Source organism: Gnatocerus cornutus, unplaced genomic scaffold (assembly GCF_029298725.1).
Source record: "Gnatocerus cornutus isolate USDA-ARS CGAHR unplaced genomic scaffold, icGnaCorn1.1 ctg00000023.1, whole genome shotgun sequence".
Lineage (NCBI taxonomy): Eukaryota > Metazoa > Arthropoda > Insecta > Coleoptera > Tenebrionidae > Gnatocerus > Gnatocerus cornutus.
In genome coordinates, this window is record NW_028275375.1 from 1,777,043 (window position 1) to 1,915,839 (window position 138,797).

General features: G+C 33.5%; 17 protein-coding genes and 2 non-coding genes across 26 annotated transcripts; 11 read left to right on the top strand and 8 right to left on the bottom strand.

Annotated features, from left to right (window-relative positions):
- Window positions 1-2,916: 2,916 nt before the first annotated feature.
- Window positions 2,917-3,790, bottom strand: LOC148166296 (protein lin-52 homolog). The gene is made up of 4 exons (XM_088049337.1): window positions 3,700-3,790; window positions 3,428-3,514; window positions 3,278-3,379; window positions 2,917-3,228 (listed from the first exon to the last, which is right to left on the bottom strand). Exons 1-4 carry the CDS (start codon window positions 3,731-3,733, stop codon window positions 3,086-3,088), a joined length of 366 nt encoding a protein of 121 aa, XP_087905463.1. The 5' UTR covers window positions 3,734-3,790; the 3' UTR covers window positions 2,917-3,085.
- LOC148166297 (putative protein phosphatase 2C T23F11.1) lies at window positions 3,712-12,473 on the top strand. 3 transcript variants are annotated; one of them, XM_088049333.1, is made up of 4 exons: window positions 3,715-3,801; window positions 3,991-4,125; window positions 4,177-4,805; window positions 11,701-12,473. In XM_088049333.1, the coding sequence occupies exons 3-4, from the start codon at window positions 4,187-4,189 to the stop codon at window positions 12,027-12,029; spliced, it is 948 nt and encodes a 315-aa protein (XP_087905459.1). In that variant the 5' UTR covers window positions 3,715-3,801; window positions 3,991-4,125; window positions 4,177-4,186; the 3' UTR covers window positions 12,030-12,473. The 3 variants fall into 3 exon arrangements, with proteins under 3 accessions (XP_087905460.1, XP_087905459.1, XP_087905458.1); XM_088049334.1 differs by lacking the exon at window positions 3,991-4,125 and having other exon boundaries at window positions 3,712-3,801; XM_088049332.1 differs by lacking the exon at window positions 3,715-3,801 and having other exon boundaries at window positions 3,849-4,125.
- Window positions 12,285-19,014, bottom strand: LOC148166298 (REST corepressor 1-like). Of its 2 annotated transcripts, XM_088049329.1 has the most exons (8): window positions 18,764-19,014; window positions 18,483-18,626; window positions 18,219-18,433; window positions 17,994-18,173; window positions 16,383-16,466; window positions 15,942-16,039; window positions 15,445-15,640; window positions 12,285-13,401 (listed from the first exon to the last, which is right to left on the bottom strand). In XM_088049329.1, exons 1-8 carry the CDS (start codon window positions 18,870-18,872, stop codon window positions 12,979-12,981), a joined length of 1,449 nt encoding a protein of 482 aa, XP_087905455.1. In that variant the 5' UTR covers window positions 18,873-19,014; the 3' UTR covers window positions 12,285-12,978. The 2 variants fall into 2 exon arrangements, with proteins under 2 accessions (XP_087905455.1, XP_087905456.1); XM_088049330.1 differs by lacking the exon at window positions 16,383-16,466.
- Window positions 19,015-19,093: 79 nt separating this feature from the next.
- On the top strand, window positions 19,094-19,949 carry LOC148166299 (large ribosomal subunit protein mL41-like). The gene is made up of 3 exons (XM_088049336.1): window positions 19,094-19,458; window positions 19,506-19,609; window positions 19,662-19,949. The coding sequence occupies exons 1-3, from the start codon at window positions 19,305-19,307 to the stop codon at window positions 19,890-19,892; spliced, it is 489 nt and encodes a 162-aa protein (XP_087905462.1). The 5' UTR covers window positions 19,094-19,304; the 3' UTR covers window positions 19,893-19,949.
- Window positions 19,950-20,065: 116 nt separating this feature from the next.
- LOC148166300 (lipoyl synthase, mitochondrial-like) lies at window positions 20,066-21,507 on the top strand. Its single transcript, XM_088049331.1, has 5 exons — window positions 20,066-20,151; window positions 20,195-20,539; window positions 20,584-20,740; window positions 20,787-21,003; window positions 21,118-21,507. Exons 1-5 carry the CDS (start codon window positions 20,104-20,106, stop codon window positions 21,467-21,469), a joined length of 1,119 nt encoding a protein of 372 aa, XP_087905457.1. The 5' UTR covers window positions 20,066-20,103; the 3' UTR covers window positions 21,470-21,507.
- Window positions 21,508-21,560: 53 nt separating this feature from the next.
- On the bottom strand, window positions 21,561-45,079 carry LOC148166301 (homeobox protein unc-42-like). Its single transcript, XM_088049335.1, has 6 exons — window positions 44,874-45,079; window positions 44,093-44,615; window positions 31,477-31,742; window positions 27,342-27,518; window positions 22,595-22,691; window positions 21,561-22,356 (listed from the first exon to the last, which is right to left on the bottom strand). Exons 2-6 carry the CDS (start codon window positions 44,355-44,357, stop codon window positions 22,250-22,252), a joined length of 912 nt encoding a protein of 303 aa, XP_087905461.1. The 5' UTR covers window positions 44,358-44,615; window positions 44,874-45,079; the 3' UTR covers window positions 21,561-22,249.
- Window positions 35,678-36,097, top strand: LOC148166302 (V-type proton ATPase subunit F-like). Its single transcript, XM_088049217.1, has one exon. The coding sequence runs from the start codon at window positions 35,678-35,680 to the stop codon at window positions 36,095-36,097; it is 420 nt and encodes a 139-aa protein (XP_087905343.1).
- Window positions 45,080-64,793: 19,714 nt separating the features above from the next.
- LOC148166303 (multiple coagulation factor deficiency protein 2 homolog) lies at window positions 64,794-65,944 on the top strand. 2 transcript variants are annotated; one of them, XM_088048950.1, is made up of 4 exons: window positions 64,794-64,900; window positions 65,247-65,448; window positions 65,497-65,701; window positions 65,751-65,944. In XM_088048950.1, exons 2-4 carry the CDS (start codon window positions 65,269-65,271, stop codon window positions 65,882-65,884), a joined length of 519 nt encoding a protein of 172 aa, XP_087905076.1. In that variant the 5' UTR covers window positions 64,794-64,900; window positions 65,247-65,268; the 3' UTR covers window positions 65,885-65,944. The 2 variants fall into 2 exon arrangements, with proteins under 2 accessions (XP_087905076.1, XP_087905077.1); XM_088048951.1 differs by lacking the exon at window positions 64,794-64,900 and adding an exon at window positions 64,922-65,188.
- Window positions 65,945-69,859: 3,915 nt separating this feature from the next.
- Window positions 69,860-70,596, top strand: LOC148166304 (uncharacterized). The gene is made up of 3 exons (XM_088049277.1): window positions 69,860-69,954; window positions 70,000-70,262; window positions 70,308-70,596. The coding sequence occupies exons 1-3, from the start codon at window positions 69,860-69,862 to the stop codon at window positions 70,535-70,537; spliced, it is 588 nt and encodes a 195-aa protein (XP_087905403.1). The 3' UTR covers window positions 70,538-70,596.
- A 3,929-nt stretch (window positions 70,597-74,525) lies between these two features.
- Window positions 74,526-88,802, bottom strand: LOC148166305 (uncharacterized). Its single transcript, XM_088048707.1, has 5 exons — window positions 88,512-88,802; window positions 82,737-83,080; window positions 78,350-79,506; window positions 75,511-75,757; window positions 74,526-75,008 (listed from the first exon to the last, which is right to left on the bottom strand). Exons 1-5 carry the CDS (start codon window positions 88,524-88,526, stop codon window positions 74,882-74,884), a joined length of 1,890 nt encoding a protein of 629 aa, XP_087904833.1. The 5' UTR covers window positions 88,527-88,802; the 3' UTR covers window positions 74,526-74,881.
- Window positions 88,803-94,527: 5,725 nt separating this feature from the next.
- On the bottom strand, window positions 94,528-94,600 carry TRNAK-UUU (transfer RNA lysine (anticodon UUU)). Its single transcript has one exon. It is a non-coding gene; the product is annotated as a tRNA-Lys (tRNA).
- A 2,783-nt stretch (window positions 94,601-97,383) lies between these two features.
- On the bottom strand, window positions 97,384-101,708 carry LOC148166307 (uncharacterized). The gene is made up of 3 exons (XM_088049244.1): window positions 101,005-101,708; window positions 97,535-97,705; window positions 97,384-97,489 (listed from the first exon to the last, which is right to left on the bottom strand). The coding sequence occupies exons 1-3, from the start codon at window positions 101,697-101,699 to the stop codon at window positions 97,384-97,386; spliced, it is 972 nt and encodes a 323-aa protein (XP_087905370.1). The 5' UTR covers window positions 101,700-101,708.
- A 470-nt stretch (window positions 101,709-102,178) lies between these two features.
- On the top strand, window positions 102,179-103,553 carry LOC148166308 (protein YIPF6-like). The gene is made up of 7 exons (XM_088049092.1): window positions 102,179-102,283; window positions 102,332-102,448; window positions 102,753-102,831; window positions 102,878-102,920; window positions 102,968-103,096; window positions 103,144-103,301; window positions 103,348-103,553. Exons 1-7 carry the CDS (start codon window positions 102,263-102,265, stop codon window positions 103,464-103,466), a joined length of 666 nt encoding a protein of 221 aa, XP_087905218.1. The 5' UTR covers window positions 102,179-102,262; the 3' UTR covers window positions 103,467-103,553.
- A 92-nt stretch (window positions 103,554-103,645) lies between these two features.
- Window positions 103,646-105,112, top strand: LOC148166309 (plancitoxin-1-like). The gene is made up of 4 exons (XM_088049091.1): window positions 103,646-103,988; window positions 104,033-104,740; window positions 104,784-104,910; window positions 104,955-105,112. Exons 1-4 carry the CDS (start codon window positions 103,888-103,890, stop codon window positions 105,066-105,068), a joined length of 1,050 nt encoding a protein of 349 aa, XP_087905217.1. The 5' UTR covers window positions 103,646-103,887; the 3' UTR covers window positions 105,069-105,112.
- Window positions 105,056-105,483, bottom strand: LOC148166310 (uncharacterized). Its single transcript, XM_088049093.1, has one exon. The coding sequence runs from the start codon at window positions 105,425-105,427 to the stop codon at window positions 105,104-105,106; it is 324 nt and encodes a 107-aa protein (XP_087905219.1). The 5' UTR covers window positions 105,428-105,483; the 3' UTR covers window positions 105,056-105,103.
- Window positions 105,484-106,771: 1,288 nt separating this feature from the next.
- On the top strand, window positions 106,772-112,919 carry LOC148166311 (protein maelstrom-like). 4 transcript variants are annotated; one of them, XM_088049158.1, is made up of 11 exons: window positions 106,772-106,917; window positions 106,965-107,103; window positions 107,671-107,872; window positions 107,919-108,068; window positions 108,122-108,249; window positions 108,303-108,557; window positions 112,192-112,395; window positions 112,443-112,526; window positions 112,572-112,641; window positions 112,687-112,799; window positions 112,856-112,919. In XM_088049158.1, the coding sequence occupies exons 2-10, from the start codon at window positions 106,969-106,971 to the stop codon at window positions 112,776-112,778; spliced, it is 1,320 nt and encodes a 439-aa protein (XP_087905284.1). In that variant the 5' UTR covers window positions 106,772-106,917; window positions 106,965-106,968; the 3' UTR covers window positions 112,779-112,799; window positions 112,856-112,919. The 4 variants fall into 4 exon arrangements, with proteins under 4 accessions (XP_087905284.1, XP_087905282.1, XP_087905286.1 ...); XM_088049156.1 differs by lacking the exon at window positions 112,856-112,919 and having other exon boundaries at window positions 112,687-112,847; XM_088049160.1 differs by lacking the exon at window positions 112,856-112,919 and having other exon boundaries at window positions 112,690-112,847.
- Window positions 112,792-113,855, bottom strand: LOC148166312 (GILT-like protein 1). Its single transcript, XM_088049161.1, has 5 exons — window positions 113,626-113,855; window positions 113,449-113,580; window positions 113,199-113,369; window positions 113,012-113,152; window positions 112,792-112,966 (listed from the first exon to the last, which is right to left on the bottom strand). Exons 1-5 carry the CDS (start codon window positions 113,689-113,691, stop codon window positions 112,850-112,852), a joined length of 627 nt encoding a protein of 208 aa, XP_087905287.1. The 5' UTR covers window positions 113,692-113,855; the 3' UTR covers window positions 112,792-112,849.
- A 1,041-nt stretch (window positions 113,856-114,896) lies between these two features.
- Window positions 114,897-117,664, top strand: LOC148166313 (ATP-dependent DNA helicase DDX11-like). The gene is made up of 7 exons (XM_088048715.1): window positions 114,897-115,064; window positions 115,109-115,507; window positions 115,545-115,983; window positions 116,030-116,373; window positions 116,418-116,921; window positions 116,968-117,549; window positions 117,597-117,664. Exons 1-7 carry the CDS (start codon window positions 114,939-114,941, stop codon window positions 117,624-117,626), a joined length of 2,424 nt encoding a protein of 807 aa, XP_087904841.1. The 5' UTR covers window positions 114,897-114,938; the 3' UTR covers window positions 117,627-117,664.
- A 141-nt stretch (window positions 117,665-117,805) lies between these two features.
- TRNAN-GUU (transfer RNA asparagine (anticodon GUU)) lies at window positions 117,806-117,879 on the top strand. The gene has a single exon. It is a non-coding gene; the product is annotated as a tRNA-Asn (tRNA).
- The last annotated feature ends 20,918 nt before the right edge of the window (window positions 117,880-138,797 follow it).

The following is a 138,797-nucleotide window of genomic DNA, read 5'->3' on the forward strand; positions in this document are numbered from 1 at the left end:
ATAATTAGGAAAGATGAGCGGTTTACCTGCGTCGTGCAATGGTGTGTCAAAGGTGATACATTCTAGGACTGAAAATAGGTCTTTGAGTAGAAATTCTGAGGAAAATACTGCATTCAAAGCGGAAGAGGAGGATGTCGATTTCCGTCCGTTTTCTTTCTGGAACGCAAAAAGGAGGATTTGCCTCATTTGGAAGGAATTAAATGTTGGGTAATAAACTGTACCGGAACGTAAAAAATGCATTGCTGCTGATGTAACGGAGCTATTGAATTCGAGGCTGCGGGTCTACCTGTTTCTTAGGCTTCCGTTTTGCGGAGATTAGTCGAGTTTAAATCTGCTAAAAAAAAATTAGGATTGTCTCCTGATTCTGACTCGAAGGTCGTTTAGCTCCATCGGGTCAAGATTCAGTGACGTTTTATTGTTTTTTGGTCAAAATCAGTCCAAATTTTGTAATACATCAGTGAAACGTAATTATTTATGCCAAAATATTTGAGAAAAAGTAACAAAAAATTCCTAAATTTGGTAGTTTTGTTCTAGAATTTTGCAATTTGGTGTAGTTAATAAGCAACTCCAAGGTACTAATCTCTACTAGTTTGACTGCTGTGGCGTTAAAATTGCAAGAGTTATAAGCTCAAATATTTTTTTTTTAATTTTTGCGCCATCTTTAAAATAAAAAAATCCTAAAATTTATATTGTTTGACATACAAGTTTGCAATTTGACACAGTTGATAACTCTAAGTAACTAAACTCCCCAAAGTTCATTACTGTGGCGTTAAAATTACCAGAGACCTTAACGCTTTTGTTCAGGAGTGTTTAATTCACACACAAAAAAAAACTCATATTTTCATTTGTGGTCTATGTACAGTTTTGCAATTTAGCACCCTTAATGAGCAAGTCTAAATTAGTAAACCCCTGAAATTTGGTTGCATTGGCGTTAAAATTACCAAAGTTACAACCCTAGATGAATAATTTTTGCAGTTTCTGGTTCATCCAAAAAATAAAAATTTCTAAAATCAGTCGCTTTCGCTCTATAATTTTGAAATTTGGCACAGTTACTGGCTAAACACAAATTAGTAACCTCTCCAAATTTCATTGTCGTGGCGTTAAAATTACTAAAGATAAAGATAAACTTATTTGTTGCAAGATTTTGGTTGATCGTCAAAATCAATTTTTTTTAATTATGTCTTTTCTGGTTTATGTAAAATTTTGCAATTTAGCACAGTTAATAAGCAAGTCTAAATTAGAAACCTCCCCAAATTTAGTTGCATTGGCGTTAAAATTACCAGACTTACTACCCATGATAAAAATTTTCGCAGTTACCGCTCCATCCAAAAAAGAAAAATTTCTAGAATCAGTCGCTTCTGCCCGATTTTTTTGAAATTTGGCACAGTTAGTAACCAAATCTAAATTAGTAACTTCCCTAAATACGGTTGTTCTGTCGTCGAAATTACTAAAGTTAGAGACCATAACGTATTTGTTGAGAAATTTTCGGTTTATCCCCAAAATGTCGAACTAAAAAATTTAAATTTTTGTCTCTTCTGGTCTATAAAATTTTTTGAAATTTATCACAATTAATAAGCAAGTCCAAGTGAGTAATTTTCTTAAATTTCGTTTGTTTGACGTTAAAATAACTAGAGTTACAACCCTTAATAAAAAAATCACAGTTTTCGGTTTTTCAAAAAAGTAAAAATTTCTAAAATCAGTCACACCTGTTCTATAATTTTGAAATTTGGCACAGTTAATGACCAAGTCTAAATTAGTATCCTCCCCAAATTTGGTTGCTGTGCCGTTAAAATTACCAGAGTTACAACCCTTGATGAAAAATTTTCGCAGTTTCCGCTCGATCCAAAAAATTAAAATTTCTAGAATCAGTCGCTTCTGCCCGATATTTTTGAAATTTGGCACAGTCAGTAACCAAGTCTAAATTAGTAACTTCCCTAAATTTGGTTGTTGTGTCGTTAAAATTACGAAAGTTAGAAACCATAACGTATTTGTTCAGACATTTTCGGTTCATCCTCAAAATCTCGAACTCAAAAATTAAAAATTTTCTCTTCTGGTCTATGTAAAATTTTGAAATTTAGCACAGTTAATAAGCAAGTCTAAATTATTACCCTCCCCAAATTTGGTTGCTGTGGCGTTAAAACTCCCCAAACTACAGCCCTTCCCTTAATGTAAACCGTCATTATAAAAGTTGAGATCTCTGCTTTCTAATAGCGCGATAATAAACACGTTTTTAACTCTTGGCCATTTAGTTGTTACACGAGTAGTAAAAAATGTCAGTAATCCTTTAGAAATTCCTTAGAAAAAGTTTCTAATTAGAGATTTTTTAGAGTACTTGAGGACACAATAACAACCGCAATTTAACCAAGGAAGAATCTAACAGTTTTTTTTACCATCTTAACTTCTTTGCATACAATTTGCACAGTCCGTGAGCACTAAAAATTACAATTATTACAAGAAATAAACGCTTCATTAACCTTTGGCGTTTCTTTGAGTGAACTTCAAAGTTCCTGTCTTCTTATATAACACAGACGATTCTTCATCCGTATCCGAGCCTTTCATTACTTGTTATCGACGCTCCAGTTTCATCGGTTTCAGTTTTAAAAGTTCTTCCACGAATTTAGAAGAAATGATTTTTATTACTTTAAGTTTTGAATTGTCTTTATTCTTAGTTTTTCTTGAATTTTTAAGTTTATAATCCTGGCGAATCTGAAATGCAACCCAAAATATTTATTTCATGGGTAATTTGATATTTGTTCCAATTCTTTGTCCAAAATCGATAAAGTTCTTCATTGAGGTAATTTGAAGGCTCAAACTACACAAAATCTGCAATTTTTTCACTTCTTCAAGTTGTGTATTACTGGTTGCATTTAAACTTCCTCAGAGTCGTAGTAACGCGAAGATCTTAAAAGGTGTAAATTCAAAGTACTGAACATTTCGTTTATTTTTTCACAATAGTAAATTTGTACTCATTAACATGAACAAGTCTCCTTAAATCGTAAACATTAAGTAAATGCAACCATACAGTTCATAAAAATAGAATATTTACAACTGTTACCACATCCTTCTTAACAGGACTCTAAAACCATCATTTCTGCCTCCTTGACTTAAACAAATTTAAATATTTCCCTCGCAGAACTTCCTTTGATTCTTCCACCCCTAACTGATAGGCAATATCATGCAGTTCCTTCACTTTTGAGATGAGACCAGCTGTGGGCAAAGCGGCCAATTCTATCAAAAAACTGTGAGAATTTCATTGTTATCGCACCAAAACACTCACGGTGTAAATAATTCTGATCATCCTGACTCAGTTCTTTGGAATACGGCGATTTTACCGCACTCGGGGGCGTGAAACTGTTAATAAATCTCGTCATTTCTGGATCTGGAAGAAACGACTTTTAGCCCGCAAGTTTCAAATTGTTTTACTTACATTTCTCGGGCCATATTTCTGGAGAGGCTCGATCCAGATTTTCCATGCTCAACAAAGTTTGCTCGAGCTCCGCCAGAGACTCTTCCTCTAAAAGAATGCAACAAATCAATTACGATTTTGACAGTTTGACAGTTGGAAATTGCCGTTTTACCCCACTCCCGGGGGTGGGATTTTTACCGATTACAACCACCCTTTGTGTTAACAACCCCCTGGTGACCATCTCGCCCGAAACAAATCGGGGATTTCTGGATAATTGTGGAAAAATTCCTTACCTTGTTCAACGCTCCCGGGTTTCTCGGACGCCATCTTACGCTAGTACCAACAGTCAGACGCGAAATTCCCCAGTTGTAGCGTGAAGTTTCTGGAACGGGGAGGTAAGTGATAACGTGTTGAGTAGTTTTGGGGTTTCGAACACGAAGAAGTTCGATTTGGGGTGTTTGGGGGTGGTCGTGTTGTAGTAGGAGAGGCTTGCGCGTGTTTGATGGTTTAGGGATTTTTCGTCCGTGTTGTTGTTGCCCGTCTGCCCAAATGACACTTCAATGACAACCGTCAATTTTTTTCAGTTGCAGTCGAATTAACCTAAATATTGCGTGCAAAATCTCGTGATCAAAAATCGTGTTAATTATCCACGAAGAACATGCCGATTTAGCACAAGTATGCTAATGAAAACACACGAAAAGTTCAGAGTCCAGTTTTGAGTAAGTAGGTTAAGTTTTTTTGCGGTAGAAAAACGTGCGAATTTCTTGCAGGTGTACTATTATGGGTCAAACTTTGTCCGAACCCGTGACTGCCAAAAACACCGCATGCTGCCAAAACGCCAATTTCCAAGTGGGCTCGAGTTCCATGCAAGGATGGCGCATCAACATGGAAGACTCCCATACGCACATCTTGTCGCTGCCGGATGACCGCGACGCGGCTTTCTTCGCAGTTTATGATGGTCATGGGGGCTCCAAGATTTCCGAGTACGCGGGGAAGCACCTTCACAAGTTCATCGCGAACCGGGACGAATACAAAAGGGGCGACATCGAAGAGGGGATGAAACAGGCCTTCCTTGAGATCGACAGAGTCATGCTCGACGAGGAGGCGTTGAAAAACGAACATTCAGGCACTACAGCTGTGGCTATAATCATTAAGAACAATCTTTTGTATTGTGCGAACGTGGGGGATTCTAGAGCCGTCGCAAGCGTTGGAGGGAAAGCAGAGCCCCTTTCTATCGACCACAAGCCCTACAAGAAGGAGGAACACGATAGAATAGTTGCCGCAGGCGGCAGCGTGTTTGATAACCGAGTCAATGGAAATTTGGCGCTGTCGAGGGCTTTGGGCGACTTTATTTTCAAGAGGAACGAAGAAAAATCCGCTGAAGAACAGATCGTTACAGGTAAACTTTAATAAAATCGCTCGAGTGTTTATCAGGCACTGTCAATATTTATGCAGCGTTTTATGAATAGTATATTTAGATCAGAAGTGATGTATGAGTAAGAGAGCAAATAATTGCGTTGCTGTAAAGAGTTTCCGCCCGGAATTAATTGTGCGGGTTTGGGGACATATTAACTTTATTTTTAAAAAGTCACGCGAATGTGCTCAACAGATGTTACGCGAATTCGAAATTATTTGGCAGTGATAGCGGTGTATTAACATTTATCATTCGGTTGTCACTCTTGTTTACATAACACCAGGCAACAAATTTTGGAAAAAGTCCGGTTTGATCCATCGAGTTCTGCCGATTTCTCCACTATTAAGAGCGGTCACATTCTAAAATGGTTTGGTCTAGAAAACTGAAATTTAGAAAATATACTGTCCCTGTAGTTATCTACAAATTGCCCGGTTTTTTCAAGATTCAAATTTGCCGCCAAAGTTCGTAATTTTGAGTTTTTCCTCACTTAAGGAACAACTCAACCTTATTAAATGTACTAATTTTCCGACATAAACAACCGGAAGTACCGAAGTTATCGCACTCCAAAAAAATTAAAAAACGTTTCCATTTTTAAAAATTCATATTTTCGGTAATTTTCGAAATTTTTAGTTCACAATTTTGAATTTTTGCTCACTTCAAAAGTCGTTCAAGCTCAATATTTTGCGCCAAGTTTCAAAGAAAAAGATTTGAAAATACCCGAATTACGGCACTGATAAGAATTAATGGTAAATTTTTCATTTTTTCTAGATTCAAATTTGCCACCAAAATTTGCAATTTTGGGTTCATAATTTTGAATTTTTCATCACTTAAGGAACAACTCAACCTTATTAAAGGTACTAAATTTCCGACATAAACAACCGGAAGTACCGAAGTTATCGCACTCCAAAAAAATAATAAAACATTTCCATTTTTAAAAATTCATATTTTCGGTAATTTGCGAAATTTTTAGTTCACAATTTTGAATTTTTCCTCACTTCAAAAATAGTTCGAGCTCATTATTTGCGCCAAGTTTCAAAGAAAAAGATTTGAAAATACCCGAATTACGGCACTGATAAGAATTAATGGTAAATTTTTCATTTTTTCTAGATTCAAATTTGCCACCAAAATTTGCAATTTTGGGTTCATAATTTTGAATTTTTCTTCACTTAAGGAACAACTCAACCTTATTAAATGTACTAATTTTCCGACATAAACAACCGGAATTACCGGAGTTATCGCACTCCAAAAAAATAATTAAACATTTCCATTTTTAAAAATTCAAATTTTCGGTAATTTGGGAAATTTTTAGTTCACAATTTTGAATTTTTCCTCACTTCAAAAATAGTTCGAGCTCATTATTTGCGCCAAGTTTCAAAGAAAAAGATTTGAAAATACCCGAATTACGGCACTGATAAGAATTAATGGTAAATTTTTCATTTTTTCTAGATTCAAATTTGCCACCAAAATTTGCAATTTTGAGTTCATAATTTTGAATTTTTCTTCACTTAAGGAACAACTCAACCTTATTAAAGGTACTAATTTTCCGACATAAACAACCGGAAGTACCGAAGTTATCGCACTCCAAAAATAATAATAAAACATTTCCATTTTTAAAAATTCAAATTTTCGGTAATTTGCGAAATTTTTAGTTCACAATTTTGAATTTTTGCTCACTTCAAAAGTAGTTCAAGCTCATAACACCAAGTTTCAAAGAAAAAGATTCGAAAATACCCGAATTACGGCACTGATAAGAATTAATGGTAAAATTTTAATTTTTTTTTTCGGATTAAAATTTTCCAAAATCTGCAATTTGTGGTTTATAAGTTTGAATTTTTCCTCACTTGAGGAACAACTCAACCAATTAATTAAATATGCTAATTTTCCGACATAAACAAACGGAACTAACGAAATTATCGCACTGCCAAAAAAATAATAAAACATTTCCATATTTAAAAATTCAAATTTTCGCTAATTTGCGAAATTTTTAGTTCACAATTTTGAATTTTTGCTCACTTTAAAAGTAGTTCGAGCTCATTATTTGCGCCAAGTTTCAGATAAAAAGATTCGAAAATACCCGAATTACTGATAAGATTTAATGGTAAATTTTTCATTTTTTTTTGGATTAAAATTTCCCAAAATCTGCAATTTTTGGTTCATAGTTTTGAATTTTTCCTCAATTAAAGAAGACCTCAAGCTTATTAAGTGTACCAAATTTCCGAGACAAACAACCGCCAGTTATTGCTCAAATAAAACTTTTCCAATTTTAAAAATTCAAATTTTCAAAAATTTGCGAAATTTTTAGTTCAAAATTTTGAATTTTTGTTCACTTCAAAAATAGCTGAAGTTCAATATTTTCGCCAAATTTTAAAGAAGAAGGTTTGAAAGTACAGGAATTACGGAATAATTCAAATTTGCCAAAATCTGCAATTTTGGGTCCACGATTTTGAGTTTTTCCTCACTTGAAAAAGCTCCAAGCTCATTAAAGGCGTCGAATATCAAAAAGGAAGGTTACGAAAGTACCGGAGTTATGGCACTTCGAAAAATACTGAAAAAAACTTGATATTTTTTTTGTCAAAATTTTCAAAAATCTGCAATTTTGGGTTGATAATTTTGAGTTTTTGCTCATTTAAGGAACTCCTAAAGTTGATTAAATGCCTCAAATTTCAAAAGGTCGGTTCGAATGTATTGAATTATGGCAATTTGAAGAATTAATGAAAAATTTTCCTTTTAAAAAAAAATTTACCAAAATCTACAATTTTGGGTTCACGATTTTGACGTTTGGACTGTTCGTTTATTAGTTTAAACAATTTCGCTTTTGTTTTTTCTCAAATTTAAAAACGGAGACTTTTTTATCAGTTATGTTGAAAAAAAGGATTAGCGAGTGTTTCCACTAAAACTCTAAATTTCACTTCTTGGGCGTCGCGACGTCAAGCTGACAGTGATAAAAACAGCGTTATATTCTGGAACTTAATCAACCATAAGCCGTAAGCATTTGAACAAAAGGCGCATATTTGTTTTCCAACTAATTTTGAATTTTTTTTTTAATATAAAAATATAAATAAGGCAATATAAAAAAATCTGGTATTTTTAATGGTAAAGAAACAAATAAGAAAAACTCACTATTTGTTGTATTTCGACCTCTACTTTGCCTGAAAATAGAGAAAATCGTCATTTAGCTTCAAATTTCGTCGATTTTCGACGACTTCCTCATGACTTGTTAACACCAAAAGAAGTGTTTGCAGGTGAGCCCACGTGTACTTCTTCTGTAAACAAGATAATCAATAGACTCTGTGATAAACGTGTCGATACGTGACGCAAAGAGAAGGAAAACTTCCTGATGGCGGAAAATCCTCTGGATGTAAAACACAATGCGAGAAATAACTCGCCTTAATTGCTCGCAATAAACCCTAAAATGTTTACGGTAATAACTTTGAACATCGGCCATGAAAAAATATTTCCTTGTCACAATATTTACCGAAAATATCATCCAAAGTCAACACGACAAAGTCGAGCGGTTTTATTTATTCAGTTCGAGTAAATTTTAATTGTGGTATTTAAAAATGTAACGGCTATATTTAGTCTAGTTGCTATAATATCGACTGTTTTGTAGTATTTTTAACACCAACGTATGCAGTATTTTTGTTCATGGAACGAGTGGCGCTGAAAATAGCGTGCCGACCGTTGACACTGTGAATTTCGATCAAGCTTTAAAAAGGCGGCATTAGTCGTGCTAATTATACAGTAATTATAAACGGATGTAGATCGCATGGAGTGGTAGAACAAGTCCAGATGGAAATTAAGATTGTTGCGGTTGCGGTTATTAAATTGTTATTTATGGAACAAGAGGCAGAAGTCGTACGTTTTAGCATCAGGCGAGTCGGATGCGATAATAGTACATTGCTCAATGAGTGAGGGAACTTGGATTTTTAGCACGAGAGGATTGTTTACGCATGAGTTGGATGCGAGTCCACGAGTGATTAAAATTCGGTTTAACTCAAAAGTGCAGTACACGATTTTTTCTAGTTTCAAAGCGAACGATTCGAAAGTACCGGAATTATGGTACTCCGAATTTTTGCTCACTTCAAAAGTAGTTCAAGCTCATTATTTGCGCCAAATTACGCCACTTAAAAGAATAAATGGTAAATTTTTCAATTTTTTTTGGACAAAAATTTGCCAAAATCTGCAATTTGGGGTTTATAATTTTGAATTTTTCCTCACTTTAAAAGTAGTTCAAGCTCATTATTTGCGCCAAATGTTAAAGAAAAAGGCTCGAAAATACCAGAATTACGGCACTTAAAAGAATAAATAGTAATTTTTTTTTTTTGGATAAAAAATTGCCAAAATCTGCAATTTTGCTTTTATAATTTTGAATTTTTCCTCACTTTAAAAGTAGTTCAAGCTCATTATTTGCGCCAAATTTCAAAGAAAAAGAATGGGAAACACCGGAATTACGGCACTTAAAAGAATAAATAGTAAATTTTTCTTTTTTTTGGATAAAAATTTGCCAAAATCTGCAATTTTGGGTTAATAATTTTGAATTTTTCCTCACTTTAAAAGTAGTTCAAGCTCATTATTTGCGCCAGGTTTTAAAGAAAAAGATTCGAAAATACCGGAATTACGGCACTTAAAAGAATTAATGGTAAATTTTTAAATTTTTTTTTGAATTAAAGTTTGCCAAAATCTGCAATTTGGGGTTTATAATTTTGAATTTTTCCTCACTTTAAAAGTAGTTCAAGCTCATTATTTGCGCCAAATTTCAAAGAAAAAGAATGGGAAACACCGGAATTACGGCACTTAAAAGAATAAATAGTAAATTTTTCTTTTTTTTTTTGGATAAAAATTTGCCAAAATCTGCAATTTTGGGTTAATAATTTTCTATTTTTCCTCACTTTAAAAGTAGTTCAAGCTCATTATTTGCGCCAGGTTTTAAAGAAAAAGATTCGAAAATACCGGAATTACGGCACTTAAAAGAATTAATGGTAAATTTTTAATTTTTTTTTTGAATTAAAGTTTGCCAAAATCTGCAATTTGGGGTTTATAATTTTGAATTTTTCTTCACTTTAAAAGTAGTTCAAGCTCATTATTTGCGCCAAATTTCAAAGAAAAAGAATGGGAAACACCGGAATTACGGCACTTAAAAGAATAAATAGTAAATTTTTCAATTTTTTTTTCTTTAAAATTTGCCAACATTTGCAATTTTCAATTTTTCCTCATTTAAGGAACAGGCCAAGCTTATTAGGTGTACCAATTTTCCAAGATAAACAAGCGGAAGTACCGGAGTTATTGCACTCCGAAAAATAATAAAATATTTCCATTTTTAAAAATTCAAATTTTCGGTAATTTGCAAAATTTTTAGTTCACAATTTTGAATTTTTCCTCGCTTCAAAAATTGTTCGAGCTCATTATTTGTGCCAAGTTTCAAAGAAAAAGACAACCGGAAGTACCACCAGTTATTGCTCTAATAAAATTTTTCCAATTTTTCGAAATTTTTAGTTCAAGATTTTAAATTTTTGTTCACGTCAAAAATAACTGAAGTTCAATATTTTCGCCCAATTTCAAAGAAAAAGGTTCAAAAGTACAAAAATTACGGCACTCAAAAGAATAATTAGAAAAATTTTAAAGATTCAAATTTGGCAAAATCTGCAATTTTGAGTTTTTACTCACTTAAAAAAAGCTCCAAGCTTATTAAATCCGTCAAATATCAAAAAGGAAGATACGAAAGTACCGGAGTTATGGCACTAAAAAATTTATATTTTATTAGTCAAAATTTTCAAAAATCTTCAAATTTGGGTTGATAATTTTCAGTTTTTGCTCACTTCAAAACTAGTTCAAGTTCATTATTTGCCCCAAATTTTAATGAAAAAGATTCGAAAATACCGGAAATACGACACTTAAAAGAATAAATGGTAGATTTTTCAATTTTTTTTTTGAATTAAGATTTGCCAAAATCTGCAATTTTGGGTTTATAATTTTGAATTTTTCCTCACTTTACTTTAAAAGTAGTTCAAGTTCATAATTTACGCCAATTTTCAAAGAAAAAGACTCGAAAATACCCGAATTACGGCACTTGAAAGAATAAATAGTAATTTTTTTCATTTTTTTTTTTGGTTTAAAATGTACCAAAATTAGCAATTTTGAATTTTTCCTCATTTAAGGAATTTATTAAGTGTACCAATTTTCCAAGATAAACAACCGGAAGTACCACAGTTATTGCTCTAATAAAACTTTTCCAGTTTTAAAAATTCAAATTTTCAAAATTTTTGCTCACTTCAAAAATAGCTGAACTTCAATATTTTCGCTCAATTTGAAAGGAAAAAGGTTTTAAAAGTACAAGAATTACGGCACTCAAAAGAATAGAAAAATTTTAAAGATTCAAATTTGCCTCACTTAAAAAAAGCTCCAAGCTTATTAAATGCGTCAAATATCAAAAAGGAAGATACGAAAGTACCGGAGTTATGGCACTAAAAAATTTATATTTTTTTAGTCAAAATTTTCAAAAATCTGCAAATTTGGGTTGATTATTTTGAATTTTTGTTTATTAAAGGAAGTTATGGCATTTTGAAGAGTTAATGAAAAAATTTCTACTTAAAAAAAGACAAATTTACCAAAATCTACAATGTTGGCTTCACAATTTTGAATTTTTGCTCATCTAAGGAACTTCTGAAGCTCATTAAATGCCTCAAATTTCAAAGAGAAAAATCCGAAAGTTCCGAAGTTGTGTTTAAAAAAAATCAAATTTTTAATTTTTGCGCACGCAAAAACCCGCTCGAGTTTATTAACAGCGAAATGAGTCGGAAGTACCGGAATCGCGTACAATTATAATAATTCTGCATAAATCTAATGTTAAAATTTGCACGAATTTAATTTCTCCGTTTTTTAGCGTACCCGGAAGTGCAAGTGCACGAAATAACCGGCGAGTGGGAGTTCATCGTGGTCGCCTGCGACGGAATTTGGGACGTCATGACCAACGAGGAAGTGGTAGCCTTCGTCAGAGAGCGCATCGCGTCCGGCATGGAACCCGAAGAAATCTGTGAAAGCCTAATGATGACCTGCCTAGCGCCTGATTGCGAAATGGCAGGTTTAGGTTGTGATAACATGACTGTCGTTATAATCGGACTATTGCAAGGTGACAGTTACACACAGCTATCGGCGAAATGTGGTAGAACTTATGTTTCGGAAGATAAAGAAGAGGAAAATTTCCTCCTGTGAAAGTAATGTGCAGATTGTTAAATGAATGTACTTTTAATGTGTAAATAAAACTGTACATAATGATATTGTCTAGGAGGTCTTTGCTTTGGTACCGTGGTAAGATCGAGGTAGGTTTGTGATAGTCAGTGACTTCTACCGTTGGTTTTTAGAAGACTGCTATTTTTTAGATATAGTGGTAGATAGTTCGCACCAAATTGTTTTTAAATGATAGGTTCATTTTTATAGATCTTTCTCAAGGTTGATGGAACTGCAAAGTATCGAATAAATCTTTATTATTATTAATACAATTAAGTCTATCCTAATGACATTACTTAATATGATTTACGTGCAAAACAATAAAGACAATGGGGAAATAAAATAAAATTATAATTACTTTACACTTTTCAATTATATTATATAAGATGTATGAAAAACATAAAAATTGAAATAAATAGTTATAAATTATTTTCTTAGTTTCTTTCTACTTTCCTATTTACATCAGAACGACGCCTCGAAACTTATAAAAAAAACGTAAAAAGTCTCTTCTCAACAGTACAAAATTTATATACAGAGACGAGTCTCAATTGTAACAACTCTTAGATTAAGCATGCGAGGAATAACTAAATATTTTTCAATTATAGTATCCAGATCCGGCCATTATAAATATTTACATCTAAACTAGCTTCAATTATAATTTGGTATAAAAATATGTACAGTCAAAAAATAAAAAAATTCGTTTTGCAGTGTTTCAAACAAAATAACTGTACTGTAAGATTATAAACTACGGTATCTAATGGCCAACGCAAAACTTGTAAATATCCAATACCAGGATTCGTTTAAAAATGCAAATTCATTCATAAGAACATTACACTAAAACTAGAGTATTTACAATGATTGTTTATGTTGGATGCAACATTTTATTAAAAATAAAATCAGAGAACGACAACTACTTATCCAACCGAAACACTTATCATTTGCTAACTTGCGCGACTTTGCCGTTTTTCATTTCTTTCTTATTACTCGGAGTCGGTGATATACAAATGACATCATTATCAGTATTGGAATCTTCCAATTCGATCTTAACGTCTCCGTTATCATCCGGTAACGGTCCGTTATCTTTCTCCCAGTCTTTTAGAACATTGTCCAAATTGTATCTTTTACGGTAATTAACGAAAAACGTGCGCACATGGTGTTCAGTTTTATTTCCCAAAACTTCGGCGATGCTTTTAAAGTCTTTCCCGTACTTGCGGACGCCTTGGACTGCTAATAACAGTTCTTCGTTTGTCCAACGGGCGTTAATACGTGACGAGTTATCGGTGTTTGGACGGAGATCTTCTATGGAGTCTGAATGCTTTCGTTTCAAGGAACTTATATTCTGTTTGTTCTGCTGGATCTGAAACAAATTGGACTTTTAATAACCAAAAACGAGCAGTTTGTTGGCAAATTTGTTAATCAAGGATAAAATTTTACACCAAAATTGTCAAAAATCCCAACGTTTTTAAATTTTTTTTTTCAATTTTCTTGAGCTCGAGTTGTTTTAAAGTGCAAAAAAATCAAAATTTTGGAGCCTAAATTGGAATTTCAGAAAATTAGTTTTAAAGAATGTTAAATCTGTAAAATAAATCAAAATGATGAACCCAAAAAGGCAGATTTTAGAAAATTTTACTTTAAAAAAATGAGTTCTGAGTGTAATAACTCCTGTATTTTCAAAAAAAGTGTGCTGTTGTTTAAGTTTCAAAATTACAGAAATTTTGACTTTTGAAAAAAAGGTTTTTTATTTTCATCATCGCAATGATGGTAGCAATACACCCGCGGTTCGGCAGCAATGGAATAATCAGAGCGATGATTAAAATCAAGTTTTTTTGTTTTAATCATCGCTCTGTGATGGTCGGATAGCTGTCGAAATGCAATTTTGACAAAGTTAAAAATTCAAATTTTCAGTTTCAGATTTTTAATGTTTGCTCACTTCAAAAATCGCCGAAGTTCAATATTTTCGCCAGATTTCAAAGAAAAAGGTTAGAAAGTACAGGAATTACAGCACTCAAAAGAATAAATGGAAAATTTTGAATTTTAAAACATTCAAATTTGCCAAAATCTGCAATTTTGGGTTCACGATTTTGAGTTTTTCCTCACTTAAAAAAAGCTTCAAGGCTATTAAATGCATCAAATATCAAAAAGGAAGATACGAAAGTACCGGAGTTATGGCATTTCGAAAAATAATAAAAAAAATTGTTTTTTTTTTAATCAAAATTTTCAAATTTGGGTTGATAATTTTGAATTTTTGCTCATTAAAAAAACCACTAGAGCTCATTAAATGCCTTAAATTTCAAAGAGAAAGGTCCGAAAGTACCGAAGTTATGACATTTTAAAGAATTAATAAAGAAAATTCTATTTAGAAATAGATAAATTTACCAAAATCTACTATTTTGGGTTCGAGATTTTTAATTTCTGCTCATCTATGGAACTCCTGAAGCTTAAGTGCTTCAAATCACAGAGAGAAAAATCCGAAAAATCCTAAGTTGTGGCACTCGAAGAATAATGAAAATTTTTCGTTTAAAAAATCAAGTTTTTGGTTTATAATCTTTAATTTTTGCGCACGTAAAAACCCGCTCAAGTTTATTAACTGCGAAATGATTCGAAAGTACCGAAATTGCGTACAAATATCAAATAATTAAGTGCAAAAAAGTCAAAATTTGAGACCCTAAATAACAGATTTTAGAAATTTTGACTTTTAAAAAATTACTTCTGGTTCCAATAACTCCTATATTTTCAAATGTTTTTCTTTGAAATTTGGCTTAGTTAATGAACATGCGCTGTTGTTTAAGTGAGCAAAATTTCAAAATTACGAACTCAAAATTGCAGAAATTTTGACTTTTGAAAAAAAAGTTTTTTATTTTAATCATCCCTCTGATGGTAGCAAAGGACCCGCGTTTCGGCAGCAATGCACTAATCATCAGAGCGATGATTAAAATCAAGTTTTATCGCTCTGCTGATGGTGGGATTGCTGCCGAAACGCATTTTTGCCAAAACTTGGTGTGATCCATCAAATTTCGCGTTTGTTTGTGGATCCACGGCTGTAAGAGAATACATACAGGGTGGAACATGCATCAAAAAGTGACGTCACATAATTTTATATAAAGGAAACGCATGTAAAGTATGACTACAGTTGGTAGCACAGATGGTCAATACATCCTTTGCGGATAACACATCGAATTAAATAAAAAAAATATCTCCGTCTTGTCTTTCATAGTGAACCCTCGTAACATTTCAGCATGCTGGCAGTGCCCTCTCTCCCATGCAAAGATCCACACCGCGGCTTCTACCCAATCATCAACCACAGACGAATTCTGGCATTGCAATGCAAGCAGGCAAGAATACAATACAAAGCAAAATGGGACGTGTTCATGTTTCTTATGTGTGGTGGATTGGTACTCACTTGTCTCTGGAGGGAATCTAATTCTCGATCCATCGCCTTAAGCATGAGCACACCCGCGTTGCCTGACGCCATCGCAGCCAGATCGTCGTGGTTGATGTACATGCCGCGAGGGGGCTTGCGCTTGTGGCGTCCACCCAGGGGGGACCCGCGCTTGCCACCCGTCGGCCCCGATGTGGGCCGCAACAATCCGGTTCGTCTGTACATGCCAATATTACACGTTATGGTCAAACATGATCACTCATTTTCAGCTAAAGCCAACTATTAAGCGAAAAAGAGGACCGTTGTTAAACACATTGTGTCTAGGGTTTGGCGATGACGGCAAAAAAAAGTGGAAAACGCACATTTGTTTGGGGCATCACCAAACGGGGGAAGCCGGGGTTTGCTCGTGAATGTTCGCGAGAAAAAATATCGGGGACTACGTGGGGGCTGCAGTTAACACCCCCGAGAAACCCACGGCTCGTGCAGAATAGCTGGATTGTGTGGGGGTTGATACGTACCTCCAGTGTTGGTAGCAGGAATTACAGAGGGACCCCTTGGACGTCACTTGCGTGACGGTACAGGCGACTCCGCAGTTAGAGCACGCGCCACCCTCACCCTGCACACATACAACAATCATACCGACCATATCCCAATATGAAAAAATAAAAAAAGAAGAGAGAAAAACACCCAGTGATGATCGCGACGGATCCTCTATATCTAAATACATGTTTTTTAAACTAGATGCGTGTATGTATGCATGTAATGGATGGAATAAAACGTTAGGCAACGCACACTGCAGCAAAGACATGCTCATACAGGTTAGTCAATGTCGCTTCTCAGAATGAGATGAAACGGAAATGGAGGCATGATACAGAAAGCCGTCACATGAGATGACCTGTCGTTATTTTACGATTTTGCTAGGCTGATTTGGCGTGCAATATCTATTGAGGGTTCACTACCTGAGTAGCGTTCTCGTCGGGAGGTTGACCCGTACGACTTGGTGAACCGCTTTTACGACGAATGCCACGATGTATTGTCCATTTCTGTAAGATAATCCATTACTGCAAAACCAAGCCCCGATTTCTTTCGGTCTACAATTAGTTACGAGTTTTCATCTCTGGACATTTTATTACTACAGCGCCAGCGCCCGGGTCCACCACACTGTAGTAGGCACTTTCCCACACTCCAAACGGCCAAGATCCTCCAAAAACACGAAAGCTTCAACCCTTTAACTGTTGTAAACGTATATATGCAAGGGGTTTACAAATGTTTGTAGCATCAGTTGAAAAATCTAAAACCCACATTTGTAATAAGCGGCAAATTTCTTTGACATTTCATAGCCACCCTTGATGCTAGAAACATTTATAAACACCTTGTACGTTTTGACATTTTTCTCATAAACTACAAAGTATGAGAATTTGAAATTTTGGGAACAAAAACAAGCGAATAAGACAAATCGAATGACAAGATTCCCATATTTGTGACACTTCCGGTTATGCCGGAAGTAGTAGTCTTGCTTATTTAATCGTGCATGGCAGGAATTCCAGAACCGCTCTTGATGCCAGAAACATTAACCTTGTACATAAAGTCACCCTTAATTTGGATGCAAAATCTGAAAATATAATAATATATGGGGTGTTCCATTTTAAAATGAGCAAGTTGGCATTACCGGAAGTGTCACCTAAATGTGAACCTATTTAATCGATTCGTCTTATCAGCCTACTTTTGTCCCCAAAATTTCAAATTCTTATCATTAGCAATTTCTGAGAAAAATGACAAAACGTATACAGGGTGATAAAAAAAAGGTGCCTATAAGTGGAAGTATATGTCCTTTTCAGTTAAACCATCTCAGAAATCAAAGCAAAATTAATTTAAATTCATTCCTTTTCACAATATGAATTTTTTTCTAATAAAATTTTACATTCGGCAGTCTAAGTAACTAAGTAACTAATACTGAGAGCTTTGCAATGTTGCAACATGAAAAATTTTCTATAAATCCAAGAAATTGTACTTTTAAAAGTGAAAGAAACTATGAAATTATTATAAAAAAAATATCCAAACAGTTTGATCGTTTATAAAAAAAAGCTTAGTTTAAAAAGCACAAATTTCGTCCAGGTTTTCAATTTTGGGCTCAGGAAAGAATTAGCTACAACATGATACATAGCATGGGCGCCTTTTTTTCATCGCCCTGTATATACGTTTACAACAGTTGAAGGGATAAATAAAATGCGCCTACACCTTCAGGATTTAGGAGGACCTCGCTTAAAAATTAACAACACGAGGACATGGCGGCGCTGTTACAAAGTGTCTTCAAGCTCTTGAGCATGAGAAAGTGTTACTAGACCACAAAATCTGAGCCCAAGAAGCTTTAGTACAGCCAGAACTTCTAACAAGCATTGCAGATTGCTATTACACTGCTTGTATCGCCTTTAACAATATTTAAAAAGTGAGAGACCCTTTGGTTTTAATTCATCTTTGCTGTAACCATCAAGGCATACTTTACAGATCAGCTGAAGACATACCACTCAACGACCATGCAACCACGCTAAAACCATTAACGCTAACCCTACCTTTTCATCATGATCTGATTCTTCGTTTGAGCCTCCTTCTGAACCGGCCTCTGATGCAGCCCCTTCTTCTTTAGGAGTGTTCAACTTACGTGCCTGTTTGTCCATCAGGCTGGTTCTTGATCTGGTTTTCTTCCAACTGTAGTAATACTTGACTAAACTGGCAATACTTTTATCTGGCAACTGAATTTTTCATTAGTTTGAGACGTGAATAAAGGGGATGATTACCATTTGTCTAATTCTATGAAAGCTCTTCCCGTGGAACTGGAAGGCTTGCTCAAACAGAACTTTGTCTTCAACAGACCATTCATCTGGGAAAGGTGTGAAGTTGGCGAGATCCAGCACAGCCCGGTCCAGGTCGTGTTTGTGCCAGAACAGCATCCCAAGAGCTTGTTCGCCGTTGTAACCATACTTGTCTTTGGCCAAGATGATGTAGTCCTCCACTATAATCACAAATGATAGAGTCTGGAAATGGGGGGCTATCAAACATACGTTTAGATTCGGGGATACTTTCAGTAGGTGACCACACAAGTAGGGCTCTGTCGGCCAGCAATTCCGGTTTTCGTTGGGCTTCCGGCTGGAGCTCCGGACAAATAGCTTGGTAATCTCGTCCGACTCGTATCTTATCTACTGGAACTACAAAAGCAACTATGAAGCAACGCTATGATTCATTTTAAATTCCAAACAAAGCATTTCGTTCTTGGAAAAACCATCAAACTCGCACAGAAACCAAAAGGAACCCTGAAATTCCCTCAAAGGGCGAGAACGCTAACCTGAACTCTCATCTTCGCTTGTGGAGTCTTGGACGTGACCATTGGGACTCGGCCCCCGACTTCGCCGCCCGTTTCGAGCATTCTCGTTGTTTTTTTCCGCTAGAACCATCTTCAATTCTTCTCTTCACCACTTCATATAACCAAGAGAAAATTAAATTGAAGGGAAAATTTGTCTCTATGATTCAGCACCACCACAGCTCCGACCACTACAAAGTGACTAAAAAATCGGACTCGAAGAACCGTAGTTTCGCTTGTTTAGTTCCAAAAGTCGCTACCGCGCTGCGAACGCTACGCTTTTAAAACTGACCTTGAGAGTTTAATTCCGGTTTTTTCGTAGTAAAAGGGTGGAATTTGAACGCTTTTGGGGCGAAATTCACCTCTTATAGTTTCTAGACTCGCGCCAAGACAGTATTGTGGGGAAAACCACGTGAAATTTTAAATTTTGCGCGGTTTGGGATTTCCGGAACGTCGGTCTCTCTCGTTGCTCTTCCCACCCTTCTCACTCATTTGTACTGTTTGGTATCATAACCTCAAATCGGCGATGTCTTTTCTGGGTTTTTTTAAAAGGGGGATCTCGACAACGTGTGCTCGATACGGGAAACGGAACTTCCGGAAATTCCCTATTTATAACAAAAGGGGTTCCAGGATCTTCAAGGAACAGCGCAAGGACCCCAATTATGACCTCCCCATTGATAGTACGTTACCCCAGTTTTTATTCTTAAAAATCATGGATTTCTTCCAGAACGTGGTGTACGGGACACTGGTTATTATGACGAAGCCGGCAAGTTTGTTCTAATCCCGGAAAAAATCCCGGAATTGGTTGTCCCAGACTTGAAAGACTTTCCTGTAGGTGCACACCTCTTTTTTTAACAATGTGGAGACTTAGAGACTGTTTTAGTTGAAACCGTACGTGTCCTACAGGGCCCCCGATGTCATTCAAACTGAATTCACAGCCCAGGATCTGTTTAATGTGGTCTACGCACCAAAAATCGTCAAAGACTTCAAAGAAGGGAAGTTAAATGAGGATGGGGGCCCCAAGGAGCCCTCACCTGAAGAAAATCTCACGCCGGAAGACGCGAGGATTAGAGCTGAACAGACGGGGGCTGATTTATTCACCCATGGGAGATAATGTATTGTTGGTTGCATAACTTGTACATAAATTGCGTAATAAAATAACCAAAAAATCTTTATTTACGTTAAATTAAACCTAAGGTTGTGTTTTCTTTAATTTTTGGGTTTAATTGGGTTGTCTTGATCAAACCTGCGCCCTACCGAGGACAAAATCGTTATCACTTTGACATGACCTTTCGCCCCCTTCGTGTAAACAAAACCTCCAAGACATGTACGGGCTCAAACACGTGTTGATTAACCCCACCGTACCCAAAACGGTAAGTTTAATCATCAGAACGAAGCCTGGGAGCCCCCTTGAAGTTTTTTAGGTTAAGTCACAAATCCCACTTAGATGCGCTAAAAGAACGGATAATCAACGGCCCGAGCCTCCAAGACTTCATAAATAACCCCAATCCAGTCGCTGAAGAGACGCCAGAGGCTTGGAAGGACTACAACGGGCGTTTAAGACGAACTGAACAAGACACCTCAAGATTGAGGTTACCTCCATGGCTAAAAACCTCAATTCCCAAAGGAAAAAAGTTCAGTGAATTAAAGGAACAACTGCGGGAGCTCAATTTGCACACGGTGTGTGAAGAAGCGCGATGCCCCAACATTGGGGAGTGTTGGGGCGGAGGCACCCATGGTACCGCCACTGCGACCATCATGGTACGGTAAAATACCCCAAAAAGAACGAGTAGAGTTCGGTTTAGTTGTTAGGTGACACCTGTACGAGGGGCTGCCGGTTTTGTTCCGTCAAAACGTCGAAGGCGCCGCCCCCACCCGATCCCAATGAACCTGTGAATACCGCAGCGGCTATCGCGTCATGGGGGCTGGATTACATTGTCTTGACTTCAGTGGATCGAGATGGTAAGTTCCCAAAAGAAGACGGTGGTTTTAATGTGGAGTTCAACAGATTTGCCGGATGGGGGCTCCGGTCATTTCGCCCAAACCGTAAAAGAAATCAAAAAGAGGAAGGGCGAGATGCTGGTGGAGTGCTTAGTCCCAGACTTCGGGGGGAAGCTAGAGTCGGTTCAAACGATCGTGGAGTCAGGGTTAGACGTTTATGCCCACAATATTGAGACTGTTGAGGCCTTGACCCCTTTTGTAAGGGATAGAAGGGCTAAATACAGGTACATACTTGTATTGGTATAGTAATCGACGGCTTTAATTAGTAGTTCCAATGACGCCCTACTATAATAGTTCCAATGACGTACTACTAGTAGTTAATTTCAACTTTTTAACAGGCAGTCGCTAGCCACCCTGGAGGCAGTGAAGACCTTCAACCCCGACATGATAACAAAGTCGTCCATCATGCTAGGTCTCGGTGAAACCGACGAAGAAGTGCACCAAACAATGTCGGACTTGAGGACCGCAGGAGTCGACTGTGTGACTCTCGGCCAGTACATCCAGCCGACGAAGAGACACATGTTGGTGACGGAATATGTGACTCCAGAGAAGTTCCAACACTGGGAGCAAGTCGGAAATGAGATGAAGTTCTTGTATGTGGCGAGCGGGCCGTTGGTGAGGAGCTCCTACAAGGCGGGGGAGTTCTTCATTGCTAGTATCCTGAAGAATAGAAAGGCGAAAGAGATCTGAATGTTATCTTGTTGTAAATAAAGAGAAGTTTGACTTAATTACAATATTTATTGTTAATATTTACAATTTTACATACAGTTAGTTTGTCTAAAGTAGGTACAATCACACAAAATGCAATTACAATAAATATGGCACATGTAATGATATACACTAACGGGCAAAAGTAACTGGCACACTTGTCAAAACCAATCTATGGAACTACTAGTAGGTCATTTCAACTAAGTTTTTGAGAAAATGGCGCCCGAGACTCGTCCCAGTTACTTTAGGCCGTCACTGTAACTACAATATCTCTTGTCACATAAGTTTTGCTATAACTTGCTATAAATATCAAAACTCTTGTAACATCGGACTCTATGACATATAATTAGTAAAGAGTATCGAAATATCTGAATACATGTATAAAATAATATCAACCATTCAGATCAAATTTATTTAAAGATATTTAGAAACCTGTGATGCAGAGGACTGTAACAATAAGCTTAAAATATATGTACAAAGAAACTTAACAAACTTGTTTGAATATCGTTCGATAAACTCAATCTTCACGGTTGTACTCACAAACACACAAAATTTACGGTACTCGTCCATCCTCAGACCAAGGAACTTAACATTAGAAGCCTGAATTACCGGCTCGTTGTTCGCTCAAATAAATTTCATAACGAATAAAACTTAGTTACGTGTGTTTTTGTGATGAAATCAACGCAATAATTTCATTTTGCCAGTGTTTGATTAATACATTTGATCGATTCGAGTGCAGTGTCTAGTTCACTGATTCCGTTATTACGTTTGGTATTGTAACATTGGTGCTGCTAAATTCGGATGGTGCGTTGTGTTCATTCTTAGGGCGGATAGACTTTTATTGTACCATTCGTCTTCGGCGCTCATACCTGAAAAGAACGCCAAACTTAGAAATGTGGGGCTGCCAAGGAGAGGTTTAAAAAGCTCGGATTCGCAGGAAATAGCGTCGTTTCCGTTCAGATGCACTAAGATTACGGACGGCGTCTTCAAGATGTTTCATTTCCGATGCGAGATGAAATTTTGGTCAGAGAGTAAAAAGACTTTAATGTTACTGGTTTTTGGGGTAGTGCGAACGAGATCGAGCGGATTTTTTATGAGGGGACTTACTCATTGCATCTTGTCTCATTCCAGCGACTGTTGTCATGTTTGTACCGTGAGACATCGAGAACGATTGGGCCATCCCAGGATACGAACTCGTTGTCATCTGGAAAATACAAAAAATTTAAATTTCGCGCCATTTTAGACCGTCGAATTGAAAAATTCATGTTCACTATTATTAGAATATCGTTTGAACTACTATTTTCGGGTTTTTGTTACTTCGGTTTAACTCCACCCACCTTTTAAGCCAATAGAATTCTACTTGGAAGTCTGATTCACTTTCCAACATGATTTGTTAGAAATAGACCGAAAAATGTTCACACGTTTGAAGACGAAACGTCACTAAAATAATTTTTAAAATTTTGATGTATTGTGTAAATCGAACCTGTGCCACTTCTTGATTCGACAAATTCAAATCGACTTTTGTTTATGTGGGCGGAGTTACACTAAAGTAACAAAAATCCGTCAATAATAGTACAGTGACGGCCAAAAGTAACTGAACAAGTCTAAGAAGCCATTTTCTCTAAAATATAGTTGTGTAAATCGGGATTTTGATTATTAACGAAGTAGGTATTATCATAATTACAGTAGGCTTACAATGACATTAATAAGACAAATGAGCAAATTGACAATGCTTTCTTCCGAGAGTTGAAAATACGTCAATCCTAGGGTGGCGATGGAATTATTGTCTACTTAGTGTTAGTACGTGTTTATAAATGTTTCTAGAATCAAGGGTGGCTATGAAATGTCAAAGAAATTTGCCGATCATTACAAATGTGGGTTTAGATTTGTCAACTAACATTTGCAGTTAACCTCAAACATGAAGCAAAGTAAGTTTTGAGAAATAAACTGTTCTAGTTGTGGTTTAAAACATAAAAATCAAAAACTTGGACACAAAACCGTAACTAAAACGTCATTGAAGTAAGTAACATTATAAATAATTTTCCTGATAGTTATATTCACTATGAAAACAAAGCGTACGACAGGAATTCCATAGCCACGCTTGATGCTAGAAACTTTTTTAAACACCTTGTAGTTCCAATGGAGTCCTATTAGTAGTTCAATAGATTAAGTTTAGCCCGTTTTACAATGATTAAAAGTGTACCAGTTACTTTCGGCCTCCATTGTACTAATAGAACATCCGAACTACTAATAGAAATATACTGTTACACTTTTTTGCCACTGTAGATTAAGTTAAAAATTAATCTTTTGAACTACTAGTAGAGCATCATCAGAACAACTAATATTAAGTAACCATTGTCAATTTATTTGTACGTTTTCTAATGTTATTGATAAGCCTACTTAATAATCATGATGCCTAATTAGTTCAGGTTTAAAATCCCGATTTACACTATTAAGTTTTTCTCAAAATTGTTTCCAAGACTTAACTTAACTAGTAATTTTTGGGCGCCACTGTAGTCTTATTTATATTACAGTCACGACCAACATACAATGGGACATTGTAGAGTGGGTTAAATACTAATCTATTGAACTACTAATCATTAGAACTACTACTATTTAGTAACAATTGTCAATTTTTTTCATTTGTTTAATTAAGGTCATTAATAGACCTACTTAATAATCATTTTGTTTACTTTGTTTTTATTTATTTGAAACCCGGTTTTATACCACTAAATTTTTGAGAAAATGGCGTCGCTATTTTGAAGATTTTTTTCTGAAGATTTTGGTGCTTTTTTGTTATGTTAAAATAAATTAAAGAATACAAATTGAACTACTAACAGTACGTCATTAGAACTACTAATACTGAATAGGAATTGTTATTTTTTCAATTGTTTTATTACGTCTTTGAGAAGTCTCCTTCGTAATTATTATGCCTACTTTGTTCATGTTTAAAATCCTGATTTACACAACTAAATTTTTGAGAAAATAGCGATCAAGACTTGTTTCAGTTAATTTTGAGCGCCAATGTAGTTTTATTTATCTGAAAGTTAGATTACAGTCACATCCAACATGCATTGGATTACATATTATTGTTTACTGTAGACCAAGTTAAAAACTATTCTATTGAAACTACTAATACAACGTCGACAGAACTACTAATATTAGGTAAGGAAGCATTGTCAGTTTTGTCATTTGTTTTAATAACGTGATTGATAGACCAACTTAGTAATTATTAGGTCTTCTTTTTTCATATTTATTTAAAATCCAGATTTACACAACTAAACTTTTAAGAAAATAGCATTCAAAACCAAATTCTTTTTGACTATCACTGTAGAGTTGTTTCCATTGTGATTTGATTACAATCACGACTAAAAGACATTACTACACTTCTTTTGTCAATGTAGAACATGATAAAAACGAATCTATTAAAGTACTAATAGGATGTAATCGGAACTACTAATACTTATTAATTTATTAACTACTTAATAATCATTATGCATACTGATGTCTAAAATCTGGATTTACTCATCTAAACTTTTGAGAAAATACTATGCAAAACAAATTACTTTTGGCCATGACTGTAGAATTGTTTCCATTGAGATTTGAATACAATCACGACCAAAAGACATTACTACACTTCTTTTGTCATTGTAGAATCTGATAAAAACGAATCTATTGAACTACTAATAGAATGTGATCGGATCTACTAATACTAATTGTAAGTAGACATTGCCAATTTTTTATTTATTATTTACTTAATAATTATTATGCCTACTGATGTCTAAAATCCGGAATTAAACAACTAAACTTTTGAGAAAATGTCATTCAAAACCAATAACTTTGGCCATCACTGTAGACTTGTTTCCATTGTGATTTGATTACAATCACGACTAAAAGACATTACTACACTTCTATTGTCAATGTAGAACCTGATAAAAACGAATCTATTGAACTACTAATAGGATGTAATCGGACCTACTAATACTAATTGTAAGTAGACATTGCCAATTTTTTCATTTATTAACTACTTAATAATCATTATGCATACTGCTGTCTAAAATCCGGATTTACACAACTAAACTTTTGAGAAAATGTCATTCAAAACCAATTACTTTTGGCCATCTCTGTAGAATTGTTTCCATTGGTTTTGATTACAATCACGACTAAAAGACATTACAACACTTCTTTTGTCATTGTAGAACCTGGTAAAAACGAATCTATTGAACTACTTATAGGATGTAATCGGAACTACTAATACAAATTGTAAGAAGACATTGCCAATTTTTTTATTTGTTAACTACTTAATAATCATTATGCCTACTCATGTTTAAAATCCGGATTTTCACAACTAATCATTTGAGAAAATGCCATTTATAACCAATTACTTTTGGCCATCACTGTAGAATTGTTTCCGTTGAAATTTGATTATAATCACGACCAAAAGACATTACTACACTTCTTTTGTCATTGTAGAATCTGATAAAAACGAATCTATTAAACTACTAATAGCATGTAATCGGAACTACTAATACTAATTGTAAGTAGACATTGTCAATTTTTTCATTTATTATTTACTTAATAATCATTATGCCTACTGATGTCTAAAATCCGGAATTAAACAACTAAACTTTTGAGAAAATGCCATTCAAAACCAATAACTTTGGCCATCACTGTAGAATTGTTTCCATTGAAATTTGATTACAATCACGACTTAAAGACATTACTACACTTCTTTTGTCATTGTAGAATCTGATAAAAGCGAATCTATTGAACTATTAATAGGATGTAATCGGAACTACTAATACTAATTGTAAGTAGGCATTGCAAATTTTTTCATTTGTTGACTACTTAATAATCATTATGCCTACTCATGCTTAAAATGCGGATTTTTACAACTAAACATTTGAGAAAATTGCTTTCAAAATCAGTTACTTTTGACCATCACTGTAGAATAGTTTCTATTAAAATTAGGTTATAATCACGATCAAAGACATTATTGCATTTCTTTTGTCATTGTAGAACCTGATAAAAACGAATCAATTGAACTACTAATAAGATGTAATCGGAACTACTAATACTAATTGTAAGTAGGCATACTCAATTTTTTCATTTGTTGACTACTTAATAATCAAGTGTAAAATCCGGATTTACACAACTAAACTTTTGAGAAAATAGCATCAAAATTTTGACTCGTTCGGTCATTACCGTAGAGTTGTTTCTATGAGGATTAGATTACAATCACGACCATTCATTGTAAACTTGTTAATTGAACTACTAATAGGACGTAATCAGAGCTACTGATGCTAAGAAGGCGCTTTCATTTGTTTTATCAACGTCATTGATAGGCCTCCTTTGAAAATATTTTCTTTGAATTGCAACCCTTTTGAATGTTTGGAGCCTTTCCGCTTCCAGAGCCGGTAGTGGCGCAGTTTTGTCCGTGAAATGGCTTCCCTCGTCATCTCTTGGTCCCCATCCGGTCTTTTGTGAACCGGCCCATAACACGAATGGTTTTGCGTGCAGACAGCGGCATTTCTCCGGTCTTAATCCGGCCGAGCCGTATCTAATTTGCAGGGGAAATTTATTTGCATATTATTTGATGAGTGGGCCGTCGCTTGCGAGCGCCGCCGCCGTCGGTCTGTGTGGCGTATACGACTACCGTCGCTCGGAGGAAATGCGGTCTTTGCTAAACTAATCATCTAACCTGTTTGACCTCACTTAATTAATTTACCTGCATCGGCTAATCACACACTCCTGGCACCGTTTTCATAATTCAAGGTCGGTTAAGACGGCGGTTTAAGGGATGCACTTTTCGGGGGTTGATATTTCTTTTGTGTATTAATGATTTGTTGCTAACCTGAGGGTATCTGTTGATGGCCGTGGGATGTGGGTAGGGCTGATAACCTCGCGCCGCCCCCGGGTAGATGTTCCGCATCATGGCGCCGTTGCAGCCGGGGAGGACGCTGGGGGCCAACGCTTTCTGTAACTGCTTTTCCTGTTTTCGGTATTTGGCTCGTCGGTTCTGGAACCAGACCTGGAATCAAAAATTTACGGCTGAAATTGGTGGAGGCGCCGGGGAAATTATTCTTTTGTAGTTTCTTTTCTAATGTTATTACTCGCTTTTAGTGATACACGTATGTCTGGCTTTTTGTGGGGCTATTTTAAAATGCACGGAAATCGTCGACAACTCGCTGCAATGCATGAATTTTAATTCAGCGTCGTTTATTTTCTCTCTGAGCTTTTGAAAATGAAAACCGCCTTTCACTGAGTGTTCATTAATATTTTAGTAATTTAATAACAGAAATTGTCGTTAGGCTCTGTCGAATTAAATCCACTTTATTTAGACGCGTTTAACGGGTGTTCGCCAAGTTTCTCCTAGAAATTAAAGTGTATCAGATCGAAATTATACAATATCTTTTACAAATGTCATTATTATGAGTATAAAACTGCAATTATTTCTTGTTACTAAAATTCCGAATTTTATTACAAAATTTCGGAACTTTTAGATTCATATTTCAATCTCTAAAATTTTAAACTTGTAATTTTAGTACTTTTAGCGCTAGAACAATTAAATTTAAGGGTGTTACTACTCTTTATGTGTTTTTTAAAGTGCGCTAACGTACAAAATATAAAAGCAAAAAAAAAACCAAAAATTTGGCGGTTACTCAAACATTCAATCAGCTTAATTCTTGGTCAGTTTTGGATTCTGCGTGAAATTCTGCGTTAACTGAGCTATAATAACGCTAGGCTCCAAAAATAAGCGAGAAATCGACTAAAGAAAGTTGACAGTTTTAGACGCAAATTTTTTTTTAATAAATTAAATTTTTGATTTCCGGAAAATTTAAAAACAAATTCTTAACTAAAAAATTGCGAGAAAAATAATGACAAAAACCGTTACTTTCGATCTGTCGTAGTTTCCGAGATATTTAGCTTCAAACATTAGGAAAAATAAAAAATAACTATCCGAAATTTTGATGGACCGTAACTCAGTTATTTGTTGTCGAAACTAACTTTTAATAGCAGATTTGGAATCTGCGGAAAATTCTGCGTTTACTGATGTAAATAACTTAAGTTAACTCTTAAAAACAAGCGAGATATCGGTATTGGAAGTTTGGCATAGTTTTAGTCATGAGTTTTTGCGAAAATTTGCAAATTGCGACTGTAGACAAATCAAAGAACTATTTATTATGTAAAAAATTGCGAGAAAAACGATGGCGCAAACCGCATCTCAATATCTGAAATAGTTTCCGAGATATCGAGCACGAATTGTTTTGAACCGTCAAAAATTTGGCCCTCTGGCGACAACCCGAAATTTCAAACGGCCATAACTAAGTTATTTGTTGACAAAAATTTAAAAATTATCATGTTTTTGAATTCAGCGTAAAATTCTGCGTAAAATGAGACCCAAATTTGTTGAGTTTGCATAATAAATAATCGAGGTATTGGCCAAAACAGTTTAGAAAACATCATTTTAGGGTGATATTCAATCAATGTGTTCAAAATGAAAACGATGATTAATGGCATTGAATTAAACATTAGTCGAAAGAGGAGCTCGAAATCTATCTACTGGCCAAATTTGAGATCTATCGGACAAATAGTTTACGAGTTATGGCCAAAAATAAAAAAAATGAAAAATTTTCATCGTTTGAGTCGTAATTTTTTTTCGCGAAAAATCGACCATCGAATTTTGGACTTTTGAGAACATTTTCTAACGAAAAATGAGCCGAGAAAAAGAATGGCGCAAACCGCATATCAATAGCTCAAATAGTTTCCGAGATATTTAACTTTAAAAATTACGAAAAATGTGAAAAATTGAAAATCAACTTTCCGAAACTTTGATCGGCCATAACTCAGTTATCTGTTGTCGGATCTGAATTTAAATCCCAGATTTGAAATCTGCGTGAAATTCTGCTTACACTGATGTATAATAACTTAAGTTTAATCTGAAAAATAAGCGAGATATCGATACCAGAAGTTTGGCCATAGTTTTAGTTATGAATTTTTGCGAAAATTTGCAAATTGCGACTTTTGACAAATCAAAGAACTATTTATTATGTAAAAAATTGCGAGAAAAACGATGGCGTAAACCGCATCTCAATATCTGAAATAGTTTCCGAGATATCGAGCACGAATTGTTTCGAACCTTCAAAAATTTGGCCCGCTGGCGACAACCCAAACATTCAAACGGCGATAACTCAGTTATTTGTTGACGAAAATTAAAAATTCACATGTTTTTGGATTCATCGTGACATTCTGCGTTAAATGAGACCCAATTTTGTTGAGTTTGTTTAATAATATAATAAATAAACGAGGCATTGGCCAAAAACTGTTTTGAAAACGTCATTTTAGAGTGATTTTCAATCAATGTTTTCAAAATGAAAACGTCGTTTAATAGCTTTGAATTATACATCAGTCGAAAGAGGAGCTCGAAATCTATCTACTGGCCAAATTTGAGATCCATCGGACAAATAGTTTACAAGCCATGTCCAAAAATAAAAAAAATGAAAAATTTTCATCGTTTGAGTCGGGATTTTTTTTCGCGAAAAATTGACTGTCGAATTTTGGGCTTTTCAGAACATTTTCTAACGTAAAATGAGCCAAGAAAAATAATGACGCAACCGCATCTCAATATCTCAAATAGTTTCCGAGATATTTAACTTTAAAAATTGAGAAAAATGAGAAAAAATGAAAATCAACTTTTCAAAACTTTGATCGGCCATAACTCGGTTATCTGTTGTCGGATCTGAATTTAAATCTCAGATTTAGAATCTGCGGAAAATTCTGCGTACACTGATGTATAATAACTTAAATTTACTACAAAAAATAAGCGAGATATCGATATCTGAAGTTTGGCATAGTGTTAGTCGTGCATTTTTTTTCAAAAGTCAAATTTTTGACGTCAATTAATGTTATTGCCATGGATATAAAATTCTGAGAAGTTTTTTATTCACTTTGTTACTTTTGACATTAAGATTTAAGAAATTTTGGTCATTTTTGGTTGATTTTAACACGAAACAATTTCGATAATTGCCATTTTTTGCCAACATCTGAACGAAACTACGACATATGTACCTAAAAAATAAGGAAAAAGGCACGTCTAACTAAAAGAGAAATTTAAATGAACACCCGATATAACCAAATAAATGACTGGAAATTTCGGATTCAGCGAGTTTTAGTGTCGTCTTGAACCTTGAGGATCTTATTTGCTTCCCTCCTCCTCCCTCTGTTTGTTTTCCTCGCCATCGTGCCACTTGCCCTTTAATAATTGAAAGTCTATAAGACCCCGTATAATTCCTTGTCAATTCCATTGGTGAACGCTGAAAAAGCCAGTCGCCATGTCTCGAATGGTTAAAACAAAAGCGTGTGTTGGAAAGGAGACCCCTGACTGTACCGCGGAAGACGCGAAGCACGTCCCGGTCTCCCTCGATCCCATCAAATGGATCCGTAATGAAGTTAGCCCGCCCCCTGGCGGCGGATGAACCGACCCCTCGCCGCTCCTTCCCTCAAACACGGCTCTCTTTAAGACAGCCTAATGCATATTTTGCGACCTTATCGCCTTCTTTTGTTTGCACTCGGTGTTGGCGTAAGTAGCTGTGGCACCGCCGCCGCCGCCGCCTTTGTCTCGTGTGGGGGACGGCGGCCCACACGACGCGAATTGGAAATTATGGGTGTGGACGACAAATACTCCAGACAATCAATAGGTCAACACCGCTCCTGAGGACTTCTGGTAACATTCTGGTCCTCTGGAAAAACCCAATCCAGGGGCGGCTAATGCATGAGTCACAGCACTCCACTAGGGGGCACTTCATAGTGACAGTTGTGTCTCGAGGGCCCCCCTAGCTTAACGAATACCTAATTCAATCAAAGATCCAGCCGAGTGAGTTTCTCTGTGCAGTCTGTCATCTCGCCAAGTCTTTGATTTCACATAAGGAGAGGGTGCCCGAAACAACTCTAATTCAATTAGGGGGAGCGATTTTAAATCAAGTACTGACCTGTATCCTAGCTTCGTTTAATTTTGTACTCCTAGCTAACTCCTCTCTGCAGTAGATGTCCGGGTAATGGCTCTTCGCGAACGCCGCCTCCAACTCCGCCAGTTGTTCTTGAGTGAAAGTGGTGCGATGTCTTCTTCGAGCTGGAGTCGGACACGAGGCTGTGGTCGGAGTGTGACCGGAATGTTGCGGGCCACCTGGAGAAACCGTCCCCAGACTGTTACTCCCGGTGCTCGCAGGCTCAGGTTTCAACTTCTTGAAAGCTCCGTCTGGAAAAAATGACGTTAGTTTGACGGTTGAACTGTCTAAATTCCGGTAAAAACCGGTACTATTTTTTTATGTGAGAAATTGCGAGAAAAACGATTAATAGTTTTCGATATATTGACCACGAATTGTTTTGAACCTTCAGAAATTTGGCCCTCTGGCGATAAATCCAGAAATTCGAACGGCCATAACTCAGTTATTTGTTGACAAAAATTAAAAATTCTTGCGGCTTTGGATTCAGCGTGACATTCTGCGTAAAATCGGGCTATTTATAATGTAATAACTTGAGACGTGGGTGGTTCGTCTTCACATTGTTACATCGTCTCAAAATCACCTAATAAACCACAACTTCCTGGTTAAAAGTTACTCCACATTTTATCAAATTTTAGAAAAATTTTCTGTCCCCCAAAATTGTTTTTTTAAATTTGTTGTTCTCCTTGTTTCTCTTCAGAGTTTTTCTTAGATTCTCTATCTCTATATTCTGTTTGATTTTCTCAAATTATTATCTTTAGATTCACTTTGCATTTCATAGATTTTTTTATAAATTTATCTTCGATTCCCTTGTTTAATACAATAGTTTCTTTATATTATTTACAGATTTTTTAGATTCTACAAAAAATAATGTTAGTTTCATTTTAGAGATTCGAATCAAAAACAAAAATTTTTCACATTTTTCTAAAAAAATCCTAACTCTGTCAATTTGCGTTCTAGAGCAATAAAATTTGGGGAGGTTACTACTTTTTAACTATTTATTTAATGTACCAAATTGCAAAATTATAGAGCAAAAGACACAAATTTTCGAAATTTTTATTTTCCAGATGCGCCAAAAATCTTCCACATTTTCCAATAAAATTCCTAATTCTGTCAATTTTTGTTCTAGAGCAATGAAATTTGAGGAGGTTACTACATTTTAACTATTTATTAAACGTACCAAATTGCAAAATTATAGAGCAAAAGACACAAATTTTCGAAATTTTTATTTTCCAGATGCGCCAAAAATCTTCCACATTTTCCAATAAAATTCTTAATTCTGTCAATTTTTGTTCTAGAGCAATGAAATTTGAGGAGGTTAATACATTTTAACCATTTATTAAATGTACCAAATTGCAAAATTATAGAGCAATAGACAAAACTTTTAGAAATTTTTATTTTCCAGATGCGCTAAAAATTTATAACATTTTCCAATAAAATGCCTAATTCTGTCAATTTTCGTTCTAGAGCAATGAAATTTGAGGAGGTTACTACATTTTAATTATTTATTAAATGTACTAAATTGCAAAATTATACAGCAAAAGACACAAATTTTCGAAATTTTTATTTTCCAGATGCGCCAAAAATCTTCCACATTTTCCAATAAAATTCCTAATTCTGTCAATTTTTGTTCTAGAGCAATGAAATTTGAGGAGGTTAATACATTTTAACTATTTATTAAATGTACCAAATTGCGAAATTATAGAGCAAAAGACACAAATTTTAGAAATTTTTATTTTCCAGATGCGCCAAAAATCTTCCACATTTTCCAATAAAATTCCTAATTCTGTCAATTTTTGTTCTAGAGCAATAAAATTTGAGGAGGTTAATACATTTTAACTATTTATTAAATGTACCAAATTGCAAAATTATAGAGCAAAAGACACAAATTTTCGAAATTTTTATTTTCCAGATGCGCCAAAAATCTTCCACATTTTCCAATAAAATTCTTAATTCTGTCAATTTTTGTTCTAGAGCAATGAAATTTGAGGAGGTTAATACATTTTAACCATTTATTAAATGTACTAAATTGCAAAATTATAGAGCAATATACAAAACTTTTAGAAATTTTTATTTTCCAGATGCGCTAAAAATTTACAACATTTTCCAATAAAATGCCTAATTCTGTCAATTTTCGTTCTAGAGCAATGAAATTTGAGGAGGTTACTACATTTTAACTATTTATTAAATGTACTAAATTGCAAAATTATAGAGCAATAGACAAAACTTTTAGAAATTTTTATTTTCCAGATGCGCTAAAAATTTACAACATTTTCCAATAAAATGCCTAATTCTGTCAATTTTCGTTCTAGAGCAATGAAATTTGAGGAGGTTACTACATTTTAACTATTTATTAAATGTACCAAATTGCGAAATTATAGAGCAAAAGACACAAATTTTCGAAATTTTTATTTTCCAGATGCGCCAAAAATCTTTTCCAGTAGAATTCCTAATTCTGTCAATTTTAAAATAAGCGAGATATCGATATTAGAATATAAGTTAAAACGCGAGATTTAAAAAATAATGTGTTTTTAATATTTTTCATATTGTTCTCCCACTTCAAAAAATTCGAAAAAATTCCTGAGTGTAAAGGAGTATGGAAGACATTTTCTGACGAGTTTTGAGTTTCCAAGAAGGCTAAAAACAAATAGATTTTAATTTTCTCTCATCCGCCAAAAATCAACTTTTCATTTAAAAATTATGATCATATTGTTTTTTCATGTCTTGGACGTCTAAAAATTAGGAAAAAAATCATCATTGATTAATTTTAAATTTTACTATGAAAATAAAAATAAAATCGAAAAAACAGGTTTTTATAAAAATCTCGCAAGCCGTTTGGGTTAAAGAGCTAAAAATTGAGGTGAATTATTTTTATTCGACACCCAATCGATCCCCTAAGCGTGAGTCAAAAAAGCCACGGGGCAGATTTTACATATTAATCCGGCTATGCCCTTGTTGAGTTTGCCTAATAAATAAACGAAGCATTGGCCAAAAACTGTTTTATAGAGGTCTTTTGGAGTGATTTTCAATCAATGTTTTCAAGGTGAAAACGACGTTTAATACTTTTGTGTTCTACATCAATCGAAAGAGTAGCTAAAAATCTATCAAGAGGTCAAATTTGAAATCGCTCGGACAAAAAGTTTGCGAGTTATGAACAAAAATCCAAAAATTGAAAATTTTTTATCGTTTGAGTTGGATTTTTTTGTGAAAAATTAACTATCGAATTTTGGGCTTTTGGGAACTTTTTCTGACGTAAAATGAGCCGAGAAAATTGATGGGGCAATCGGCAACTTAATATCTCTAACCGTTTTCGAGATTTAGATTTAAAAATTAGGAAAAATTAAGAAAAATGAAAATCAACTATCCGAAAACTTGATCGGTCATAACTCAGTTATTTGTTGTCGGATTTGAATTTAAATTTTAGATTTGAAATATGCGGAAAATTCTGCGTTCACTGATGTATAATAACTCAAGTTTACTCAAAATATAAGCGAGATATCGATATCAGAATTTTGGCATAGTTTTAGTCATCAATTTTTGCGAAAAATTGCAACTTTCTAATTTTGTAAAATCTTAAAACTATTTCTTATGTAAAAAATTACGAGAAAAACGATGGCGCAATCCGCATCTCAATATCTCTAATAGTTTCCGAAAAATTTAACTCTAAAAATTAGAAAAAAATAGGAAAAATAAAAATCAACTTTCTAAATTTTTAATCTCAGATTTAGAATCTGCGAAAATTCTGGGTAAAATAAGATAAATAACGCAAAAAATAAACGAGTTATCGACCTCAGAAATTTGACATAGTTTTAGTCGTGCATTTTTTTTCAAAAGTCAAATTTTTGACGGCAATAAAATTCTAAAAAAAATTGAGTTTTTTATTTATTTTGTTACTTTTAACGCAAAAACATTGAGATTTAGGGAATTTTGGTAATTTTTGGTTGATTTTAACATGTAACAATTTCGATAATTAACATTTTTTGACAACATCTGAACAAAACTACGACATATGTATCTTAAAATGACAAAAGAGACGTGCCTAACTAAAGGAGAAATTTAAATGAACACCCGATATAACCAAATTAAGGACTAAAAGTTTCGGATTCAGCGTCGGTTTTAGTGTCTTGAAAGCTCCGTCTGGAAAACATGACGTTAGTTTGACGTTTAAACTGTCAAAATCCGCGATGCGATGGCCGAAAAACCGGAAAAGGGAAAACGCCGCTCATCGCAAACTTCCATCGCCCCGCGCTTTATCGTGAAGGGACAACTCTTCGCCATCATCGCCGACGAGGATCTCTGCGTGGGGTTTCTCTTCGTGGGCATCGGAGACGTGCATGCTCAGCGCGGCGCGAATTACTTCATCGTGACCAAGAACACCACACCTAAGGAGATAGAGACGCAGTTCTTGAAGTTTTTGAAGAGGTCGGACATTGCCATAATTCTGATCAGTCAGAATGTGGCGGAAATGATCAGAAAGGTGGTGGACGCTCATGATATTCCACTTCCTGCAGTTCTTGAGATTCCTTCACGAGACCATCCGTACGACACGGAGAAGGATTCGATTTTCAGACGTGCCCGGAAATTGATGCACAGTGATCCCGATGAATAAATTTTACACAAAGTGGATGTTGTCATTTTTGAGTTTGGGGGTAAAAAGGGGACAAATTGAGGAACATGTTGAAAGTGGTAAAGTGCCTAAATTTTATTACGGTGGCTTTAACACCACCAAAACTACAAGTTTCTATTTGCAAATAGGGAAATTTTTGCATCATCTTGCTCTTTTGGAAAGTTCCTAAACATGTTAAAACAGGTAAATTTTCAGGAGGTGGTGATAAACAAGTTCAAACTAGTAAAATCGCCAAATTTTCTTGTCACAGTGGGAAAACTACCAGAATTACAAATTTTTATTTAAAAAAAATGAAAATTTTTAGTTCGTTTGGCAAATAAAAATTTCTAAAATCTGTTTCCTTTAGTCTACAACTTTGTAATTTGGACGATGTTATAAACGTGTTCAAACTAGTAAAATCCTTAAATTTTATTTCCCTAGCGTAAAAATTACCAAAATTACAAATTTTAATTTAAAAAAAATGGGAAAAAATGGGAATTTTTAGTTCCTTTGGAAAATAAAAAATTCTAAAATCTGTTTCCTATGGTCTACAACTTTGTAATTTGGAGGAAGTTATAAACATGTTCAAAATAATAAATTTCCTAAATTTTATTGCCACTGCGTAAAAATTACCAGAGTTACACATTTTTATTTAAAAAAAAGAGGAAATTTTTAGTTCGTTTGGAAAATAAAAATTTCTAAAATTTCTCTCCTTTGGTCTACAACTTTGTAATTTGGAGAAAGTCATAAACGTGTTTAAACTAGTAAAATCCCTAAATTTCGTTGCCACAGCGTCAAAATTACCAGAGTAACAAATTTTTATTTAAAAAAAATACGAATTTTTAGTTCGTTTGGGAAATAAAAATTTCTAAAGTCTGTTTCCTTTAGTCTACAACTTTGTAATTTGAACGATGTTATAAACGTGTTTAAACTAGTAAAATCCTTAAATTTTATTTCCCGGGCGTAAAAATTACCAGAGTTACACATTTTTATTTAAAAAAAAGAGGACATTTTTAGTTCGTTTGGAAAATACAAATTTCTAAAATTTCTCTCCTTTGGTCTACAACTTTGTAATTTGGAGAAAGTCATAAACGTGTTTAAACTAGTAAAATCCCTAAATTTCGTTGCCACAGCGTCAAAATTACCAGAATAACAAATTTTTATTTAAAAAAAATACGAATTTTTAGTTTGTTTGGGAAATAAAAATTTCTAAAATCTGTTTCCTTTAGTCTACAACTTTGTAATTTGGACGATGTTATAAACGTGTTTAAACTAGTAAAATCCTTAAATTTTATTTCCCTAGCGTAAAAATTACCAAAATTACAAATTTTTATTTAAAAAAAAATGGGAATTTTTAGTTCCTTTGGAAAATAAAAAACTCTAAAATCTGTTTCCTATGGTCTACAACTTTGTAATTTGGAGGAAGTCATAAACATGTTCAAAATAATAAATTTCCTAAATTTTATTGCCACTGCGTAAAAATTACCAGAGTTACACATTTTTATTTAAAAAAAAAGAGGAAATTTTTAGTTTGTTTGGAAAATAAAAATTTCTAAAATTTCTCTCCTTTGGTCTACAACTTTGTAATTTGGAGAAAGTCATAAACGTGTTTAAACTAGTAAAATCCCTAAATTTCGTTGCCACAGCATCAAAATTACCAGAGTAACAAATTTTTATTTAAAAAAATACGAATTTTTGGTTCGTTTGGGAAATAAAAATTTCTAAAATCTGTTTCCTTTAGTCTACAACTTTGTAATTTGGACGATGTTATAAACGTGTTTAAACTAGTAAAATCCTTAAATTTTATTTCCCTAGCGTAAAAATTACCAAAATTACAAATTTTTATTTAAAAGAAAATGGGAATTTTTAGTTCCTTTGGAAAATAAAAAACTCTAAAATCTGTTTCCTATGGTCTACAACTTTGTAATTTGGAGGAAGTTATAAACATGTTCAAAATAATAAATTTCCTAAATTTTATTGCGACTGCGTAAAAATTACCAGAGTTACACATTTTTATTTAAAAAAAAAGAGGAAATTTTTAGTTCGTTTGGAAAATAAAAATTTCTAAAATTTCTCTCCTTTGGTCTACAATTTTGTAATTTGGAGAAAGTCATAAACGTGTTAAAACTAGTAAAATCCCTAAATTTCGTTGCCACAGCATCAAAATTACCAGAGTAACAAATTTTTATTTAAAAAAATACGAATTTTTAGTTCGTTTGGGAAATAAAAATTTCTAAAATCTGTTTCCTTTAGTCTACAACTTTGTAATTTGGACGATGTTATAAACGTGTTCAAACTATTAAAATCCTTAAATTTTATTTCCCGGGCGTAAAAATTACCAGAGTTACACATTTTTATTTAAAAAAAAGAGGATATTTTTAGTTCGTTTGGAAAATACAAATTTCTAAAATTTCTCTCCTTTGGTCTACAACTTTGTAATTTGGAGAAAGTCATAAACGTGTTTAAACTAGTAAAATCCCTAAATTTCGTTGCCACAGCGTCAAAATTACCAGAGTAACAAATTTTTATTTAAAAAAATACGAATTTTTAGTTTGTTTGGGAAATAAAAATTTCTAAAATCTGTTTCCTTTAGTCTACAACTTTGTAATTTGGACTATGTTATAAACGTGTTTAAACTAGTAAAATCCTTAAATTTTATTTCCCTAGCGTAAAAATTACCAAAATCACAAATTTTTATTTAAAAAAAAATGAGAATTTTTAGTTCCTTTGGAAAATAAAAAATTCTAAAATCTGTTTCCTATGGTCTACAACTTTGTAATTTGGAGGAAGTCATAAACATGTTCAAAATAGTAAATTTCCTAAATTTTATTGCCACTGCGTAAAAATTACCAGAGTTACACATTTTTATTTAAAAAAAAGAGGAAATTTTTAGTTCGTTTGGAAAATAAAAATTTCTAAAATTTCTCTCCTTTGGTCTACAACTTTGTAATTTAAAGGAAGTCATAAACGTGGTCAAACTAGTAAATTCCCCAAATTTTGTTGCCGGAGCGTCAAAATTACCAGAGTTACAAATCTTTATTTAAAAAAAATGAGAATTTTTAGTTCGTTCGGAAAATAAAAATTTCTAAAATTTGTCTTCTTTGATTAACAACTTTGTATTTTGGAGGAAATCATAAACGTGTTTAAGCTAGTAAAATCCCTAAATTTCGTTGCTACAGCGTCAAAATTACTAGAGTTACAAATTTTTATTTAAAAAAAAGGAAATTCTTAGTTTGTGTGGAAAATAAAAATTCCCAAAAATTGTTTTTTTTTCGGTTTACAACTTTCTAATTTAGAGGAGGTGATAAACATGTTCAAAATAGTATATTTCCTAAATTTTATTGCCACTGCGTAAAAATTACCAGAGTTACAAATTTTTATTTAAAAAAAAAGAGGAAATTTTTAGTTCGTTTGGAAAATAAAAATTTCCAAAAACTGTCTTCTGTGGTCTACAACTGTGTAATTTGGAGGAAGTGATAAGCATGTTCAAACTAGTAAAATCCTCAAATTTCATTCCCACAGCTCGAAAATTACCAAAGTTTCAAATTTTTATTTAAAAAAAATAGGAATTACATATTAGTTCGTTTCCAAAATAAAAATTTCTAAAAACTGTCGCTTTTAGTCTACAAATTTTTAATTTGGGAGAGGTGATAAACAAGTTCAAACTAATAAAATCTCTAAATTTCATTGTTATAGCGTAAAAATTACCAGAATTACAAATTTTTATTTAGAAAAATGTGAATTTTTAGTTGGTTTGCAAAATAAAAATTTCTAAAAACTGTCTCCTATGGTCTACTACTTTGTAATTTGGAGGAGGTGATAAGCATGTTCAAACTAGTAAAATCCCCAAATTTCATTCCCACAGCTCGAAAATTACCAAAGTTTCAAATTTGTATTTAAAAAATTTCTAAAAATTTTCTTTTAGAAGATCCAAATTGAAATAAAATTGGTACGACCGGAACCGGATGCACAATGCCCCGCCAAACATATCGCACTCAAAGTGATGTTATAATTCCCGAGTTTTGAGGCAAAGAAGTGAAGCTCACAAAGCTCGTGTTGTTGCCATTTACTTAATTTTGCTGCTAAGTGCTAAATGGCTTTAGGTGGGTAGTTGTGGGTGTGTTAGAGCCAAGTTCGCGTTTGAATCAAAGCAGATTCATATCAGGACTATGCAATCCATTACTGTGATAATTATGCATGCAGTTGAAGCTTCGATTAACGAACAAAGTACGTGCTTATTTCTAGCTTAAGAGCTGCGCTCACCACCGCTCCTTTGCCGTTAATCCTCGTCGCGTAATCAGCCGGTATAAAGTGGTAAAGTGGTCGTCGAATTATGTAAATATTTGAAAACGGCGTCGGGCCGAGAGGCGCCGTTAAGCGAGTGTATGGGTCTCGAGCGTTGAGTAACTACATTCAGTTGGGAGTAATAAGATTGTGTGAGATTCTTTGTGGCGCGCGCCGGTGTCAGTAATTGTAATTAGGTTGGTACTAACTGCATTAATAAACAGTAATGAATTCAATAAGGTTTAGTTGCCGCCGACGCCGTTTGCCGCCGTTTGTCGCCACAGACACCTGTGTCATCTTCGACCACAATCGGCAGCAGATGCACTTTTTTCATGTTGGTACGCCTTCATCGAGCGAGGGGTTTCCCCGTCACAATGCGACAAATTGAGTGTAAACCGGCGACCGAGCCATCGCCATTGTCCAACTGCATATGTTATGGCCCTAAGAGGAGTAAATTGACACTTCATTAGAACACCCTGAGCGCCCATTATAAGCCCATATGTACACACAACTTACACCGACCCCCGTCTCGTTTGATTTAACACAATGCAGATTAGAGACGAAGAAAGATTTTGGTTTGTGACAGGTGCGATTGTGCTACGCTGCTAATAATTATCTTCAGCTGCTTTGTGATGATTTTCACTGCAAATAGACAATTTCTCTGGCAATTAATTTAAAATTCATTGTTGCCACTTGTTTACGTTGAAAGGAGTTTCGTACTTTGTGAAATAAATTTGCTTCAGACTGACACTTTAATTAATAGGTTTTACTGAGATAAAGATGAGGTAAAAGTTTCAAAGAATTTCCTAACTTTTTCAATTGCCAGGATTTTGCGAGTTTACTTCATTAAATCCATTTATGTGGGTTACATTTTTGATCACGGGTTGCTTTGGAAAAGACGTGCGGCGCACTGTAAACAACCTGTCAACTCATAAATGTCAATTTTCAACTATGCATAACTGCCTATTGTTTAATTAAACATTTTTAAACAGAAAAATCTATTTTTTACGTAAAATAACCTCGACGCTTTTACAGTTTTCTGTAATTAATAATGTTTTGTCAGTTTTCCAAAACAAGCTTGATCTAAAACATTTTGTATCATACAAAAATAAGTAAACAAATAAATAAAAATAATTTTTGTTTTATTTATTATTACGTCAAATTCGTTCAAAATTCGTACAATTGAGGACCAAAAAGCACTGAAAATTTTGCCACTGTAAATTGTGCTGCAAAAGTCAAATCTTTTTGACTTAATTGCACAAATGTCAAAAATTTCTTATTTTCACAAATACAAAAACCTAATTTATAATATAGATGTATGTTAAAAGTGCTAACCTTGAAGATAATCTACAGCCGAAGGCAAAAAATTTTGGGTGTCAAATTGACACTTATCGGTTTTGTTGTGTACAACCGACAACTGTAATTTTTTGTTCGCGTCTGTAGTCATTGTCAAAGTTTTTTGTCTTTTTTCATTTTAAAATGAAGTTTCAATTTAGGAACATTTTACTAAAAAAGTTAAGTTGGTATTACGTCAGAAAAACATCATTCAATTGTCATTCTGCCAACAAACGAAGGTAATTATTGAATCATGTCGACGTTTTGACAGGAGTACCAACTCACCAAACCGGAAACTATAAAAAATAATGTTTTAATGACACTTTTGCCGCGTCGAAAAACAACTATTTTGTTTTTCCTGCAGACGATTTTTTCTAGGCGCTAAATTTAAAATGCAGCTCTGTGATTGGTTATTCAGCGGTCCTATTTACACAATGCTGATTTTTAAAACAAATTTAACACCCGATGAAGGTTCGAAGGTTTAAAAATTATTACATAATGAGCGAAATGTAAGAAAAAATCTAGTCGTAGCTAACCCCATTCCAGCAGTTTCGACGTATAAAAAGTTAGTATTTGAGAGATTTGACAGTTTCCGAACAAGAAGACGACATACGTTCAAAGTGCATAGCCTGCTTAAAATATAAATTTAATTCAACTTTAGAATAAATTACCCGATTTCTTTGGTGTTAAAATTACGCAATTTTCTCATTCAAAAAATAAAAATTTGTAAAATCAGCCGCTTCTGCTCTAAAATTTTGAAATTTTGAACAGTTACTAACAAAATTTACATGAGTAACCTCCCCAAATTTGATAGCTTTGGGGGTAAAATTACAAAAATTACAACCCTAAATATCAATGTATTGCAGTTTTCTAAACAACGAAAAATTAATTTTTTTTAAAATTGGTTGGTTTTGTCCTAAAATTTTAAAATTTTGTACAGTTACTAACAAAATTAAAATTAGTTACCTCCCTAAATTTGATTGCCGAAGCGCTAAAATTGTCAAAGTTACATTTTTAAATATATTTTTTTAGTTTCTAAATTATCACAAAATGAAAAAATTAAATTTTAGTGGCTCTAATTGATGTATAATTTTAAAATTTGGTACGCTTAATAGACAAGTATGGAGTAACAACCTCCTCAAATTTGATAACTTTGTCGTTAAAATTACTAGAATTACAGCCCTTAACAAAAATGTATTTCAATTTTCTATTCATAGTAAAAGCAAAAATTTCTAAAATTAATCGGTTTGGTTTTAAAATTTTGAAATTTTGTATAGTTAATAATTAAGTCTATATTAGTAACCTCCCCAAATTGTATACTTCTGATATTAAAATTACTAAATTTAAAACCTTTAATAAAAATTTATTGAAGTTTTTCATTCGTTCAAAAAATTTATTTTTTTAAAATTAGTTTAATTTGTTTTAAAATTTTGAAATTTGGTACATTTAATAAACGAGTATAAGGTAACAACCTCTCCAAATTTGATAGCTCTGGCGTTAAAATTACTAGAGTTACAACCATAAATAATAATGTATTGCAGTTTAAAATACATTCAAAAAGTAAAAATTTATAAAATTGGTCGGTTTTGCCTTAGAATTTTGAAATTTTGTACAGTACTAACTAAAAATTAATTACCTCTTTAAATTTTATTGCCGTGTCGTTATAATTACTAAAGTTACTTCCCTTAACATTTTTTTTTTATTTTTTGATTTATTACAAAATAAAAAAAATCAAATTTTATTTTTTTTAGATTATGCATATTTTGAAATTTTGAACAGTTAATAATTAGGTTTAGGTTAGTAACCTTCTCAAATTTGATAGCTCTGGCGTTAAAATTACTAGATTTACAACACGTAACATCAATTTATTGCAATTTTTTGGTTTATTTTTTATTTTTAGAATGTATTTTTTTTATTTGTTTAATTTGACATAGTCTAAATTACTAACTTCTTTATATTTTATTCCAGTAGCGTTAAAATGATCAGAGCTTTAAATACGATTTCTAAAAAGCAAATTTCTAATTCTATAAATCGTTGTGATTTAAAAATCAGAAAGAACCAAAAAATGTAAAATTCCACCAAACTTTGTGAAAAAATCCTTTCAAGTTTAACAATTTAAAAATAAATTTGGTTTTGCTCACAAATGGTGGCTGCGCCGCACCTCGCCAATTTAAAATAATCCTCGTAATGCATTCCAACAATTTTGCCTAGTTATGTAAATCCAAAATAATATGTCCCAACTTCTTGCAAATTATAACCCCATTTGCCCTGATTGTTGATAGAATCACCCCTAAAATCACGAATCCAGCTAGAACCCTTAATCCCATTTGCGTTTATCCTCTCACCGCCGCTTTATGAATTATGAATCACAGTCCTTACCTGTATGATCCGTGATGGACCTCGGCGCCGCCGGCGGCGTGTGTGCCGGCGTATGCGGGTGGTGCTCATGAGAGTGCGGTAAACCACCATAAATTGCGCTGAAATCCTCCGCCGACGATCCACTAGTATTGCACTTCCTAGGTGTACCTTTATCACCATTACTACTACTCGAACTCATCAAATGCCCGTGATGTTCTTCCAGTAGTCCCCCGACACCCAACAAGTTCCCAACACCCACCAAGTTGGGTCTGAGCTCCTCCATCATGGACTTGGATTGCGGACACGCGTTGAAGTTCAACTGCCTGCTGAAGATGGCAGGGAAGATGTTGAATTGTTGGTGAGAGATGTCGTCGGAGGATGAAGTTGGTGCTGAGGGGGCCGGCGAACTGCCTAGTGCCCCCAGGCAAGACGAAACGCCTTTGAAATCCAACTTGGTGGTTGTTCAGACTTGGGGGGATTTCGCGGGCATTTGGGGGGTAAAAACCGAGCGAGGTTTACTGGGGAGACGCTCCAGACCCGCGATCTGAAAATTGAAAAAAAAATTGTAAAATGGTGGATGCGCCGGGGAAAAAACATTTTAGCGTAAAAAGGTTAAAACTACAACTTAATTTAGGAAGTTAGTTTGTTTCTAAACGAATTAGGAGCCTGGGAGGTTTAATTAAGGAAATTAAAAAACAAATTAGAGGTGATTTGAAAAAATAGATTTTGTGGGCCCGGCACTACTGTCTTGGGGCCCCCAAAGGGGTGTATTTCAACTAAATTAGGTTATTAAAGTACCTACCAGTTATAAATAAGCCGGTCCTGTAAATCCTCCCGTTGTCCCACATCCACTCAAACAAAACACTAGCTCTCACTCAATCACAAACAATTGACTACGCGTTGATATTGTTAATATCTGTGACTGATTTAATTAAATTTTGGAGCTGAGTTAACTGGGATCCAAATATGACTAGCTTATGCCTAAGCCAAACACCAAGTGAATATAACAACATTAAATTGTGATAGCCTTGTTCTGTTATCAGAGACTTGCTCTACGAACGATCTCCGACACCCCGGACTCTCCCCATCTCTCTTTTATTCGTACTAAAACGCAGTAAAGCTCCCGCGCCGTTTGTCCACGCGAGCTTAATCTCGAAAGCTCCGTGGATACTTAGAACCGACGAATAGTAAACGTCGCGTGCGAGATTTCCCGTCGTGATTGGTCTAGTTGGGGTAGAGATACCATGGCAACACCAATCGGGTTGGAGATGCAGCAAAATGGTGGAATATATGTCCCGAGGCAGTTGTTCGATTTTTATATTTTGACACAGAGCTTTCGTCGTTTTTCATATAGAAAAGTGTTGTGTTCTCTGCGAATGCTTGACGGGATGAGAGTCTAGGAGCGGGAATGTACGTAATGCTGCCGGCGATGGATAATAAGCCTTATTTATAAAGGGATGATTCAATTTTATTGCGAATTTAGATGGTAAATAAATGGTGGGCTATTGCAGCAGAAGCTGGAGTTTTGTGGGATTATGGATGCCAGAGCACGTCTAGTGCAACCTACAATTTCATTATAAATGCATTGCTATTTGTATTATTACACAACTAGGATTACTTTAACTTGTTTAGGGCGGTAATGAGCTTTTTATGTTGGAATCAACAACTTAAACGCGATAATGACATTCAGTCGCTAAATTTTTAAACAAACAGTTGCGGTTAATACATTTTTTGTATTTTGGAGGAATTTAAGGGCGGTAGATCAAAGCAATGAGAAATATTTAAGTGAAAATTGGCTCCCTCAATTTTATTACGTGGAAATTAAATTGCAATTTAGGATGATACGCCACTGTTTTTGTCAGAATTTACTAGAAACACGAAATAATAAAGTTTCATTTTTAAATGGCTCAATTTCGTAGTTAGGAGAGTATCGAGCCACAAATCTAGGGCAGTTCAATAAATTTCTCGTTTGCAACTGTATGCTGTGTTTGCGGTAAATATGCTTAAAATTCTATCGATTTTGAAGTTTTAGTAGTTTCAAAATTATACATTTTTATATCGTGTTTTTTTTCATAAAATTTTCAATCTCAGTCGGGTTTGATATAAAATTTCGTGTCGTTACTAACACCACCGCAGCAGTTTTGGCGTATAAAAATTAATTAATTGAGGGATTTGACAGTTTCCGGACGAGAAGCCGACATACGTTCAAAATCCCTATAGATCACTTCATATTTTGTTAGAAATTATCTTTTAATTTGGTTATTTATTGACGTAAAAATTAAAGCAGTTTTGGATTCTGCGTGAAATGAGCTTCAATAGTTTAGGTTTGCTTTATAAATAAGCAGAGATGTCTGAATTAGAGACCGTAAAACTTCTAAATTGAAAAAATAAAAATTCTGAATTCGAACTATCTAAAATCGATTTCTAAGGTAAAAAATTGCAAAAAGTCGATTCCAAAAAGGGTTGTTTGATATTGCCATAATTCCAGAGATATCGAGCAAAATCATTTTCGAGCATCCAAAATTTTAGCCCTCCGGCGACAACCCAAAAGTTAAAACGCTTCTAATTTAGTTATTTGTTGACGTACGTAAAAAATAAAAATATTTTTGGACTCAGGGCAAAGTTTTGCGAAAAATGAGCCCATGTACCTCAAATTTCCTTAACTAATAAACGCGAAATCGACCGAATTACATTTTCAGATGGTGATTTTCGAGTCATTTTCAAGACGTTGTTTCGGGGTAAAAACTGTGTTTAATATTATTGAATTATACATCGATTGAAAGAACAGCTCAGAATCTATTAACTGGCCAAACCTCAAATTGATCGGGCAAATAGTTTACAAAAGGCGACCAAAAAACGAAAAATTGAAATTTTTTTATCGATGGAGTCGCAAAATTTTTTTGCCCGAAAAAGCAACCATCGAATTTTTGACTTTTAAGGGCGGATTCTAAAGTAAAATGACCCGAGAAAAACGATGGTAAAAACCGTTTCTTAAAATCTGTTGTAGTTTCGGAGATATCGAGCTTTGAACATTTTGCAACTCAAAATTCAATATCCGAAATTTTGATCGCTCATATCTCAGTCATCTGTGCACCGATCTTAACGAGTTTTACCTTTTTAAATTTTACGTAAAATTCTGCGTAAAATGAGCACTAACACTTCAATATTGCATTATCAATAAGCGAGATAGCAACCGAGTCTGAATAAGAGACTGAATGGCAGCTAACTTTCATACTAAAAAAATAAAATTTTGAATTCGAACTATCGAAAATTGATTTCCAATCTAAAAAATTGAGAGAAAAACGATTTCTAAAACGGTTTATTTATATTTGCCATAATTCCGGAGATATCGGAGAAAATCGTTTCCGGAGCTTCAAAATTTTGGTTCTTTGGCGACAAGCCGAAATTTTAAACGCTTCTAACTCAGTTATTTGTTGACTGACAAGAAAAACAAAAATGGTTTTGAATCCAGCGCAAAATTCTGCGTAAAATATAGCTCAAATTTCCTCAACAAATAACCGAGATATCGACAGAATTACATTTTTAGAGGGTGATTTTAGGGCCATTTTCAAGACGCTGTTTCGGGGCGAAAACTGCATTTACTATTTTTGAATTATATAGCGATCGAAAAAGGAGCTCGAGATTTATCAACTGGTCAAATCTCAGATCGATCGGACAAATAGTTTACGAGGGGTGATCAAAAAACCAAAAATTAAAAAAAAAAATCGATCTAGCCGCAAAATTTTTTTGATCGCCCACAACTCAATTATTTGTGGGCCGATCTAAACGAATTTTATGATTTTGGATTTTGCGTACAATTCTGCGTAAAATGAGCACAGTACTTTAATATTGCTTTATAAATAAGCGAAATACCGACCGAGTCAGAATTAGAGACTGAAAGTCAGCTAACTTTTACATTGAAAAAATGAAAATTTTGAATTCAAACTATCAAATTTTGATTTCTAAGGTAAAAAATTACGAGAAAAACAATTTTGAAAAGAGTTGTTTGATATTTGCAATAATTCCGGAGCCTCAAAGTTTGACCCTCTGGCGACAACCCAAAATTTCAAACGCCTCTAACTCAGTTATTTGCCACCGTACGAAAAAAATTAAAATATTTTTAGATTCAGCGCAAAATTCTGCGTTAAATGAGCCCATGTAGCTTAAATTTCATTGACAAATAAACGAGATATTGACCGAATTACATTTTCAAAGGGTGATTTTAGGGTCAATGTCAAGGCGCTGTTTCGAGGCAAAAATTGTCTTTAATATTATTGAATTACATATCGATCGAAAGAGCAGCTCGAGATCTATCAACTGTCCAAATCTTAGATCTATCGGGCAAATGGTTTACGCGGGGCGATCAAAAAACAAAAATTTAAAAAAAATTATCGATCTAGTCGCAAAATTTTCGTGCCCAAATAGTCGACTATAGAATTTTCTACTTCTGAAGGCGGATTCTAAAGTAGAGTGATCCAAGAAAAACGATGTTAAACACCGTTTCTCAAAATCTTTTGTAGTTTCGGAGATATTGAGCTTTGAAAATTTTCCAACTCAAAATTTAATATCCAAAATTTGGATCGCCCATAAGTTAGTAATTTGTTGATTGATCTTAACAAGTTTTACCTTTTTGGATTCTACCTGAAATTCTGCGTAAAATGAGTACTAATACTTTATCATGTGAGTCATGATTTTTGTTTAGGGTAGGCCATGAAAGAGAGAGACAAACATAGAAGTCATGTCGGAGTGAAATTTTGTTTTTGATATAACCTCAATTTTTTGATGACAATATGTAACATTATGAGATGGAAATAAGAGAAAATGTATAGTGTCTCTCCAGAATCAATAATGTAATTGAAAACTAATTGTAATTAAATCAAATGACAAATGTCAAACTACTGTCAAATTATTTCTCGACTTACGTAAATTTTGTCAAAGCCCTAAATAAAAATTTTGTGGATCACACGTTAGTATTGCCTCGTAAATAAGCGAGGTATCGAGTGAATCATATTTAGAAAGGTGTGATTAATCATCGATTTAGAAGTTTTTTAGATTTTTCTTTCGAATTGCAACATTTTTTGGTAATGTAAATATTTTAATGAAATTGTCCTCTTTAGTCACCACCAAAATTAGAGGAATTATAGTGAAAAGAAGTCTAAAAATTCGTTCAACTCGAGCACTTTTTATGATTGCTAGATCCACAATTGTCTGCAATTCCAGCAAAATGTTAACTATAGCGGGCTTGTGTTAACAGTCGATTGCAAGGCACATATCTTATAACTCAATTTGTCGACAATGGATAAAGCTACAATATATGAATACAACACACACATAAACAATAGATTGTATACATCAATAGCTGCACCGCACAACAGATTGGTAGGAGGGGCGCCGCTCGCAAAAAGAAACCAAATCATAGAGGGCCCCAACGTAGCGCGTATTCCGAAAGGGCCGTCGAGGACCTGCATGCAATTATATCGCATTTCATATGTAAAGTGGACATGATTATTATACACCGTGTCGATTTTATCTCCCACTTAGCGAAGAGCTCGGAGGATTTTTAAGTGCTGCTCTCGTTTTACATCGCGAGCTTCAGTTACAGAGAGAGTTTTAAAAATATGCTCGGAAAGAAAAAACATGTTTGGCCGCCGTCGCTTGCGCCAAATAGTTCAATTATCCTTGAAGAAATTGATGCCGTCGTTCGTTTTCCCCCAGAGTGAATTTAGTCGGATGTCAGGCGTCCTTCCTGTGCTGCCTCTTTCCCCACTTCTTGGCGGACACTGCCCATCAGTCAGCAATGATTGAAAAATAAATTCAATTTTCTGTTCATCGCTTCTTCTCGACGGACTGTTCGATTCTTATATTATTGGCGACATTGCTCTGCAAAATCCGCAGGCATCTTTTCAAATTTTCAGAGAAACGAAGCCAATTAAAACTGCAACAAAAATCAAGCTACGAAGCCGTTTTTTTGTGACAAAAGTCCATCACAAAATAGAACAATATTTGCGAGAATAGACAACTCAACATTCTTCTCCCTCTACAGTATGTCCCCGGTTTGAGTTCATAAGAGGAAAAAAAAGATTATTTTCCATTTTACAAAAAAATTACAAAGAAATAACATTTTTTGCTTATTTCAAAATAATAATAAATAAAATAAAATAATAAAATTAGGAGTTTGTACTCTTAAGATTATTTTTTTCATTATTTTTATTTATTATACAGGGTCCGGCAACACTTGTGTCCACCTCCAAAATTGTCTTTAATTTTAAAGACAAAATTTTGAAAATTTGCATACGCTCAATGTTGACAAAATTTTGTTTTTTATCAATGATAGTTTTGGCGTCGCGACGCCTTAAAAATGTAATTTTTAGTTAATTGTGAGGGTTTGTGATATCAACCCCTAATTTATTTTTTTTCAATATAAATGTGTTAAAAATATCTCAGTTGTCATTTTAGATTCAATCAAATTGTCTTCAAAATTTGAGAAAAAAATGCTGTTTTATCAAGTTAGTTTCCAATTTCATTACGTCAAAATTGTGAACTACGTTTACACCCATCTGTCAACATCTTGTGTCACAAATACCATCTATCCTTTGGTTTGTTTTAGATTGTAACAAAAGTCTTGCTTGGTGAAATTGTCGCTTTGTCGATGTTAATTAACGATTTCTGGTGTCCATAAAGTGCAACATGCCCGTGTTAATCAAAATTAACCTTTATAAGAGAGAATGACTTGTGAAGTTTTGGTGTAAACGTAGTTTGCCACTGCGCCGTCATAAATTTGAAAACTAACTTGATAAAACAGCGTTTTTTTCGCAAATTTTAAACACAATTTGCATTAGACTTAAAATAAAAACTCTGATATTTGCATCACAGTTATGTTGAAAAAAAATTGAATTCACGAATATTTGCGCAAAAACTCAAAAATTGCTAAAAATTATACTTCTTAAGCGTCGCGACGCCAACCAAACCGTAATAAAAAACATATTTTCGCGTCAACTTCTAGAGCTTTGTCAACTGTGAGCGTATGCAAATTTTCAAATTTTATCTTTAAAATTAAAGACAATTTTGGGGGTGGACACAAGTGTTGCCGCACCCTGTATTTTGTAATCGTATTAAAATAATAGCAGGCTGGGGATTCACAATATCAAATAGTGCGTTAAAGATTAAAGGAAAATTTACCCAATAATGTGTAAGTATTAAAAAATTGGAAAAGAAATGCAATTGCATCCTTAACAATAATCGAGAAAATTCGAAACAGTCTTAAAGAATTACGAGTTAGAATTGAACTATGTGCTAAAACAGGTAATATGTCAATTAAATAGTGGAAATTAGTTTGAGTTAAGGAATAAATTTCATCCCTTTAACATTTTTTGCAAAATTAAAAATAAAAAAAATTTCTCGTTATTTTTTGTTTTTCTCGATTTATTTATTTTAAATTAAGCAAAAAATATTATTTCTTTGTAATTTTTTTAAAATAAAAAATAACGTTTTTTCCTCTTGTGAACTCAATCCGGAGACATACTGAATAACTGCAGTGAAGAAACCTAAATTTTAATCCTGTCATAACAGAATCGAGTTTCCAAATACAATTTCTACTTCATGGGTTTCAAACCAACAAGTTAACATAATTTGAATTAAATTATTGTGTAAACCGGCTCGTAATATGAAAATGAATAAAAGTTATAATTCACGTGTTATTGTTTTTTTTTGTCAAAATTATGCCAATTTTCATACCCTCTGTTTTCAAATCTATTTGAATTTTTTTATTATTTTATTCTTATTATTACACAATTTCTGTAGTTTACTAAATGGTTTGAATGTCGTTCAATTGGTTGAATCTCTCATTTTGCAAATTTTGCCAATTTTTTTTGCAAGCTACGATTGTGATAATTTTTGCAAAAACCCGTCTTTTACTTTCAGAAATTTCTCCCGACCACTTTTGACCCTGACCCTTTTTGATTTGGCTGAAAATCTTTTATTTTTTCTACTCTATAAAAATAAGGGTTCTGAGGATTTTTTCAATTTTTTATTTTAAACCAAAAAAAAAGTTTTTCCAAAAAAAAATGGCTTTTATATACTTTTTATGTTTATAAATGTTTCTAGCATCAAGGGTGGCTATGAAATGTCAAAGAAATTTGCCGCTTATTACAAATGTGGGTTTAGATTTGTCAACTGACATTTGCAGTTAACCTCAAATATGAAGCAAAGTAAGTTTTAAGAAATAAACTGTTCTAGTTGTAGTTTAAAACCAAAAATCAAAATCAAAATCGAAAACTTGGGACAAAACCGTACTAAAACGTCATTGAAGTAACTAATATTATAAATAATTTTGCTGATAGTTATATTCACCATGAAAACAAAGCGGCAAAATAGTGTACGACTGAAATTCCAAAGCCACGCTTGATTCTAGAAACATTTGTAAACACTTTGTACTTAAATAGATATAACTTTTTCAAAAATTAACTTATTGTTCTTTTTTATCAAAATTTTTGTTTTGAAATGTACCATGCTATTCAGAAACAAATACAAATAAAATGAAGATGATAAATTTAATGAAGTTTATTGCATTTTTAATTTTTTTATTTTAATTTTTCAAAAAAAATCTTCAATTAATGCTGCGATCATTCCCGAATATTACAGAGAAAAGAATTTTTTTTCTATTTTTTATTCAATTAAAAAAAATATTTATTTTTCAATTATTCAATAAAATTATTGCAATTTAACGATTTGACAGAATTGTATACTTAATTTATAGTTTCTACAACTATAATAAATAGGATTCAAATTTAATATAATAATTAGATCGATAAGCTAGGGCATGACAATTACAGACTTAACTACAGCCAGTTTACTACGGCTATTTTATATTGTGAACACAAAATATGTAAAATATTTAAACGCCATAGAAGACACTAATAAATGATTTGGTGCATTATTTTTAAAATCATTATCATATGTTAATTATATCCAACATAAAACCTAATCATTATATTTGTAAAATGAAACTGTAAATTGCGTATAAAATTCTGTAAAATTGTTTGCATTTATTTTACTGTATAAACAAAGCATTTAGAAAAAAAAATTAAAAATTTTTAAATAAATTTTGTTTTTAAATACAAAAAAAAAATAGAAAAAAAATCGGCTCACTTTCGGATAAGCGGGAATAATCGCAGAATTAATTGTTTTGAATGAAAGTTTTTTTTGAGAAAATAAAATAAAAACAATAGAAACTTCGAGAAAATAACGTTTTTTCTAAAAAAAGGCGAAAATTTTATTGAGTTTATCGTCTTATTTTTTTTGTATTTTTGTCTGAGTACATTTTAATACAAAAATTTTGAATAAAAAACGTTCCAATAAGTTATTTTTTGGAAAAATTTATTTTTTTTTGGATTGGGTAAAAAAATTTGAAAAAATTCAGAGAACTCTTTTTCATCGGGTAGAAAAAGTTGAAAAACTTGCAGCTAAATTTTTTATTATTTTTTTTTTCATTATACACTGCTCTCCAAAATTAATGCAAAATTGACTTACTCATTTTAAAAAAATTATTGACGATTCACACTAATTTGACAGAGCTTTCCGAAAATCCGAAAATGCAAAATTAACTGATGCAGTAGCATTCTGCAGTCCTTTCAGAACTAATAGTTTTATTTTACTGATTTAACACAAATGTGGAAAAAATCGCAAGGAAGAAACACTGGGTCAAGGCCAACTGTCAAAACTGGAAGTAAAACTCACAGCAATCCTCACTTTTGGATCAAGAGTGAATTTTTTGGAAAAGTTTTGATTTCAAATTGTGACCAGATCGGGAAAAAAATCAATAAAAAATTAAATTTTAAAATTTTGTGTTAATTTTCTGGCGCAGTGTAATGCATAGTTGCTTCAAAAATAAAATTTACCGTTATGATTTTAGCAGATCACCCTTAATGGAGGCGGTGTCGCCCCCCGACCAACGACTTAAATTAAAAATTGACAAGGACATTACCTAGCGGGCTAGAGCTTTTAAGCACATGAAGGTAAAAATAGCGCTGGATGTATACCAAACACATCCCACCACATCGCATTAGGGCGCACCTTTTTACGGGGGCTTTTTAAAAATGTATAAAGGTTGAAGCGCAAGCTTTATCAGACTTAAAAGCTTTAAGCTCGGTGGCCAATTACTGTGCTAAAAAGCCTTGCATATATGATGGCCGCTAATACGCTCCTGCAAAAAGCCTCCATTTCCTAATAAATAAACAAATTTATTTAAAGCTAATGCTGTACGTGCGCATTCATTTCGATGCAGCGAAGACGTTTTCCCCGTAATGTGGGAGATAAAAGGTCGTTCCGCTGCGGAGCCTCCACCTCGTACTTTTAATCTTGATCCTGTTTCTTGTTAAAGCAAATTAAGCTCTGTATCAGAGCAAGAAAGTTAGTAAAGTTTCAGCTTTTCACTGTTTCAGCTTTTCAGTCGTTAACTCAAGACGTCTAAATAATGCATGAGACAGATAAATAATTAAAATTTTGGGCAAAGTCTTTTAATTACGACTTTTAGTATTTATGTTAAATTAAAAGCAATTTTCATATTTTTCCGCTTCCGTTTTATGAAATTGCGTGCTCTTCCGTGTCCGCAAATGTTTACGAATTTCTAGTTTCGAAATGAAGATTTTAATGAAATTCATAACTTGCGTATATTAATATTCGTGTAATTTTCCTCGCTAACGTCACTCGCGAGGATTTGTCTCTTAAATTATAATAACAAAGCCAAATGTTAGGTTGACATGAAAGGGGTGCGAGTGTAGGACGTGGAGCTTTATTGTCATATGAAATCTGAAATGGTATCTGCATTGCCTGAGGACCTCGAAATGCGACAATTTCGCTCCGTCTTTTAACATATGTCTGCTAGAACTGCGTCCCTACGCAATTGTGTAATTCGCGAAAAGTAACTATTTTGTCGGCAACAATGCTGGATTAAAGCGGCTTGTCTAAACTAAGTGGGAATTTCGGTCACGCAATACTAAGATCTTTTTTTTCAGGGGCGGATTTAGAGGAGGGTGCATAGGGCGTTTCTTTTAATAATTTTGGAAAATTTTTCTTATCAGATTTCTATTTTTCGTATTCAAATAGTTTTTGATTTTCTTTAGAATGATTCTAAGTTTTCGTTTTTAACGTCTTCTCTAGATCTTCTTTTTTAAATCTTCGAATTAATTTGGAGTTTTTAGAAAAGATCTAAAAATTTTTCAAAAAATTCTTAAAATAATTGCGTATGCTAAACGATGGTCAAAACTAGTTTCAGAGAATTTGAAACATTTCGGAACTGAAATTCAAATTTCTGCAATTTTAAACGTACGAAAAAAAAATTGCCCAGTTTTAGAATCTGCGTGAAATTCTGCGTAAAATGAGCACAATACTTTAAGATTGCTCCATGAATAAGCGAGACATTGAGAGAATCTGAATTAGAGACTACTGCAATAAATAAATGAAAATTTTGAATTTAAATCATCTAAGATTGATTTCTAAGGTAAAAAGTGCTAGAAAAACTATTCTGAAAAGGGTTGCTTGATAGTTGTCATGATTCCGGTGATATCGAGCAAAATCGTTTTCGAACCTCCCAAATTTTGGCTCTCTGGCGACAACCCAAAATTTCAACCGCTTCTAACTGAGTTATTTGTTCTCGTACTAGACAAATAAGAATATTTTTGGATTCAGCGCAAAGTTCTGCGTTAAATGAGCCCACATAGCTCAAATTTCCTTAAAAGATAAACGAGCTATCGATCGAATTACATTTTCATAGGGTGAATTTAGAGTAATTATCAAGTCGCTGTTTCGGGACGAAAACTGCGTTTAATATTATTGTATTATACAGGGTCCGGCAACACTTGTGTCCACCCCCAAAATCGTCTTTAATTTTAAAGATAAAATTTTAAAAATTTGCATACGCTCACAGTTGACAAAGCTCTAGAAGCTGACGTAAAAAATTGTTTTTATCACTGATAGTTTTGGCGTCGCGACGCCTTAAAAATGTAATTGTTAGGTAATTGTGAGGGTTTGTGATATCAACCCCTAATTTAATTTTTTTTCAATATAAATATGTTAAAAATATCTGAGTTATTATTTTAGATTCAATGCAAATTGTCTTCAAAATTTGAGGAAAAAATGCTGTTTTATCAAGTTAGTTTCTAATTTTATTATGTCAAAATTGGGAACTACGTTTACACCCATCTGTCAACATCTTGTGTCACAAATGACATCTATTCTTTGGCTCGCTTTAGATTGTAACAAAAGTGTTACTTGGTGAAATTGTCACTTTGTCGATGTTAATTAACGATTTCTGGTGTCCATAAAGTGCAACATGCCCGTGGTAATCAAAATTAACCTTTATAAAAGTGAGTGAAGTGACTTGTGAAATTTTGGTGTAAACGTAGATTGCCGCTGCACTGTCATAATTTTGAAAACTAACTTGATAAAGCAACGTTTTTTTCGCAAATTTTAAACACAATTTGCATTAGATTTAAAATAAAAACTCAGATATTTGTACCACAGTTATGTTGAAATAAAATTGAATTCGCGTATATTTCCGCAAAAACTCAAAAATCGCTAAAAATTATACTTCTTAGGCGTCGCGACGCCAACCAAACCGTGATAAAAAAAACAAATTTTTACGTCAGCTTCTAGAGCTTTGTCAACTATGAGCGTATGCAAATTTTCAAAATTTTATCTTTAAAATTAAAGACGATTTTGGGGGTGGACACAAGTGTTGCCGGACCCTGTATATCTATCAAAAGAGAAGCTCGAGATCTATCAGCTGGCCAAATTTTAGATCGATTGGGCAAATAGTTTACAAGGAGTGATCAAAAAACGAAAAATTAAAAAATTTTCATCGGTTAAGTGCGAAATTTTTTTGCCCAAAAAATTTTCTATCGAATTTTTGACTTTTGAAAACGTATTCTAAAGTAAAATTAGCCGAGAAAAACGATGGCAAAAACTGTTTCTCAACATCTTTCGTAATTTTGGAGATATTGAGCTTTGAATCCAACTCAAAATTCAATATTTGAAAGTTTGATCGCTTATAACTCAGTTATTTGTGGGCTGATCTCAACGAATGTTTCGTTTTTGGATTCTGAGTGAAATTTTGCGTAAAATGAGCACCAATGTGTTAAGATTACTGTATAAATCAACGACATATCGACGGAGTCTGAATTAGACACTAAAAGGCAGCTAACTTCTACATTGAAAAAATGAAAATTTTGAATTCAAACTATTTAAGATCGATTTTTAAGGTAAAAAATTGCGAGAAATACGATTTTGAAAAAGGATTTTTTATATTCGCCTTAATTCCGGAGATATCGAGCAAAATCATTTTCGAACCTCCAAAATTTTGGCTCTCCGACAACAATCCAAAATTTCAAACGCTTCTAATTCAGTTATTTATTAACGGACAAGAAAAATAATGGTAGTTTTGGTTTTAACGCGAAATTCTGCGTAAAACGAGCTCATACACCTCAAATTTACTTAACAAATAAATGAGATATTCAACAAAACAGATTTTTAGAGGGTGTTTTTAGGGTCATTTTCAATAAGCTGTTTCGAGACGAAATCTGCGTTTATTACCATTGGATTATATGTCGATCGATAGAGCAGCTCGAGATCTATAAACTGGCCAAATCTCAGATCGATAGGGCAAACAGTTTACAAGGGGCGATCAAAAAACAAAAAATTTAAAATTTTTCATCGGTTGAGTGCAAAATTTTTTTGCCCAAAAAAATTTCTATCGAATTTTCGACTTTTCAGGGCGTATTCTAAAGTAAAATAAGCCGAGAAAAACGATGGCGAAAACCGTTTCTCAACATCTTTCGTAGTTTTGGAGATATTGAGCTTTGAATCCAACTCAAAATTCAATATTTGAAAGTTTGATCGCTTATAACTCAGTTATTTGTGAGCTGATCTCAACGAATGTTTTGTTTTTGGATTCTGAGTGAAATTTTGCGTAAAATGAGCACAAATGTGTTAAGATTGCTGTATAAATCAACGAGATATCGACTGAGTCTGAATTAGAAACTAAAAGGCAGCTAACTTCTACATTGAAAAAATGAAAATTTTGAATTCAAACTATTTAAGATCTATTTTTAAGGTAAAAAATTGCGAGAAATACGATTTTGAAAAAGGATTTTTTATATTCGCCTTAATTTCGGAGATATCGAGCAAAATCATCTTCGAACCTCCAAAATTTTGGCTCTCTGACAACAATCTAAAATTTCAAACGCTTCTAATTCAGTTATTTATTAACGAACAAGAAAAATAATGGTAGTTTTGATTTGAACGCGAAATTCTGCGTAAAATGAGCCCATACAGCTCAAATTTACTTAACAAATAAATGAGATATTCAACAAAATAGATTTTTAGAGGGTGTTTTTAGGGTCATTTTCAATAAGCTGTTTTGAGACGAAATCTGCGTTTATTACCATTGGATTATATGTCGATCGATAGAGCAGCTCGAGATCTATAAACTGGCCAAATCTCAGATCGATCGGGCAAATAGTTTACGAGGACCGATCGAAAAACGCAAAATTTAAAATTTTTCATCGATAGAGTTCAAAAATTTTTTCCCAAAAAATAGACCATCGAATTTTCTACTTTTGAAGACGGATTCTAAAGTAAAATGAGCCGAGAAAAACAATGGTAAAAACCGATTTTTAAAATTTTTCGTAGTTTTGGAGATTTTGCAAATTTGTCAACTCAAAATTCAATATCCGAAACTTTGAGCGCTCATAGCTCAGTTATCTGTGAACCGATCTTAACGAGTTTTATTTTTCTGGATTCAACGTAAAATTCTGCATAAAATGAGTACTAATACTTTCAGATTGTTATATAAATAAGCGAATAATTGACCAAATTATATGTAGACTATTATATTCAAATTTGTTTTTATTTGTTTTTGGTGTTCTAAAATTTATTTTTTTAATGTTTTTAAAATCATGAGAATTGGGATCGAATTTGAAAAAAATTTAGATTAATATAAAGAAAAACTTGAGGAACTAATGTCTGGACACTCTGAAGAGAATCTTCAGAAAGTCTAAGAAGAAGCTAAAGCCAGATATTAAAGAATTTATGAATGTAAACTCGAAAAGTTACTGATTTATAAAAATTCTCAATTAGAACCGAAAGATTAAGAAACATTTTATAGTAAAGAACTAGAGATTGTAATAAAATCTAAGAATAATCCATTTTAATCCACGTTTTATCATTTTAAGTTTTTTTTTCCTGGAGTTATCAGTTCGTTTGTATCAATTGCTTAAAATTTCATTTTCGATCCCGTCTATTATTAGGTTCCTGCTGCGAGTTGTTCCCGGCATCTCGGCAATCAGTGACTATATTAATGACAGCTTTTGAGGCGCGCGTCCTCCACGTGTCGTCACTTTAACGACACGTGAACACTCCGCCCTCTTGCAAATATTTATATGTAAAGAATTAAAGTGTTCCACCTCCTCTATTCAGCCAATTTTATAACCGACAATCGCTCAATCAAAACATTTCAAAATACGGCAGGCAGGTTATAATTAACCAACTAAAAGTGTGCGAAATGGGGCGAACGCACCGTATAATTATCTCGTGAGAAAAATGCGGCGGTTTCTTTTTTCAAGTATTGATCTATAGTTAAGTAATTAATGGTTTCGAAGAAGTTGGAGAGTTGTTGGGGAAGTTGCGACGAGATACAGTAAGTTTGTAATTGCAAGAGATGATGTTTAATGACTTTTTAATGGACGGCCGACGCTGGTGTCTCTTTCAACTTTCCACGGAAACTACTTTTGAGTGGATTGTTTAGATTGAATTTTCCAAGATTCTTAAGATTTTCAACGGGCTTCTGGATAATTCCATTACGTTCGAAAAGCAAAGGCTGACCCTTTTTTGTGTGTAATTATCTCCTCGTGTGGACACCCTCGAAACGGACCCTTCCGGCGATGATAGAGAAAAGTAATCATTCTTATGCTCCGAGCTGTCATTTCAGAGCACCAATCGCAACGCTTCCTTCGCTACCCCTAGCAGAAATAGGACAGGAAAACCATGGACTCGACTAATCGCCGAGGTTTCTTCTCTATCGAGGATTATCGGATGGAAGATTGCAAATTGACTCATCAAGGTGTGAAATTTTAAAAGAGGGCGAAATGTGACAGATGGGCCAGAGATGACACGCTGCGTCCATCTGATCACAATCGACATCAAAAAACCGACTTGAATCTATTACCATTCATTTCAATTTCAAATAAACGCGTGCTGATTTCATAGGGGGCGATATTTCTGCCATTTTCGACCTTAGGATCGCGCGGAATTAACCGGGTTTTAGTTGCCCGGCGCATCCACCATTTTCCGCAGGCCGTTTTGCCCATTTTTTAGTTTTCCTGAAAATTTGAAGAGTTGTGAAATTTTGAAAAATTAGATAAGGAAAACGATGGTGAAAACCGTATCTTTCAATTTGCCACAGTTCCGGAGATTCTGGAATTAAAAATTTACTTTTCGCAATTTTTGACGCTTTTTATTTGGTTATTTATTGACGTAGGTACGTAAAAAATTCGCACGTTTTTGGATTCTACGTGAAATTCTGCGTACAATGAGAAATAATACTTTAAGATTACTCTATAAATAAGCGAGATATTGACGTGTTTGAATTAGAAACCAAAAGGCAGCTAACTTCTATTTTCAAAAATTAAAATTTTGAGTTTGTCTAAAATGTCTAAAATTGATTTCTAAGGTAAAAAATCGCGTGAAAAACTATATCAAAAAGGGTTTTCTTATATTCGCCTTAATTCCGGAAATATCGAGCAAAATCGTTTTTGATCCTCCAAATTTTTGGCCCTTTGGAGACCACACAAAAATTCAAACGCCTCTAACTTAATTATTTGTTGACGTACGAACAAAACAAGAATATTTTTGGATTCAGTGCGAAATTCTGCGTTAAATGTGCCCATATAGCTCAAATTTTCTTAACTAATAAACGCAAAATCGAGCGAATTGCATTTTCAGAGGGTGATTTTAGGGTCATTGTCAAGGCGCTGTTTCGAGGCAAAAATTGTCTTTAATATTATTGAATTGTATATCGATCGAAAGAGCAGCTCGAGATCTATCAACTTTTTAAATCCCAGATCGATCGGGCAAATAGTTTACGCGGGGCGATCAAAAAAACAAAAATTTAAAAAAATTTATCGATTGAGTCGCAAAATTTTTTTGCCCAAAAAATTGACCATCGATTTTTTTACTTTTGAGGGCAGATTCTAATGTAAAATAACCTCAGAAAAACATTGGTAGAAACCGTTTTTCGAAATCTCTTGTAGTTTCGGAGATATTGAGCTTTGAAAATTTTTCAACTCAAAATTTAATATCCGAAACTTTGATCGCCCACAACTCAGTTATTTGTGGGCCGATCTAAACGAATTTTATGGTTTTGGATTTTGCGTATAATTCTGCGTAAAATGAGCACCAATACTTTAATATTGCTTTATAAAAAAGCGAAATACCGACCGAGTCAGAATTAGAGACTGAAAGTCAGCTAACTTTTACATTAAAAAATGAAAATTTTGAATTCGTACTCTCTAATATCGATTTCTAAGGTAAAAAATAACGAGAAAAACAATTTTGAAAAGAGTTGTTTGATATTTGCAATAATTCCGGAGATATCAGGAAAAATCTTTTCCGGAGCTTCCAAAGTTTGACCCTCTGGCGACAACTCAAAATTTCAAACGCCTCTAACTCAGTTAGTTGCCACCGTACGAAAAAAATTAAAATATTTTTAAATTCAGCGCAAAATTCTGCGTTAAATGAGCCCACGTAGCTTAAATTTCCTTGACAAATAAACAAGATATTGACCGAATTACATTTTCAGAGGGTGATTTTAGGGTCATTGTCAAGGCGCTGTTTCGAGGCAAAAATTGTCTTTAATATTATTGAATTATATATCGATCGAAAGAGCAGCTCGAGGTCTATAAACTGTCCAAATCTCAGATCGATCGGGCAAATAGTTTACGCGGGGCGATCAAAAAAACAAAAATTTAAAAAAATTTATCGATTGAGTCGCAAAATTTTTTTGCCCAAAAAATTGACCATCGAATTTTTTACTTTTGAGGGCAGATTCTAATGTAAAATGACCTCAGAAAAACATTGGTAAAAACCGTTTTTCGAAATCTCTTGTAGTTTCGGAGATATTGAGCTTTGAAAATATTTCAACTCAAAATTTAATATCCGAAACTTTGATCGCCCACAACTCAGTTATTTGTAGGCCGATCTAAACGAATTTTATGGTTTTGGATTTTGCGTATAATTCTGCGTAAAATGAGCACCAATACTTTAATATTGCTTTATAAATAAGCGAAATTCCGACCGAGTCAGAATTAGAGACTGAAAGTCAGCTAACATTTACATTGAAAAAAGGAAAATTTTGAATTCGTACTCTCTAATATCGATTTCTAAGGTAAAAAATAACGAGAAAAACAATTTTGAAAAGAGTTGTTTGATATTTGCAATAATTTCGGAGATATCAGGAAAAATCTTTTCCGGAGCTTCCAAAGTTTGACCCTCTGGCGACAACCCAAAATTTCAAACGCCTCTAACTCAGTTAGTTGCCACCGTACAAAAAAAATTAAAATATTTTTAGATTCAGCGCAAAATTCTGCGTTAAATGAGCCCACGTAGCTTAAATTTCATTGACAAATAAACAAGATATTGACCGAATTACATTTTCAGAGGGTGATTTTAGGGTCATTGTCAAGGCGCTGTTTCGAGGCAAAAATTGTCTTTAATATTATTGAATTATATATCGATCGAAAGAGCAGCTCGAGATCTATCAATTGTCCAAATCTCAGATCGATCGGGCAAATAGTTTACGCGGGGCGATCAGAAAAACAAAAATTTTAAAAAATTTATCGATTGAGTCGCAAAATTTTTTTGCCCAAAAAATTGACCATCGAACTTTTGAGGGCAGATTCTAAAGTAAAATGACCTCAGAAAAACATTGGTAAAAACCGTTTTTCGAAATCTTTCGTAGTTTCGGAGATATTAACGAGTTTTACCTTTTTGAATTGTACGTAAAATTCTGGGCAAAATGAGAACACATACTTTAACATTGCTTCATAAATAAGCAAGATATCTACAAAACAAAAACATGGCAACGGTTTGCCAGTTACTTCAAATAGTCAACAATTTTACAGTATCAAATTTAGGCATTAAGCATTTTAATTACAGATTATATTTAATTGCGGAAAATCTAGTAGCTGAAACCGATGAAAATTTCATGAATTTTACAAATTCATTGGCGGCAAAGAACTCTTTCCAAGTTAATACGAAAACTTTTTTTTTGAATCTTCGAAAGTTATAAAAACGTGAATTTCTTTCTAATAATCGCTCCAAATTCTTTGTCATGTAACTTCGAAAGGGTAAGATTCCCAAACGTGTTGAGCACCGCATTAGAAAGCCGAGATCTCAACCTCCATAATTACGTGTTTCTAACAAAATCGCAGTACTAATTCAAGAGTTCCGCACAAAAATAAAAAAAATTCCACCCCTGAAGGAGCAATATAATTTTCTAAATTTTTTGTGCTGATCCTGTCGCGTCCGCTCCGATGCACCCTCCGCCGCCGCCGTTGCATCAAACTAATATTTTTCCACGCTCGCACCTTCCACCCATCTTCGTTCGTTGGGTCCAATCGCTCCAATATTTTTAAAATCCATCGGTGACGGCGGTTCTTGGGTGCGTGCGGTGGCGTGGTAGCTGTGGTGCCGGGTGTCTCCATGGAAACCGCACATCGCCGCCGGGCCCCGGCTTATTGATCACCGCCATCGTGAACATCGCACTCTGCAGCTGAAGCGGCCATGAAGCGCTAAACACCCCACAACACAACTATACATATTTAACTTGGACAAATTGGGACGCGGGGATTAGTGGAGTCTAGCAAACATGAAGAAGCTTTCCCGGGCTTGCTATTTGATTATTGGGAATTTTCTTTGTTGGCGTGGGGGTATGGAAAATCGCGGAAATCTTTACTTTTGATGGTCGTTTTGGAGGTGCAGCTGTTGCAGGGAATTCCGAAAGGAGACGCATCAGGGAAGTCTCTGGTGAATTTTAATGGGAAATGGATTCGAGTAGGAGGATGAGGTTCCTATAATAAAGTGAAGAGGTGGATCAAGAGAAATTGCTACTTTAAGGCGAGAAATAGAAAAAACATTGTGTGTGATTTTTGTGGGAGTGAGGCAACCCCCTTTTCCGAAATTCTATTAAATTTTTTTCTATTTTTTTTTTAATTTTATGGCAGTAAATCATCGAAAAATTCGTTAATCTGTAATTGTCAACATTTCAGTGGGTTCGATGTTAAATTCCTTTCAGGCCATGATCGAATTTTTCAACCAAACAAAGGAATTTTAGGCGCGATATAATGGGCTTTAGTAAAACAATAGAATTAAAAAATTAAGGCAAAGAGTTAAAAAAACTCTTATTTTTTTGTGGATGTGAGGCAAACCCCTTTTTGGAACTCAATCAAAAAAAAAATTTTGAAAAATGTTTTGACGTGTTTAATTTCCGCCGGAAAAGTGGCTGAAAAATCAGCCGGGAAACGACAATATTAAATATCTTGTAATTTTCTCCTCTATTAAACGCGGAATACAATTGTTGAAAAGTATTCAAAGGGATAATGAGATAATTCACTTGCTTCCCTTCAGTAAATGAAAGGACAGCGCCCCTCGCCGTCAAGAAGACTAAGCACTCTAGCATCCCTTGGCAGGATTGCAGGAATTCCGCGCCACCCACGCGCATGACCTGAAGAAGCTGAGATCGATCCGAAACTCAGTGAAGTTGTAACCTCACAAAGCCCCGTAAGTGTGTTTTTTGCATCCCTTTTAGGCGCGACAAATCCCTTAATCCACCCTTAACCTAACAGGTGTTTAGCAATTCGACCCTTAATATGAGCTTTTCAATTCATGATCCAACGAAAGCACTTGAGGCCGACACTTTGAGCACATATGCGCACACGCCCTCTATCTGTAACAAGAGATGTTATCGGACGGTAATGACCCTCCCTGGGGCTCAGGGAACCCCTTCATTAGCCCGTCATTACATATCTAGTTCCGTCAACACTTCGATTTCAATGAAATTCAATAAAAGTCTGTCAGATTGTGTGGTTGTCCCCTCGATAGTGCACCCCAAATGTTTTGTTTACAGTTGCTGAGATGAGGATGAAAGGATGATTCTGGGATATTTTTTATTAATAGCGTTCCTGCATGGGAGTGAGAGTAGAGGGCCCCATCACCCGAGAGGAGAACCAGTCGCCAAACATGTTCATTACAGACCCACGAAGAACAACCCCGAAAAGCAGAAGCTCACTGAAGACACCGAACTTTTGCACGACAAGGAGCACTTACAAGTAAAACTCCCCCATTTTTCCCCCCTTAAATTATCCCGTTTTTTCCAGGAGCACCTCGAAGAAGTTGTCGACTTGTCAAAAATGACCGACGAAGAACTCGAATTTTATTACTTCCAAGTTCATGATACTGACAAGAATTCCAAATTAGATGGATTGGAAATTCTAAACGCAATTTTGCACACAGTTCATGAAGAAGACAAAAAAGAGGAACAAAATTTGCAAACTGCAGAAGACGACTTTGAATACTACGTCGGTATGTATGTCGAGTTATTTGAAAATTTGTTCTAATTTCAACGTTTTAGAGTTAATCGATCGAGTTCTGAAAGAAGACGATGTGGATAAGGACGGTTATTTGACTTATGCGGAGTTTACGTCGGGGCGTCGCAATGCTTTGTTGGCCGAGGGGAAGAATCAGCCGTCGGTTAAAATAATGTAAAAGGAAAAAAAATTGTTTGTTTGATCTTTATTGTGACAAATATACAAGTTTTGTGTGGACGTAGAAATGTGTTTTGAAATTTCAGCCTAATTTTTTTTTAATTCAACTCAAATTTTTGACTTTTTGAAAATCTAAGAACAAATTTTTAGCTAAAGAAACGAGAGAAAGATGATGGGGCAAAGCATTTCTTTTTATCTGCTGCACAGGTAAAGAAATAAAAAATATATATTTTAGCATCAGGGAGAAAATTTTTCCAAAAACTTTTTATTTAGTTCTGTAATTTGGACATTTTTTGGATAAAAAGTCGAAATTTTCAGGATTGACTAGTTGTGATCTCTGCATTAGACACACTAAATTTCAAATTTCTAGTTGCACAGGCAGGGAAAAAATAAAAAGAAATATTCCAGTATTTTGGGAGAGAATAGGAATTTTTCTCAAAACTGTCCATTTAGTCCTGTAAATTAGACATTTTTTGGGTAAAGAGGTCTAAATTTTCGGGATTTACTAATTGTAATTTCTCCATTAGACACACTAAATTTCAAATTTCTAGCTGCACAGGGAGAAAGTTAAAAAAGAAAAAATTACAGTATTAGAGAGAAAATAGCAATTTTTCTCAAAACTTTCGATTTAGTCCTGTAAATTGGAAATTTTTTTGGTAAAAAAGACGAAATTTTCAGGATTTACTCGTTTTGATGTTTCCATTAATCACACTAAATTTTAAATTTCTAGCTGCACAGATAAAGAAATAAAAAATTATTTTAGCATCAGGGAAAAAATACCAATTTTTCCAAAAACTTTTTATTTAGTCCGGTAAATTCGACGTTTTGTGGGTAAAAAAAGTCTTAATTTTTAAGATTTACTAGTTGTGATCTCTGCATTAGACACACTAAATTTCAAATATCTGGGTGCACAGGGACAAAAAAATATTCCAGCTTCAGGGAGAGAATAGCAATTTTTTCCTAAACTTTCTATTTAGTCCTGTAATTTGGACATTTTTTAGGTAAAAAAAGTCGAAATTTTCAGGATATACTAGTTGTAATCTCTGTATTAGACACACTAAATTTCAAATTTCTAGTTGGACAGGGAGAAAATAAAAAAAATATTCCAGTATTAGGAAGAGAATAGGAATTTTTCTCAAAACTGTCCATTTAGTCTTGTAAATTAGACATTTTTTGGGTGAAAAAGTTAAAATGTTCAGGATTAACTAGCTTCGATCTTTCCATTAGACACACTAAATTTTAAATATCTAGCTACTTAGGGAAAAAAATTAAAAATTTCAGCATTAGGAAGAAAATAGCAATTTTTCTCAAAACTTTCGATTTAGTCCTGTAAATTGGGCATTTTTTGGGTAAAAAAAGACGAAATTTTTAGGATTTACTTGTTTCAATGCTTGCATTAATTACCCCAAATTTCAAATTTCTAGCTGCACAGATAAAGAAATAAAAAAAAATCCAGCATAGGGAGAAAATACCAATTTTTCCTAAAACTTTTTATTTAGTCCGGTAAATTCGACGTTTTTTGGGTAAAAAAGTCTAAATTTTCAAGATTTACTAGTTGTAATATCTGCATTGAACACACAAAATTTCAAATTTCTAGCTGCACAGTCTTGTAGTTTCGAAGATATCGGGCTTAAAACATTTGAAACTGAAAATCTAATGTCCAAAACTTTAAACGGACATAACTCAATAATTTTTTGTTGCACGTTAATTTTAAACCTAGTTTTAAAATCGTTGTAAAATTCTGCGTAAAATGAGACTAAATACTTAATTGTTGCTTTATAAATAAGCGAGATATTGACCGTGTCTGAATTAGAGACCGAAAAGCAGCTAACTTCCATACTGAAAAAAATAAAATTTTGAATTCGAACTATCAAAAATCGATTTCTAAGCTAAAAAAATGCAAGAAAAACAATTTCGCAAAGGGTTTTTTCGTATTCGCCTTAATTCCGGAGATATCGAGCAAAATCGTTTTCAAACTTTCAAAATCTTAGCCCTCTGGCGACAATCGAAAATTTCAAACCTTTTTAATTTAGTTATTTGTTGACGGTCAAAAAAAAATCATGGTAGTTTTGGATTCAGCGCAAAATTCTGCGTTAAATAAGTCAAAACAGCTCAAATTTCCTTAACAAATAAACGAGATATCAAACTAAATAGATTTTCAGAAGGTGTTTTTAGGGTCATTTTCAAGAAGCTGTTTCGAAGCGAAAACTGTATTTAGTACTATTGAATTATATATCGATCGAAAGAGCAGCTTAAGATCTATCAACTGGCTAAATTTCAAATCGATAAGGCAAGTAGTTTAAGAATGGCGATCAAAAAACGAGAAATTGAAAATTTTTCATCAATTGAGTCGCAAAGTTTTTTTGCTAAAAAAATTGACCATCGAATTTTTAACTTTTGAGGGCGGATTTTACAATAAAATAACTCGAGAAAAACGATGTTAAAAACCGTTTTTCAATATCTTTCGTAGTTTTGGAGATATTGAGCTTTGAAAAATTTCCAATTCAAAATTCAATATCTGAAATTTTGATCGCTCATAACTCAATTATTTGTGGGCCGATCTTAACGGATTTTATTTTTTTGGATTCTACGTAAAATTCTGCGTACAATGAACGTCAAAATTGTCAAAATGTTTTAAAAATTAATTAATTAAAGTTTATCTTGTTCAATATGAATAATTCAATATCTTTGCATTCTGAAAATCAAAAGAAAAAGTCTAGAGAAATAATTAAAAAAAAAACTAATCATGTTAATCAGCAAGACGAAAGTAGTAATTTGTCCAAATTTCGTTGTAAAAACGTTAAAGTTGCTCGAATTAAACGAGAAAATATAAAATTTTGAAATTTTCGGTTCATAACAAAAACTAAAATTTTTGAAATTGGTGTCTTTTGGTCTACAATTTTGAAATTGGGTGCAGTAAATCAGCGAGACGTGAATAATAATCCTTCCAAATTTTGTTGCTGTAACGTTAAAACTGTTAGAAATTCACGTGTAAATATAAAATTTTGAAATTTTTGATTTATTACAAAAACTAAAATTTCTAAAATTGATGTTTTTTAGTTTAAAATTTTTTAATTTGGTATAGTGTATCAGCAAGACAAAAGTAATAATTTCTCCAAATTTCATTGCTGTAACCTTAAAACTGCTAGAATGACAAGTGTAAATATAAAATTTTGGAAAAATTTGGTTTATTACAAAAACAAAAATTTCTAAAATTGGTGTCTTTTACTTCAAATTTTTAAAATTTGGTACAGTAAATCAGCAGGACAAAAATAGTAATTTCTCCAAATTTCGATGCTGTAACCTTAAAACTGCTAGAATTACACGTGTAAATATAAAATGTTGAAATTTTTGATTTATTACAAAAACTAAGATTTCTAAAATCGGTGTCTTTGGGTTTAAAATTTTAAAATTTGGTACAGTAAATCAGTTAAACATTGTTATAGAATTTGAGAAAAATTTAATACTTTATTATTGCGTCATAAATAAGCGAGATATCGACCAAATTAGATTTAAACAATCCTTTAATAAATTTTTATAAGTTGCCGATACTTCATTTTTAATCTCCATTTTTTTTAGAATTTTTATATAGTTTTTAGACGCAATGGATTCTTATAAATTACCGAGCATTTTAGTTTTACTCTCCTGAAAAACAACAAAGAAAACTCATTTCCGCGGTTTCTCCAAATTGAAGCGGAAGCAGCAATCCTCTTTTATATAACTCTGAAGTCTCGTCTCGTTCAACATTGAATGAAAACAATACCGAAAATAAAAACCATTTTCTAATAATTTCTACAGTAAACGTCTAAACCAAGCAGTTTGTTCAAGACGCGGAGCATAAACAATAGCGTTTTACAAACAACAATAGAATGACACTCTATAACTCCAAGCGATTTCTACAATCCAAAAGTGGTTATATAAACATATAAATAAAAATATTTGCTCTGAATGTGTCTCCAGATCTTCCCCAGCCAACATGCATTACAAACTCGCAGTGGTGATCCTCTTCTCGGGTGTTCTAGTGAAAAGCATTTCCCCAGCAGCTGTGGAAAGCGAAAACGACATTAGCAGGTACCGTACAACTCGTAAGTGTGATCAACTCGAACGAATTTTCAGGGGTCTGGACCCTAAAGGGTTCTTGAGCTCTCTCGCTGGAAATTTGATGTCAAGAGGCTACGGCCCTACAGCCGCAGGTGGCTCCCAAGTCGTCTCTTTGAACCTCACAAACCTCCTCGTTTTGGTGCTGTTGAAAGCTCTGATTTTCGCGGCGGGTTCCATTGGAACGGGACAGTGGAAAGGCGGTTTTGGGCGAAGCAGCGATGGCGAAGAACAAGTGTTAACTGAAGACGAGTTGTTGCTCTACTTGAGCTACTTAACAGGTTTGTTGGAACAGTGAAGTGCTTTTAGTTTATCGTGTTTTGCAGGAGCTCCTGGAGATAATGGCTGTCTTCAGCACGTGGCGTGTCAACAGCCGCAGCAAGCGAAGAAGTACGTTTCTGCGGGCGATATGCTGCTCAAAGCGACGAAGATGATGTCAATCCACCCTGATACTAGCTATGAGTACGTTTTGAAGGAAGTGGAGCAAGCTGCTGATGTCGGTTTGGCAGGAGGGGACTGCTCTAGATTCGCGTGTGGAGTTAAAGAAAAACAATGATTGTGTTATATTAGTGCTAGTCTATATGACTTTTTGGGTCAAGAGATTTGTTAATAGATTCTAACGTGTTTCATTTACATACACAAATTAGGCGGATTTTGGCAGGCGCACCTCATTAAGTTTTAATCAATCTTGGTCAACAACCACGAAATTTTACATATGTAGAATGTAAACAAGAGGTAAAAAAGTTTTCGCGGATGTTCAAATATTTCCACTCTCTACAATGCCGGCGCCAATGAACAGGAATTTGCTTAAATTAGAGATTTTATGGCGATAAATTGGCCTAAATGTTTATATTAAAGTCGGATTAAGGCAAACATTCTTTGCAAGAAATTCGCCGATGTTTTGGTTTTTGGAGAAACGCAAATTATTTCGTCTTCTCTCGTTCTTAAGGGATTCAATTCGAAACTCGCGCCTTTGATGTCAGTTGTGGAAAAATTATCATTATTAATGGGAATTTTTTAAATTCGTCGTGTCGCTCAAAAACTTTGAAACTTAAAACATTGATTTAGCCACTTAAAAGTAACAAGTTTCCAAAATTTTGTTACGCTGGCATTGAAACTACTAAAATTACAGGGCCGAATGCAAATGTTGGAAATTTTTGGTATAATCTAAATTTCAAAATTTTATATTTACGACTGTAATTCTAGGAGTTTTAACGTTGCATCAACGAAATTTGGAGGAATTACTATTTCCGTCTTGCTGATTAGCTGTACTAAATTACAAGATTTTAGACCAAAAGACAAAAATTTTATAAATTTTTGTTTTTGTAGTGAACTAAAATTTTCAAAATTTTGTACTTGCACTTGAAATTCAAACACTTTTAACGATACAGCAATGAAATTTGAAGAACTTACTATACTTTTCTATTCTGCTGTTTTTCTGTACCTAATTTCAAAATTTTAAACCAAAAAGTACTAATTTTAGAAATTTTATTTTTTTAAATAAACCAAAAACTTTAAAATTTTATGTTTACACGACGTGTCATTCTAACAATTTTAACGCTACAGCAACGAAACTTAGAGCGATTACTATTCTTGTCTTGCCGATTTACTGTAACAAATTTTAAAACTTTAGGCCAAAAGGCATCAATTTTAAAAAATTTAGTTTTTGTAATAAACCAAAAATTATTTTTCTTTATATTTACACGTGTAGTTTTTACAGTTTTAATGTTACGGCAACGAAATTGGAAGAGATTACTATTCTTATCTCGTTGACTTATTGTACCAAATTTCAAATTTTTAGGCCAAAAGGCACCAATTTAGAAATTTTAGTTTTTGTAATAAACCAAAAATTTCAAAATTTTATATTTTCACGTGTAATTTTAGCAGTTTCAAGGTTACAACAACGAAATTTGGACAGCTTATTATTTCGTTTTGGTCATTTACTGTACTAAATTTCAAAATTTTAGATCAAAACACATCAAGTTTAGAAATTTTAGTTTTTGTAATAACCCGAATATTTTAAAATTTTATGTTTACACGTGTAATTCAAGCAGTTTTAACGAAACAGCAACAAAATTTGGAGAGATTTCTATTTCCGTTTTGCTAATTTACTGTACTAAATTTCAAAATTTTAGACCAGAAAACAATTTTAAAAATTTTGGTTTTTGTAATCAATTAAAAGTTTTAAAATTTTATATTTACATGTGTAATTCTGGAAGTTTTAATGATACTCCAACGAAATCTGGAGAGATTAGTATCTTTGTTTTGCTGATTTACTCTACCAAATTACAAAATTTTAAACCAAAATACACAAATTTTAGAAATTTTTGTTTTTGTATTAAACCGAAAATTTTAGAATTTTGCATTTACACGTGTAATTTTAGTAATTTTAAGAATACAGCAACAAAATTTCGAGGTAATACTATTCCCATTTTGCCGATAAACTGTACCAAATTACAAAATTTTAGACCAAAAAAGACACTAATTTTAGAAATTTTTGTTTTTATAATTAACTGAAAATTTTAAAATTTTATATTTACACGTGTAATTCTAGCAGTTTTAAGGTTACAGCAACGAATTTTGGAAAGATTACTATTATTATCTCGTTGATTTACTGTACCAAATTTCAAAATTTTAGACCAAAAAACTTAAGTTTTAAAAATTTTAGATTTTGTAATAAAACAAACTATTTTTTTTTTTTATATTTACACGTGTAGTTCTGGCAGTTTTAATATTACAGCAACGAAATTTGTAGAGATTACTATTTTTAACTTGCTAATTTACTGTACCAAATTTTAAAATTTTAGGCCAAAAAACACAAATTTTTAAAATTTTAGTTTTTGAAATAAACCAAAAATTTCAATTTACATGTGTAATTCAAGCAGTTTTAAGGTCACAGCAACTAAATTTGGAGAGATTACTATTCTTATTTCGCTGATTTACTGTACCAAATTTCAAAAGTGTAGACCGAAAGACACCAAATTTAAAAATTTTAATTTTTGTAATAAACCAAAAATTTCAAAATTTTATATTTACATGTGTAATTCAAGCAGTTTTAAAGTCACAGCAACGAAATTTGGAGTGATTACTATCTTTGTTTTGTTGATTTACTCTACCAAATTACAAAATTTTAAACCAAAATACACAAATTTTAGAAATTTTTGTTTTTGTATTAAACTGAAAATTTTAGAATTTTGCATTTACACGTGTAATTTTAGTAATTTTAAGAATACAGCAACAAAATTTCGAGATAATACTCTTCCCATTTTGCCGATAAACTGTACCAAATTACAAAATTTTAGACCAAAAAAGACACTAATTTTAGAAATTTTTGTTTTTATAATTAACTGAAAATTTTAAAATTTTATATTTACACGTGTAATTCTAGCAGTTTTAAGGTTACAGCAACGAATTTTGGAAAGATTACTATTATTATCTCGTTGATTTACTGTACCAAATTTCAAAATTTTAGACCAAAAAACTTAAGTTTTAGAAATTTTAGATTTTGTAATAAAACAAACTATATTTTTTTTTATATTTACACGTGTAGTTCTGGCAGTTTTAATATTACAGCAACGAAATTTGTAGAGATTACTATTTTTAACTTGCTAATTTACTGTACCAAATTTTAAAATTTTAGGCCAAAAAACACAAATTTTTAAAATTTTAGTTTTTGAAATAAACCAAAAATTTCAATTTACATGTGTAATTCAAGCAGTTTTAAGGTCACAGCAACGAAATTTGGAGTGATTACTATCTTTGTTTTGTTGATTTACTCTACCAAATTACAAAATTTTAGACCAAAAAAGACACTAATTTTAGAAATTTTTGTTTTTATAATTAACTGAAAATTTTAAAATTTTATATTTACATGTGTAATTCAAGCAGTTTTAAGGTCACAGCAACGAAATTTGGTGTGATTACTATTCTTATCTCACTGATTTACTGTACCAAATTTCAAAAGTTTAGACCAAAAGGCACCAAATTTAAAAATTTTAATTTTTGTAATAAACCAAAAAATTCAAAATTTTATATTTACACGTGTAATTCCAACAGTTTTAACGTTACAGCAACGAAATTTGGAGAAATTACTATTCTCGTCTTGCTGATGTACTGTACCAAATTTCAGAATTTTAGGCCAAAAAGCACTAATTTTAGGAATTTTTAGTTTTTGCAATAAACCAAAAATTTTAAATTTTTGTATTTACACGTGTAATTCTAACAGTTTTAACGTTACAGCAACAAACTTTAGAGAGATTACTGTTCTAATCTCGCTTATTTATTGTACCCAACTTCAAAATTTTAAGCCAAAAAAAAAACAATTTTAGAAATTTTAATTTTTGTAATAAACCGAAAATTTCCAAATTTTATATTTACACGTGTAATTCTAGCAGTTTTAAGGTTACAGCAACGAAATTTGGAGAGATTAAAATTTTTATCTCGCTGATTTACTGTACCAAATTTCACCTGTTTTAGAGTCACTGCTTTGACATAGTACACATAAAATTAGTCGTTTTATTGGTATTTTAGAAGAAAAACACACATTGTTTTTAATTTTATTTCATACGTTTAGTCCTTAATATTAAAAATTGTTTTATAAATTATTACAAGTTTGGTGACTATGTACATTGTTTAATATCACTATAGTTTTAGTATCCACAATAACAATGCAAGGAAATTCAGCCTCATTTTCCAATTCCGATTTTTGCTGAAGAAATTGCAAATCCCAAATTTTGGACCATACATCGATAAATATGGCAAAGAAGTCAAACGAACTGATCGTTTTAAACAGTTATAACAATACTATTAGGTAACATTAATATAATGTTTCAAAAGAAACTACTAACACTGACAATAAATATTCATGGGTCATGGTTGAAGCTACAGTTTTCTGTGTTAATTACGCCGCTGGAGCAGGAAAAACGTATCTTCTACTGCAGTAAAACTTGGAGCAATCTCTAATTTTCACCGCGTCCATTACTTCTTGCAAATGGTGGGAGACCTGGTTGGCCACATCTGGATGGACACTGGAAGAAGAGCGATTATTGTTATTATCGCGGTTTAACGCTCGTTATTGTCTGCTCTTGAGTGAAAGTAACAACTTTCAGCTCGAGGCTAATCAGCATTCCGACCCAGTCGCATCTTTGGCAAGAATTTAACGAGTCTATAGAATAATAAATCCTTGATTTCCACATTTTTATGTTACATAAGCTGATTGTCGCAGTTACATAATTATCATTGTTGGCTGTTACATTTCCTGCCCTCACGTGTGGCCTTCAGGCCAGCAATTGTTTGCAGGGCCCTAAGGGCCATAACAGTGATTTGTTCTGATTATCGAAGATTGCTTGGGTGTGGTGAGAACCACGAAAAGATGAAGACGGTAGCTTTCTCCGTCCTACTTATGGGTGTTTAACCATGACTCGTCAATGAAACCAAAGAAAAAAACTACTTTCTACACTCACTGCCAGTGGACTCAAATCTCAAGTGCATTGGAACACTGAGCATTGCGTAACTAACAACAAGACTTACGATGCCATCAAACTGTCCATTTTCTTCTCCATGAGGACGACTTCGTCGTCGTTCTGGTGGACCATGACGTCGCAGAAGAGGCGTTTGGCGCACGGGGTGTCCGACCAGAAGTGAGGGGCGGCGAGGTGGTGCAAGCCTTTGTCTTTCTCCACCTCAGAGACTAATTTTTGCATGTAGAATTCGTCCTCGGCGCTGCGGCGGAAGCGCTTGTGGGGGGCGTGGGGGTTGTCTTCCATTATCACGACACCTGCGAATAAAAGATTTTTTTCTATCGTTTTTTTTGGTTAAATTACTTTAAAAATTGTTACGTGAACTAAATTATAGAATTTTAGAATTTTTTATTTGAAGGACTAACTCAAAGTTAAATATTTTTTATTTAGTTGCGTAACCCCGAACCAAATTTGGTGTGTTTACTACCTTTGAGATGTTTATTAAGTGTTATTAAAGTATAGAATTTAAAAGCCAGAATTGAAGATTTTAGATTTTTTTATTTGTAGGATCAATTCAAAATCAAAATTTTTCGATTAAATTCCGTAACTTCACCAGTTCTGAAGTTGGAAGAACCAAATTTGGCATGTTGACTACTTTTGCAATGCTCATTAAGTAAATTAAATTTCAAAATTTTAGAACAAGAATTGAGAATTTCAGATTTTTTCTATTTGTAAAAGCTCAAAATCGAAAAATATTTCTAATAAATTTCGTATTCCGAGAGTTTTGAACTTAGAACTATAGAACTTGCTACATTTACTAATTTTGAGATGCTTATTAAGTATAATAAATTATAGAATTTTAGAACAAAAATTGAAAACTTTAGAATTTTTTATTTATAGGACTAATTATTCAGAATCAACATTTCTCCTTTAAATTCCGTAACTTTGACTGTTTTAACGTTAGATTAACCAAATTTGGTACATTTACTACTTTTGAGATTCTTATTAAGTGTATTAAATCATAGAATTTTAAAACATGAATTGAGTATTTCAGAATTTTTTATATTTATTAAAAATCAAAATTTTTCGAATAAATTCCATAATTCCGACGGTTTTGAAATTATAATAATCAAATTTGGTACATTTACTATTTTAAATATGTTTATTAAGTGTATAAAATTATAGAATATTAAAACTTGAATTGAGGATTTTATAATTTTTTATTTGTAGGATTAACTCAAAATTAAAATTTTTCGATTTAATGCTGTAACTTCGACAGTTTTAAAGTCAGAAAAATCAAATTTGGTATGTTTACTACTTTTGCGATGCTCATTAAGGGTATCAAATTTTCGAATTTTAGAAAAAAAATAAGAATTTCAGTTTTTTGTTATTTGTAGGACTAACTCAAAATAAAAAAATTTCGATAATATTTTGTAACTCCGATAATTTTACAGTTAAAACATTCAAATTTCGCGCATTTACTACTTTGAAAATGCTTATTAAGTGCATTAAATTATAGAATTTTGAAATAAGAATTGAAAATTTCAGAATTTTTTTGGTTGTTAGACCAACTCAAAATCGAAAAATTTCGATTAAATTCCATAACTCCAAAAGTTTTATCGTTAGATTAACCAAATTTGGTACATTTGCTATTTTTGTAATGCTTATTTAGTGTGTTCAATTATAGAATTTTAAAATAAGAATTCAGAATTCCAGAATTTTTTATTTGTTGAACCAATTCATCACATTTTAAAATAAATTTCGTAACTCCGACAGTTTTAAAGTTAGGAGAACCAAATTTGCCATGTTTACTACCTTTGAAATGCACATTAAGTGTTTTAAATTTCAGAATTTTAGAACAAGAATTGAAGATTTTGGAGTTTTTTATTTGTAGGTCAACTCAAAATACAAAATTTTTGATTAAATTTCGTAACTCCGAAAGTTTTAACGTTAGATCAACTAAATTTGGTACATTTGCTATTTAAGAGATGCTTATGAAGCGTATTAATTTATAGAATTTTAAAGCAAAAATTGAGAATTTTTGACTTATAGGACTACTTCAAAATCAAAATTTCTCTAATCAATTCCGTAATTCTTACAGTTTTAAAGTTAGAACAATCAAATTTCGTACATTTCCTACTTTTGAAATGCTTATTAGGTGTAATAAATCATAAAAGTTTAGAACAAGAATTGAGAATTTCAGAATTTTTTATTTGTCGGACTAACCCAAAATCAAAATTTTTCCATTAAATTTCGTAACTCTGGCAGTGTTAAAGTTAGAACAACCAAATTTCGTACATTTACTACTTTTGAGATGTTTATTAAGTGTTTTAAAGTATATAATTTTAAAACAAAAATTGAAATTTTCAGAATTTTTTATTTGTTAGACCAACTTAAAATTAAAAATTTTCCATTAAACTCCGTAATTCCGACAATTTTACAGTTAGAACAACCAAATTTGGTATGTTTACTACTTATAAAATGCTTATTAAGTGTGTTAATATTTAAAAGTTTAAAACAAAGAAATCAAAATTTTAGATTTTTGATTTGTAGAACTAGCTAAAAATCAAAATTTTTGGCTTAAATTCAGTAGCTCCGACAGTTTTAACGTTAGATCAACCAAATTTCGAACATTTACTACTTTTGTGATAAATACTAAGTGTGTTAAATTTTAAAATATTAAAGCAAAAATTGCGAATTTTAGAATTTTTTACTTTCAGAACTAACTCAGAATAAAAAGTTTTCGATTTAAATTTCGTAACTCCGACAGTTTTAAAGTTAGAACAACTAAATTTGGTATGTTTTCTAGTTTTGAGATTCTCATTACCTGTACTAAATTATAGAATTTTAGAACAAAAATTGAGAGTTTTAGAATTTTTTTTTCTAGGTTTAAATTTACTTGTTCTTACCTTGAAAGCCCCTCATGTCCTCCGGGTTGAGAAACCTGCCCACAGCAGCCGCCCCCAGGCCCAACGCCGCTCCCCCAGCCACCAGCCCCAGCGCCGGTAAAATCACCGAACTCCCCATGGGGGCTATCAACCCCATTTTATCCTGCGCCTGCGGCTCTTTCGAGAACCCCAAATTATGCGAAATCTTATGAGTCGCCTCCACTATCGGCTCAAAAACCGGCCGCGTCAACTGCTGCATCCTCGCGAACCCATTCTGCACGTTATCTTTAATACTTTCGGTGATTCTAATCCAGAAGGGTTGCTCCGGCTTCGGCTTAATATAATAGGTGTTATAGGGGTAGTTCATGACGTCCTTCCGGTAATAATCCACACTGTTCCCATCGTACTGCGACTGGCGGCCGCTGTCCACTTCGTACTCTTTGTACTGAATTTCGTCTTCTGGAGTGACTTTGGCGGGTTGAACCCCCAACTCCGGGTGTGCGTATTGTAAGACAGGGGTGCGCACCCCTTCGCTGAACGTCACCGGACTTAATTTGGACGTTGGAGTGTACAGTAACGAATTAGGGTACGAGTGCTGCCCTGGATATTGCAACATTCGTCTTTGCATCTGCGAGCTTTCGTCGTACGAGCGGTACTTCCGCCTAGCGAAATAATCTCTTCTACTTTCCTTCGCGTTGATTTCTTTGATGTAATCGATCAACTTGGAATTAGTAATCTTCGCGTTATCGGCTTTAGTAAACGGACCGATTCCAGACTGGGTGTTAAAGTGCACGTAATCTTCATTCTCTTTGGGTTTTTCTCCCGGAAGATTGTCCTTAACAGTGAAAGGACCGTAGGAATTAAAATTGTCCTGTTTGGTGAAAGGACCTAAACTTCTCACATCCTCTTTTGCTTGACTGGCGTAGATTAACTCGCCGACGGGAACGGCTGCAGGTGGCTTGTAACCTTCTTCATATGGGACTAATTCGCCGTTGATGACGCGCGCGTTCCTCCAAGTTTGTCGGTCGGACTCGTCGTCAGGGACGCGCACTCCTTGGACGACGGGGATGCCATCCTCCCCCATTTGGACCATGGAGCGCGCTCGCTTCTTCTCGTTGTTGTTTTTTATGTAGATGTCGCCGGAGCGGATGGTGACCGATTTGGGGACGTTCGGGATTCTGGAAGAATCAAAAAATGGGAATTTTTAATTTGGTTGTGAAATTATTTATTTTTGAGTTGTCTCGTTTGGTCGTTTGGAGGAGGTGATGAACGTAATCAAACTAGTAAAGTCTTCAAATTTCATTGCCACACCGTAAAAATTACCAGAATTACAATTTTTTATTTAAAATTAGATTTTTTTTTGGTTCCAAAACAAAAATTTCTAAAAATTGTCTTCTTTGGTATACAACTTTCTAATTTGGGGGAGATAACAAACGTGTTCAAACTAGTAAAATTCCCTAATTTTATTGCACCAGTGAAAATTACAAAGAAGAATTACAAATTTTTATTTAAAAAATGAGAATTTTTTTCTCTGTTTGCTAAATATATTTTTTTTAAATTGTCTCTTTTGGCCTACAATTTTCTAATTTGGAGGAGATAATACACTTGATTGAACTAGTAAAATCCCCGAGTTTCGTTGCCACAGCGTGAAAATAACCAGAATTGCGAATTTTTATTTTAATAAATAAGAATTTTTAGTTTATTTGCAAAATAAAATTTCTAAAATTTGCCTCGTTTGATCTACAACTTCCTAATTTGGAAGAGATAATAAACGTATTTAATCTAGTAAATTCCCCAAATTTTATTGCCACAGCGTAAAAATTACCAGAATTACAAATTTTTATTCTAAAAAAATGTGCATTTTTAGCTCAGTAGCAAAATGAAAATGTCTTATAAATCTCTCCTTTTGTCTACAACTTTCTAATTTGGGGGAGTTAATAAACGTGTTCAAACTAGTAAAATTCCCAAATTTTATTGCACCAGCGTGAAATTTACCAGAATTACAAATTTTTATTTAAAAAATGAGAATTTTTTCAATGTTTGCTAAATATTTTTTTTTTAAATTGTCTCTTTTGGTCTACAACTTTCTAATTTAAAGGAGATAATAAACTTGAATGAACTAGTAAAATTTTTTAATTTTATTGCCACAGCGTAAAAATTACCAGAATTGCGAATTTTTTTTTTTAAATAAGAATTTTTAGTTTATTTGCAAAATAAAATTTCTAAAATTTGTCTCGTTTGATCTACAACTTCCTAATTTGGAAGAGGTAATAAACGTATTCAATCTAGTAAATTCCCCAAATTTCATTGCCACAGCGTGAAAATTACCAGAATTACAAATTTTTATTTCAAAAAATAGGAATTTTTTGTTTGGTTCCACAATGAAAATTTCTAAATTCTGCCTCCTTTGATCTAGAATTTTCTAATTTAAAGGAGATAATAAACGTGTTTAAATAAGTAAAATCTATAAATTTTATTGCCACAGCGTGAAAATTACCAGAATTACAAATTTTTATTTTAAAAAAATGTGCATTTTTAGTTCAGTAGCAAAATAAAAATTTCTAATAAATCTCTCCTTTTATATGCAACTTTCTAATTTGAGGGAGATAATAAACGTGTTCAAACTAGTAAAATTCTCAAATTTTATTGCACCAGCGTAAAAATTACCAGAATTACATTTTATTTCAAAAAAAGGGAATTTTTTGTTTGGTTCCACAATAAAAATTTCTAAATTCTGCCTCCTTTCATCTACAATTTTCTAATTTAAAGGAGATAATAAAAGTGATTAAATAAGAAAAATCTCCAAATTTTATTGCCACGGCGTGAAAATTACCAGAAATATAAATTTTTATTTTAAAAAAATTTGCATTTTTAGTTCAGTAGCAAAATAAAAATTTCTAATAAATCTCTCATTTTGTCTACAACTTTCTAATTTGGGGGAGATAATAAACGTGTTCAAACTAGTAAAATCCCCAAATTTCACGGTAACAGCGTAAAAATTGCCAGAATTAGAAATTTTTATTTAAAAAAAAATGAGAATTTTTTGTTCGTTTGCAAAATAAAAATTTCTAAAAACTGTCTTCTTTCGTGTACAACTTTCTAATATGGAAAACGTGATAAACTTGTTCAAACTAGTAAAATTCCCAAATTTTTTTGCTGCATAGTAAAAATTACCAGAATTACGAATTTTTATCTAAAAAAGTGAAAATTTTTAGTTTATTTGCAAAGTGAATATTTCTAAAAACTGTCTTTTTTGTTCAACAGTTTTCAAATTTGGAGAAAATTATAAACGTGTCAAAATTAGTAAAATCCCCAAATTTCATTGCTACAGCGTGAAAATTACCAGAATTACAATTTTTTGTTTAAAGAAAATGAGAATTCTTAGTTCGTTTTCAAAATAAAAATTTCTAAAAACTGTCTTTTCTGTTTAACAGTTTTCTAATTTAGAGGAAGTTATTAACGTGTTTAAACTAGTAAAATCCTTAAATTTTATTGTCACAGCTAAAAAATTACGAGAATGGCAAATTTTTATTTAAAAAAGTGGAATTTTTTAGATCGTTTGCAAAATAAAAAATTCTAAAAACTGTCTTCTTTGGTGTACAACTTTCTAATTTGGAGAACGTGATAAACGTGTTCAAACTAGTAAAATTCCCAAATTTTTTTACTACATAGTAAAAATTACCAGAATTACGAATTTTTATCTAAAAATAGTGGAAATTTTCAGTTTATTTGCAAAGTGAATATGTCTAAAAACTGTCTTTTTTGTTAACAGTTTTCAAATTTAGAGAAAATTATAAACGTGTCAAAATTAGTAAAATCCCCAAATTTCATTGCTGCAGCGTGAAAATTACCAGAATTACAATTTTTTGTTTAAAGAAAATGAGAATTCTTAGTTCGTTTTCGAAATAAAAAATGTCTTTTCTGTTCAACAGTTTTCTAATCTAGAGAAAATTATTAACGTGTTTAAGCTACTAAAATCCTTAAATTTTATTGTTACAGCTAGAAAATTACCAGAATGGCAAATTTTTATTTAAAAAAATGGAAATTTTTAGATCGTTTGCAAAATAAAAAATTCTAAAAACTGTCTCATTTGGTCTACAATTTTGTAATTTAGAGGAGTTGACATACGTGTTTAAACTAGTAAAATTCCCAAATTTCATTACCACAACGTGAAAATTACTATAATTACAAATTTTTATTTAAAAAATGCAAATTTTTTGTTCATTTGCTAAATAAAAATGTCTGCAATGTCTTCTTTTTTGTAATTTGGCAGATGTGGTAAACGTGTTAAAACCAATAAATTGTCTAAATTTTATTACTATGGCAGTACAATTATCTGAATTAAGAATTTTTTTTTTAATTTTTATTTTTTTTATATATTTTTTTAGTTTTATTGTAAAAAAATTACCTGTCGCTATCGATGACATTAGGCTTCTTCTCCGTCGCGTTCCTCACCACCGCAATAGTGTCCAACCTGATGATATTCGGCTGGTAATAAAACGACGACACCGGAATCCAATTCGTGTAAATCGCCCTCGAAAACGGCTTCTTCTCCTCTTCCTTCGGCGCCTCCGTCCTCCTATCTCTCCTCTTAACAATCAACTGCGCGACATTCCCATCCTTCGTCATCACATTAACAGTCTGCATATCCTCTGGATTCAAACTCCGCGACACTTTAATCTCAGTGCGGGTAACAGTAGGTGGAGGTTTTTCCGCACAGTAAACCGTAGCGAAGACCACCAAGAGGAGCACCTGTAAATTTGAGCATAACGTAATGGAAGAAAGTCTTGGAGTCAATAACTCCGTCTCATCACCTACTTTCACCTGTGTTTTTTAATTGCGCTGCCGGTAACTATTTTAAAACAATCCTGAGGAGAAACTTCGAGGTGTTTACTTAAATTAGGAATTTTGAGCTCAAGAGCGAACCGATGCAACGCGAATTTTACCATGAAAGTAAAACTAGAAAAAATTAGGCCAGTTTTTACAGGCAATTATCACCAGCATACGTGGTAATAAAACAATTTCGTAGATCTTTGCCATGGATGGATCGCGCTAACCCAACCTACATTGCATTCAGAGCAAAGAACTCCACAATCACATGTAGGAACATGTTTACTTTAATGACAGCACCACCTTGAAATTGCTCGAAATGTGACTGAGCAACGTGAAGTGCTAATCAATGCGCATAATAAACGAACAATGGAGAAAATTTCTTTCTGGATTTATTAATTCGCTTGAAATATGACCAGAAGATTAAGCTGTTTGACCTTAATTGTGCAGTAACGATTTGATGGAACGAGGTCCGTCGAGCGCATCAGTTTCTATAAAAAACGAATTAAAAAAACGGATACTTTGTTTGGAGATGTTAGATTGGAAAATCGGCGTAATTGGGTGCGAATTTCGGCGGGTCTCGGGTTTCAGCTCACGTTACTTGAATTGGCTGAGGCGAGTTGCAGAAGTCGAGAAAAAAAAATGTAAATGACGTAGTCAATTTACCATTTTTTGCGTTTAATTTTTTAATCAAGAATATGACAAATTGACCGCTGGAATTGACAGAGTTTAGCCTATTGTGTCTGTTAATTTTACTTCTGGCAATGTCACAGTCACAGAAAGTCAAATAATAACATTGTAAAAGAGACTGTCAATTTACCATTTTGTGAAATTATTTTTTCTAATCAAAAATATGGCAAATAGAACACTAAAATTGACAAAATTTACCTATTTTTATCTGGAGATTTCATTTCCGACAATGTCAGTGTCATAGAAAATCAAATAAAGAAATTGTAAATTGAACTACCAATTTACCATTTTTTGTACTTAATTTTTTTTAGAAATATGATAAATTGACCACTGGAATTAACAGTATTTAGCCATATTAGTCTGTTAATTTTACTTCTGAAAATGTCAAAAAAACTCATAGAAAATCAAATAATAAAGTTGTAAATAAAACTGTCAATTTACCATTTTTTGTAATTAATTTTTCTAATCAGAAATATGGCAAATAGAACACTAAAATTAACAGAATTTACCTATTTTTATCAACAGATTTTATTTCCCACAATGTCAGAGTCATAGAAAGTGAAATAAACAAATTGTAAATTGAACCACCAATTTACCATTTTTTGCATTTAATTTTTTTTTTAGAAATATGGTAAATTGACCACTAGAATTGACAGTATTTAGCCATATTAGTCTGTGAATTTCACTTCTACCAATGTCAACAAAACTCATTAAAAATCAAATAATAAGGTTGCAAATAAAACTGTCAATTTACCATTTTCTGTAATTAATTTTTCTAATCAGAAATATGGCAAATAGAACACTAAAATTGACAGAATTTACCTATTTTTATCAACAGATTTTATTTCCCACAATGTCAGAGTCATAGAAAGTCAAATAAACAAATTGTAAATTGAACTACCAATTTACCATTTTTTGCATTTAATTTTTTTTTTAGAAATATGGTAAATTGACCACTAGAATTGACAGTATTTAGCCATATTAGTCTGTGAATTTCACTTTTACCAATGTCAACACAACTCATTAAAAATCAAATAATAAGGTTGCAAATAAAACTGTCAATTTACCATTTTCTGTAATTAATTTTTCTAATCAGAAATATGGCAAATAGAACACTAAAATTGACAGAATTTACCTATTTTTATCAACAGATTTTATTTACCACAATGTCAGAGTCATAGAAAGTCAAATAAACAAATTGTAAATTGAACTACCAATTTACCATTTTTTGCATTTAATTTTTTTTTTAGAAATATGGTAAATTGACCACTAGAATTGACAGTATTTAGCCATATTAGTCTGTGAATTTCACTTCTACCAATGTCAACAAAACTCATTAAAAATCAAATAATAAGGTTGCAAATAAAACTGTCAATTTACCATTTTCTGTAATTAATTTTTCTAATCAGAAATATGGCAAATAGAACACTAAAATTGACAGAATTTACCTATTTTTATCAACAGATTTTATTTCCCACAATGTCAGAGTCATAGAAAGTGAAATAAACAAATTGTAAATTGAACTACCAATTTACCATTTTTTGCATTTAATTTTTTTTTTAGAAATATGGTAAATTGACCACTAGAATTGACAGTATTTAGCCATATTAGTCTGTGAATTTCACTTCTGACAATGTCAAAAAAACTCAGAAAATCAAATAATAAAGTTGTAAATAAAACTGTCAATTTACCACTTGTAATTAATTTTTGTAATCAGAAATTTGGCAAATAGAAGGCTATAATTGACAGAATTTATCTATTTTCATCTGCAGATTTAATTTCCGATAATGTCAGAGTCATAGAAAGTCAAATAAACAAATTGTAAATTGAACTACCAATTTACCATTTTTTGTATTTAATTTTTTTTTTAGAAATATGGTAAATTGACCACTAGAATTGACAGTATTTAGCCATATTAGTCTGTGAATTTCACTTCTGATAATGTCAAAAAAACTCATAGAAAATCAAATAATAAGGTTGCAAATAAAACTGTCAATTTACCATTTTCTGTAATTAATTTTTCTAATCAGAAATATGGCAAATAGAACGCTATAATTTACAAAACTTATCTATTTTCACCTGCAGATTTTATTTCCAATATCAAAGTCATAAAAAATCAAATAAAAAAATTGTAAATGGAACAGTCAATTTACTATTTTATAGAAGTATCTTTTTTAATTAAAAATAGATCAAATTGACAGCTGGAATTGACAGTATTAACTTATTTTCATAAGCAAATTTTTATGTCTGACAATGTCAAAGTCAAAAAAAAGTTAAAAAAATCTAAAGTAGGACTGATAATTTACTATTTTCTATAATTATTATTTTTCTAATCACATTTAGAGCAAATTGACCGCGAAAATTGACACTATTAACTCACTTCCATCTGCAGATTTTATTTGTCAAAGTCAAAAAAAGTTAAAAAATGTTATAAATGGGACTGTTATTTTACTAGAATTTTTTGTATTTATTTTTTTTAATCAGAAATTTGGCAAATTGACTGCTAGAATTGACAGTACATACTTCCCTTGAGTATTAAAATATATATTTATTATTTTTATACTCAATGATACTTCTAACAATGTCAAAGTCATAAAAAGTCACATTAAAATATTGTAAATGGAACTGTCAATTTACAATTTTCTATAATTATTTTTTTTCTGATCAACATTAGAGCACATTGACGGCGACAGTTTATTTCGGACAATGTCAGTCATAAAAAATAAAAAAAAAATTGTAAATGGAACGGTCATTTTACTAGAATTGTTTGCATTTAATTTTTTTTAATCACAAATTTGACAAATTCAGAATAGACAGCATGTATCTATTTCCGTTCATTAATTTTACTTCCAACAATGTCAAAGTCATAGAAAGTCTCATTAAAATATTGTAAATAGGACTGCCAATTTACCATTTACAATAATTAATTTTTTTAATCAAAAATAGGGCAAATTGACTGCTGAAATCAACAATATTTTTCTATTGTCGTCTTTTATTTCACTTCTGACAATGTCAAAGTCATAGAAAGTCAAATAAAAAAATTGTAAATGAGATTGTCATTTTACAATTTTTTGCATTTAATTTTTTTTAACCAGAAAATAAGCAAATTGACCGCTGGAATTTACAGTATTTATCTATTTTTGTCCGTAAAACCATTTTTGTCTATTAATTTTACTTCTGAAAATGTCTGTCATAAAAAATCAAATTAAATAAAAAAATTGTAATGAGACTGTCAATTTACAATTTTCTATAATTAATTTTTCTAATCAAAAATAGAGCAAATTGACGGCTGGAATTAGCCTATCAACTCATTTCTGTTTTCAAATTTTATTTCTGACAATGTCAAAGTCATAAAAATCAAAATAGTTAAATTGTAAATAGGACATCATTTTACTATTTTCTTTAATTTATTTTCTAATATGATTGATGGTTAATTGTTCGCTGTAAATGACAGTATTTTGCAATTTTCGTCTGTTAATTTCATTTCTAACAATGTCAAAGTCATAAAAGTCAAAAAAATTGTAAAAATGATTGCCACTTTTTATAGTCAAAAATATGGCAAAGTTACGGCGAGAGTTGGCAGTATTAACGAATTTGCATTTGCAGATTTTATTTCTAATAACATTAAAGTTATAAACAGTCAAATAAAAAATTGTAAAAAAGACTGTCAATTTACTAGTTTTTTTAATGAAAAATGTGACAAATTGACATTAGAAATTGACAGTTTTACTACTTCCATTTGTAGATTTCATTTGTAACAATGTCAGTCATAGAAAATCAATAAAAAAATGTAAAAATGACTGTCAATTTTTTATTTCCTATAACAAATTTGTCAATATGTGTCAAGGTAAGTTGATCGCTGAAATTGACAGTATTCACTCATTTCCGTTAGTTGAATTAATTTCTAACAATGTCAAAGTCATATTTTCTTTTATTGCCGGTTGGTACGACTGTTTTATCGATTTCACGTCTTTATATGCATCAAACTGCCAAAGAAGCCTTGTGTTTATTATCCGATTGGTAACACTGTGATAATGACATCGTAGTTGAAAGTTGCTAAATATTTCACAAAAGAATTTAATATTTTAGAAATTAACCGGCGCGGCGTATAATTTCCAATTAATTTAACAATACAATAAACTATTTATAGTAGGATAAATTTTAATGGTTTCTTTATCGACTCCTTGCAAAAACAGAAATCCTTTCAGATGCTTTCAAGTTTCACTGTAATAAAATACAAAGGAAGCCAACAATTACAGAGCCATTAGCACCACGGAAGACCATAAAATGTGGCTTAGTAGCAGATAAAAGTTACATAAATTACGTAAAACGCGGGAGATACTAAAAATTTTCTTCGTTTTTTGTATAATTCGTGTTTTTATTGCTAAGAAAGTAAAGAAAGTACGACAATACAAAGAATTCAATAGTCCACATTGTCCTCGTTTAGATAAGAAAATAATGTGAGAAATCCTCTAAAGATGCGCTTTTCGCTTTCTTATCTTATCTGTTCTAGAAACATAAATACAGCGAAAACCACAACGTACGTCTTAGTTTGAACGACCAATGACACTTATCAATTGACAGATAGGTACAATTTGTTTTCCACAGCAACCCGCGATCAAAAAAATTCGTATTATTGCGGTGCGAAATTTGAAATTTTTACCTTGATAGGCCCCATGTTCAATAATCCTATCACAAGCACAAGCACTGAAGACACACGAACTCGAGGGTTTCCAGCATTCGACTGCACCGGTTGTCGTACAAATTACTCAATGAAACTTTGATATCAGCCACTTTCCACCTGCTGTCGATGGCCGACCCACATTTGCCATCTCCTAACTCATTGCTTTCCTTTACTTCCTCGCGTGCTTTCGAACATCGGAGGGCAATAATTGGCGAATTTTCATACTGTGGGAATCTGCTAATTGACATTTTCCGAGGCAAAGAGAGGGATTGACATATAGCACACGCTGAAGGAGTCACGACTTCGAGGAGCTTATTGACCATGACATCTACCATGTTGCGGCGAGTTTATGGGTTAATTATGGGACACTTTTATTAATTAGATTAGCTGCGACGTACGTCGCCAAGTCACGGATCCACTTCAATGGGTTTTTGTGGTCAACCGGAAGATTTTTTCGCGTCAAATTCCACTTTTACTACTTTATAAGTGCTCGAGATTGCTTTCCGTCCGAAAATTTTTATTTTTGTCGCGGCTGATGTGTAATAGAGTGACACTAGTAGTTTGGTTCAGAAATAAAAATTTGTAAAAACTGTTTCCTTTGGTCTACAATTTTCTAATTTGAAGGAAGTATTGAACATGTTAAATTTAATAAAATCCCCAAATTTCATTGCGACAGCGTAAAATTTACCAGAATTACAAATTTTTTTATTCAAAAAAATTAAGATTTTTTTGTTTGGTTTTAAAATAAAAATTTCTAAAAACTGTCTTCTCTGGTCTACAACTTTTAAATTTGGAGGAGGTGATATACATGTTCAAACAAGGAAAATTTCCAAATTTCATTGCCACAGCGTAAAAATTACCAAAATTACAAATTTTTACTTAAAAAAAATGGGAATTTTTAGTTCGGTTCCAAAATAAAAATTTCTAAAAACTGCCTTCTTTAGTCTACAACTTTCTAATTTGGAAGAGGTGATAAACATGTCTAAACTAGCAAAATCCCCAAATTTCGTTGCCACAGCGTAAAAATTACCAGATTTCCAAATTTTTATTAAAAAAAAATGGGAATTTTTAGTTTGGTTTCAAATTAAAAATTTCTAAAAACTGTTTTCTTTGGTCTACATCTTTCAAATTTGTAGGAAGTTATAAACATGTTTAGTTTAATATAATCCTCAAATTTCATTGCCACAGCGTAAAAATTACCAGAATTACAAATTTTTATTTAAAAAAATGGGAATTTTTAGCTCGGTTCCAAAATAAAAAATTCTAAAAACTGCCTGCTTTGGTCTACAACGTTCTAATTTGAAGAAGGTGATATAGATATTCAAAGTAGTAAAATCTCCACATTTCATTGTCACAGCGTAAAAATTATCAGAATTACAATTTTTTATTTAAAAAAAATGTGAATTTTTTGTTAGGTTTTAGAATAAAAATTTCTAAAAACTGCCTTTTTTGGTCACAACTTTCTTATTTGGAGGAGGTGATAAACATATTCAGTTTAATATAATACTCAAATTTCATTACCACAACGTAAAAATACCAAAATTACAAATTTTTATTTAAAAAAAGTGAGCATTTTTGTTTGGTTCTAAAATAAAAATTTCTAAAAACTGTCTCCTTTGGTCTACAACTTTCTAATTTGGAGGAGGTGATAAAGGTATTCAAACTAGTAAAATTCCCAAATTTCAATGTCACAGCGTAAAAATTACCAGAATTACAATTTTTTATTAAAAAAAATGAGAATTTTTGTTTGGTTCCAAAATAAAAATTTCTAAAAACTGTCTCCTTTGGTCTACAATTTACCAATTTGGAGGAGATGATAAACATGTTTAGTTTAATATAATCCCCAAATTTCATTGCCATAGCGTAAAAATTACCAAAATTACAATTTTTTATTAAAAAAAATGAGAATTTTTGTTTGGTTCCAAAATAAAAATTTCTAAAAACTGTCTCCTTTGGTCTACAATTTTCTAATTTGGAGGAGATGATAAACATGTTTAGTTTAATATAATCCCCAAATTTCATTGCCATAGCGTAAAAATTACCAAAATTACAATTTTTTATTAAAAAAAATGAGAATTTTTGTTTGGTTCCAAAATAAAAATTTCTAAAAACTGTCTCCTTTGGTCTACAATTTTCTAATTTGGAGGAGATGATAAACATGTTTAGTTTAATATAATCCCCAAATTTCATTGCCACAGCGTAAAAATTCCCAAAATACAATTTTTTTATTAGAAAAAATGAGAATTTTTGTTTAGTTTCAAAATAAAAATTTCTAAAAACTGTCTCCTTTGGTCTGCAACTTTCTAATTTGGAGGAGGTGATAAAGGTACTCAAACTAGTAAAATTCCCAAATTTCAATGTCACAGCGTAAAAATTACCAGAATTACAATTTTTTATTAAAAAAAAATGAGAATTTTTGTTTGGTTCCAAAATAAAAATTTCTAAAAATTGTCTCCTTTGGTCTACAATTTTCTAATTTGGAGGAGATGATAAACATGTTTAGTTTTATACAATCCCCAAATTTCATTGCCACAGCGAAAAAATTACCAAAATTACAATTTTTTATTAAAACAAATGAGAATTTTTGTTTAGTTCCAAAATAAAAATTTCTAAAAACTGTCTTCTTTGGTCTACAACTTTCTAATTTGGAGGAGGTGATAAAGGTATTCAAACTAGTAAAATTCCCAAATTTCAATGTCACAGCGTAAAAATTACCAGAATTACAATTTTTTATTAAAAAAAAAATGAGAATTTTTGTTTGGTTCCAAAATAAAAATTTCTAAAAACTGTCTCCTTTGGTCTACAATTTTATAATTTGGAGGAGATGATAAACATGTTTAGTTTAATATAATCCCCAAATTTCATTGCCACAGCGAAAAAATTACCAAAATTACAATTTTTTATTAAAACAAATGAGAATTTTTGTTTAGTTCCAAAATAAAAATTTCTAAAAACTGTCTTCTTTGGTCAACAACTTTCTAATTTGGAGGAGGTGATAAAGGTATTCAAACTAGTAAAATTCCCAAATTTCAATGTCACAGCGTAAAAATTACCAGAATTACAATTTTTTATTAAAAAAAAAATGAGAATTTTTGTTTGGTTCCAAAATAAAAATTTCTAAAAACTGTCTCCTTTGGTCTACAATTTTATAATTTGGAGGAGATGATAAACATGTTTAGTTTAATATAATCCCCAAATTTCATTGACATAGCGTAAAAATTACCAAAATTACAATTTTTTATTAAAAAAAAAATGAGAATTTTTGTTTGGTTCCAAAATAAAAATTTCTAAAAACTGTCTCCTTTGGTCTACAATTTTCTAATTTGGAGGGGATGATAAACATGTTTAGTTTAATATAATCCCTAAATTTCATTGCCATAGCGTAAAAATTACCAAAATTACAATTTTTTATCAAAAAAAATGAGAATTTTTGTTTAGTTCCAAAATAAAAATTTCTAAAAACTGTCTCCTTTGGTCTACAACTTTCTAATTTGGAGGAGGTGATAAAGGTATTCAAACTAGTAAAATTCCCAAATTTCAATGTCACAGCGTAAAAATTACCAGAATTACAATTTTTTATTAAAAAAAATGAGAATTTTTGTTTGGTTCCAAAATAAAAATTTCTAAAAACTGTCTCCTTTGGTCTACAATTTTCTAATTTGGAGGGGATGATAAACATGTTTAGTTTAATATAATCCCTAAATTTCATTGCCATAGCGTAAAAATTACCAAAATTACAATTTTTTATCAAAAAAAATGAGAATTTTTGTTTAGTTCCAAAATAAAAATTTCTAAAAACTGTCTCCTTTGGTCTACAACTTTCTAATTTGGAGGAGGTGATAAAGGTATTCAAACTAGTAAAATTCCCAAATTTCAATGTCACAGCGTAAAAATTACCAGAATTACAATTTTTTATTAAAAAAAATGAGAATTTTTGTTTGGTTCCAAAATAAAAATTTCTGTCTTTTTTGGTCTACAATTTTCTAATTTGGAGGAGATGATAAACATGTTCAGTTTAATATAATCCTCAAATTTCATTGCCACAGCGGGAAAATTGCCAGAATTACAATTTTTTATTTAAATTATTTAAATGAGATTATTTTGTTTGGTTCCAAAATAAAAATTTCTAAAAACTGTTTTTTTTTTTCGCGTCAAATTCCACTTTTACTACTTTATAAGTGCTCGAGATTGCTCTCCGTCCGAAAATCTTCATTTTTGTCGCAGCTAATGTGCGATGGAGTGACAGTAGAAAGTAAATACCGACGCGAACACAGAATTTCACTTAATTTTTTACTGACTCATATCCTATCCGCAACAAACGATTTTACTTTTGTCAATTTTGGTCTGATAACAAGACATGCAATAAAATCAAGTTTATGGAGCGCTGACAATGATTTTATTGTCGGTCGTAAAATTTAATAAACATGTACTTTATAAGCGCGGATTCTATCATCTGTTCATTTAAATTTGACTCATTGTTGCGTCATTTTGGGTGTCGGAGCTTCAATCTGACAGAAGCCTGTTTTCGATTCAGTCATTTTGAGGTTGGGATTCCGATTACTTACTTTTGGAAATTTTGAGATGACAAGGTTGGCATCATTTTTCCCCAGAATTCGGCATTTGGCAATTTTGACAAGAAAACTGCTGGGTATCAAAATTTTGACAATGACAGAACTGTCACGATCGTCTTTTGTACCTCAAAACAAAAGCCAAATTTATTGTGAAAGACAGTCCCTGGCGCTCTTGATAGCGCCAAATCAATTGGAAAAGACAATCAATTGGCAGCAATAATTGAGGTTAGAAAATAATTTCAATGTGAAATTTCTGTCAGCCTTCTCAATTCGACTCTGTCGGTAACCGCAGGATTGCCAACCCCTTGAACGACATTTCACGTATTTAAAAACTTTTAGTCACGTAAATCGCGCCGGAACTCGGAATTCCAGTTGAATGAATCTGAACTGGGAATCTGCTTATTAACCTACATTGTTATGAAAATATGGATTTTGGTCGTGGAAGTCGCTTATTATCTCCAGAGGTGTGCGATTTAGGCACACTTCCCCTACTCGCGCTGAAATTAATAGGAACGAGCAGACGCGCGCTTTCAATATTATAAATTCCTGCAAGAAGAGCCGGAAGCGCAAATATTTTAAGTATTTCGTAAAAGTTTCATGAGAAATTACAGTAACCTTTAGACTGAAGGAGTGTCGCGCTTTATGATAGTGAACTTAGCGTGGATGGGTTCGGCTCACATCCCATCATTGAAGGACAAATGCTATAATTTCCATTGTTTGGTTTAAAGGCGACTTTTGGTCCAAACGGGGCCAATTACGTTAGAAAATGACACAGTCCGGTAAGCACTCTATTATTGTACGTATTGTTCTTTTTTTGAAAGTAAAAGCAGTCCAGTGACGTTCGTCCTACTTGTGGTCACCATCTGTTGAACATGCAGAAATAGATTTTTTTTTCTTAATTGGTGGACAATTAAACTTAAAGAATAACTAGGTTAGTCGCTGTTGTTTCCTTTATCTTTTGATTTAACTTGTGTTTAAAGACTTAACTTTCTACAATAAATATTTTCATTTACATTAATAAATTTTAATCAAGGCGCATTTGCGTTCAGATGAAGACGATCGGGAATAAATGATATGAATTATTCTTAGAACACTTTGAAATTCTAATGCTGCCAGCATTTCCATTTTTATTGGCGTATGGAACTGGGTAAGTGCTGTATTTAATTTACTAAATGTGGGATAGAGGTTCATCAGGTTCTTGGCCCACTCGTTGGATAATAATAAATAAAGAAATAAGAAACCTTCTGAGATGAAGAGGAAAACGTGTAATTTATTATTTACGACCTTCCCACAATTAATACATGCTAATACTGCTTGTAATTATTACGTTATTACAGTATCTAATCACAGCGATAAAATTAATTACAGCACGGAAAAATGAAGGCCAAATCTAAGGACTAGGATTTAAAACAAAAAAAATTGGCCGCCCGAGCAGGGACTTGAACCCTGGACCCTTGGATTAAAAGTCCAATGCTCTACCGACTGAGCTACCCGGGCTTGTACATGACCTACTCTCATCATAAATTTAATGAACAGAGTATCTTAATATCGTTTTTAATTATTTTTATTTATTTTAAGTACATTACAATTGCATGTATTTGCTTTGGCTGTTGTTTATTAATTTATTTAAATTTGATATGTTAAGTTTAGTAACTTTAAGATGTCAATGTTGACAGTTGTGCATTTTGACATAAAATTTGCTGCGTATTTTAAGGTTACGTAATAAATAATGCACGCGCTTTAAAACTTCAAATGTTTTTGTGACGTGAAATTCCCCTAGATGCGACTAATCAATGACAAGACATTAAATTTCAACATGTCACCTACACGATCGTCTTTTGTACCCCAAAACCCAATTTACACAATACCGCATTTGAAACGTTTGCAACAGTCACAAATTACACAATGAAAATTTTAAAGTGGCCTTGGATGTTTTACCTACAATAATGTCATTACTAGGCCTACAATAATATGTAATTATTGTGCCTACTTACTATAGTAAAGTCCGTTTTTTTTAAAACACCTGCATTTTCTCCTGCATTACAACCGGCAACGTTGCCTAGGGAGATTTTTGGTGAGAAAATAGTTGTCAAATTTTTGACATTTCTGAAAATTAGGCAGTGTTTCCGTTAAACACGTTTCTTTTACAGCCTGTTGGATTAAAGGATTTAATAGTGAAAAGACTCGGCACAGCCTGAAAGGGCGTTTTGTGTAATCAAATTGTCAATTAGGCAACTAACCTATTTGATTTTATCACCAAAAAGTCACCATCGACGACGTTGCCGGTTGTAAAGTGGTGGGAGAGTGCAGTGTTGGTGGTTTTTTAATAAAAAAACGGACTTTACATCCGGTGAGAGAGTGGGAGATTTCGACAGTTGACATATAGGTTGGCAGCAAATTATGCCTCAAAATACACTAAAAACACTAAATTCCTAGGCGAAATGGGTTGACAGGGTTGTCAGTAACTGAGGTTATTTTGTTATTTTAAATTTCGCGCGTATGGTACATTTGTTATTACGTAGATTTAGTGACTTTTCTGTCATTCAAACTCTCACTATACGAACTATACTACAGTCAATATCAAAAAGATTATAAAAACCGTTCGTTTTTAGTATTCTTATGAGCTTTAAAAATTCAGTTGGTATACGTCTGAAGTACGTTTTTTCTTTTTAGCATGAAGTTATAATGAATAAACCTGCGAATCTGCACTGAAAATAACAAAAACAAGTTTATTCCAGATGCTCCTACAATTGGACAAATATGACAGTTCTAGTTTGACATTGCAGGAGTTTAAAAAAATCAGCACTGTGCTGAACGACCAATCACAAAACCGCATTTTAAATTTGGCGCCTACAAAAATTACATCACACAATTTTGCACAAATTAGAAAAATGCGTTATGGAAATGTTTGTTTTGACCACAATAATGGATCACTTTTGTAAAAACGGCTAAAACTTCTTCTGATAGTGGCAAACCGTCAAATCAAAAAAAATAAATTTGACAGATGACAGTTATCTTAGAGGCATTGACGTTTTATGTAGCAATATTTTCCCATTTAACAAATTAGTTTTTATGGTGTAAAATGTGGCTTCAATTCATGTTGCTCGTGTTCGTTCATGACGCAACAGAAATCGCACTCGTTCAGTGTTTTTTGTTACCAACACACAAATAATTAAATTATGCCCCCTTGACTCCAGTTGATTCTACGCTCATGCGTCAACCCTTCAATCAGTGAAATTCGCTAAAACCTACGTGCGAAAATGTAAAGCCACCTTTGATTAATATAGTGCCAGTGCTGCCAACAGGCGAAAAAGTAACAACAAAAATCCCAAGATATTTGCGATAATTAAATAATTAGTTTGCAGACGTTTTATGATCCCATTTTTATTGACTGACATGGGAAAGGTGAAAACAGGTGTAAAGTACCAATTTTGCGGCGATTAAACTTAATTACGCACCATTAGAAAATGGAGTGTCAAGTGCAGGAACAGTATAATTAAAACTAAAACGGCCACTGAGATTTGTTTTGCCTAAAAATCTCAGGATTCCAGGATGTAAAAAGGAAAGTTCCCCGGGTTTGTCTAATAAATTACACTTTGTTTACACACCAAATTCGAAATTTCCCCAACAAGCGAAATATCCATACATTATCCAATTAAACCATCTTTTTTAATTAAAACTTCATTCACCTCGTTCGAAATGGAACAACACGGTTACCAACCATGTCGGCACATCAAACATCGTTCCAAAAAAAAAAAAAAAAAGTTGCGAACATGTGTTTTATGACGGCGCGCAAAATTGCTCGTCAATTATCCGAAAGGCATCGCCATTCATCATCGCCTGGCCAAGACAGATGCGTTTAGAAATTCGTCACATTTTGAGAAAAATGCTGTGGACAGTGGAGCCGCTGCATAGGAATGTCAGGAAAGTTGTAGTGATGATGAATACCTACCTACTTTATCACGTTTAATTTTTTTACTTTCGAGGACATGTGGTCACTTTCTAGACAATTATTGCATCTTTGTTATGCACGGCTGGCGGATTTAATGGGGGACTTTGCCAAATTGCTGCTATTAGACCGCTTTACCACCGAATCAGATCAGAACGGTTTAATGGGGAATTCGTCACTCATAACTTTTATTAACAGGTTTTGGAAATTATCACACTTACATTACAATTTGGGCGAAATCTCAGACTGTGGTGTAACAAATACATAATATGCGCCGTCTAGTTGAAAAAGTGTGCTGATTTTAATTAGTCAGAGATTTTGCCGCTTTTTTTTACGTGTTTTCTTTCATATTCTTGCAGATTATAGGTCGACAGTCTTGGTTCTTAACAGCTTCGAATATTTTTCTCATTTCTTCGGCTTTTTCAACGGCTTTCCCTCTAAAACACCAATTAGATCGTGCACCAACGCATAACTCGACTTACTCTTGGGTAAAAGTATTTAATAAATTCTCGACGTGATGTTCGGCATTCTGACTAGAGCTAGCACTTAGCACCAGCTCACAAAGAATCCGATCTTCGCAGCCCACGGAGTTGAAGTAGTTTAGAGAAGAAAGAAATTTTTTGTTGGCGTCCACCGCTCGGGATCTCGATTGTCTAAAAAGAGAAAATTTTCTAAAAACTGTCCTTTCTACACTGCAATTTTCAAATTTGGGTGACGTAATAAACATGTTTCAACTAGTCAATGCTCCAAATTTTATTGGCGTAGCATTATAATTAACAAAATTATGATTCCAAAAATAGAAATTTCTAGTTTGTTTTCAAAATAAAAATTTCTAAAAACTGTCTCTTTTGGTCTACAACTTTCTAATTTGAAGGAGGTAACAAACATATTCAAATTAGTAAAATCCCCAAATTTCAATGCCACAGCGTGAAAATTACCAGAATTACAAATTTTTATTCCAAAAAAATGAGAACTTTCAGTTCGGTTACAAAATAAAAATTTCTAAAAACTGTCTCCTTTGGTACACACCTTTCTAATTTGGAGGAGGTAATAAACATGTTCAAATTAATAAAATCCCCAAATTTCATTGTCACATCGTAAAAATTACCAGCTTACAAAATTTTAATTCAAAAAAAGGGAATTTTTGGTTCAGTTACAAAATAAAAAATTCTAAAAACTGTCTCCACTGGTCTACAACTTTCTAATTTGAAGGAGCAGATAAACAAGGTTAAATAAGTAAAACCCCAAAATTTCATTGCTACAGCGTAAAAATTACAAGAATTACAAATGTTTATTTAGAAAAAATGGAAATTTTTTGTTCGGTTGCAAAATAAAATTTTGTAAAAACTGTTTCCTCTGGTCTACTACTTTGTAATTTGGAGAAGGTGATAAACATGTTTAAATTAGTAAAATCCCCGAATTTCATTGTCACATCGTAAAAATTACCAGATTTACAAATTTTTATTTAAAAAAAATGGGAATTTTTAGTTCGGTTCTAAAATAAAAATTTCTAAAAACTGTTTCCTTTGGTCTACATCTTTCAAATTTGGCGAAGATAGTAAACGTATTCAAACTAGTAAAATCCCCAAATTTCGTTGCCACAGCGTAAAAATTACCAGATTTCCAAATTTTTATTTAAAAAAAATGGGAGTTATTAGTTTGGTTCCAAATTAAAAATTTCTAAAAACTGTTTCCTCTGGTCTACATCTTTCAAATTTGGAGGAGGTTATAAACATGTTTAGTTTAATATAATCCTCAAATTTATTGCCACAGCGTAAAAATTACCAGAATTACAAATTTTTATTTAAAAAAAAATGGGAATTTTTAGTTTGGTTCCAAATTAAAAATTTCTAAAAACTGTCTCCTTTGGTCTACAACTTTCTAATCTGGAGGAGGTGATAAACATGTTTAGTTTAATATAATCCTCAAATTTCATTCCCATAACGTAAAAATTACCAGATTTACAAATTTTTATTTAAAAGAAATGAGAATTTTTAGTTCGGTTCTAAAATAAAAATTTCTAAAAACTGTCTCATTTGGTCTACAACGTTCTAATTTGGAAGAGGTGATAAACATGTCCAAACTAATAAAATCCCCAAATTTCGTTGCCACAGCGTAAAAATTACCAGATTTCCAAATTTTTATTTAAAAAAAATGGGATTTTTTAGTTTGGTTCCAAATTAAAAATTTCTAAAAACTGTTTCCTTTGGTTTACACTTTTCAAATTTGGAGGAGGTTATAAACATGTTTAGTTTAATATAATCCTTAAATTTCATTGCCACAGCGTAAAAATTACCAGAATTACAAATTTTTATTTAAAAAAAATGGGAATTTTTAGATTGGTTCCAAATTAAAAATTTCTAAAAACTGTCTTCTTTGGTCTACAACTTTCTAATCTGGAGGAGGTGATAAACATGTTTAGTTTAATATAATCCTCAAATTTCATTGCCATAGCATAAAAATTACCAGATTTACAAATTTTTATTTAAAAAAAATGAGAATTTTTAGTTCGGTTCTAAAATAAAAAATTTTAAAAACTGTCTTCTTTGATCTACAACGTTCTAATTTGGAAGAGGTGATAAACATGTTTAGTTTAATATAATCCTCAAATTTCATTGCCATAGCATAAAAATTACCAGAATTACAAATTTTTATTTAAAAAAAATGAGAATTTTTAGTTCGGTTCTAAAATAAAAATTTCTAAAAACTGTCTCCTTTGGTCTACAACTTTCTAATCTGGAGGAGGTGATAAACATGTTTAGTTTAATATAATCCTCAAATTTCATTCCCATAACGTAAAAATTACCAGATTTACAAATTTTTATTTAAAAGAAAAAATGAGAATTTTTAGATCGGTTCTAAAATAAAAATTTCTAAAAACTGTCTCATTTGGTCTACAACGTTCTAATTTGGAAGAGGTGATAAACATGTCCAAACTAATAAAATCCCCAAATTTCGTTGCCACAGCGTAAAAATTACCAGATTTCCAAATTTTTATTTAAAAAAAATGGGATTTTTTAGTTTGGTTCCAAATTAAAAATTTCTAAAAACTGTTTCCTCTGGTCTACATCTTTCAAATTTGGAGGAGGTTATAAACATGTTTAGTTTAATATAATCTTCAAATTTCATTGCCACAGCGTAAAAATTACCAGAATTACAAATTTTTATTTAAAAAAATGGGAATTTTTAGTTTGATTCCAAATTAAAAATTTCTAAAAACTGTCTTCTTTGGTCTACAACTTTCTAATCTGGAGGAGGTGATAAACATGTTTAGTTTAATATAATCCTCAAATTTCATTGCCATAGCGTAAAAATTACCAGATTTACAAATTTTTATTTAAAAGAAATGAGAATTTTTAGTTCGGTTCTAAAATAAAAATTTCTAAAAACTGTCTCATTTGGTCTACAACGTTCTAATTTGGAAGAGGTGATAAACATGTCCAAACTAGTAAAATCCCCAAATTTCGTTGCCACAGCGTAAAAATTACCAGATTTCCAAATTTTTATTTAAAAAAATGGGATTTTTTAGTTTGTTTCCAAATTAAAAATTTCTAAAAACTGTTTCCTTTGGTCTACATTTTTCAAATTTGGAGGACGTTATAAACATGTTTAGTTTAATATAATCCTTAAATTTCATTGCCACAGCGTAAAAATTACCAGAATTACAAATTTTTATTTAAAAAAAATGGGAATTTTTAGTTTGGTTCCAAATTAAAAATTTCTAAAAACTGTCTCTTTTGGTCTACAACCTTCTAATCTAGAGGAGGTGATAAACATGTTTAGTTTAATATAATCCTCAAATTTCATTGCCATAGCGTCAAAATTACCAAAATTACAAATTTTTTAAGACAAAAAAGTCTGAATTTTTGTTATTATTGGAGAAAATTGAATACAAATCAATTATAACAAACCACAGTTGGTTATAACCGATTTCCACTTCATTAACACTCACGTTCCATTGACGTTTTGCACGGTGATAACAGTCGGAGTCAAAGCGCTGATCAACAAACCAATCGGAATAAAAGCCGTTAAAAACTTGACAATTTTCTTCCAGGGATTCCCTTGCATCGCATGACCCGTCGGTTTTTCCACCCCAAACTCAAAGTTACTTTTGTGATTATTACCATACACAGGAGCGGTAAAATCAAATTGGTTCTTCTGCACAGTTTTCTTCTTCTCATACTCCGCGAATTTGCTCCAGTCATTTACCGGAATTTTCCCTGTGTCAGCCTTGGACGGAATGCTATAACTCTTGGAGTCTTTCTCATTATAAAACTGGTAAGGTCGTTCATTACTAGTCGGTGTTGTCGCAGTTGTCGGAAATTTTATTCTTGCTGTCCACGGCTGTTCCGTCGTAAAACTACTCGTAAGCCACTGTCTGTCTGGAAAATTATAGGAGAAATGCTTAGCTTCTGGCAGCGCCGGAGGCACCGGAAATTTGTTGTATTCCAAGAATGTTTCCACTTGTGGGCTCGGTCGAAACTCGGATTTTCCTTTTTCTGTTGAGTTAGTCGAAGTTCTTTCAATATTCTGACTTTGAGCCGACGGTTGCGTCGTAAACTCTAACGCAGTTTCGTTCGTTGTTGAGACATTCTGGCATCTCGCTTGAGACGCCAGTAAAAAACATGAGATTAAGAAATACCACATTGTCACAATGAGACTGAAATAAAATAAATTTTACTCTTATTTATAAACTGTGTGAACAAGCTCGATATTGTCCATTGTGTTTAGTCTCCATAAAAGAAAGTTCATCAATTTCTGCAACTATTACATGCTCTAGATGCACTTGCAACATTTTCTTCCGCGGAGAAAGTTACCATCTTCAAATTTTCGCGCAGTAATGGTGGCGGCCTCTGACGGACCAAAATAAACAGTCAAGTTCAAAATACGATACTGCGAAACTGAAGATAGTCGGACGTGGATTTTTCAGCCTACACTAAAACCCCAATTCCGGGCCAGTTGTACCAAAATTGAATAATTTCAATGAGTTAACAGTGCCGAACGTCTTAAGCAAGCTGTTGAAAGTATTAAGTTGGTGCTTTTCCCCGTATTTTTTGCAAGAAATTGAAATAACACCTTCGAAGACTAGTTCCAGATGTGTAGCCTAGTTGGCGCTATGTAGGTCACATCCGGGTCGATAAAAACGCGCTCTGTAAACCTGTCTACGTTGACAGCTGTCATGATTGTAAATTGTAAACAGAAGAAATTAAATGACTGACGCGAAATTAGAGGTACAATTATCTAGTTTTGTTAATTAGACTCATTGTTTTATTCTTTAGATGTTTGACGATGTCGGCGGGGCTGTCGAGGGCGAAATGTCCATCCCAGGGGCCAAAACCCAAGGGTTGGGTAAACCCGATTTTAACACGTTGGATGAACCGATCAAAGAGACGATAGTGAGTTTCAATCTTAATTTGTGATCAAGCCACCTGTGACTAGACGCATGTCTTTTCTTTACTATAATTATGAGGTTAAGAGCTGCCAACTTTGTGAATCTCTGAACTCAAAGTTTCTAGTCTCTTATTAAAACTTCTAGAGCCGTTTAATTGCGAAACAATGTGTTTTAGAGTTACACAGAAAAGCGCACTGGTGGCTCAACTGTCGTCACGATCATACCATGAACTCTCAGACATGACTTCACTCATAATCATAGCCAATTTGATTATAAAAAATGAACACGTGTTATTTTCGTTTTTTTAGCTCCGGGATTTGAAGGCTGTGGGAATCAAATTTGCACATGTGCTGTTTCCAAAAGAGAAGAAGACTTTACTGAAAGAATGTAAGCTTCAGTTTTGACTTGTGTGAGACTAAAATTGAGTTTTTAGGGGATTTGTGGGGGCCTCTGATGCTGTGCACATTTATGGCAATGTACGTCTGTCTTAAATTAACAAAAGAAATAAAGTAGAGTGTTTCAGGGTGCTACAAGGCTCTAATACTGCAGACAATTCCAATGATGGGGGCCCTGAATTTGCGGAGGTTTTTGTCATAGTGTGGATAGGTTCCATGGTGGTCACTTTAAACTCAAAGTTGCTAGGAGGCAACATGTAATTTCCCCTTTTAAATTCTTCGTTTTTCTTAATTTAATTTTCAGATCTTTCTTCCAAAGTATCTGTGTTTTGGGGTACTGTCTTTTACCCACAACAATCGCACTGATTATTTGTAGGGTAATTCTCATCGCTGAGCAGACCAATTTGTTGTTTTTCCTGAGATTTACAGTCTCCATGATGGGATTTGCATGGGCAACTTACGGTAATTTTACGGTGTTTTAATTTGGGTTATTAAAATATGATTTCAGCTTCAATGGTGTTTTTGGGGGACAGTCAGAAACCTGGCAGAAAAGTATTAGCGGTGTATCCGATTTTTTTATTTTACTTTATTATATCGTGGCTTGTTATTTCACACACAAATACTTAATTGTGAAGTTAACTTTTATTGTATTCTGGTCAAGTATGAATGTTCCATGTAAAGTGTTTTTGTTATAATAAATTTTCTTATTTATCATACGAATTAATACAGTGACGGCCAAAAGTAACTTCCACAATAAGGCGCCATCTGAACTACCAAGAGCACGTCATCTAAACTACTCATGGGACATTACAGAACTACCAATGAGATGGTATTAGAACTACTAATGAGATGCCATGAGAATTACCAATGAGACACGTCATCAGAGCTATCAATGAGTTAGTTTGTCACACACGAGAATCAGTTATCAGAAGTAGGTGCTAATCGGACGTCATTAGCACTACCAATGAGACGTCATCAGCACTACTAATGAGACGTCATCAGAACTATTAATAGAACGTCGTCAGAACTACCAAAAAAGAAGTTAATAATGGTGACTGCATTCTGTGCAATTTTCTCACTCCTTTTTGCCCATTTTGTGGCCACAGAAGGCCTGCAATGCAAAAACGAGAATAACGAACCTGTGGACTGGTAAAAAAGACCCCAAAACCGCTCAAACTGATACCTCCTTTTAGGTTCACAGTCTACAAAATCCCAAAAATAGAACACGATAACGAGTTGATAAAATCCGGCGTTGGTTACCTCTACGTTACCTCAGAAAATTACCTCAATTGGACGCTCTCAAACTTCGCTATTTCCGACAATCAGTCAATCATAGCCAAAACTCTCACCCCCTTCTTTTCCCGGAACGCTTCCTACGTCTTTTACAACGATCAGCCCCCGAATGAACCCATCAAAAGTGAAAAAGGGCACACTAAAGGGGTCATTCTATCAGACGTAGAAGGTGGTTTCTGGCTAATCCACTCAGTCCCTCATTTTCTTGAGCTAACTTCTCAGTACAGTTACCCCAAAACTGGGCTCAAAGAAGGCCAAAGTTTCCTCTGTATTTCCTTAGATTTAAAAAATCTGAACAAAGTGGGGGTGCAGCTCCAGTTTAATGAGCCTCAGATTTACGCGAGTTACATTTCTGAGGTTCTACAGACGAAACTGGGGAAGATTGTGGAGGCTGCTTCGGGGGCTGTCGTCAAAACACCTCCGTGGTACAATCAAATTAGCATTACGACCTTAAATGGGGCTAGCTTCCACTCTTTTGCAAAGTCGAGGAAGTTTGGGAAGGATTTGTACCATGATTGGGTCGCCCCAAGTTTAACTTCAGATTTGTTGACGGAGACGTGGTTGAATGGTGATGGGAGGCTCCCATCAAACTGTACCAACTCAATTAAGTGAGTGAGTGGAATTTTGGAACAAATTTAATATTTTTTGTAGTGTTTTCAACATTGAAACTCTCTCCATAAAAGGCGAAAATATTTCATTCTCGGACTCTGAAGACCACTCCAAATGGGCTGTAAGTCTCCAGTCATCCTGGATCTGCATCGGTGACATCAACAGAATGGTGAGTCTCAACCCTCAACTTCTTTAAACTGCTTTTTTTAACAGAACCACCAACAATTCCGAGGAGGTGGTACCGTTTGCTTAAACAACTTAAAACTATCGGAAAACTACAGAAACTCCGTCAAGACAATAGAAAAGTGCCTCAGTACCATAATCTAACTTTATTATCTAATATTTACAACAAATAAATAGAATTATTGTGATGTGGGCTTATAGTACTGTTTCGCTGACGGTTGGGGGCACCGGTACTTCGCCATTTCTATTTCAGCCTCATAGTAACTCGTCTTATCGTAACAGAAGTACTCGGGATTCTTGTAGGACGTGTTTTTGGCAGCCCCAGGTCCTACAAGTTCATTGGGAACATTGACAACGGCATTGCTGAGTCCAGGAACGTCCGCAACATGTGAGCTTGTCGCCTGTTTATTGTAGATAATTTTGCCGGCAGTAAAACTGCGCTTGAAGGAGGAAAAGTGGCGCAAATTGCACAGTTGTCGCGAAATTATGGTGTTCGCAACCATTTTAGGTTATGGTCGTATTTTGACACTTATGTAATATTCTGGGGTTTTTTTGGTGACGTTGGCGTTCTGAGGTTGGCAGTATTTTTGTTCTCTGTTGGGATTGGTCGATAGTGGCGATTCCTGTGTTTTTTTCGTATAAGTTGTGCATGTTTTGATGGTGGAGGCGCGAAATTTTCTATTTTAATTAATCCGGCGCATTCACCATTTTCACAAGAGTTAAAGTGAGTTTTCTATTTCGTGTTTTAAGACGATCTTCTTAGTTTACCTGATTTAGTTGGTAAGTATTAAATTCTACTATAATTAAACACATTTAACTTTAAACAGAAGCAAAATTGTTAAAAACAATGAATGAAAAAGTATCTAAACCTCCACGTTTCTAAAGAAACTATCACTAGTACTCAGCAACAATTCAATTTCAAAATTACCGCTCAACTGTCCTTCCGATCGACTAATAAAAATGATTACGACATGATTACTTAATTCTTTTTCGTCGTTGCCCAAAAAATTGTAGCTGTCTGTAAGGCTCAGACGATAATTGCTAATTGATTTGCACCCCGACCAACTAATTAAATAAGATTACGTGATTACCTAACTGTTTTTCTTATTGCGCAAAACATAGTTCGCGCTAACAAAGACACTGCATTCCCAAAACCATGAAAATTAAAAGGGAATAAACGGGGTGTTTCCTATAAATTGTTTAAACTAATAAACGAAAATGCGAAATGTAAAATTAAAGCGGCTTTAAGTAGACTATCTGCTAGTACTCGCAACTATTTACTATATATCAACTACACGCCTGACTTTAAACAAGTGTGCACTGTGTCCAAATAAACTCATTAACACCTACTTTTTAATTTAAATTCTAAAACAGCACTATTTTACTGCACATGCACAAACACAACCATCTCTTCCAAGTCGCCGCGCTCAATTGATTAAATGAGGGATTAAGGTCATTACAAAACCTCGGTAAAAACTGTCCTTCTCGTTTATTTGTCGCTTAATTAAGACCGCCACATTGTTGTCATTATATTTACGCAAAATTCAAACATAAGGGCGCACAACTAATTTGTAGGAGGACTATGAGACGACGAACCGAAATTCGACTGTAACTTGTAGGATAAACAACTGTATTGTTGGTTGCCTATATTACATGCTATTTTTCTGAAGGTAAGATTTGAACGATCTTGACACTAAAACTTTTAATTTCTTATTATACTGTCTAGTTTTTCTTAATCTACAGCTAGCCAAAGAATGTAGTCAGGAAATTCAAGATAACGGTTTGTGTCTTCACTCTATTATTGGTTTGGGTCTGAAATATCGTGCAAAGCTTCTGTGACATTTGCATAGATGACACCACTTCATGTCCATCTAACTTGTTAACCTCTGTTTTTTGTGCCTTGTTTAGTTTGGTTGGTGGTCAGATTGTTTTCCACTTTTAGCTGAATTTTACATGACGAATTTGTCTAGAAAGACGAAATAATTAAACCAAGGTATGTAAAACGCCTTTCATAACCTAAATTTTCATTTTCTTTTGAAGCAAGATGCCCCCAAAGAAGAAGCCGGCCAAAAGTGGCTATTGGCAATTTTTCCTAGAATGCAGAGACAAGCAGAACCAGAAAGCGGGGAAACAGATGAACACTGGAGAACTGCAGAGTTACGCTGGGGCGAAATGGGCGGTAGGTTTGTTGCTGTTACTGTGACTAAATGGGGCCCCCTTGCAGACAGAATTTCCATCCTCTGATAATATTTCGATAAAATATCGACCAGGATATTAACAGTTTTGCGATGAAATTATCGCTTTTTTATCATACAAAACGAAGATATGAAATCTGTTTTGATTTCTTCACATTTCAGCAGTTTTTATCAACGTTTTTTAACATTGTTTTGCCATATTGTTTTGCTTTTTGTCCAGATGTCTAGATCGCATCAAGTCTCATTCTTATCGCTACGTACATATTCAATCTTTATTTTATTTATTTGTTTTCATTATTTTTCCCCTTATTTGAACTAGTTACTTTATAAGAATAGAGTAATGTCATGTTACATTTCCATGACTTTCTCAGGGACGAATTAGGGTCGGTTGGGGCCCGGGGTCACGAACAACGCAGTCATGGCTTTCTAAATGCTAATAAGTTGGTCATTGTTGTCGAATCTCCACCTGCGAAAAAGTTTTGGATAAAATGTTGTATTACACTCGTGTACAATGTATTTTTCCCGTTAAAATGACCCGTTTTGTTCCGCAGGCGATGTCGAAAGAAGCGCGCGAGCCCTACAACCAAATGGCGCTCTACGCCAGGGAGCAGTTTACCAACACAACGAGTAAACTCACCACTGACGGTTACGAAATTGACGAAATTGAGAGACAGGAAAAGGAAGTGCTCTCTAAGGAACAGGAAATGAAAAACGAGATTACCAAAACTCTGAAATTAGCTCACTTTTCGTCAAGTAAAAGCGTTACGAATCTTAACATTCGTTGATTTTTTTGTTGTAGATTTACCTGAGCAGGTGTTTTTTATTGTTCATATCAACCATTTGACGTACTGTAACAATCCAGATAGATATTTTATTTGTGAAATTGCCATAGCTGCAATGAGTCTCAGAAACGGAATAGAAGAAGTGTTCCACAAAGAAGTACACCCTGGTATGGATAACAGATACAATCGCAAATTTCCCATCATAATTGTGATTCTCTAGGTAATTTACCAATGGGATACTTAGGAGGCGCCATGGCTCACTCCAAAGAAACCCACCAGATGATCGAGCTCGTTAACGATGGCCATAACAACACTTACGAAGTCTTCAAAGATATGATAGACTTTCTGGTAACTGCAAGTTAACGAAAAAGTAACTTTTGCTTTATCTCGTTTGTTTCTAGAAACGGTACACTCCGAAACACACCATTCCGATACTCTACGCCGATGAGAAAATCCTAGACATGACTCGGAACGTCATGGAAAACTTTCGTCTAGATTTTAACTACCCCGACGAAATTAAAGTCTACAAGTTACAGTTTTTGTTCTACACGCTCAAGAACGTGGTGGCGGGGAAAAACGTTTGGCCTACGGAAACTTTCGCTTACAGACAACTCGAGAAGGATCTATATTGCTATACTACGAACATTTCGTGCTCGGTAGGTCAAAAAATGTGTCTATTAAAAAAAAAAAAATTAGCCGTTGAATCTTGATAAAAATTGATGGTTTTGTAGATTTCGAGCTCTTCTTTGCGAATTCAAGCCAGAAAACTGCGAAAATCAGCGAGAAATCGTTCGAATTTCTCTATGAAATAAGATGAATTCGTGCAGATTTTTGCTGTTTTGTTTTTTTGCAAATCAGCGGTTGAATCTTGATAAAAATTGATGGTAATGTAGATTTCGAGCTCTTCTTTGCAAATTCAAGCCAGAAAACTGCAAAAATCAGCGGGAAATCGTCGTTTTGCATCGAAAAAAGCAAATTTCTCTTAAGAAATCTGATGAATTCGTGCAGATTTCTGTTGTTTGTTTTCTTGCAATTTAGCCGTTGAATCTTGATAAAATTTGACAGTTTTGTAGATTTCGAGCTCTTCTTTGCGAATTCAAGCCAGAAAACTGCGAAAATCAGCGAGAAATCGCTGTTCGAATTTCTCTATGAAATAAGATGAATTCGTGCAGATTTTTGCTGTTTTGTTTTTTTTGCAAATCAGCGGTTGAATCTTGATAAAAATTGATGGTAATGTAGATTTCGAGCTCTTCTTTGCAAATTCAAGCCAGAAAACTGCAAAAATCAGCGAGAAATCGTCGTTTTTCATCGAAATATGCCAATTTCACCAAGAAATCTGTTGAATTCGTCCAGATTTCTGCTGTTTGTTTTTTTGCAATTCAGCCGTTGAATCTTGATAAAAATTGATGGTATTCTAGATTTCGAGCTCTTCTTTGCGAATTCAAGCCAGAAAACCGCAAAAATTAGCGAGAAATCTGATGAATTCGTGCAGATTTCTGCTGTTTTGTTTTCTTGCAAGTCAGCCGTTGAATCTTGATAAAAATTGATGGTATTGTAGATTTCGAGCTCTTCTTTGCGAATTCAAGCCAAAAATCAGCGAGAAATCGTCGTTTTGCATCGAAAAAAGTAAATTTCTCTAAGAAATCTGTTGAATTCGTGCAGATTTCTGCTGTTTGTTTTCTTGCAATTTAGCCGTTGAATGATAAAATTTGATGGTTTTGTAGCTTTCGAGCTCTTCTTTGCGAATTCAAGCCAGAAAACTGCAAAAATCAGCGATGAATCGTTGTTCGAATTTCTCGGGTTCGTTAAGTTAGCAATCCCCCCCCCCCCCGCCGTTATTGAATTTCTATAAAATATTACATAGGCCAATGCGCTAATTATGCGCCACAATTTTCATTTTTTGCGCTGTCTCCCCTAGAAAGTTACAATCATTTTTTTTTACCCAATTTTGCGCTTCACTTTGAAACTCACAAAAACAGACTCTTATAGTTAATCGCAAGCTTTCTTTTCCAGTTAAATAAATCCATTTTTTTGGTCAATCAATTATGGCAATTATACAGGGTCCGGCATACTTGAGTCCACCCCCAAAATCGTCTTTAATTTTAAAGATAAAATTTTGAAAATTTGCTCACGCTTATAGTTGACAAAGCTCTAGAAGCTGACGAAAGAATTTGTTTTTTTTTATCACGGTTGGTTTGACGTCGGTTAAGTATAATTTTTAGCGATTTCGCGAATTCAATTTTTTTTAACATAACTGTGATACAAATAATTGAGTTGTTATTTTAAATCTAAATCAGATTGCGTGTAAAATTTTCAAAAAAACGCTGTTTTATCAAGTTAGATTTCAAAATTATGACGGCGCAGTGGCAAACTATGTTTACACCAAAATTTCATAAGTCACTTCATTCACTAGTATGAAGGTCAATTTTGATTAACTTGGGCATGTTGCACTTTATAGACACCAGAAATCGTTAATTTACATTGACAAAGCGACAATTTCACCAAGTAAGACTTTTGTTACAATCTAAAACGAGCCAAAGAATAGATGTCATTTGGGACACAAGATGCTGACAGATGGGTGTAAACGCAGTTCCCAACTTTGACGTAATAAAATTGGAAACTAACGTGATAAAACAGCATTATTTCCTCAAATTTTATATACAATTTGCATTAAATCTAAAATGACAACAGAGATATTTTTAAAACATTTATATTGAAAAAAAATTAAATTAGGGGTTGATTTTACAAACCCTCACAATTAGCTAAAAATTACATATTCAGGCGTCGCGAAGCCAAAACTATCGGTGATAAAAAAAAAATTGCGTCAACTATGAGCTGTGAGTTGTGAGTAACTAGAGTAATCTGTTTTTGAAGGTTTTCAGTAAAGGGCAAAGAATCATTAAAAGGCGCAAAATAGCGCATAATTGGCGCAATTGATTGACATGAAAATCAATTAATTTTGTTAACTGGGAGGGGCTGACGCAGATAAAAAAAATGATTGTGACTTTCTAGGGGAGGCAGTGCAAAAAATGAAAATTGTGGCGCATAATAGAGCATAATTGGCGCAGTTGATTGACATAAAAATCAATTAATTTTGTTAACGGGGGGGGGGGGGGACTGACGCAGATAAAATAAATGATTGTAACTTTTTAGGGGAGGCAGCGCAAAAAATTAAAATTGTGGCGCATAATTGGCGCAGTTGATTGACATAAAAATCAATTAATTTTGTTAACTGGGGGGGCTGACGCAGATAAAATAAATGATTGTAACTTTCTAGGGGAGGTAGCGCAAAAAATGAAAATTGTGGCGCATAATAGTGCATAATTAGCGCATTGGCCTATGTAATATTTTATAGAAATTCTATAACTGGGGGGACTAACTTAACGGACCTCTGTTTTTGTGAGTTTCAAAGTGAAGCGCAAAAAAAACTTTAATTGGCGCAATTGGGTAAAAAAAATGATTGTAATTTTCTAGGAGAGGTAGCGCAAAAAACGAAAATTGTGGCGCATAATAGCGCATAATTGGCGCAATTGATTGACATAAAAATCAATTAATTTTGTTAACTGGGGGGCTGACGCAGATAAAATAAATAATTGTAACTTTCTAGGGGAGGCAGCGCGAAAAATGAAAATTGTGGCGCATATTTAGCGCATTGGCCTATGTAATATTTTATAGAAATTCTATAACTGCATTATAACTAATTCGTGCAGATTTCTGCTGTTTTGTTTTCTTGCAATTCAGCAGTTGAATCTTGACAAAAAATAGACACAAAAATTTCAAAAGTTTTTAAAAAATTTATTTCGAAGACGAACAAAAAATGTTCATGACTTTCGCTTAAATTCCGTAACTTTGTCAGATTTCATTTTAAGTCTGTGAAATTTGGAGGTTTTACTACTTTAGACTTGCTAATTTACTGCTCTAAATTTCAAAATTTTAGAGCAAGAAATAGAGTTATTAGATTTTTTTTTTATTCGAAGACGAACTAAAAATTTTCATGACTTTCACTTAAATTCCGTAACTTTGTCAATTTTTATCCTGCAACTCTGCAATTTGGAAGTTTTACTACTTTAGACTTGTTCACCCTTGTGCAAAAAATAGTGTAGATGTGAAACACACTTCTGTCATTTTGTGTACAAAGAAGTGCTCAAATATTTCACACCTAGACCTAGACTTTTGACAATTTGTTTAGAACAATAAAATGAAAGTCCACACCAAAAAACAGCCTTAAGCGAATTATTCCGAGGTTCATGTTTATTTTGCCTGGACTAAATCGTTATGAATTGATTTTAGTTCCACGAAATGTCGGACTTGTCGGTTTGCTGCAGCCAATCAATTGTTACCAGAACTGCCTATACAATCTGTGACGACTGCTGTGAAGATCTTCGCATAGAACTAGTCCCTGGTTTCCACGTGCCTTCAAACGCCAAAGTCGCTCCTGTGTCTAAAATGACGTCTCGAGCCACGTCTGTGTGCAGTGGTGATGGTTTCCGGAGTGTAAGTCCTCCGTTTGGTTCTTCTTGTGTTAAATTGCTCGTTTATAGTACTCGACTAGAAGCAGGACGGACGAGGGAGGTTACCTCACCAACGAAGAGAGTTTTCCGCCGCTAAGAAGCTCGGATTCTACAGTAAGATTGTTTTTTCCTCACTCTTTTTCTTAATCGATCTTACAGGCATCGTCAATGGTGAGCTTCTCGTCGCTGCAAGGCACGTCCAAGTCCACCAAAGCCGCCAGCAGACTAGGTAAAATTGTGTGCGCAACTCCGAAACGTTACACTTTTGTTTTAGAAGATTCGTTCCGTTCGTTTTCCATGAAGCAATCGGCCAAACGTGATCACCACGGTATTAACTTCCCAGAACATGGCTTCAAGAACAATTAAACTTGATTTTAAGTTTTTGTTGTAAAGACTTCTATTATTTTTTTATTCAGAATATAATAATTAAGTTGAGGTTACAGTCTGGTAATTGAAGGATTCCTGCAAGCTTCTGGATGTGTTTCGGAGATCAGAGTGCAGACAACCCTCCTGAAGTCGACGAGACTCGCGTCTTGGAGTTGTTGGTTGAAGACCTGGAAAACTCCCTCAGTTTTGTACAAACCACCCCAAATTCTTACCCCGTTGTAAAGAACCGTCGGCACAAATTTCGGTGAGATTCTCGCCGTGGCTTCCTCTGCCAACAACTGCAGTTGTTTACCACTCTCGGAATTGTAACACTGAGCGACGTGGGCGAAGTTGACTCCAACGGCTTCAGCGCACTGAAAATCATCGTCGATTTATTGTCGGGAAACTTGGGAAAAGTACCGTTTGGCCGGACTCCTCCTGCCCCTTTTTGAACGAGATCATGAAGCAGTTCGCGTAGTCAACTTGGAGGTTTTGGTCTGGAAGGACATTGAGGACGCACGACTGTATTCTATTCCCTTTGCATTCCTGGGGGCCGTGCTGGCAGGCGAACTGAGCTCCATTCTGCACGCTCTGGAACAGTTAAAACGTGTTTTTGGAGCTGGCCGGACTGGTTTTTTACTCTTTTTGGGTTCATCGAACGAATACTCACCGCACTTTTACCAAACGGAGTCAATTTCAAGTCGACGTACGGCGATAATTCCTTAAAAACCGGGTGGAGCTGTTGCGTAATGAAGTTGAGGCTGTCGGGGCACAAAGACTCGTAGAGAATTTCCACGTGCAGCTAAAAAAATGCGCTGATAACACTAAAATCTTACAAAGGTCTCACCTTCGGTTGGCATTGTATTATCGGAATGAGAATAAGACAAAAAAGGGGCAAAGACAATTCACGCATGTTTAAGAAGCGAAACTGTTTTTTTAAGACGGGAAAGAGAAAGTGGAACGTGTGTGGGCGCCCGGGCGGTAAACCCACAATTATACACTCGTCAACCACTCGCTAAGAAGGAGGGAACACGAATATCGCAATCATTTCAAAAGTTTGAATTTTTTTACACCAACAATCGCAGCGCTATCTATTGGTGCAACTCGGTATCACTTCTGCGAACGAAAAATCAATATTTCGTCTCTTTTGAACCAAATTTTTTATCCATAATAAAGAAGACACTTGAAAATCACCCACAGACCACAAACCAAGAAGTTAGGATAAGAAATGGATAAAAAAATCGGTTTTAAAAAATTTTGCGCCATCTATTGGTGCAATTTGCTATCACTTTTTTGAACGAAAAATTAGTATTTCGCCTTTTTTGAACCAAATTTTTTATCCATAATGAAGAAGACACTTGAAAATCACCCACAGGCCACAAACCAAGAAGGTACTACAATAAATGGATAAAAAAATTAGCGCCATCTATTAGTGCAACTTGCTATCACTTCTGCGAACGAAAAATTAGTATTTCGCCTCTTTTGAACCAAATTTTTTATCCATAATGAAGAAGACACTTGAAAATCACCCACAGACCACAAACCAAAAAGTTAGGATAAGAAATGGATAAAAAAATCGGTTTTAAAAAATTTTGCGCCATCTATTGGTGCAATTTGCTATCACTTTTTTGAACGAAAAATTAGTATTTTGTCTCTTTTGAACCAAATTTTTTATCCATAATGAAGAAGACACTTGAAAATCACCCACAGACCACAAACCTACAATAAATGGATAAAAAAATTAGCGCCATCTATTAGTGCAACTTGCTATCACTTCTGCGAACAAAAAATTAGTATTTTGCCTTTTTTGAACCAAATTTTTTATCCATAATGAAGAAGACACTTGAAAATTACCCACAAACCACATACCAAAAAGTTGCGGCAATAAATGGACAAAAAAAATTAGTTTTAAAAAAATTTGCGCCATCTATTGGTGCAACTTGCTATCACTTCTGCGAACGAAAAATTAGTATTTCGCCCTCTTTGAACCAAATTTCTTTATCCATAACGAAGAAGAGACTTTAAAATTTACCCACAGACTACAAACCAAGAAGTTAGGGCAATAAATGGAGAGAAAAATCGGTTTTAAAAAATTCAGCGCCATCTATCGTCGCATTTCCGCGTCACGTTTTGGAGGGAAAAATTTAACCTCAAACCACCATGAACCCCCCTGAAGACTTCGATTTTCCGTTCCAGCCCTACCCGATCCAACACGACTTCATGAAGTGTCTCTACGAGGTGCTCGAAAGCAGGAAATTGGGGATCTTTGAGAGTCCCACAGGAACGGTGCGTTTTACCAGTTTTAACACCCCCAAAAATCGTTCTTTTAGGGAAAGTCGCTCAGTATTATCTGTGGGGCTGTTCGGTGGCTTAAAGACCACAACAAGCTTGAAAGAGAGACGATAAACTCTCAAATTACCACTCTGGAAAAGGAGAAAAGTAAGTTTTCTTCAGACTCTGGAGATTGGTTGTCTGCACAGTCCCAGGAGATTGAAATGGGGCGGAGGATCAACGAGCTGAAGATCCAGAGGAATAAGATCAATGAGTATGATGCCAAGCTCGAGAGTTTAAAGAAGAAGAAAACTGACATCTTGAAGAAGAGAATGAAGACTGTGAAGATTGTGGAGAGGGAGCAGACAGAAGAAGATGATGATATTGTGCTTGAGGTCAATGAAGACACTGAAGAAGACCCTGAAGAAGAGACGGGGAATACGTACAAACCCACTAAAGTAACACCAACTCCCCTCATCTTCTTTATTTGTGCAGATTTTTATTTGTAGCAGAACCCATTCTCAACTCAGCCAGTTTATTGGTGAAATCCTCAAGTCACCTTTTGGTAAAAACTTAAGAGTTGCGTCTCTGGCTTCTAGACAAACGTACTGTATAAACCCCAATGTAAAGAAGTTGAAGAACAACTCTCTTATCAATGAGAGGTGTTTAGACAAACAGAAGAAAAGTGGAGGAGTCAGATCTGCCAAAAGACAGAAAGGTGATTCCTCAAGGTGTCCTTACTACAAACCCTCCGCGATTGAAGACTTGAAGGACTTAACACTCACTGAAGTGCTTGATGTGGAGGATTTGGTCAAAACCGGGAAAGAGTTAAACGCCTGTCCTTACTACTCCAGCAGATTAGCTGCAGAGGACGCTGAAATTATTCTAGTTCCTTACAATACCATCCTCCACAAAGCTACAAGAGAAGCTAATGGTAATTTGCAACAGTCTGCAGAAACTGCGCTAATGGTAACTTGCAGGCATTGATCTCAAAGACAACATTGTCATAGTGGATGAAGCGCACAACCTCCTGGAGGCCATGGCTCAAATGCACAACTCGGAAGTAACTCACGCGCAATTACAAGAAAGTCTTCTGCAAGTCAAATGTTACAAGCAGCGTTTCCACACGCGCTTCTCCTCCTTCAATCTCTTACAAATCAACCAGTTGATCTTCGTGATCAACAAACTCCAACAGCTCCTGGAGGGGGAGAAAACCACCCTCGACAGCTTCACCGTGGAAAACTTCGTAGTCACCGCGAAAATTGACAACTTCAACATGTTCAAACTCCTCAAATTCTGCAAAAGCAGTCGAGTTGCGCAAAAGGTATTACTGGTTGCCTACATCCCGACTTGATTCGCGGTTTCCAGGTCCGGACGTACGCCCTCAAGTACCCGTGTGATCAAAAAATCATCGAAAAACCGGCGAAGAAGGGAGTCCGCGACTTTCTTTCAACTCTTGGGGGAGCTAAAACGGAGGAGGGGCCCCCTTTGGAGTTCTCGCTCAATAATCCTCTCCTTGCGACAATTTCGTTCTTGGAGTCTCTAACATACTCCTACAGCGATGGTCGCATCTTCATTCATCGCCACGCAGACAAATCAAAGTCGAAACTCCAGTTTCTCCTGTTAAATCCTTCTAGGAACTTCGAGGACGTCGTGAAATCCGCACGCTCCGTGATCGTCGCCGGCGGAACAATGAAACCGAGCGACGAGTTCAAACACCGTCTTTTCACCAATTCTGGTGCTTCTGCCGATCGTATTGTGGAGTTTTCTTGTGATCATATAATTCCCACTGAAAATATCTTGCCTATTGTTGTGACGGAAGCGCCGGGGAAAGAGAAGTTGCTCTTTAATTACGAGCAAAGAATGTCGATGGTTCGACCCGTCTTAACTCAATTCTTCCTCTGATTGTCATTTCCAGGGAAAATGCATGAAACGGATAATTGAAGACACTTGTAGAGTCGTTCCTGGCGGGATTGTCATCTTCTTCCCGTCTTACAAATACGAAGACTGGATCTGGCAGCAACTCAAAGACGTGTCTTTCGGACGCGCCGTGTTCCGAGAGCCGCAAGACTCCTCGTCTGTTGATTCAGTCTTGAAGGCTTATGGGGATGCTATAAGGAAGACGGGACGCGCGTTGTTGTTCAGTGTCGTCGGTGGTAAGTTGAGCGAAGGGTTGAACTTCAGCGACGATTTAGGGAGATGCGTCATCGTGGTCGGGATGCCATATGCAAATATTACGGCACCGGATTTGAAAGAAAAAATGGCGTTTCTGGATAAGACGGAGGGTTCTGGATCGGGAAGAAAATTCTACGAAGGGATGTGCATGAAGGCTGTAAACCAATCAATTGGGAGAGCTGTGAGACATGGAAATGATTATGCGACCATTTTGTTGTTAGATGAGCGGTACAACAGAGCGGCGACCAAAGAAGCGTTGCCTAATTGGATCAAGAAGGCGCTGAAAGTGTACAACTATGAAGACACGTTTTGTGGGATTAAAAAAGTAAACTTTCGAATGTTTCTTATCGTTTTATTTATCTTAATTTTCAGTTTTTTGAAGGAAAGAAGAACGGAAAATAACTTCTGATGTAATTAAGTGTTGGTAATAAAAAATCAGTTATTTATTGAATGAAACTCGTTTATTTTCTCCTATTAAGCGTTTAATAAAACAATTAATTAATTAGTTTAATAGGAAACGATTTTCCGAGTTTTCTCAATAAATTAGTTATTATACGCAACAATGGGAAGTTCGAACATCTGCCTCCGTGGCGCAATCGGCTAGCGCGTTCGGCTGTTAACCGAAAGGTTGGTGGTTCGAGCCCACCCGGGGGCGCTCTTTTTTTTCCCTTAAACCTTACTAACCGAAGTTGATTCATCTTATTGTAGCTTCAAATCAATGAATAAGTCAACTTTCTACAGATCGATTCTTAAAAACACGATTTTTTATGTCATTTTTACGGTGTCATTAAATTTCTAGTCTAATCTAAGTACGCCATGTGTCGGCTTCTTGCACGATAAACTGTCAAATTCGTGAAATTTTTGGTTTCGAAACGTCAAAATTGCTGCGGTGGTTTTAGCTACATGTTTTTTTTTTCTCAAAGCCAACTGCGAATGGAAATGTTTTTGTTTATGACATCATCTTTTGATTTTGACATTAAATTTGCAAGAAAATTTGTTATCTAGTCATCTGCGAAACATTGCTCGGCATTTCGTGTTATTGATTCATACTGATGGCTGTCAAAATGAAAAAAAGGCAAGATTGTAATTTTTAATTAGTTCGAGAACAAAACTGACAGTTCTACAGTCGCGAGCAAAAAATTCTGCTCGTCAATGTCACTGGTATGTTTGACATTACTCATAAATGTCAGGATCACAATGCTTTCTTTTTGCTTTTGAACTGTCACTTTGACATTTATTATCGTATGGTTTAATAAACACGACATGCCGGGCGAGCAAAACTCATGGATGACTAGATAAAAAATAACAAAAACTGTGCTTCGTAGTTATAGTCTATAGTTATAATCTTAAAAGAACGTTAACATTTAGAGAAACTAGAGAAGAACCTAAAATTAATCTAAAAAGAACTCATCAATAAAAATATTATTAAACGTGTAACTTTAGTAATTTTAATGCCACAGTAATGAAATTTTAGGAAATTACTAATTTAGACTTGGTCATTAACTGTTCCAAATTTCAAATTTCTAAAGCAAAGGAAACAGATTTTAGAATTTTTTATTTTTTGGATTAACCCAAAATATATTTTCTTTATCAAAAAACGTGCAACTTTAGTAATTTTAACGCTACAGTAATGAAATTTGAGGAGATTACTAATTTAGACTTGGTTATTAACTTCTTCAAATTTCAAATTTGTAGAGCAAAAGGGACAGATTTAAGAATTTTTTATTTTGCGGATTAACCCAAAATAATATTTTCTTTATCCAAAAACGTGTAACTTTAGTAATTTTAACGCCACAGCAATGCAATTTGGGGAGGTTACTAATTTAGACTTGGTTATTAACTTCTAAAAATTTCAAATTTGTAGAGCTAAAGAGACAGATTTTAGAATTTTTTATTTTGCTGATTAACCCAAAATAATATTTTTTTCTCCAAACGTCACAAAAAGTCACTATTTTTTAGTCGTTTTTAGACAGTAAAGTAGGCAATTTTGTTATAAGTAATGAAAAGCGCTCGTTGACATGGAAACACTTTGCTGCCTAGGCAGAAAAAGTACTTTTTGTGACGGTTACTATTTGAGACTAACATTTTGTATGGCACTTACACAATCTTAACTTTGAAACTCCTTAAAACCAATATTTTTCACAGTAAATGTCATTAATGACAACTACTTGCATAGCCATCCATGTTTTTAGTTCAATTTCCGTTCACTCATTGTAGGTCGTGGAACTGAATTTAACGTTTGGAGAAAAAGTTGTATTTGTTATTTGGCCGAAAAGTGGCTTCCTGTCTCGCAATTTTGCATACGCTCGGCTTCGCCTCGCTACTGCAATTTAATTGCTCGACAAAAAGTACCACTTTTCTGCCGTATAACAAAATCTACTATTTTTATCCAAAAACGTGTAATTTTAGTAATTTTAACGCCACAGTAACAAAATTTGAAAAGATTACTAATTTAGATTTGTTTATTAACTTCTCCAAATTTCAAATTTGTAGAGCTAAAGAGACAGATTTTAGAATTTTTTATTTTGCTGATTGACCCAAAATAATATTTTTTTATCCAAAAAACGGCTGACTTGTTAATTTAAGGACCACAGAAATAAAATCTGGGAAGGTTACTAATTTAGATTTGATTATTAACTGTTCCAAATTTTAGATTTGTCGAGCAAAGGACACAAATTTTAGAGTTCTTTATTTTCCTGATTAATCCAAAATACATTTCTTTTTATCAAAAAACGGCTAACTTTGGTAGTTTTAACGGCACAGAAATGAAATTTTGAAAGTTATTAGCTTTGACGTGGTTATTAACTGTGCCAAATTTAAAAAATGTAGAGCAAAGGATGCGTGTTTTAGAATTTTTTATTTTGCGAATTAATCAAAAATACATTTCTTTTTATCAATAATCGTGTATGCATTTTTCAGGGCTCCAATTGCGCTAAATCCGCCCCTGCAGATGAACACCTTCGATTGGGAAAACTGAGCGGTTTTCCCATCCAATTAGCCACCTCAACCCCCAAGACACGTCGAAACACCACAGGAAATCTTGTTAATGTAGCCGGTAGGGGTTGGAATCTCATTATCATTAGATTTTTATCGCAACCCTTGCGAAAATGTTTGTAAGCTTGGCTGTATCAGGACGCATACATGTGTATGAATGTATGTATTATCCTTGTACGATCATAAATACGAAGCGACATATCGGGTCGTGGTTTTCCTGTCGGCAAACCGGCCAGGAAGCGCGCTAACAAATGGCTTTGTGACATCATATTTACACCCTCCGCTACAAAAATAATATATGTCCGCTCGAATCATTGAGCACAACGTCGACGTCCCGCTGAGACGCAGAAATATCACCACATACGTACACACCCTCGGGATTTCCGCACACAAAAACTAATTAACAGCGAAGGAGATTTAAAATTCTCGCCGTTTTTCCCGCGCCGTCCGTCCGTTTGATTGACGTCCATTCACTTCCGATTTGTCTTAAATCGCCTCGAAATCCCGACTCACAATGCGTTTTAAAAATAAGTGCAAAATAATCGGAAGGGGCCCACAAAAGCCCACGAAAGTTGAGTCTTTTCAGAAAACGCCCCAAATTTAAATGTTTCTTGGCTCAGACAAAGGCCTCAATAAAAATGGGGAGGACAGAAATTAAAGAAAATCGACAGGTCTATAATGAAAGGAGGACTGAGTTCTCATCAGCAGGAAGACGCCGCATGTCGTCCCTGATTGCAGCCTCCGTTACAGTAATTGCATGCTTGGTTCACACGGAACACCCAACACATTCTGCATGTCTTTAGAGGGAAGTTTAGGGGCGCGGAAACGCTTATACACCAGACGCGGACGGACACGGGAATTACCAACACGCTCCTGGGGCTATTGTCAGGGGGTCTATTGACAACTTTGCATCATTTCGTCACAAAAACGGGTTCCAGCACTTTTTGCAGCCGCTTTAATGAACTCGCAGGAATTAAATGCTAACATATTGCAATCCTCCTGAGATAAACTCCCTTATTACAGCAGTTGCTCTCTGGAGACATTAGCCGTCGATAATGCGATAGTAAACAGCGATAGTGGCTGGAGATAAATAGGACGAGATACAACGGTCCAGATAACATCCCCCAGAGCCGCCCCCGTGACAATAGGCGGCTGCCTGACATGTTCATTACATACTCTGATGTGTATTAATGTGACTCGAATTGCTTATCGCGTTAATATGACAGACTTTGATGAGTTTTTAAATCACTATTGTTAATAAACACCCAACGGACTGAAAAACTTATGAACTTCAACGGGTCAAATTAGAAAAAAATTAGGGGTGATGGGGAAATTGGGCGAGAAATGGAAAAAGCTCTTCTGTTATTTTTTTTTTATACAGGGTCCGGCAACACTTGTGTCCACCCCCTAAATCGTCTTTAATTTTAAAGAGAAAATTTTGAAAAAACGTAGTTTGCCGATGCGCTGCCATAATTTTGAAAACTAACTTGATAAAACAACGTTTTTTTCGCAAATTTTAAACACAATTTGCATTTGATTTAAAATAAAAACTCAGATATTTGTATCACAGTTATGTTGAAAAAAAATTGAATTTCCGCAAAAACTCAAAAATCGATAAAATTAAGGCGTCGCGACGCCAACCAAATCGTGATAAAAAACAAATTTTTGCGTCAGCTTCTAGAGCTGTGTCAACTATGAGCGTATGCAAATTTTCAAAATTTTCTCTTTAAAATTAAAGACGATTTTGGGGGTGGACACAAGTGTTGCCGGACCCTGTATAACTGTGATTATTTGAACAAGTAGACTAGAATTCTAATCCGTTAGTAAATTAGCTGCAAATTGTACAAAAAATCTAAACATTGCCAGGTAGTTGGCAAGCCGCAGCCAGGTAAAAAAAAAACTGAAAAGGATAACATTTGAAATACTGAAAATCGAAAAAAAATAGTTTGTTTTATCGAGATCTACCAGTTTAATTTAATGTACTTATTTCTGTTACACCTGTATATTCTTTTGGATTCTTTAACTTTCCTAAAATTTTATTATTTATTAATAGATTCTTAAATTTTTTATGAATTTTACAATTTATTTTTTAAATTCTTTTTAAATAAAAAACTGTTTAGAAAACTTTCGGTGGATGGGATCAAAGTTTATTTATTATTTATAATTTTTAGTATTGAAACTGTATTAGGAAATTTTTTACGAATTTTATTTATTTTAGGATTTGCTAGATTTGGACCGTTTATTTTATATACAAAGCTGCAAAATTATAGCTGCAGTAGGAAACATTTTACAAATTTTTATTAAAAGAGTAACTAAACATTAGTAATTTTATCCGAGCGGTTTATAACCTTTCGAAAATTAATCATTTTCAGAATTATATATTTGAAATTTTCAGAAATTGCTTGATTTGAATTGTTTATTTAAGACATAAACTTTCAAAATTATAGCAGCAGTAGGAAAGATTTTACAATTTTTAAAGGAGCCATTAAAAATTTGTAACTTTATCTGAGCGCTCTATTTAATCAGCAAAATGAAAAATTGTAAAATCTGTCTTCTTTGCTCTACATTTTTGAATTTTGAAACAATTAATAACCAAGTCTAAATTAGTAATCTTCTCAATTTTTATTTCTGTGGCGTAAAAATTACCAAAGTTAGCCGTTTTTTGATAAAAAAACGGTACTTTGGGTTAATCCGCAAAATAAAAAATTCTAAAATCTGTTTCTTTGGCTCTACAAATTTGAAATTTCGAACAGTTAATAACCAAGTCTAATTTAGTAACCTCTCCAAATTTCATTTTTGTGGAGTTAAAATTACCAAAGTCAACAGTGTCTTGACAAAAAAAAATGTATTTTGGGTTAATCCGCAAAATAAAAAATTCTAAAATCAGTTTCTTTGGCCCCACAAATTTGAAATTTAGAACAGTTAATAATTAAGTCTAAATTAGTAACTTACTTAAATTGTATTTCTGTGGCGTCAAAATTACCAAAGTTAGCCGTTTTTTGATAAAAAAATGTATTTTAGGTTAATCCGTAAAATAAAAAAATTGTAAAATCTGTCTTCTTTGCTCTACAAATTTGAAATTTAAAACAGTCAATGATCATGTTTAAGTTAGTAACTTTCCTAATTTTTATTTTTGTGGCGTTAAAATTACTAAAGTTACACGTTTTTAGAAAAAAAAAATTTTTGGGGCAATCCGCAAAACAAAAAATTTTAAAATTTGTTTTCTATACTCTATGATTTTGACATTTAGCACAGTTAATAACCAAGTCTAGATTAGTAACTTTCCTTAATTTAATTACTGTGGCCTCAAAATTATTAAAGTTACACGTTTTTTGATAAAACCAAATGTTTATTTTGGGTTAATCCGCAAAATTCTAAAATCTGTTTCTTTGGCTAAACAAATTTGAAATTTGGAACAGTTAATAATCAAGTCTAAATTAGTAACCTACCTATATTTCATGTCGGTGGCGCTAAAATTACCAAAGTTAGCGGTTTTTTGATTAAAAAAATGGATTTTGGGTTAATCCGTAAAATATATTTTTTTTAATTTGTCTCCTTTGCTCGACAAGTTTGAAATTTGACACATTTAATAACCAAGTTTCAGTTAGTAACCTCTTTTAATTTCATTGTTGCGGCGTTAAAATTACGAAAGTTATCCGATTTTTGTTAAAAAAATATATTTTGGGTTAATCCGTAAAATAAAAAATGTTAAAATCTGTCTGTTTTGCTCTACAAATTTGAAATTTAGAACAGTTAATGACCATGTCTAAATAAGTAAACTACTGAATTTTCATTTTTATGGCGTTAAAATTACGTTTTTAATGAAAAAAATATATTTTGGGTCAATCCGCAAAACAAAAAAATTTAAAATCTGTTTCCTTTCCTCTATGATTTTGAAATTTGGCACAGTTAATAACCAAGCCTAGATTAGTAACTTCCGTAAATTTTATTACTGTGGCGTCAAAATTACTAAAGTTACTCATTTGTGATAAAACAAAATGTATTTTGGGTTAATTCGCAAAATAAAAAATTCTAAAAGCCTCCTTTGTCTCCTTTGCTCTATAATATTGAAATTTGACACAGTTAGTAACCAACTATAAATTAGTAACCTCTTCAAATTTCATTATTGTGGCGTTAAAATTACTAAACTTACATGATTTTTGATAAAATGAAATATATTTTGGTTTAATCCGCAAAATTCTAAATTGTGTAGCTTCTTAAAATTAATTTTGGATTTTTCTTAAATTTTTTCTAGAATTTTGAGGATAAAATGTTACGTGTTTTTATTGATTTATGACGTTGCTATAATTAGACCTGTGCCCTAAAAAAGTCTTTGTGTGGTTTGCGCCCAAATATTTAGTAAACGCATCTCGCTCCTTAAATTGAGTGAATTATCGCGACGGTTACAAAGGCAGCAGCCCCACATTCTCTTTAGGTTTTTGCGGCGAATTCATCGAATCAGAAAACCCAATTGGTTAATGTTTACACAATCGAACTATCGAAGAGTCGCGGCCCCACTGTACTATCCCTGTGACCGTTCACCGTAAATAATTTTTAATTTCTATTTGCGAAAATAATAACAGCCGTTTGAGGTATGTTAAGAATTTATATTCGGGCAACGTTCGCCCCGTGTTATTGTACATTTTCATGATCGCTCTTCCAGAATGTGACTTCGACTTCCGAACTCTTGCAGCGAATCTTTTATCTATCCTTGTATCGACCAAGATGGGGCTTCCGCGGGCCCATGCATGCCGAGCCGTGTTAATGCAGTGTTTGTGCTCATCACACTTGGATTAACTGCTCTATCTGACCGATTTTAATTCTGCACGTGCACCCTCGATTTCTAAATCAAAACGGCATAAAAGGAAAGTTTCTGGGGGCTGCTTAAGATTCATGTAAAATCGGAGAAATTTACGACGTAACTTTATAGGAATAGCCACAAAATATTACCTTAGGAGCTCTGATATTAAACGTGACTTTACTTGGGAATTGGCGGAGGGCCAGCCGGTCCAACTTTATATACCGAAGAGATGGATTTAAATGGAAAATAAGGGCGAGATACCGAATATTTAAAGAGATATATGAACCTATAAAATATCTTTCTGTTATGAAAAACTTTATTGCGGAATTTATGGCCAAAAGACTTTTTACTCTCGGCTGCAGTTCCTCTATTCTTAACTAGCTGGAATTAGCATTGTTGACTCTGCAAAGGTGCAACTCGTTATCCAGACAACAGAGACAAACAAGAGACAAGATATCTAAAAAAGACAATCTAAAGACTCATTAAGAAGATACAAGAAAAAATTTAGAGAATCTAAAAGGAATTCAACGAAGTTTCTAAATTAAAAAGGAAATTCGAAGAAGAATCCACCAAATTTAGGCCTGAAGCAAATCTTGATAAATTAAAGTTATTTATTTTATTATTAAAAAACGAGTAATTTTAGTAATTTGACAGTCACAGAAATGAAATTTTGGGAAGTTACTAATTGAGATGTGGGTATTAACTGTGCCAAATTTCAAACTTATGCAGCAAAGGAGACTTTTTTTAATTTGCGGAATAATTTAAAATACTTTTTTTTTATCAAAAAACGTGTGAATCTCGTAATTTTAACGCCACAGAAATCAAATTTAAGGAGGTTACTAATTTGAACTTAGTTATTAACTGTTCCAAATTTCAAATTTGTTGGGCAAAAGAGAGAGATTTTAGAATTTTTTATTTTGCGGATTAACTCAAAATACATTTTTTTTGTCAAAACACGGTTAACTTTGGTAATTTTAACTCCCTTTTTCGACTGATGTAAACACAAAAGCCTTAAACGTTGTTTTTACCTTGAAAACAGCGATTGAAAAATAGTTTTGGTCAATGCTACGTTTATTTGTGAACCAAACTCACCTTATTAGAGCTCATTTTACGCAAAATGACACGCTGAATCCAAAATCGGGTAAAATTTTAATTTTCGTCAACAAATAACTGAGTTATGGCTGTTAGAACTTTTGTGTTGTCGCCAGAAGGCCAAATTTTTGAAGGTTCGAATTAATCTGTGCCCAATATCTCAGAAACTACGACAGATCGGACGAAACGGTTTTCGCCATCGTTTTTGTCGCGATTTTCTAGTTAAAAAATCGGTCTTAGATTTTCCGAAATAAAATTCCGAGTGCGAAAATAATCAACTGTCATCTTATGGCAGTTTATTAGCCTACCAACTCCGTTTGTTTTGGTGAAAACCCAAAAAAACGTTGTATTAGCAGTCTTCGGAGTCATGTGGGCATCTAAACGTCCGTGTGCGTTTTCCACCGTCGCATTAAATCCACTTTACGTGCAGCAAAGCGTTTAAAAAAATGTTAAAAATCCGCTTTGCTTATCGAGCGTGTCGATTTAAGCAAGGGTTTTGTTTTGTAAGCCTTCGCTTTGTATAACTTCATTTACACTGATTTAAATCGACCCATTGAACCAAAAACATGTGTAGGGATTATTTTCGAAGATCCATAATCCGCTTTATACGTGTGTCCACCGTATTTCTCCACTACAAAGTCTACTTTTATCAACTCTAAAAATGTCGGTTTTGATATGATTATTCACGCCATAACGACTTGTTGTGAAAATTTTAATAAAACCAGGCGGTGTAAAAGTTAAACTGTGATATTTGCCCTTTTGGTTGGTAATCATTCATGAAGCGGCTAAATAACAGAATCATTTAATTACTTTTTAAATTTATTTTCCAATTAGAAACAGATTGGATTTTTTCGAGCCCATCGACCAGTGAAATTCGCGTTGAAAATAAAAGGAGGATTTGCATGGAGTTTCGGTGTAAAGATATGAGTTAACACGGGGTGAAGTTAGGAGTTTAACGAAAAGCAAATTCGCTATCAGCATCCACCATAAACAAGTATCACGTCCTGGTTGGCTTTATGCGAAACAACATATTACTCTTATCAGGGACTCTTACACGACGAACAGAATAACTAGTTAGCTTTATCGCTTCACACTTCATTCTAAGCGAACTGAAAATGGCAAAAGTTTAGTGGCAATGTTATATGCTCCGGTCCCGCTATCTTGAAAAGTTTGCTCTCGAGCTAACTGGTAACTGCATCATCTCCCCCAAATCTCCCTGCACACTCCTTCATTACATCCGCGCCAACGGAGCCGTGATTTTATTAAAATGTCAACGTTTTTCTTGTTGATTCTTCCAACTTCTTCGCGGAATTAAAAGCGGTAGATTCTAATTAAAATTTCCCCAAGTTTGATGTCTGGACCGGACGTCCATCCAATGGCCGAGAAATTCCGACAACAAGGGCGACTTTCGACTACAGCGAAGGTGTATCTTATTAGTTGCCGAGACCGTATTTTCTGTTGTAATTATCTTTCTCAGTTCGTTTCTCTCATTATAAAGGCCTGAATTAAATAATCAAGGAGCGGAAAGACAAACGAACTGAAATAACATTCCAAATAGGTACGTTGCGGGGGCGACCCAAATAATTAACATCTTCAACGGCCCCAACTACATTTCTTGGAACCGAGGAATAAGCAAGAATTTAATGAGCTTAATTTATGCCATTATTGCTTGACGTGCTTCCAAACTCGATGGCTTTACGTTGCGAGCAGATACTGGTTCAGCTGATAAATGATTCTTTAGGAATAATTACGTTCGGATTGAGATACATTGCGGAGAAGAGACAATCATTTCTGAAAGAAACTAGAAAAGCTGTGGACTTTATAAAAACTTAGCTAAAGATACAAGATGGTGGGGGAATCTGAAGGTTGACCTAAATTGGTTCTGAAGAATTAGGGAGCGACAGTAAATTTAACATTGGAAAAAAATAAAAAAATGTTTTGAAAAATTATTATTTATAGTTTTCAATATTGAAACTAGATTGGGAAAATTTTTTCATGAGAGTTATACTTATCAAATTTTCAGGCTTTATCAAATATGAACTGTTTATTCAAGGCACAAAGTTGCAGTAGGAAAAATTTAACAATTTTTTAATAAAGAGCAACAAAAAAATGAGCGTTCTATTATCTCTCGTAAATTTGTTATTTTGAAATTTTTGAAATTTTCAGACTTTACTTGATTTGGACTGTTTGTTCAAGACACCAAATTTCAAAATTATCGCCTACAGTAGAAAAGATTTTATAATTTTTAATTAAAGGAGTCAGTAAAAATTCTTTATCCTAGCGTTCTACTAATTCTCGTAATTTAGTCATTTTGAGAGTTATATTTTTAAATTTTTTAGAATTCCTTTAATTTGGACTGTTTATCCAAATTCAAATTGCAAAATTATAACTACAGTAGGAAAGATTTTACAATTTTACATTAAAATAGCCACTAAAAATTAATAACTTTATCCGAGCGTTCTATTTAATAGGCAAAATAAAAAATTCTATTTGTCTTCTTTGCTCTATATTTTTGAAATTTGGCACAGTTAATAACCAAGGCTATATTAGTAACCTCCCCAAATTTTATTTCTGTGGCGTTAAAATTACCAAAGTTAGTGGGTTTTTTGATGAAAAAAATGTATTTTAGGTTAATCCGCAAAAAAATTTTAAAATCTGTTTCCTTTGCTCAACAAATTTAAAATTGTAAACAGTTATTAACCAAGTCCAAATTAGTAACCTCAACAAATTTCATTTTTGTGAGGTCAAAATCTATCAACTGGCAAAATTTAAGTTTGATCGGACAAATAATTTATGAGTTATGGCCAAAAATCAAAAAATTGAAAAATTTTCATCGTTTGAGTCGAATTTTTTTTTTCGCGAAAAATTGACTGAATTTTGAGCTTTTGAGAACAGTTTCCAACGTAAAATGAGCCGAGAAAAAGAATGGCGCAAATCGCATCTCAATATCTCAAATAGTTTCCGAGATATTTAACTTTAAAAATTACGAAAAATTAGGAAAAATGAAAATCAACTTTTTGAAACTTGTCGGATCAGAATTAAAATCTTAGATCTGGAATCTGCGGAAAATTCTGCGTACACTGATGTATAATAACTCAAGTTTACTCCTAAAGATAAGCGAAATATCTATATCAGAATTTTGGCATAGTTTTACTCACGAATTTTTGCGAAAAATTGCAACTTTCGATTTTTGTAAAATCTAAAAACTATTTCTTAAGTAAAAAATCGCGAGAAAAAAAATTGAGAGAAAAACGATGGCGCAAACCGCATCTCAATATCTGTAATAATTTTCGAGATATTGGGCACAAATTGTTTCAAACCTTAAAAAATTCGGTCCTCTGGCGACAACCCAAAAATTTAAACGGCCATAACTCAGTTATTTGTTAACAACAAGTCAAAATTAGTGAGCTTTTCAAATTTCAATACGCAAAAATAAAAACTTCCAAAGTTACAGTTTTTCATAAAAAATTTTTAACTGGCTCAAAAAACAAAAATTTACAAAATCTCTGTTAGTTGCTCTATAATTTTGTAATTTGTCACTCATAATAAGTAGCTCAAAATTAGTGACGACTCCAAATTTCATTACAAAACTCTACAAACTACCAGAGTTACAGCTCTTTATAAAAATATGATCAAATTTCTTGACTGGTTCTAAATCGAAATTTTCTAAAATCTCTATCAGTTGCTCTACAATTTTCTACTTGTGTATAAATAATAAACAACTTAAAATTAGTAACGTCACCAAATTTTGATGCTAAAACGTTTTAGTTACCAGAATTGCAGCCTTCACAAAATATGAGATTTTTTTATTGTCTACATACCTTATAATTCAATGATTTCTAAAAGCTGTCTCTTTTGCTCTATAATTCTGGAATTTGGCAGAAATAATAAGCAACTCAAGATTGGTAAGCTCTTCAAATTTCAATATCCTGGTGTAGCCTCTAAATTATTTTTTGTATTTTTTTTCGAATTTTTCGTACTAAAATTTTATTTTTTTAATCTTTTCTTCGCACTTGAAAATCAGATAACCGCAACTGATTCCTACCGCTTGAAGTCCTCAAAGTGTGTACCTGCAGTCAAGCCTCCCCATTTCCGCCCGAGCAGTCATTAAAAAAAAAATCCCCCCCGAATTGTTTTCACTTTTCCAGCAAATGAAAGCGCTTAATAATCTCGCGCTCGCCTTTGTACCCAACAAGTCACAAGCTCAAGTGGGCACCAATGTACTCTCTTTAATTCTTGTTTAACAACAATGGCAGATAGCCATGGGCAAGACCCATTCCGGGTGCAGACATAATGTGATTGTGGTTAATCGTATAACGGAAATCAGTGGATGCACCCAATGTCAAAATGCATCGACAGTAATAACGTACCGACGGGGCCGATTCCACTTATTATCGAGCGGACTAGCTTGACAGGGGGCCATTACTTATCCTAAACTGAGTCCTTTGGCAGCACCACTCGACTAATACTAATACACTTATATGTGTTCATTCAAGCTAGTTTTATTGTCATCATCACCTTTCTACGTGCTGCGCGGATTTTTTAATTCTTCGGGAATGTCGTTGAACCGCCGAAGAAATTGTCTCCCTTGCTGGATCATGTCAACAGCCGCTGTAATTGGCGTAAAGGATAATCCGGTTGACAGTGTCGTATAAATTCAAATACATATCTAAACTAAGGCGTAACTAAACCATTATTTTAACAAGAGGAATGTTAAGAGGAGTCTTCACCCATTTCTCTTCTTTATTAAAAAAGATTTCGACTTCAGTTTTCGAGTATAGGTTTGTTACTTCCATTACTAAAAGACTGTTTTTTTAGTTTTTTAAAAAAGCTTCGGATTTCGGACAACATCAAATTGGCAAAAATTTGTAAACGTAGAACTGGAAACACATCAGAACTTGTTGACTCTATTCTATACAAGTCTTTCAATTTATATGCCAAATCAATAAACCATGATAAAATATTTGAAAAAATTGCGAAGGCAGATTTACAAAAAAAGAAAACTTAATTTCTATACAACTATGTGGTTTATTCATAGGCAAAAATATGTGTTTTTTGGGTGCTTCAACAGACGGGCTCGTAGATAAAAACACGATTGTTGAAATAAAATGTCCATTTGCGGCTTACAATTTAAATCTTTCCCCTGAGAAAGGAATAGTACAATTATTTTTTTATTATTTAGTTAAATTATATCGTCTTTTGCGGCATTTTTAGATTTGTATTTTCTCTGTATGTGCTTTTAAATTTTCACCTACTATCTTTATCTTTTCAATAATAAAATAAGTAAGTAAGTACAGAATCTTTTTAGAATTCATAGACGAAATCGTATTTTCTCATTAATTTTACTTGATATTTCAGCTAGAAAACTTTGAGGTATATCGAGATTCAGCGATTAATTTTGAAAATATCGTCTAAACTTGAAGCTAAATGAAAATTTTCTCTATTAAAAAAACGGTTTTTGAAGCTAAATCTGCAAAGTAAAGATCGAAATGTATAAAATAATAAAGTTTTAGCAAAATTCAACGGTTAATTTTCGAGAAATCGGCTGAAATGTGCTTAAAATTAGCAAAAATCATCGAAAAATCAACCAAATTTTAAAGTAAATGACGTTTTTTCGGTAAATAAATGTTTTTGAAGCTGAATCTGCAAAGTAGAGATCAAAATGCATAAAATAATTAAGTTTTATGAAGATTCAACGGTTTGTTTTAGAGAAATCGGCTGAAATGTGCTTGAAATCTGCAAAGTTCGTCGAAAAATCAACTAAATTGAGGCTAAATGATGATTTTTTATATAAAAAAACTGTTTTTGACGCTGTATTTGAAAAGTAGAGATTAATGCACAAAATAATAAAGATTTAGTAAGATTTAACGGTTAATTATGAAGCAGTTGGCTGAAATGTGCAAAAATCGTCGAAAAATCAATTAAATTTGGAACTAGATGACAATTTTTTTCTAAAAAACAAATCGGTTTTCGAGGTTATATCTGCAAAATAGAGATAAAAATGCATAAAATCATGCAGTTTTACCAAGATTCAACAGTTAGTTCCAGAGAAAAGCAACTAAATTTGAAACTAATTGTATTTTTTTTATAAAAGAAATCGGTTTTTGGAGGCTGTTTTAATAAACTAGAGATCAAAATGCATCAAATACTGAAGTTTTAGCAATATTCAACGGTTAGTTCAGGAGAAATCGGAGAAATTTCTCTGTATGTGCTTTTAAATTGTCACCTATTATCTTTATCTTTTCAATAATAAAATAAGTAAGAAAGTACAGTTTTTTTTTGGAATTCATAGACGAAATCGTATTTTCTCAATAATTTTACTTCGAATGCTTAGTTACCAAAAGTTCATAAGGTTAAGTAAATTTAGGCGATAGTTGTGGTCAAAGCAGAAGAATAGTTACTTGTGTTCGTATAAAAAGAAGACTAATTACTAATTAGCATTAAGATTTTAATCAACTCCTAGAAAAACATAAAAAAAAATTGTTTGGTTTATTTAGCTTATGATTCAAGCTCTCGGACTAGAATTTTTGCTTGTGTTTGAACCAAAACAGTTTTTAGAGATTTTTACATAAAAGAGCAGACCTATTGTACTTTTGTGGGCTGCAGAAACCCCTTGTAAATCATATTCGGTCTCAACTTTGCGGGTAAGTAGTGATTGACACTTTATGACGTTTTATGATGTCTTTATAGGGACCAAGCAAATATGACAGCTGTCCGAATTTTTATTGCTTTCTAAACTCGGCTTAGGTGAAGACTCCTGTTAATTCCGGGTGAAATTCGCACCGGCGCCTCCACCAAAAATGCGCGGATTCTTTTCTTTTGCTTACTCTCAATAAAATGGCACTTAATTGTGATTAACACAAACGGTATTAATTAACATGAGGACGCGAATGAGCGTAAACAGAAGCTCTATTCCGACAAAGCAGTGTCCCTGTCCCTGTATAAGAATACCGATTGATCAGCCGAATGAGTATCGAGTTCAGCCCGTGGAATAATTTAACGATGCGCCCCCTGGATTTACGCTTGGACCCCTACCTGCTCCATATTACAATATTTACGATACTGCAACGGTCGGAAGTGACGATGTTACACGTGGACGAGTTTCCAAAGGGCCACTTGAACGTTTTAAAAATCGAATGTTTTCGTGTATGACGTAGGTAGTTTGTGGTAATGAGATCAAAGACGAAGTCTTCAATACTGTGCCAATATTTACATATAGAGAGACGAAGTGCGTTTGAGGGATTCTGTTGGTGGCGGTGTATTGGAACTAATAGGTGCTGAACACGGCTCGCCACGCGGTCATTTCACCGGAAAACTGTTTGGTGTTGACAAATCAGGCGTACTTTACACTCGTATCGTCGAACTCAACTAACTGAACATTACTACATTACATTGGCTCAAACCACCTGTTTCTGCTGCTTTATGCAGACAATGAAAAAGGAAAAGGTGCCAAACTGTTTTAGAATACGCGTGGAGGGTTTGTTTGGTACTCTTTGTTCGGAGTCGTAATTATAGCAATCAATCGGGTTGGGAGTTTGAACGGTGTTGATGCAGTCAGACAACTGGAAAAGTCAAGTATCATTGAAAAAATTACGGCTTGTTTTTTACTTGTTGGTTTTCTAGAAAGTCAAAGTGACGCTGTGACCTTCTTACTCGTGATTTGCCTGCTAATTGTGCCAACACAGATTGTAAAAGTTTTGTTGGCTAAGAATTCGGTCCTAGATTTTCCGAAAATCAAAAATTTTAGTTTTTTTGCGAAACTTTATGACTAAAATATGCCAAAATTCTGATATCGATATTTCGCTTATTTTTAGGAGTAAACTTGAGTTATTATACGAGTTTCTAGCCCCAGTATTGCACTTTTCATAAATAATGCAATTATATTTCGATGATTGAACATGGTGAAACAGCATGAGTTTTCTCAAATATTCATTTCAACTCCACTGCGCTTTTACATACAACTGAAATTAAATACAGTGTGTTTTTTAATAATTTAACTAACTCCAGTCTTGCGAAAATCTGCCTAGTCGTACATTCAGTAGCAAAAGAAATGAGCTCATGAGTCGATCGATATCTCGTTTATTTTTGGAGCAAATATGTGTTATTAGGGCTCATTTTACCCAGAATTTTACGTAGAATCCAAAAACTGAGTTATGAGCGATCAAAATTTTCAAAGCTCAATATCTCCAAAACTTCGAAAGATTTTGACCATCGTTGGTCAATTTTTAGCCAAAAAATTTTTGCGACTCAATCGATAAAAAAATTTAAATTTTTCGTTTTTTGATCACCACTCGTAAACTATTTGCCCGATCAATTTGAAATTTGGCGAGTTGATAGATCTCGAGCTCCTCTTTCGATCGATATATAATTCAATATGTTAAACGCAGTTTTTGCTCCGAAACAGCGTCTTAAAAATAACCCTTAAATCACCCTTTGAAAATGTAATTCGGTCGATATCTCGTTTATTTGTATATTAATTTGAGTTATATGGGCTCATTTAACGCAGAATTTCGCGCTGAATCCAAAAATATCCTTATTTTTCTCGTACGTCATCAAATAACTGAGTTAGAGGCGTTTGGAATTTTGGGTTGTCGCCAGCGGGCTAAAATTTTGGAGGTTCGAAAACAATTTTGCTTGATAGCTCTGGAATTAAAGCGAATATAAAAAAACCCTTTTTAAAACCGCTTTTCTCGCGATTTTTTACTTAAGAAATAGTTTTTAGATTTTCCAAAAGTCGAAAGATGCAGTTTTTCCCGATAATTTATGACTAAAACTATGCCAAATTTCTGATATCAATATCTCGCTTATTTTTTGGAGTAAACTTGAGTTAATATACATTAGTGTACGCAGAATTTTCCGCAGATTCCAAATCTGCGATTGAAATTCAAATCCGACAGCAAATAACTGAGTTATGACCGATCAAAGTTTTGGATAGTTGATTTTCATTTTTCCTCATTTTTTCTAGTTTTCAAAGTTAAATATCTCGAAAACTATTAGAGATATTGAGACGCGGTTTGCGCCATTGTTTTTTTCAGCTCATTTTACGTTAGAAAAAGTTCTGAAAAATTCAAAATTCGATAGTCGATTTTTCGCGAAAAAAAAATCCGACTCAAACGATGAAAATTTTTCAATTTTTTAACTTTTGACCATAAAACTCGTAAACTATTTGTCCGATCGATCTCAAATTTGACCAGTAGATAGATTTTGAGCTCCTCTTTCGACTGATGTGTAATTCAAAGCTATTAAACGTCGTTTTCATTTTGCAAACATTGATTGAAAATCACCCTAAAATGACGTTTTCAAAACAGTTTTTGGCCAATGCCTCGTTTATTTATTAAGCAAACTCAACAAATTTGGGTGTCATTTTACGCAGAATGTCACGCTGAATCCAAAAACATAAGAATTTTTGAATTTGCGTTAGTTTATTATATGTTCCCAAATTGCATAATTATAGCGCCACAGAGATAGTTTTTGTAATCTTATCAAAAATTTTTAAAAATATTTATGTAAAAATGTTGCTAAAAAAATGCTGTTAAATTTTGAGTCGTTTATTTTTTGTGCGAAAAGACAAATTTATAGAGCAACTGTTAAAGAATATAGAAAATTCTGATTATAGAGCCAGTAAAAAATGGAGCACATTTTCATAGAAAGCTGTAACTCTAATAGTTTATAAGTTTTCGTTCTGAAATTTGGAGACGACACTAATTTTAAATTTCTTATTACCAGTACCAAATTACAAAATTATAGAGCAATAAACAACTATTTAAAAAATGTTTTAACCTGTTATCACTTTATAGCTCAAAACAGTCAAAGCTATCAACCCAAATTTTTTTTTTATTGAGACTTAAAGTGTCAAACCGACGGAGCCTCCAACTCACTTCCAGATTTCGCAGCCTCCCTAATGAAAGAAATTTCACACATAATGGTCACTTTTGAGCTAGAACGCAATAATAGAATTCCTATTGTGATTCCCGCCACATATAGCACAACACCCCAAGCACCTCATTTATATAATTTTCCATGGCTGTCTTTCCTTTCGAAAAGCAACGAGCGTGACTTATGAAATTATCTATGACTTGATTCCTCTCTACAAACATCTCAATGTTGGTAGAAGAGCACACTTGTGAATTGTAGTGGTAATAAAAAGGGTAATTGCTTTAAAATCAATGGTTGGTAGTAACAGGTTGGAATTCATGATGGTGAACAAACAAATATCGATGTAGTTTCGGATCATTAAGCGCTTAAAATGCACCACTGTTAAATAAAGAAGGCAATGAAAGGTGTAATTGATAACAGATGAGTGTCTACACTCAGGCAGTTTTCCACAATGTTGGATCCTCGTCGGATTTTATTCGTCAAATATCCATCGTTAACTCAATTAAACATGGACTAAGATTCGATTTGTTCCGCCTTTTGCTTCCGACTCAGAACGCTTATAGATAATTGCGGGAAAAAGTCTTATCATCTTCGAGGTTTTTAAAAGTGGCGCGAGGAGGTGGTGGATTGACACCTAGCAGTGGGCGCCTTCTTCTTATCCTCGAGTAATTTATGACAGGCGAAGGCGGTCGTTCATAAGCTCTTTCCGTGCTCTTTCTGAGCTCCATAGCCGATCGCATTAGTCTCCATATAAATCTTATCGTCGTCTTGCAAGACTGGCTCCACTAGACTGATTGATCCTGTATATGTGGCCTTATATCTGTCTATAAACAGCCTTCTCGTAAATTAACTGGGATGGATTCGATGAAGGAAATTCATTTTCCACTTGTTTGAGCCGCAAGCGAAGCGAGCACTTCATTTCGCTCTTCTTTGCCTGTTTGTATAAGTTTGTTTAATCACCCGCTCGTTTCCTAGGTATTTATGTCGTGTATATATTTCACTATAGGAGGTATGTTTTCTCGAATTACAGCCGCCGCTTGTTTTTCCCCTTTATATAACTTTCTGCTCTTCTCGAAACTTATTAGAGACACTCGAACGGAGATGAAGATTATTGTTTTGGGTCTCCGGGTATTAAAATTGACGTCGATAAAAATTTGATTTATTAACGATGAACTTGCATGTTGTGTGCAATACATCGCCGCCGCCGCCGCCACCGCCGCCGCTGCAAGTCGTTATTTACATCGTCTACTAGATTACATGATGCATGGTAACGTAAATCAAGGGTTGGTGGTAGATCGGTGGTCGTGAGTATAAATCAAGAGGTGCATTATCAGCTTGGTTCAGCACTGGGCGTGGATGGAAACCGAGGGTCTGATTACCGATGATGAATGGCGCGAAACATGCTTGGACCTTTTTACATATTGTGGAGTTTGCATTACATTTTTTGCCATTACCTTTATTGATTCTGATCGTTTTTATTCCAATTTACTTTGCTTGGTTTTTTTAAAAAAAAGTTTATTCCTTAAATCGCTCGATTTTTTATAAAAACGAAACATTTTTATTTGTAACTTTGGTAGTTTTAATGTCTCAATACTAAAATTTGCATATTTGTTTATTTTTCGTACCAAATTTCAAAGTTATAGAGCAACAGACACACATTTTAGATTTTTTTTTTATTTTTGAGCTAAAATCCAAAAATCTTTATACTTTTTTTTAAATGATTGTAACTCTGGTAGTTTTATTGTCAGAATGGAAATTTGCAGGCATTATTTTTTAGTTGTTAATTACTTGAACCAAATTTCAAAGTTACAGAGCCGCAGACACAAATTTAAGAATTTTTTTATTTTCGAGTCAAAATTAAGAAATTTTAACCCATTTCTTCTAGTAGTTGTAACTGTAGCAGTTTTAATGTCTTAACACTGAAATTTGTAGGCATTATTACTTTTCAATTGCTTATTATCTGGGCCAACTTTTAAAATTATAGGACAACAGACAAACATTTTAGAATTTTTTTATTTTTGATTAGAAATAAAAAAATTAACTTAATTTTTTGAAACTGTTGTAACTCTAGTAGTTTTAGTGTTTAACGATTGAAATTTAGGGACATCATTATGTTTCAGTTACTTTGTACTTAGGCCAAATTTCAAAGTTATAGAGCACCAGACACAGATTTTGGAAATTTTTTATTTTTGAGCTTAAACTCAAGAAATTTTAACCCATTTTTTTAAATTGTTGTAACTTTGATAGTTTTAACGTGTTAACAATTAAATATGGACACATTATTATTTTTTATTTGTTTATTATTTGGAACAAATTTTAACGTTATCGATCAGGAGACACAGATTTTAGATTTTTTTTATTTTCGATCCAAAATAAAGAAATTTTAACCCATTTTTTTCAAATAATTGTAACTCTGGTAGTTTTAATGTTTTAACACTGAAATTTGTAGACGTTATTATTTTTCAGTTGCTTATTATCTGGACCAAATTTCAAAGTTATAGGACAACAGACACAGATTTTAGAATTTTTTAATTTTTGATTTAAAATCAAAAAATTTTAACTCATTTTTTTGAAACGGTTGTAACTCTAGTAGTTTTAATGCCTGACGATTGAATTTTAGGGACATCGTTATATTTCAGTTACTTTATATTTAGGCCAAATGTCAAAGTAATAGAGCAACAGACACAGATTTTGGAAATTTTTTGTTTTTGAGCTTAAATTCAAGAAATTTTAACTAATTTTTTAAAATTCTTGTAACTTTAATAGTTTCAACGTGTTAACATTGAAATTTCGACACTTTATTACTTTTT

Bases quoted from the DNA above. Each gene is read 5' to 3' on its own strand.
- LOC148166296 (XM_088049337.1), bottom strand. From the start codon at position 3,733: ATGGCGTCCGAGAAACCCGGGAGCGTTGAACAAG. The intron at 3,515-3,699 runs GTAAGGAATTTT...GCATTCTTTTAG, and splicing joins ACCCGGGAGCGTTGAACAAG to AGGAAGAGTCTCTGGCGGAG. The intron at 3,380-3,427 runs GTAAGTAAAACA...CGTTTCTTCCAG, and splicing joins AGAAATATGGCCCGAGAAAT to ATCCAGAAATGACGAGATTT.
- LOC148166297 (XM_088049334.1), top strand. From the start codon at position 4,187: ATGGGTCAAACTTTGTCCGAACCCGTGACTGCCAAAAACACCGCATGC. The intron at 4,806-11,700 runs GTAAACTTTAAT...TCCGTTTTTTAG, and splicing joins TGAAGAACAGATCGTTACAG to CGTACCCGGAAGTGCAAGTG.
- LOC148166298 (XM_088049329.1), bottom strand. From the start codon at position 18,872: ATGGTTCTAGCGGAAAAAAACAACGAGAATGCTCGAAACGGGCGGCGA. The intron at 16,467-17,993 runs GTAGGGTTAGCG...ATTATCTTACAG, and splicing joins AATCAGATCATGATGAAAAG to AAATGGACAATACATCGTGG. The intron at 16,040-16,382 runs GTAGTGAACCCT...GTATGTGTGCAG, and splicing joins CCGACGAGAACGCTACTCAG to GGTGAGGGTGGCGCGTGCTC.
- LOC148166299 (XM_088049336.1), top strand. From the start codon at position 19,305: ATGTCTTTTCTGGGTTTTTTTAAAAGGGGGATCTCGACAACGTGTGCT. The intron at 19,459-19,505 runs GTACGTTACCCC...GATTTCTTCCAG, and splicing joins TTATGACCTCCCCATTGATA to AACGTGGTGTACGGGACACT. The intron at 19,610-19,661 runs GTAGGTGCACAC...AGACTGTTTTAG, and splicing joins CAGACTTGAAAGACTTTCCT to TTGAAACCGTACGTGTCCTA.
- LOC148166300 (XM_088049331.1), top strand. From the start codon at position 20,104: ATGTACGGGCTCAAACACGTGTTGATTAACCCCACCGTACCCAAAACG. The intron at 20,152-20,194 runs GTAAGTTTAATC...GCCCCCTTGAAG, and splicing joins ACCCCACCGTACCCAAAACG to TTTTTTAGGTTAAGTCACAA. The intron at 20,540-20,583 runs GTACGGTAAAAT...AGTTCGGTTTAG, and splicing joins CCGCCACTGCGACCATCATG to TTGTTAGGTGACACCTGTAC.
- LOC148166302 (XM_088049217.1), top strand. From the start codon at position 35,678: ATGGCCGAAAAACCGGAAAAGGGAAAACGCCGCTCATCGCAAACTTCC.
- LOC148166301 (XM_088049335.1), bottom strand. From the start codon at position 44,357: ATGATGGAGGAGCTCAGACCCAACTTGGTGGGTGTTGGGAACTTGTTG. The intron at 31,743-44,092 runs GTAAGGACTGTG...CATTTTTTCCAG, and splicing joins GTCCATCACGGATCATACAG to ACGGAGCTTTCAAGAAGTTG. The intron at 22,357-22,594 runs GTAAGTCCCCTC...CGTTCTTTTCAG, and splicing joins AATGAGACAAGATGCAATGA to GTATGAGCGCCGAAGACGAA.
- LOC148166303 (XM_088048950.1), top strand. From the start codon at position 65,269: ATGATTCTGGGATATTTTTTATTAATAGCGTTCCTGCATGGGAGTGAG. The intron at 65,449-65,496 runs GTAAAACTCCCC...CGTTTTTTCCAG, and splicing joins ACGACAAGGAGCACTTACAA to GAGCACCTCGAAGAAGTTGT. The intron at 65,702-65,750 runs GTATGTATGTCG...TCAACGTTTTAG, and splicing joins CGACTTTGAATACTACGTCG to AGTTAATCGATCGAGTTCTG.
- LOC148166304 (XM_088049277.1), top strand. From the start codon at position 69,860: ATGCATTACAAACTCGCAGTGGTGATCCTCTTCTCGGGTGTTCTAGTG. The intron at 69,955-69,999 runs GTACCGTACAAC...ACGAATTTTCAG, and splicing joins AGCGAAAACGACATTAGCAG to GGGTCTGGACCCTAAAGGGT. The intron at 70,263-70,307 runs GTTTGTTGGAAC...CGTGTTTTGCAG, and splicing joins CTACTTGAGCTACTTAACAG to GAGCTCCTGGAGATAATGGC.
- LOC148166305 (XM_088048707.1), bottom strand. The intron at 79,507-82,736 runs GTAATTTTTTTA...TGATTCTTCCAG, and splicing joins AATGTCATCGATAGCGACAG to AATCCCGAACGTCCCCAAAT. The intron at 75,009-75,510 runs GTAAGTCTTGTT...CTCTTCTTCCAG, and splicing joins ATGGACAGTTTGATGGCATC to TGTCCATCCAGATGTGGCCA.
- LOC148166307 (XM_088049244.1), bottom strand. From the start codon at position 101,699: ATGTGGTATTTCTTAATCTCATGTTTTTTACTGGCGTCTCAAGCGAGA. The intron at 97,706-101,004 runs GTGAGTGTTAAT...TTCTCTTTTTAG, and splicing joins GTGCAAAACGTCAATGGAAC to ACAATCGAGATCCCGAGCGG. The intron at 97,490-97,534 runs GTAAGTCGAGTT...TTGGTGTTTTAG, and splicing joins TTAAATACTTTTACCCAAGA to AGGGAAAGCCGTTGAAAAAG.
- LOC148166308 (XM_088049092.1), top strand. From the start codon at position 102,263: ATGACTGACGCGAAATTAGAG. The intron at 102,284-102,331 runs GTACAATTATCT...TTTATTCTTTAG, and splicing joins TGACTGACGCGAAATTAGAG to ATGTTTGACGATGTCGGCGG. The intron at 103,097-103,143 runs GTAATTTCCCCT...TTTAATTTTCAG, and splicing joins AAGTTGCTAGGAGGCAACAT to ATCTTTCTTCCAAAGTATCT.
- LOC148166309 (XM_088049091.1), top strand. From the start codon at position 103,888: ATGGTGACTGCATTCTGTGCAATTTTCTCACTCCTTTTTGCCCATTTT. The intron at 103,989-104,032 runs GTAAAAAAGACC...ACCTCCTTTTAG, and splicing joins AATAACGAACCTGTGGACTG to GTTCACAGTCTACAAAATCC. The intron at 104,911-104,954 runs GTGAGTCTCAAC...TTTTTTTAACAG, and splicing joins TCGGTGACATCAACAGAATG to AACCACCAACAATTCCGAGG.
- LOC148166310 (XM_088049093.1), bottom strand. From the start codon at position 105,427: ATGGTTGCGAACACCATAATTTCGCGACAACTGTGCAATTTGCGCCAC.
- LOC148166311 (XM_088049158.1), top strand. From the start codon at position 106,969: ATGCCCCCAAAGAAGAAGCCGGCCAAAAGTGGCTATTGGCAATTTTTC. The intron at 107,873-107,918 runs GTAAAAGCGTTA...TTTTTGTTGTAG, and splicing joins ATTAGCTCACTTTTCGTCAA to ATTTACCTGAGCAGGTGTTT. The intron at 108,069-108,121 runs GTATGGATAACA...GTGATTCTCTAG, and splicing joins CCACAAAGAAGTACACCCTG to GTAATTTACCAATGGGATAC.
- LOC148166312 (XM_088049161.1), bottom strand. From the start codon at position 113,691: ATGCGTGAATTGTCTTTGCCCCTTTTTTGTCTTATTCTCATTCCGATA. The intron at 113,370-113,448 runs GTGAGTATTCGT...TAACTGTTCCAG, and splicing joins CTCCGTTTGGTAAAAGTGCG to AGCGTGCAGAATGGAGCTCA. The intron at 113,153-113,198 runs GTACTTTTCCCA...GATGATTTTCAG, and splicing joins AGGAGGAGTCCGGCCAAACG to TGCGCTGAAGCCGTTGGAGT.
- LOC148166313 (XM_088048715.1), top strand. From the start codon at position 114,939: ATGAACCCCCCTGAAGACTTCGATTTTCCGTTCCAGCCCTACCCGATC. The intron at 115,508-115,544 runs GTAACACCAACT...TTATTTGTGCAG, and splicing joins ATACGTACAAACCCACTAAA to ATTTTTATTTGTAGCAGAAC. The intron at 116,374-116,417 runs GTATTACTGGTT...CGCGGTTTCCAG, and splicing joins GCAGTCGAGTTGCGCAAAAG to GTCCGGACGTACGCCCTCAA.